General features: G+C 38.9%; 5 protein-coding genes, 1 non-coding gene and 4 pseudogenes across 8 annotated transcripts; 5 read left to right on the top strand and 5 right to left on the bottom strand.

Annotated features, from left to right (window-relative positions):
• Positions 1 to 58,115: 58,115 nt before the first annotated feature.
• LOC144647900 (uncharacterized) lies at positions 58,116 to 61,409 on the bottom strand (annotated as a pseudogene).
• A 3,048-nt stretch (positions 61,410 to 64,457) lies between these two features.
• Positions 64,458 to 65,569, bottom strand: LOC144647899 (uncharacterized; annotated as a pseudogene). Its single transcript, XR_013569647.1, has 3 exons — positions 65,476 to 65,569; positions 64,723 to 65,322; positions 64,458 to 64,622 (listed from the first exon to the last, which is right to left on the bottom strand). The product of XR_013569647.1 is annotated as an uncharacterized LOC144647899 (transcript).
• A 4,741-nt stretch (positions 65,570 to 70,310) lies between these two features.
• Positions 70,311 to 71,982, bottom strand: LOC144648727 (uncharacterized; annotated as a pseudogene).
• Positions 71,983 to 77,671: 5,689 nt separating this feature from the next.
• LOC144647898 (uncharacterized) lies at positions 77,672 to 78,638 on the bottom strand. Its single transcript, XM_078507582.1, has 2 exons — positions 78,627 to 78,638; positions 77,672 to 78,508 (listed from the first exon to the last, which is right to left on the bottom strand). The coding sequence occupies exons 1-2, from the start codon at positions 78,636 to 78,638 to the stop codon at positions 77,951 to 77,953; spliced, it is 570 nt and encodes a 189-aa protein (XP_078363708.1). The 3' UTR covers positions 77,672 to 77,950.
• A 107-nt stretch (positions 78,639 to 78,745) lies between these two features.
• Positions 78,746 to 80,885, top strand: LOC144650202 (uncharacterized). The gene has a single exon (XM_078509856.1). The coding sequence runs from the start codon at positions 78,759 to 78,761 to the stop codon at positions 79,743 to 79,745; it is 987 nt and encodes a 328-aa protein (XP_078365982.1). The 5' UTR covers positions 78,746 to 78,758; the 3' UTR covers positions 79,746 to 80,885.
• Positions 80,877 to 82,058, bottom strand: LOC144650203 (uncharacterized). Its single transcript, XM_078509857.1, has 2 exons — positions 81,924 to 82,058; positions 80,877 to 81,688 (listed from the first exon to the last, which is right to left on the bottom strand). The coding sequence occupies exons 1-2, from the start codon at positions 81,971 to 81,973 to the stop codon at positions 80,881 to 80,883; spliced, it is 858 nt and encodes a 285-aa protein (XP_078365983.1). The 5' UTR covers positions 81,974 to 82,058; the 3' UTR covers positions 80,877 to 80,880.
• Positions 82,059 to 110,570: 28,512 nt separating this feature from the next.
• Positions 110,571 to 119,960, top strand: LOC144650216 (uncharacterized). Of its 2 annotated transcripts, XM_078509867.1 has the most exons (6): positions 110,571 to 111,103; positions 111,218 to 111,436; positions 112,754 to 112,932; positions 113,591 to 114,610; positions 115,109 to 116,114; positions 116,764 to 119,960. In XM_078509867.1, exons 1-6 carry the CDS (start codon positions 110,911 to 110,913, stop codon positions 117,648 to 117,650), a joined length of 3,504 nt encoding a protein of 1,167 aa, XP_078365993.1. In that variant the 5' UTR covers positions 110,571 to 110,910; the 3' UTR covers positions 117,651 to 119,960. The 2 variants fall into 2 exon arrangements, with proteins under 2 accessions (XP_078365993.1, XP_078365992.1); XM_078509866.1 differs by having other exon boundaries at positions 110,571 to 111,436.
• On the top strand, positions 113,295 to 113,368 carry Trnar-ucu (transfer RNA arginine (anticodon UCU)). The gene has a single exon. It is a non-coding gene; the product is annotated as a tRNA-Arg (tRNA).
• LOC144647897 (uncharacterized) lies at positions 119,652 to 131,706 on the top strand (annotated as a pseudogene).
• Positions 131,707 to 131,788: 82 nt separating this feature from the next.
• On the top strand, positions 131,789 to 133,389 carry LOC144647896 (uncharacterized). The gene is made up of 2 exons (XM_078507581.1): positions 131,789 to 131,990; positions 132,341 to 133,389. The coding sequence occupies exons 1-2, from the start codon at positions 131,954 to 131,956 to the stop codon at positions 133,387 to 133,389; spliced, it is 1,086 nt and encodes a 361-aa protein (XP_078363707.1). The 5' UTR covers positions 131,789 to 131,953.
• The last annotated feature ends 1,710 nt before the right edge of the window (positions 133,390 to 135,099 follow it).

The following is a 135,099-nucleotide window of genomic DNA, read 5'->3' as shown; positions in this document are numbered from 1 at the left end:
AGGACAAATTACACAGATTTATAACCAAAACCAAACCACGAATTTCGAGTACAGGTTTATAATTCTGTTATATATGTGGTGTTTGGTCATTCATGTTTTTCACTCTCATCATGTTACAGGAAACATAAAACAAACGTTTTCTAGTTTTATGATTAAACAAGAAGTTCCGCCATAAAAGGGATGGCACCTCCCACATTTCACACCTTTCGGGTGCGAAATGTGGTGTGGTGCCGTGCATCCTTCAAGCTGAACATGCTTTCTGAAATCTCATGAAACCAAGTTATATCAATAACAAAAATATGAAAAATAACTTCCTAACGTTTAACAGAATATTCCTAGCAAAAATGAAACACATTTTATCAGTAACAGTTGTGTGAAATACGCAGGTTGTTTGCCAGTAGTAGTATAGAGGGAGTCACACAAATACCACCTCGAATTAGACGCTTTTATTGCAGCTGGAGTGCGTTTTTTGGCAAGTGTTAATGAGTCACGGTAAATTCCCCGACTTTGTTTACCCACGCGGAAAAAAACAAAATTTGCATACCATGTTCAGGCAAGCCCTTGACATGTTCAAACAAGCCCGTGACTGTCACGCTCTCAACGTAATTCGACAAATACCACACTGAATTAGACGGCAATGAGTCATAATTGATATCACGTGCATTAAATCAAAAGAACAATAGTTGTGCACGTGTAAAACAATAGATTTTACATTCCAGAGTGCTTAGAACTCAGATTTTAAGCACACAGGAATGAAAACAACTTACAAAAGTCTAAAAATATCATTCGGGTAAACCCCGACACCCACGCACAAATTTGCATGCCGCTCGCGGCTTTATGTCAATTGAACATTTGCAGACATTGGAATATACATCAAGATGGGCCGAGGAAGAACTGGAGTTTTGATAACAAGTGGGAAAAAAAAAGTTAAAAGGTTTATTGGACCCCCTTTACAAACTTTTCAACATAATAAAATTGCTAAAGAAAACAATCAAACAGTGATTTTATTGTCAGAAGAGGCGATCGCACAGTTGAAAACTTTTGACAAAGAGCTTGTCGCAAACCTCTTGACAGGAAATTGACTCTTTTAAAACTGTTTTTTTTTGTACGTCTTAATATTTACCGGTAATTATTAAATTTAACAAACCTGTTTTTGTATTTATTGCTCCGTTTTTATTTGAAATTGCGACCAAAATTTTGTCTCCTTTTGATGCTTCTAATGAAACAAGGTCCTGTTTTTGGAAATTAGAAACGGTTGGACTGCGTGTGGCTGACCCCCTTGCACCATTTTTTGTTTGAACCTTGATCGCCACCTGTACTTCATCATTTACAACATTATCATCTTTTTTACTTAAAATAAGAAACTGCCATTCTTCAATTCTTCCATCAACGGGCATAATAAAGTAATTTAAATTAAAATTAAATTTAACCGAATAAAAAACAACAGAACTTGGGTGAAAATGGCCCCCAAGAGTAATTGTACCATCGGTTCCATCATAAAAACCGTTTATGACAAAATTTGTTATTTTTGGAAAATAGTTTTTTAACTCAAACCCATTCATATCAATATTCGTTTCAAGCACCATGTCTCCACTTGAAATAATGAAAGGCTTTTCAAAAACATCGCTTGGCACGTCCGCTTGATAACCCTTTACACCATAAGCAATTAAATAAGCTTGCTCACTTGCTTGTGACCCCGAGTAACCAGGATTGGTTATGTCAATAAAAAGTTTATCGTCACTGTTTGACGCATTTTTTTGTGAGTGAATGATTGTTCTCGTATATTTTGGCGTGTGATTGTTGAATCTTTTTGTATGATAATTGACAGTGTTACTTCCAAAAGGTGACGAAGCACTTAAACTCCAGTTAAGATCACTTTCTGGGAAGAAAAACTCAACACAAAGAGTGTAATCACCAGAGGGCAACCCGGTTAGGCCGATTTTAAGTCTTGAATTGAAACTGTTTCCAGATTTTACTAAATTAAAACGAAAAGCGCTTTCTTTGAGTAAGTGAACACCAGAGGTAAAATTCTCAACAACTGTTAATGAGTTAACATTTGTAACACCTTGAAAAGAAGATGCAGAAAAAAACAAATGTGAAAACAAATTTTCGTTTACTCCTGAAGAAATTGAGTGAGTTGAAACATACTTTTGCATTGAAACTAAGTTTACAGCGTCTTGGTCTCCGACAGGATTTGCAAGCTGTTTGATCGAATGGTCGTTCATTACCAAATTTTGATTAACAACACCCATTTGTCCAGGGTCACCTTTTAGGCCAGCGGGACCTTGTGGACCAGCAGGACCAGTTGGGCCGGCATCCCCTTTTGGCCCTTTTGTTCCAGCAGGCCCAGTATGCCCAGCAGGCCCTGTGGCACCAGCGGGACCAGTTGGACCTGTTTCACCTTTTGGACCCGCAGGGCCAGCAGGACCAGTTGCACCGACGGGGCCAGCAGAGCCAGTTGCACCTTGGGGCCCTTGTGGACCAGCAGGACCAGTAGAGCCAGTTGGGCCGCTGTCACCTTTATCGCCTTTTTGACCAACGAAACCTCTTGAGCCAGTTGGGCCTTGGGGGCCTTGAGGGCCAGTGTCGCCTTTCGGGCCAGCGGGGCCAGTAGGACCGCGAGAACCTTGTGGACCAGCAGGACCAGTAGGACCTTGGGGGCCTTGGGGGCCAGTGTCGCCTTTATGCCCAGTGGGGCCAATCGAACCTCTTGGGCCAGGGGGGCCGGGAGGGCCAGTTGTTGAAGAGCTGTCTGAAGGATGACCTGTGTCTCCGTTGAAAGCACCCATTATATATATTCGTCAAAATTTTTTTTCGTTGTTTTTTTTGGCCTGTCGTGATACAAAAAAGAGAATTTTTTTTCTGTTGCAAGATCAAGCAGACTTCTGTCTATGCCAAGCTCATCAGCAATACGATTATTTTCTCTTGGAAGAAAAGAAAAAATACAAAAATGGCTGCAGTTGTCACGGATATTTTTTGGAACTTTGAAAAAACATTGAGAAAGATAAATGACGCTGCAATGACGATGTCTTCCGTTTATAAAGTAATTGATGATTTCGTTTTGATTGCTTTCACAAACCATGTCGTCAAATATGACTATTTTTTGGTTGTCATCTGTGAGTTCTTCAAGAGGAATAACGGTGTTGGTTGCCTCAATAACTTCATAACCAGTTTCAGGATTGACTCTTTTTTCAAAATCGTCAAGAATCAACTGGTACTTTTCTTGATGAAGATTTTTTGCACAAAGATAAATTTTGTCGTAAACCAAAAGCTCATAAAGCATGTGTAAAAGAGTGTTTGTTTTTCCAGAGTTGCTTGGACCACAAATAAGCATGCGAAAAGTGTCAGATGGCATGCTTGTATGCCCCTGTTTGAAAGCACTTTGCGAATAAAACTCAGGATCGTAATTCGGAATCTTCATTTTTTAGTCGTTATATATATACGCAAAAAGATGTCGATGAAAAAATGGCGAACACTTGCTGAAAAAAAGGCCGCTGTTGAGCAGCAAAATGAAAAAATACTTACTGCAATGAAAAACAAAGCGATTGAAAAAAAATTTGGACAGCTTTCAGGTGAGGAGGTATTTAAACCGCTGACACGAAGGTTTGACCGCGCCTTTACAGCGCAAACGGATGAACAAAAAAAAACTGATGCTGAAGAAGGGCCAGACTATAACCTGGATGATTTTGACTTTAACTACCCTTTTGGTGAAAATTTTATGCTAGATGAAGAAACGCCCCCGACAACTCCGCCGCCGTCACCAGATGCAGAAACGCCTTCGGCAACTCTTCCGTGGTTACCCGTACCTGACTATTCAATAGCTGAATCTGACCAAGATTTCGAAGACGACACCCCCGAATCAACACCACCACCAATACCAACATCATCACCGGTTCCCACTCTTGCAGAAGGGGAGGATGATGATGATGATGATGCAACGAAAGGTGGTGTTGATGATGATGCAACAAAAGGTGATGATGATGCAAAAGAGGGCGATGCCGCAACGCCGCCACAAGACTTGTCTCAGTCAGTTGAACGCGCCAAATGGGGGACACCACAAAATCCAGGAATTCAGGGATCAGAATCAACTGATTTGCAGGTGCTGAACAGCATGTTAACGAAAAATAAAGACAACCCCGACTATGTCGTGAAAAGCCCGAAATCAAAATATCACGGTTACACTATTCCAGACATACAAAAAGCCCGAGACGCAATTTTAGAAAGAAGGGGAGAAAAGAAAGCAAAATCTTCTTTATTTTCTGAAAAAGAACCCCCGGATCAAGAGGGGAGTGGTGTTGTTGATGTAAACGCTCTTGTTGACAGGCTTTATATAAGCCTCGGTTCAATTGAAGCAGGGAACACTTCGAAAAAGTTGCGAAGTCAAATAGTTTCATTGCTACAAATGTTAACAAAACAAAAAGCGCTGACAACAAAAGAAGCAAAAAAAATTTTTGATAAGTATATAGGATGAAACATCTTAACCTTTTGCTTAACTCTTCGATTGCAAAAAAAAATGATGCAAAAAATGAACCTCATGACTTTAAAATTCACTTTACACCCCCAATTGTTTTGGACCCTTCAAAAAGGTACAAAGCGGCAATGAACGAGCTTGTAACAATGAGCTATTCTTGGTACAATGTTTCAGAAAAATATAACAATAACAAATTTAAATGGAAGAAAAAAAGTGACTCAGACTGGATTGATGTTACCATTCCTGATGGAATGTATGATTACAAAGACTTGAACGACGCTTTTCAAACTCTTACAGGAAAAACTGATGATTCAAAAGACATTTTTGAACTTTATTTTTATACCACGACATACAGAGTCACAATTTTGATTGCAAATGATTACGAGCTTGATTTAAGAGAAGGTGATTTTTCAGATCTTATTGGTTTTGAAAAAAAAATCTTGAACGATGCAAACAACGTTGGCGATCATGTTCCGAACTTGACGAGAGGGGTAGACTGGATTTATGTTCATTGCGACCTTGTTTCAAGAGCTGTTGACAACATTGAAGACGATGTTTTGTACACGTTGTCAACATCGACTCTTCAAATATCTTATCCATTTTCGAAAGAGCCCCGTCGACTCTTGTGGCATCCAGTTAACAAATACCGAATTAACTCGATAAGAATCAGAATCAGTGACGGGCTTGGAAATGATCTTTTTTGAACGATCAACCTGTCGCTTTGAGCATTTTTATTGAAGAGGAAAAATGATTTTTTGAGAAAAGTATAGGATGAACCACCCAAGCGAATGGACGAGGTTTTACGACAGAGGTCACTACAGATATCGGCACAAAGGAACCGGGGTCGTAAGAGATACTTTATTGTCTATCGGTAAACGATTTGCAAAAAGTGGGAAAAAAAAGGCTGAAGAGGCAGCCAAAAAAGCTGCTGAAAAAGTCGCTGAAAAAGCTGCTGAAAAAGCAGTTGAAACTACCAAAAAAGTTGCAGAGCGCGGCGCGGAAAAAATTCAGCAAGTTTTGAAAAGAAAAAAACTCTTCCACCTGATTCTCGAAAAAAATCAACTGTGAAGAAAGGACTTAACCAAACTTCGAGACAAAAGCTTGAAAATATTTTGAAAAAAAAAGAAGCAACTATGGAGAAAGGACTCAACCAAACGTCGAGACAAAAGCTTGAAAATATCTTGAAAAGAAAAGCAGAGATGAAGGTGAACCGAATCATTTCAGAAAATTAATTTTTTTGTGGATAATATATACACCTGTTTTGAAAGCGATGTTCAGAAGCGGAAAGTTTTTGGAAAAAACTGAGTTCATGAGATTTGGGTTAGACAAGCCCATAACAATTCCTGGAAACAATCAGCTACAGGCAAAAAGTGGCTACAAATTTTCTGTGACAGACAGAGACAACTGGTTCGACTGGTACAACGCTTACATCCGTGCAGATTTCACATTCGAAGCAACCGCAGATGGGGCCGCTGTTGCAGGAGACACCCGTTCATCGCCAATTAATGGATCTTTTTCTTTGATAAATAAACTTGTGGTAAAATCTGCTGGAAAACCTCTTTACAACGTTGACAACGCTCACAAGCTAATATTTATCAAAAACTTGTTGGATTTTTCTGATGACTATTCCAGAAGTGTGGCAAAAAGCCAGTTTTGGTATCTTGATACGGCAAACAATGATAGAACAGAAGCAGCCTCACCAAACAATGGAACTAAACAAAGGGGGGCGTTATCTCACGGGGGTTTAATGGTCAACACTATTATTCCTCTGAACAGGTACTCTTTTTTTGAAGAGCTTAGTGACAAGCTCTTGCCACCAATGCCGCTTGAGCTTGAAATACAACTTCAGTCTGATGCAGAACTGATTTGGCAAAACGACGGTACGAACAGGCGAATTGTTGTAAAAACTCTTGAGCTGTGGGTTCCATTGCTTCGGTTTACGAGTGAAGGGCAAATGCTTGCTAATGAAGACTTTTTAAAACCAAGAAAGTGGACTTACATGAGTGAAATGGTGGAGCCCAGCACCAGCCAACGCACTGCTTTCGGAACTTGGCAGATAAGTCCTGGAATTAAAAACGCAAAGCATGTCTTCATCTTTATTCAACAGACCCGAAGAGTGAACACTCTTACCCAGAACCCGTACTTTTTTGACACTTTTAACATTGACGGAGATGACACAGCAAAGCTCGCTACTTGCAGGCTGCAGTACGGTACTTCCAAGTTTTATCCTGAGCTGGAGTATGACGAAAATTTCAAGCTGCGAATCCTCAACGACGTGATGAATTACCGTTACCGAACGAATGATTACAATACAGGAGTCCAGCTTCAGCCAACCAACTATAACACACTTTACCCTTTGCTTTACTTCGACCTTCGAGAAAACAAAGATAACCTGACAAACGACCCGAAGCAGCTGATTTTTCACTACAGGCTAAATGAGGCAGCAAATGCCCAAGATTACACGATATTTGCTGCTATTATGTACGAAAGCGAAATGGTTCTGAAGCAGGTGGGTAACGAACTGGTTATTGTCTAAATTTTTTACAAAATATATATACGATGTCTTCCTACTACCCACACAAGGTTGCGCTTTCTGAGGGACAAAAAAACAGTCTTACCAAGGCATTTTCAAACAAAACATCAATCACTCTAAGACTTAAGTACGAAGACATTACAGGAAAAAATGGAGACTCTTTGCATCTTACCTCGCGGCAAATTAAAAAAATTCAAAAAGCAGTTAGCGAAAAAAGGGGGGTTGATCTAAAAATGAGCAAAACGCAGATTAAAAACACAGTTAAAATCATCAAAACCGCGGTCTTGGCAAAGGGTTGCAGGTAAAACCAAAAGGTGGAAATGGTATGAGGGTCCAGCCTGCAAATGTGATGCGGCGGCCGCCTCCATTCATTGGAACTTGGGGAGAAAAAAAATGAATTTTAAGGACGTTCCTTTAACTGATTTTGACCTGTTTGCGTGGTGTGATCAACTCAAAATCCCGATAAAAGGTGTTTTTTCAAGAAACGAATTTTTGCCAAAAAATCACTCTCCCTGCATAATCAACATGGACGACTTGGGCGGCCTTGGTACCCATTGGGTTTGTTGCTTTCAAAAAAGAGAAAAAGAAAGCTATGAGTACTTTGACTCTTTCGGTTTGCCTCCACCCGCAGAATGGGAAAATGAGCTTGTTCTAGCGGGAAAAAAGAGCTTTTTACGAAACGACAACCAGATTCAGTGGGAAAAAAGCGTGCGGTGCGGTTACTACTGTTTGCTTTTTTTAAACGAACGAAACAAAGGGCGGTCGTTTAAAAAAATTCTTGAAATGTTTTCTGACGATTTGTTGAAAAACGAAGCTGTGGTCAAAAAGTATTTTTTGCATCAAGTATAAAATGAAGGTGTATTGCGTTAAAGAAAGAAAGTTTACCCCCAATGTGCCTGGCAGTGAAAAAGTGGTAATTACCAAAAATGCCCGAAAAATGTTAAAAGCCAAATGTGTAAGTTGCGGCATCACAAAAACAAGGTTCCTTTCGAAAAGCCAGAGCCAAGGAGGCGCTTTAGCAAGGCCCAAGACACGCTTGGTTGACAAAATCGCTGAGGGAGCAAGCATGTTTTTGTCTGGCCCCTCTCCCTCGTTTGCAACGGCAGCTGCGAAACTTGCGGGGCAAGCATTCAAAGGAGTGAGCGACAATGTCAAATATTTTCGAAGAACATAAATTAAACAAAAAAAGACAAAAAAAAATAAATGGAAATTCAAAAAGTTTACTGCGTGAAAGAAAGGCGTTGCACTTACAACGAGCCTTATACCAAAAGAACTGCGATAAACATCGAAGGTCAAAAAATTCTTGAAGCAAAATGCATCAGTTGCGGCATAAAAAAGGTTGTTCGTTATGACCCGGTAAAAGGTTTTTGGACTCCTAAAGGCGCTTGGAAAGCCAAGCAAAAAACAGAAATTTTTTCTACAGGTATATAAATGAAAGTCTATTGCGTAAAAGAAAGACAGTTCACTCCCAATGTGGAGGGAAGCGAAAAAATCGAGATGACAAAAAATGGCCGAAAAATGTTAAAAGTGAAATGCGCCAGTTGCGGAATAACGAAAACAAGATTCGTTTCAAACAAAACGGGGGCAGGCGTTGACATTCACAAAGCCATCGGCAAGCTACCAAAACCAAAAAAAGGTTGGACTCTACCAGGTCACAACTACACTGGTCCCTACAATCCTCTTGAAAAGCAGCTTACATACGATCCGAAGACCGGAAAGATATTGAAAATCATGCAGAAGCCTACCGGGGCGACAGACGCAGTCGCGATGCAACACGACGTTGATTATTCCGTGTGCGAAGGAAAAAAAGACGTGAAAGGTTGCAAACATGCAGCAGACAGAAAAATGGTGAAGGCGCTTGATGCAATTCCCAAAAACAAGCGCCAGTGGGGGCACACTTTGGCAAGAAACACTATCGCGTCAAAGCAGAAGGTCGGCTTGGGTGTCGGTGAAACGATCAACAAAAAGGTCGGTGAGAAAATTCCTGGTTTTAAGCAGGCTCAAGATCTCGGCATGTTGTTAACAGGAGCTCTCGGTGGAGATAAAAAGCTTCTTGAAAAATATTGGTCAGGAGACATAGCAAAGGGCGCTTTCAACACCAAAACGGGGTTTTTCAGCAAAAAGTTTTGGACTCACCCTTCAGAAAACCAAGACCCTTCTTGCTCAGCCACAGTTTATAACAAAAAAACAGGAAAATGGGTTAATCATTATTGTGATTAAATCAAAAAAAAAATTTTTTTGTCTTCAAGTATAATGGCCCCCGCTACCCAATACAGACGAGCCGAAATCAAGGCAATGAAACTGACCTTGGAAAATCAGCAGGCCCACTACGAAAAGACTTCCGCCAAATTCAAGCGCTGGCATACTCGCTGTCAAACAGCTTGCGCTTTAACGGGCGGTGCCGCGACGATTCTTACCGGCTCAGGTCTCGCAGCTTCGCTTTCCGCTGTCGGCATTGTCGTTGGCGGGCCTTTGATTGGAATAGCAACAGTTTTTTCTCTCACTTCAACTTCTTTGGGCGTCACTGTCAAGTTTTTCTTGCAAAAAGCAAAAAAACACAAAAAAATACTTTCACTTGCGGAAGAAACTCTGTTTGCAATCAACTCTCTCACTTCTGCGGCCCTTGAAGACGGACAAATTTCTGACGAAGAATACCAAGAAATCGTCAAAAAGTACAGTGCCTTCTCTTCGAAAAAAACAAAACTGCGTTACTCAAATCACACTGACAGCGCTCGCTCCCACCAATCTTGAAAATGTTTTTCGGCAGTTTTTTTCGTTTTTTCATTTTTCGTCAAATTTTCCTCCAGCTTTTTGATCATTTCTTCTTTTTTTGGCCAAGAATCTGGTAGCTTTTTAAAATAAAAATACAAAAAACATGTGTAGTTAATATGTTTTTTTTTTTTGGCAGTCTTTCACCACGTTTGCCAAAAATCGCAGCCTTGATGGATCAAAATCTTGCCAAACAATACTGTTTTTTGTTAAAACTGTTTTCAAATATGACAAGTTCGCTGTCGGCGCAACCGACCTTTTTTCTGTCTCTTCCAGGTATTCAAAATCGTGAGGTTCTTGAAAAACGATTGGTTCAAAAGTTTTCTTTTTCGCAACAAGAACCAAACAGAAATTTTGGATATCTTTTTTTGTCAATGGTTCTGCCCCGTAAAGCACACCATAAGGGTCATCGCCAAATGGTTTTTTGTCTTTTAGCCACTTGAGGCTTAAAGATTTGACAAAGTTATAATAAATCGTAGTCATATTATCACTAAAGCCTGCAAGGGTACAAGTGCAATCAACGAAATTTTTTTTTTCTTCCATGTTATATTAAGTCTTTTAAGTTCAAATGGAAAATAATAAATTGGAGGCACGTTACTACAGCCCTCAAGGATACTGGAAAGGAATTTCTGCAATAAAAAAATTAGCCCAAGCCGCAAAGGTTTCCGAAGATACTGCAAAAAGGTGGCTCGGAAAACAAGCTTTTTGGCAAATCTACCTTCCCGCACCACGATACGTTCCTCGTCCAAAGTTTGATGTATCTTCTCCCAACGCGGTCCACCAGGCGGACCTTCTTTTTCTTCCTCATGACAGATTGCCGCAAGGGCGAAAAGTTTACAAATACGCGTTGACTGTTGTTGACGTTGCCAGCCGTTACAAAGAGGCCGAGCCTTTGACCTCAAAAGATTCAACTGAGGTTGCAAAAGGTTTTCGGGCAATTTACAGGCGTAGTGCACTGAAATGGCCACAAATGCTGCAAGTTGACCCCGGGCGCGAATTTATGGGCGCTGTTACCAAAGAAATGGAAAATCAAAAAACAGCTATTCGACGCGGGCGTGTTAACATTCACAGAGATCAGGCCATTGTTGAACGTTTCAACCGCACACTGGCAGAGCGCCTGTTTGGTTATCAGTACAGTGTCGAGTTGACCCTGCCATCTGGCCAGCGGTCGACAGCGTGGGTTAAGAGGCTACCCGAAGTTATTGCCGCTCTGAACAACGAAGTTACACGGCTGACGGGCAAAAAACCCTCAGAAGCTATTAAATTAAAAGCCGTTGCGGCCAAGCCGTCGACTCCTTATTTGAGGCCTGTTGGTAAAAGCGAAAAAAAGCTCCCCTCCTCCGTGAATGTTAGATATTTGTACCAGCCGGGTGAGTTAGAAGGTGGCGGAAAACGTGCCACCGATCCAATCTGGTCTTTAAAAGTCTTTTCGCTTGAAAGAGCTGTAATGAAACCGAACGAACCTGTTTTGTATTACTTGCAAGACGGCCCTAAGCGTGGCTTTGTGCGCGAGGAGCTGCTCGTAGTACCTCCTGATACCGCCCTTCCACCAGTCAATGCCAGCTAAACGTGATATTCAATCGGTTCGGTATGTATTCCATCTTCAAGCACCCAACGTTTGTCGTAATAGGCGCTCAAACCCAGTTTTTCCTGCTCGTAAGTTACCATTTTTCCTTCCTTCATACGGAAGCCTCTGTTTGTTGCCATGTCCTTATGACCATTCAGAGCGGCCTTAAATCCTTGCCATCTTATTTCGTTTTGCGTCTTGGACATCCCCTTAGTGCTGAACTTCTTTTTTTCACCTTCTGGTTCCTCAATAAAATAACACTTTGAGCAGAGCGCAATCATCCGGCTGCCCGTACACTCAAGCTTAAAGAGACCAGGGGTGCGGCCGCTCCACTTGTCCCAAGCCAGCCATTGTTTTTTTTGGGTCTCGAATTCTTGTTTTAGCTCAGGTTTTACGATGTCCTCAAGCTTCGAAGCAGAAATGGCCATGTAACAGCTGTCCGTGTCCATCTGAATGAGCTCAAAGTCTTTTCGATCAAAATACTTGTCTAAAAAGTCATAGTAAAACTTGAGCATGCGCAGCTTTGCTAACTGGTAAACCGCGATCCCAACTTGAAAAGGCCTGCTGATCGTTATCCGCGGCTTACGACTTTCCAACTCGTACGCTTGCCCGATTTCATCTAAGTCACTAAAATACGCACTTCGCAGGGCTCTGTCAACCACTTTCTCATCTTTGGTGTATATCACATTCGTTTGCCGTTCTAGTGCCTCGATCAGCTTCCCGTATGGAGTGTTTCCAAACAGCTTAAACACGTCAGCCAGCAAGGCCTTACTCTTATCAACATCACCTGTTCTCCGCGCCTCTGTCACTTGTTCTACAAACCAGGGGAAGATCTTTTTCGGTTGATAGTCAATCGTTCGGTAAACCGCCGTTATCTCTGCCCCGTGTTCCACATACCAGCGCAGCAGTGGAGCATACAAAAGAATTTTTTTGGCTGATAGGGCCCCAACGAGCTTTTTACCATCTCCACGATTTCTTTTTGTTTTTTTCAAGTATTCATACATGTGTTGTGGAACGGCTTCGGCTGGCACCTCTTTGTTGTAAAAGAATGGCGGCATCTCTTCAAACTTTTTCCACAAATTTTTTGGAATTTCTATGTCAACTTCCGCAAATCCAAACCATTTGGGTATATGAGAAGGGTTTTCTCCTTTCAAGTTTTGCATAAGGTCATAGGCAGCAAAGGTTTCCATTCCTGTATAGTACCGAAGTTGTTCTTTTCCGCATGGCATGTCTTCTAACATTGTTGACAAATAGAGGGCATTTGCGTCGTAGCCAACGATGTTTTTGCACAATTTTGCTTTTTCGAACTGGTGGTCTCTTATCTTTGTGACGTCAACTTCGTGGTACCTTGTGAATACTATGCTCGGTCCTCCAACAACAGCCCCTTTCAGCATATAATACGCTTGTTTGCTCGGGCTGTACATTTCTGCTCCCCTCTCAACCGACCCACGAAGCAAGTAATGCAAACTCACGCCTGGAATGCTGACGGCGTCTTTTAGGATGTCAACACCCTTTTCAGTGTAAAAAGCTTTCATTTTTTCTAGAGCTTCTAGGCCGGGAGCCACATCAAGGTTATTGTAATAGCGAAGCCAATCTGCAAAAGTTCGCATTCCCTTTTCTCGAAACAGTTTTTTACAAGCTTTCCATTCTGAAAGTTTTAGCACAAAAGAGTTTTTCAACTTTGAATACCAAGCAAGATAATCCGGCAACCCTGGGTAGTCAAGCTTCTCGGGGGAGTCAAACCACTCATAAGGAAACCACGATTTCGTAGCCTCACATCCGTATGCCTTAACCCACTTTTCATAGCTTGTTCCTGGCCTAAGGTAGTTGATAATGTCAAGGAAACGGAAGCCCTGAGTGAGCAAGAACATGATTTTGTTACAGTTTTTTGCCACTCTGACTTTGCCCGTTGTGTCAGCAAGGCGGTCTGCGAAGTTATTTTTGATCAGATTCAGATCGTAACTGCCAGAGTTGAACCCAACAACAGGTACCTGGTTGCACCATTCCTCAATTTTTTGTCGCTGCGCTTTTGGAAGCAGGCCAACGTCTTTTGGCATGAATTTCGCTCTTACTTGAGCCCGGATGTTTTTTCCGCGTCTCTCCAGCTCTTCCATAAACTTGCGGACCAGCTCCGCGGGGTCTCTTTCACAGATGTGGGTGGGCTCTCTTTCAAGGGTGTCACCGATGCTTACCGAGATTGGCACGTGTGCGTTTTCGATCGTGAGTGTTGGCGTTGGTTCCTTTCTCTGATTATTGTCGCCGTACGCCTCGAAATCGTACAAAATCGCGTGCGGGTAGCTTTTTGTTTGCGCCCGCGGTGTATCAACAACGATTTTCCTTACTTCGCACGCCCAAGCCTCGATCACGCGGTAGCCGGCCCTTCGTAGCAATCTTGTACGTTTCATTGTGGCTTTGAACCTGTCTTCGCGTGTTTGGTCGTTGCGGTCAATGATTTTGTTACGATCTTGCGGGTAACATTTTCGACACCCGTGCCAGTGGCAGCCGTGGTATTGAAATACAGTTTTGGAAATAGGGTCGTACCCGTCGACAGGTGCGCGCTCAACCCAACGCTCGCCACCATGTCCGCACATTGCGTGGTGAATGTGAATTTTCCGCCGCTTGGCTTCTTGGTCAAGCCACCGAAGCGATTCTTTGGAAGCTTGATTGCTTGGATAGAAAGCCTTCTCAAAGCTTGTCTGTGGTTCTTCAACCTTTTTGCCCGGGCAATCAATTATTGTTTTTCCTTGGCTGCAAGTTTGATAATGCCGTTTAAGGTTACAAACTTTTGTAAATCTCGCGTTGCAATGGGCGCATGCATACGTATTGGCTAACTTTTCAATATTTTTAATGACAAACGCGTGCCCTTCGTAAATGCCGATTGTCAAAATGTTCTTTAGCATAGCTGGAGGGTTTCTTTTTAGATGCCATACGACTTCCTCATCTTTTACCCTCACAGGCTCATAAACTCGGATGCCGAGCCAATCAGAGAAAGCGGCACCCTGATTCAGATGCCTTTCAACTTTATCTAATTCATCAAGAGATGTTTTTGGACAGTCGGTCGGCACAGTTTCGAGTTTGAAGAAACTCTTTGCGAGACCACGGGCTGCTGCTGTGCTTCGATCAATACGCGCTCCTTGGTGCACAGCAATACAACGCCATAGACACAAATTATCAAGATAGGTATCTAGCGCAACCATCGACCGGCCATGCGCAAGGTTGCGAAGCCAGTCTGGTAAAGGGCCTGTGCCTAACAGCGGTTGTCGGTCAAGCACAACCTTTACATCAACATTAAAAAAGCTTTCAAACTTCCACTTTGTAGAAGGTCTTTTAATATTGTCAGGGGCCAGGCGTTTTGTCTCCTGTTCGGTCAACCATTTTTCCGCTGCAGAAAGCTTATTAATCCAAGGTGAGCCTTTGTTAATGTAGTAAACAATGACCGTATCATCTTCAATGTTGCGCAACTGATACGAGTAAACATGCCTGATATAAAACGCTGTGATCACATTTTCTCGAATTTTTTCCATAAAGTTTGGTGTAAGGTCTTTTTCCAGACCTCTAATGAAGCGCCATCGAATAAAACGCCGGCCACTCTTTTCCTCCCCCTCGTCTTCCGCGTCATCAAGAAGGTTTAAAATCTCATTCTGATAATTTGTTGCCACCCAATTTTCGTGTGGTACAAAAGGATCAAATTCATTTTGAATGTCCTTCCTTTTTTGCTCCTTCTTTTCTTTGTGAAGAAGTCGCTGAGGGGGTTTTGGGTGATACTTTTGTGCAAGCAACGGTTTTAGCAAACGCTTTTGCACTTCAAGAGGGATCGGTTCATCCAGTATATTACGGACAACTTCACGAAGTGGGCCCGACATTTGAGGCATTCGCTCAATTTGTTGCTCAACAAACTTGTCAAATTGACTTGCTTTGTTCGCGGTTAACAAGGTCTTGCTGAAAGCCATGTAACTAAAAAGCACAAATGTTCAATTGACATGAAGCCGCGAGTGGCATGCAAATTTGTGCGTGGGTGTCGGGGTTTACCCGAATGATATTTTTAGACGTTGTAATATCATGACTCATCGCACCCTGTTAAAAAAGCGTCGCGTGACGTGACAGTCACGGGCTTGTTTGAACATGTCAAGGGCTTGCCTGAACATGGTATGCAAATTTTGTTTTTTTCCGCGTGGGTAAACAAAGTCGGGGAATTTACCGTGACTCATTAACACTTGCCAAAAAACGCACTCCAGCTGCAATAAAAGCGTCTAATTCGAGGTGGTATTTGTGTGACTCCCTCTATACTACTCCAGTTGTTTACGCTTTGATGATTGACTGACAACTGGGCGTGACAATGGCCAGGCCAGGCCCCTTTTATACCAGAACTTCTTGTTTAATAACTGCAAATAAGTAAATGTTCATTTAAATCTTTCATTTCCACTGCCACAACTGTTCCCATGTAATCTTCATGTATTGTGTCATTCAGAGAAAGTTTCTTTTCATTCAGAAGCACCTCTGGCAGTTTGATTTTTTCTGTCAACAGCTCTTAGACCTAAAAATAATTCATTGAACTTCAAATATAAACCTGTCTTTATTGCTGTCGTTTTTTCTTACAGATATTTCAACTAAGACACATTGACATTTCGTATTCCCCCTCAAGGGGCAACTAAAAGTTTTTATTTTTGTAATTTTTGTAATTTTTTTATTTTTATTGTTGCAATACTGACATTACTTACAATTTTACTTACAACCGCTACAATACTAATGTTAATTACTAGCGTTACTTACAGTATTGACGTTATTTACAACACTTATCACTTAACTATCAACACTAACTTGCTCACAATACGAAAAAATCTCACAATACAACATAACTTACAATTGCTTACAATCAAAATAGCTTACAGTTTCAATTATATCAAAGATAAATATATCATAATATGTATATTGAAATATTTTGCAATTCACCTTAAAGTATAACTCAGAAATTTTGTTAGGCAGTGCAAAAAAAAGAACGATAACCTCAACGTCTTGGGGTGTTGGGAAGAATTTTGATCGCAACCAATTAAAGATTTCTCTTCTTTTGGTATTATTCCCAAGGCCCCGCACATTGAGAGAGGCTATCGTAATTACATTGTTATCCGTTGAGAAAATGATGTGATATGAGATAAATTAGACAATGCACTGCTCTATTGTTAAGAGATGAAAGGAGTATAACTTTAATATTATAATTTGCATAGAACTTTGATTTGTTTATTTTAAATTTCAAGAGAAAGTTGCATGTAAAGACAGTTTTGGAAAATCCTTGTTGATGAAAACTGTGGTACTTATTTACGAAAATAAAAAGAAACAGAAAAGACGTACTACATAGAACAAACATGAAAATATCCAAAACAGGAGTAAATAAATTAATAAAACAAGTAACTAATACGAAAAAATACACAAAGAGGACTATAAGAATCCCGAATTGATTACTGGCTCAAGTGATTTTCTGGTAAAGTCTGGATCTAAATTGTTTGAAGGGGCAAAGCTATTAAAACCGCCCGCCTAAGAGGAATTGTGTGAAAAATTGAACTCAACATTAATATTTACTCATCTGTTTGATCCTCCATTTCGAAGGCATCGAACGGTTTTCCGTAAGGCCAGATTTTGCCGTTGATGTAGAGTTTATCCGGTTGACTTCTGCTGAAGGAGACTTTTATGCCATCATGGCACGCCCTCTTGAAAGCGGGCATCTGTGCCCTTCTGCGCCTGATAATTTCTTGTGGAAAGTCACGGAACATTTGATAGCCTGATCCCTTGAGCCGTTTTCCCAAGGTGAATAATTCTTCGACATTTTTGTAGCGGAGGAATCTGGCGATTATCGGTCGTGGACCGGGCATCGCGTCCTTGGTTGAGGCGATGCACTCGTTGGATTTCAACAGATCTGGTGTTTTGATAGCCTAGCTCTTGCTCCATAAAATCTTGCAAGGTTTCTTCAGTATCTTCATCTTGCTCTTCTGGGATGGAAAAGAATTTGATGTTCTCTCGTCTTGAATACGATTCGAGATAGAGGTTTTTTGACTTCAGGTCGTCCACTTGTTTCTGCAGATTTCTATCTTTCTCCACTAGTAAAGATGTTTGATCGTTCAAGCTATCAAGAACATTCTTTAACACCGTGAGTTTGTCTTCACCTTCTTTGCATCGCTGTTTCAAATCCTTTATATCCGTCTTGGCCGTTTCCTCGAATTGTTCCAGTTTTGCTGTTCTAGCTTTAACGTTCGCAAGATTAGTTTCAATATTTCTAACGGAGTTCTTGATAGTATCAAGTTTTTCTAGCCTGGCGAGGATGGAGTCTAGCTGGTTCGAGATGGCTCTGATTTCTTCCAAAACTTCCATGTCCACGTCCACGTTGTTCGTCTCTTCAATGTCGTTGTTTTTGTTGTCAAAAATTGTTTCTGTGTCTTTTAGCCTTTTAAGTTCTGGGGAGGTCACAATTTCTTATCCAGAGCTTGCCGATGATCTATTTCTCCTTTTTTGAAGATATTTGGCTATACCTTCGGCCATATGTTGGTTCAGATTAACTTGGGGACGGCGGACAGTTTCTGCTTGCTTCTTCACGCTGCCATCACTCGGCCCAGTCCTCCGGCAACTGAAAGTTGGGCAGTGAGACACGCCACGTGGCCTGTACCTTTTAATCTGCAGCAGATCTTTGGAAATTTTCGCATCCAGTCGTGAACAAATTCTTTTAAGCTTTTAAACAATCCTTACAAATCATATATCACCTCCGGTACCTCCTCAACAGTTAAAAAAAGGCAGGGACAGACCTCAAGTGTCCATTTAAATGATGTTGATGGTACTGTATGTGCTAATCAACGTAAGGCACGCATGGAATGTACAGTTTAAAACATCCCAGCTGAATACATTAAAGTACCAGTAAATTTGATCCATGCAGGTACATACTATCTACTGCATGGTTCAATATACCCTGTATATACCTTAAGTACATAAGAGTGCTTATTTATTCTGTGAACTTCTCCAAACTTCAGCTTCCAGCTGTATGTGTAAACAACACTTGGCTGGCCTCTTTGTTGAATGCTGCCTGGAGACATGAGACAGTCACGATAATGCTCCTTGGCTTCTATCAAGAATTGTGTTAATTCAGTGGCTGTGGTGTGGGGCCTGAACCTCCCTACAGTTTCAACTCCCTCTCCCCAATACCTCACCGTTTTATAGTCTTGCTTTGCAAGGATCTGAGGGAAAATAGGCCGACTTAAAAAAAGTCCCTGTAGAAAGTAAGCAATGAGAAAGCTCATTCAATGATTGTTGTAGATATGTTGGATTACAGGTTGTAAAGAACGGATTTGTTTCTTTTTATGATTGCTGACAGATGGTGAATTTTGAAGAGCATTTTTTTTTTGTTTTGGGGTGAAAGATGTTGATTTCAGTGTTCTCAATTTCTAGCGTCGGGTATTGGACGCAGAAGAGGGGTCTGGCTCAGGAGCCTGTCTTGCTTCTCCCTTCCCTTTTTGCTTCTTCATTTTGCTAGGAGGAATATAAAAACATTACGTGGTTGATTAGGGATGGAAAATCACAGATGTTAGAATTCAGAGAATGCTGGAACTATTATTATTTATGCCTGTGAATTTCTTTTTTTTTAAAAAAAAGACAGTACTGCCACTTTTGTTTAACATTAAATTATTCAAAACAATTTCGGTATTCCGGGTGGGACCAATTTAAATCTAGTAGAAATATGTATGTTTAGAGATGTTAAAATGTGGTTCCCCGTTTTATTGAACTAATTGTGCCTTGATTTACTTTTCATTCAGATAAAGGCCCATATGAGAAGCAAGGGAAGAGAGTCGACGATAAATTAGTCATACCAGTTCCTCTGAGGTTTTGACAGCCTTCTTCTTATTACCAGATGATTGTTTTTTTACCTGTTGGAAGATAGACGTTTTAGGTTAAGTGATTTACTTGAATAATTTCAATAGATGGCTATGTAGTACTATTGGAAACTGGTATTTCAATGCACTAGTTCACTTACCATTAATGCTTGTTATGGTACATTTGTACAACTTGTCATCTGTCCATCGATAAAAAAAAAATTTTTGTGGGTGCATTTTCCAATGCTTCAAATGACTCAACCTTACTGGTCTTGTCCTCAAAATATAGGGAATCAAGGTCTTCGTCATAAATCGTGATAGACTTTTGGTCCATGGTAAATTTAATTGTGGCCTGCATAGTGCCATCCTTTACAATAAAAAAGAAATAAAAGGGGATTAAAGTTAAGCATAAATTTTAATCTGTCGAAGCTCAATTTCACAAACAATCGAAGTGTAGCTGCTTTCTACCTAGTTCCCTAGAATACCCCACCACATCAAATAGGTTGCTATGTGGGTCTCGGTACCGTGAGAACTGAATGCCAGGCTCCAGTTATCTTTTTGTTGTTGGCTACACTGTATGTTGTATGCAGTTTGTAGTGACTAATGAATGCAAGAGCAGATGCCAGGTTTTTCGTGGTTTTCGTTGGAGTTAAGATTAGGTGTAGGCTTTTCTTAGAAAATGAAATATTTGGGTGTCGGATTTAAAGAACGAAAAATGATTTTCAGGTTGTCACCGCTTAAGTATTCCGCTTCAAGATATTTATAGCCAAATCCAAAAACAAGCTAATTGCAGACCTGTAGACCGATCTAAAGCAAAACACACGTCGCACATTCCAGGCAGACGTCTTTACTTAAATAATGGCATCTGTGAATTAAATGTTCGTTAAACTCGTACTTTTATAGGCAAGAGGAGCCTTCTGCTTGGAATCCAATGTTTTTTTTATAAAAGGTAGCTTCTTCTTGCAATCCAACCAGGAATGTGAGAATGTATCCCTGGCTTCAAACATCCCAAATTAGGCGCAGAAGTGTCACATGTGCATCTAATCATTAATTTCACAGACCAAGTGATTTGTTCTGGGCTTACTCGGACACTGAATTTAAATTTTTTCAAGGTTTCAGCTGTTTATGAGCTGAGAGTTCTATCATGCTTTGTTTAAATTCGAATTAAAATAGTTTCTCAATCGGCGAATCACCCTAAAAAAAATGCACTTTCCAGCCATATGGATTGCTGACTTAGTTAATGGTAAGGTTGAATTGATTTTAACCACTTGAAAGGATTTAACAGTTGTGCATCAAGGGGCTACGGTTGTTCATATTTTCTTAAATCTGGGGAAATAAAAACTGGTTTGTCATTCTCTTTTCCTTCTCCGAGGAATACTACAATACTAGAAAAACTTGCTACGTGTCTTCATCAAAATGTAGAATATGGTCAAAGTTATCCCTAAGACAAGTGTTCACAAGTTTTACTTGTCCTTGATGTGGCACCATGGCTGTACCAACCCAAGGAGGAACGTGGAGGACAGCTTGTGCACCACTGATTTTTCCAAAGAAAGGTACAGAGAAGTGAATTTTCTGATGTGGTGCATGCTACCTGCTTTGATCCTAAGATAAATAGAAATGTTTTTGCTTTCTTCAATTTTGGTCATCTATGTAAAACCTTGCCGTTCAATCTAGATGTCTATCAAAACTATTAGCGTTTAGCAGTACTTCTTAAAAGTGACTCAGTTATTCAAATTTTGTCACCAGAAGGGACTTTGTGATGACAAAGTTGGGTCACAAAGCATTTTGTGGCCCAATGAATAAAACCACAAAACGCTTAATGGAGGAACAGATATACTGGAAAGCATTTTATAACAATATCACTTTTCTGATGATAGAAGGATTACCGAATGTTTAAAACGGTCAAAATCACTTTCACTGTTGTACATTGTAATTAAACAGATTACTTTTCGTTCTCTTATGTGATATTTAATACTTCATTTCCACCTTCCTGTAGACTTCCTTCTAAGTAATCCTCTCGCAATGACCTGGTTGCATAATAACTACACTGTATTATTTTAAACGATGATAACTATGCACAGCCACAGCTTGAAATGTTTAATTTACAACTACATAAAGATGCCATAAAGTAAGCGTTGAGATCCTCTTTACCAATCTTTACAAACTTTACACTTTTGCAAAGAACATTATCGAATACAGTAACACATTTTGTTTCCTTTATGTGCATCACTACAATGTTAATCCTTAGTATATTAGAAATAGAGCAACCCTAACAAAAACATTTATTTTGTTGTCATGCTTAAACAAAAAAAATGTATACTGTATAAAGGACTAGCACAGAAATATGAATATTTTTTATCAAGATAGTATTAGAAAATACTTTTTAAAATAAAGTTATACAATGTGTCATTCTTGTCATACACACATACCTTTTTACTCTTCTTTTCTTCAAATTATGATACAGAAGATGTGATATACAATGTAAGTTTGCCAGCCCTTCATAGTGACTGTCTCTGATTAGTTTCCTTCCCTAACAGAACTGCTGGTAGCCACTGGATTGGAACTGCTCTTTAAGGCCTAATTTGGGGCACACAAGGTAGGGGGTCCTTATAGATGATCTCTTACTAAAAAACTCGCTCAGTTTGAGAACCCTGCACATGAGGCTTTAACAAACTTTTGTAAGTAAGGTTTAGAAGGTCCTTGAATTCCCTTTGGTCTTTTTTGGACCAACCTCTGTCAAAAATCGCTTTATGTTTGCCCCATTTTCATATTCTTAAAGTACGCTTTCATTGCAGCTTGTGTATTCAGCTGTTATTATAACTTCTTAAAAACAATCTTGCACTCCACCATTCCTAGAACCCCTCTCCTCTTTTGGCCTTCTTTTAAACTTCGCAAGTAGGTGGAAATGGCACCTGCACAAAATAAACATGCAAGTTAAAGCTGAAGAGGATAGAAAATACTAAAACACATCACAACAAGATCCCAAGGCAGGGCCCTTGACAAGGCATTTGACATGGCGATGGGAAGGTGAGGTACCTCAGCCATCTGTGGTCAATGTGTAACCCCCAACCTTTTGGCGTGGCATAGTTCAATCATTTGCCAAAGTAGCATCGCCAGCTTAGCTGACAACTATTACCTGAGCACCACTCCTGGATGGCGTTGTGTTGGATGATCATAAAATCTGTTTAAACATGAGCACAGGTAGTTATGGACAGCCCTTATTTTTTTTCCACAGAAGGGATATCACATGTGCTATTTATTATTAAAAAAGGTCTGCCTCTTTTCTACTTATGCCTCTTTATATGATACTTAATATCAGTTGCATGGGCATCTTTTAAAAACCCTGCAGTAGACAGTTAAACTAATCATTGCTCGAAATTCCAATCGCATCATGAAGTGACTTGCCAGCAGATATGGTGCTGTTACGCTGCAAAATAAAACAACTAATGCAAAATGTAACAGTTTTTTCCTAAACGTCTTGTGAGCTCTCTCTCTCCTTGGGACTGTGGATGGTAGGGGCGTCCTTTGATAACTTGTATTTTGAGTTCTTTACAAAGGCAAGACACTGCGCCATCAAATTCTATACCTTGGTCTTGTTGTATCACACGAGGAGCGCCATTTTCTTTGTAAATACTTATCAGCTCACGTGCCACGTGAGAACTGCACTTTCGCTCTATTGGGACCAACTTGTGATAGCGGCTAAAAGCATCCATGACAGATAGCACATATTGAAACACCTTGCCTTTATACCTGGTATGTAGCCTGTTCATGTCCACTAAGTCGATTTCATGTCGCACCTGAACAGCTCGTGCTCTAATCAGACAAGTCTTGGCCTATTTTGAAAGTGAGCATTAAGATTCTGGTAAATGTTTGATTTCGACAGCACATTGTGTATTTTCCGCTTTGAGATGCCACTGTAACAGTCTTTGAGTTTATTTTTTTTTTATAATTTAATACTTTATTAAATTAAATATACAGTTACAAGCACAGATATAGATACAGATACAGAAGTTTGAAGTACAATTACACTTTGAAAAAATACATAGTTACGGGTGCACTACAGTTACAATTTTTAATTTTGAAATACTTCTACAATTACTCTGGAAACAGTTATGCTAAAAAAAAAATAAATAAATAAATAAATAACAAAAAAATAACAAAAATAACAAAAACAAAACAAACAAAAAAAAACAAAAAAAATAGATTAAAAAAAAAAGAACGAAAAATGGCAGACGTTGCATACATTTACTTTAAATAAGTTTATCTAAAAAATTTTCCCATTTAACTAAATGGAGGTGAATTTATTTTTCTGCTTAGCAATAAATTCTTCTATTTTAATAGTTTTCCTTAGTAGAGCATGGAAGACATTCAAACTGGGATTAGTAGATCTCTTCCTACAAAGTACAATTGTTTGTTTTGCCACAAGAACTATGTGGTTTACAGCCATAAAATGTTCCTTGAGATCAGGCAAACCAAGTATAACATTGACTACTTCTGACAAATCAACACTAATTCCAGTGACACACTGTTGCAGCCAGTTGGAAATTTCATTCCAAAAGGCACTAGAATAAGAACATAATGCAAACAAATGTTCAGGAGTTTCTTCCTCCTCTCCACAAAAGGTGCACAAAGGCGACTCCACCAAGCCAAACTTACACAATTTAGAATTTGTAAATAAGATTCTATTAACCACTTTGTATTGAAATTCTCTTGTGTGCGCATCTAACGCAACCTGGAAAGGCAAGCTGTATATTTTACTCCAATCACGCTTAGGGTCAGGGAACATTTCATCGAATTTCCTTTGTGCTGTTGGTTTTTCACAAACCCTTGAGACCAGACTCGCATACAGTTTTTTGGAATTTACTTTTGATGTGGGTACTTAAACTGAATTAATAGTTAAAGTGGATTCATTTGAATCCGAGTTCAAGATATAAGGACCTGTCATGGACTTAATAGCTTGTTTCCATTTAACTGGTATTGCATCGATTAGACCTTGCCACAAAAGAAAGTTTTTCATTTTAAGACCTTTGTTATGCAAATCATTCCATGTCAAAAATTTACATGTCCCATCCAGTTTAATCATGTCACCAATTTTGTTTATACCTATATCCATCAGTTCGCTAATAAAACATGATTTATTATTTATACAGATGTGTTTATTATTCCAAATTATTTCGTTTAAAATTTCATCACTTGTTTCAGGCATTGAACCATTTAATTTTGACCATAAGGTCAAACATTCGTTATAAAATGGGGGGATAGCAATTTTCAAAGAACTTGGATCAAAATTGCATGTTAAGAGGTATGGGCCTCCCACAGGCTGTAGAAAAAAGTTGAGAACATGTTTCCATTCGGCACCATCTTCCGGATCAGAGTACCATTTCAAAAAGGATATCTTCTGTGCTTGAATAAGGGATTCTAAATGTATCATTCTTAATCCACCGTTCTCAATATTATTAATCAAAGCACGTCTTTTCACTTTGTCTTTACCCTTCCAAATAAATTCGTAGATGATCATATTCGCTCTCTTGATAACGTCTTTTGGAAAAGGTAACTGCGACGCTCTATACAGGAATTTAGGGATAGCAAACGATTTTATAATTTGAATTCTTCCAAGAATGCTTAAATGTCTCCACTTCCACAGATTAAGAGTCTTTTTCAGCGAATCCAGGATTGAATCAAAATTTAATTTAACGGCTTGCTTCTTATCATATGAGAAAAAGATGCCAAGTATCTTTAACGGTTTATCCATATTTTTAATACCGATATCAAGCTTTATGGACGAGTCGCCAAGATGGAGAGCCTCTAATTTACCGTTATTTACTTTAAGGCCCGAGCAGCATCCAAAATCTCGCAACATTATTAAAAGATTTTCGAAAGATTGTTTATCTTTCAAGAAAGTCGTCAGATCATCAGCGAAAATAGTTAACTTAATTTCTTCGTTATCTGAAAGTTTAAAGCCTTTAATATTTTTACTGCTTCTAATATTTATAGCAAGTATCTCGAGAGCAATAATGAAGAGGTACGGAGACAAAGGGTCACCTTGCCTAACTCCTCGCTTGACGTCAAAATGAAAGGAGGAGAAGCCGTTGTTTGTAACACAGCTTTTAATGTTACAATAAAATGTGCTTACCCACTTGATAAAAGATTCACCGAAATTGAAAGCCAGTAGGGCCTTATTTAAAAAAGCCCAGTCAAGAGAGTCAAACGCCTTCTCGAAATCGATCGCGACAAGCAGTCCACTTAAGTCATTAACTTTGGTATAAGACATGATGTCATCAATAATTCTCGTGCTATCGGAGATCAGTCGGCCCTTGACATAGGCATTTTGATTCCTGTGTATTATGAAAGGCAAAATGCATTCCAATCTCTTCGCTAAAGCCTTAGACGCAATCTTGACATCGACATTTATTAAGGAGATAGGCCTCCAATTTGCTATATACATCTTGTCCTTATCTTTCTTTTCAATTAATTTAATAATAGCCATTTTTTGTGACGTTGATAATTCTCCATGCTCATGCGCTGCATTCAAGCAGCCCACTACCAGATTCCCTATAACTGGCCAAAAAGCTTTGTAGAATTCGACTGTCAAGCCATCGTTCCCGGGTGCTTTACCATTTTGAAAACTCAGTAGCGAAGGATAACATTCATTGAAAGTTAATTTTCCCTCACACTTCATCTGCATTTCCTTGTCTAGTTTTGGTATGTCAGGGTTTCCTAAGAAGATTTTAGCACAGCCCTGATCAATATCCGCCCCGTTGTTTTGGTATAAGGTGGAATAAAAGGACTTTAGCTGGTTTAAAATAACAGCTGGTTCCGTAATGACATTTCCGTCGTCTTGTTTTATTTTCCTTATGCAGGATTTGTTATGATTAAAGTTTTCAAGTCGCAGAAAATAGCTGTTACTTTTCTCCCCTTTTTCATACCATCTAGCGCGAGATCGAATCATAGCACCTTGTGTTATATAATCATACATAGCTTCATATTCTATTTTTTGCTCCTCAAGTTTCGCAAGATTCTCAGCCGTTGGTAACTCATTACACTTTTCTTCCCATTCTTTCACACTTTTTTCAAGTTCAGATAACTTATCACGACGGTCTCTAGCTTTACGCTTGCTATAACTAATCGTTTCCTTTCGTATTCGATATTTGATTATGTCCCATAACAGTCTTTTATCTGTAATATCCCTATACTCATCTAGCCAACTAGGGTACGAATCTTTTAAAAATTCGGCGTATACAGGGTCGTCCGCCAGACTCGAATTAAACCTCCAGTAGGATGGTCCCCTATCATAATTTGTTATGCTTTTGAAATGAAGAGAAATTGCTGAATGATCTGATTTTATTGCGGGTATCACGTCTGTAGCAAGAACTTCTTCTTGGCACGAATCGCTTACAAGCCAGAAATGGGCGTGTTTAAAACACGAAATGGCGAAATGGCGAAATGGCGAAACGGCGAAATGGCGAAATGTTAAGATAAATACACGTAAATAATATAGTTTGGTTTCCTTTTGAACTTCAAGGTAGTTCTGTTTACATGTCTAGACTGAATTATTTCAAGGGAACATTTCAATGTTCTGGCCCAGAAATATAATGAATACTTGTCACTTATCACAACGCCAAATTGAACGTATTGCTGAAAGGTCGCAGCACACCAGGATATTTTTTTCATTTAGCACTTGCCAAGTTGCCTATCAGTATCTGCACTGCACTACAGAGCTTACATTGTATCGAAGGACTGATATAGACATCGAACGTTACTCCGTTTCTGTACAAAGAACGTTTGCCACTGATATCGTGTATGAACTTTACCCGGAACTTTATCGCAAAGTAGGTTTGGTTTTGTTAATCCATTTCTTTTGAATGTTGGAGCTCAAAGCATTACTTCATAGCCGAGACTCGGTGGTAAATACGAGATAAACAAATCATTTTCTTCCAATGTCTAAACGAAATGCCGACATCTCGATCAAGAATGTCCTAGGCGTATCAAACAGCGCCCTGTTAACAGGGAGAGACTGGAATCCAAACTACCCATAGGTTCGTGTTAGGTTCGTGACGGGTCTACGTGACGGAGAATTTGTGATTGCAGTTTCTTTTATTTTTCGGGACTTATCTACAAGGATGAATTCGGCAACATATGAAAATTCCAGTACAACGGTAATATCGTATAACTTTGGCTTTTATCTTCAGTATCATTTCGCCATTTCGCCATTTCGCCGTTTCGCCATTTCGCCATTTCGCCATTTCGTGTTTTAAACACGCCCGCCAGAAATCTAATCTACGTTGAATAAGCGGCGTTTTTTGTCTCCATGTGAAGCGTTTATCATCTGGATGACGGATTCTCCATATATCTATTAAATCATTTTCTGACATCATATCTTTAATTTCATTAACGCTCCTATCTTTGATTTTTCGATTGCCACCGAAGCAATCCAAATTCTCATCGAAAAAGATATTGAAGTCCCCTCCCATTATAACTTTTCTATTAGGATCGAAATTATAGCTTTCAATTTTGCTTCTGATCTTTTTGAAAAACACTTCTTGTTCATGAACTTTGTTGGGAGCATAAATATTTACAAATAAAAAAAGGTTCCCCTGCACAACGGCTTCTAGAAATATGAAGCGACCGCTAGGGTCACAAAAAACTGTTTTTTGTTCGAATTCTAAGTTTTGTTTCACTAGAATTATGGTGCCTTTGCTGTGATTTGAGCCGTGCGAGAACAACATCTTGCCTTTCCATTGTGTTCTCCAAAATTGTTCATCCTCAATTGTGCTATATGTTTCCTGCAGGAAAGCAACATCAGCTTTTTGTTTTGTTATCCATAAAAGTATCGCTTTTCGCTTATCGGAGGAACGCAAACCCCGAACATTTAAAGAAACCATTTTAAAATTTGTTGTCATTTTCTATGTTTTCTATGTCAACACCCTAATCACCGCATAACACCTTATAAAGAAAAGGTTATGTAACATCGCACCATAAAAAAATATAATTAACATAATATGCGCAACATAAGTTAGCCTGAAATAAAGGTAACAAAAACAAAACGTAAACCATATTTTAAAATAAAATAAACATACACACAAATACGGAATGATTAAACTAATAATCTATTCGTCCATGAAGCTCTTCAGCCCATTCCAATCGCATCACTGAATTCAATATTGGTGTAACTAAAAGCAGTATTAAACGACAGTTGAATACCTGAAGAGAAGGTCCAAGCTTCATCAAATGTTCTTGTATTTGATTAGAGAGAAAAACCTTAAAGTACGGGAGTTACTCAGGAACGAACTTTCCATCGATGTAAAGCATATCCGGTTTACTTATGGTAAAGCTTTCCTGTTCCAGAACCTTAAGAGTTTTTGAAGGATTTCTTCACAACTTCTTTAAGTGCGGATTTCTACACCGAAGAATAACAAACCGCCATTCAAAGAAACCTTATCTTTGTTACGCCAGAACCTCACCTGTGCAGCGTTTTGTGTGGCCGTTCTCTCAGTTTCGGGAATTCTAAATTCCCCTTTAATCATCTGCACAAATATTTTTTAGGTCTCATTATCTAGGGCCGTTATTCCAAATCCAAGATAGATAGAAATAAAGAAGATAACCAGTGGTAGACTTCCTAAAATAACAGACTCATCCCATATGATCACTAGACACAAGTTCAGGGCTGAGCAACTGTAGTTGTTGCTATTTGATGGACTACTAATAGTGTCTGGAAGCCAGCGCCAGCAATGTCTAGTCTCTAGACATACATTTCCTTTTGAAATAATAATAAATGGGGGTGACTGAATTGAGTTTCACAGCTACTCTCGGCAATCGCGGGTAGAGTGATCTACGGGTGAGAGGCCCACGGTTTTTATGTGGGTTGACTTTGCAAGTTCTTGCCTTTCTGACTTGAAATCTTTTGGGAAAGCCTGAAAGCTGTTGAGGTGTGTTTTGTCAATTTCATCAACAGTCTCAAACCGACCAGGCTCTTTATGGTAGTCTCTTTCAATCTTCCAGTCCAGTTCCGCTAAAGTAGCCTCATCCTCCAGTCGCCTTTACTCCATTAGTACATTCTGCTTGGCTAGCTTAGCATCCTCTTCAGCTCTTCTTTTTGCCAGTTCCACTTTCTTCTTGGCCAGAGTCGCGGCTCTTAGCTTCTCTTTCTTACGGGATGATGCCTTTGAGGACACACAGCTGCTTTGTGACGTCTCACTTTTGACAAACATTTCATCATCTTGTTTGTAAGCTTTGTGTTCCTTAATTTCCTTTGGGAGGTCCGCCGATATTCCAAAGCCTTTGCCTTTCAATTTTCTAGCATTTGACATAATCTTCTCTCGATCAGGGTATCATAGGAATCATGCAATAATCTACCTAGGTTTTTCATCCATGGAGTCAGCGCTTTCCGATCCGATGTACCCTATGAAATTCTATTTCATCGGCATTTTCCATACCAAGCTCCGCTTTCATAAAGTCCACCAGGACTTCCCTCGTGTCTTCCTCCGCCGTGCCTGCTTCTTTAATTCCGAAAAAGAGTAGGTTCTCATGCTGCCGATACACCTCCATATAGAGTTTTTTGTCTTTGAGCTGGTCAAGCTGTTTTTGCATTCTTTTCAGTTTCCTCTTGAAGGACTCTCTTTCTGCATTACCAAAATTCACCCCGCTCTCTATGTCTTCGTTTTCTTCTGAAATGACTCAAAGCATTCAACTTTTGCCTGAGGCTTGCTTACTTTGGCTTCCACGGATTTAACATAGTTCTCAAGATCTTCAAGTTTGGATTCTACTTTTCCAAGTTTCTCTATTACGAGTTCTAATTTGGGCATTATCGTCTCCGCCATGTTGAATAATTCTTTGTCTTGCTTGCAACTTGTTTCAGTTCTTTTAAAAGTTGCGGTTGCGTTGTACTTTATCTTTTTATCGTCCGGCGAAAGGGCTTCTTCAGTTGATGACGTTGATGGACTTTTCCAAGTTTTTCGTTTATTTGAATTGGCCATATAACATCTCCAAAGCCGGAGCTGACATAAACACGTCTACACAGCCATCTTGCCCAACCCAATCTTGCTAAGATGATAGCAAACATGGGGCTATAGTGATAAGTTTTCCAGATGAGCTGGAGAACGTCATACACCGTGCTGACCAAAACACAACTCTTTTGTATTTCTAGTAGCGCCAACTCTAACCGATGGGGAAGACAGTGAAAATCGATAACGTGAAATCAGTTTTTCCAGCCTTTTCAGGCACAGCACAGCAGATTTCACACTTCATCACATTCTTCTCCTCGATGTTTACCAACCATGAAAATTCGTCTTTCCGTTCGGGTAGAAACTTTTGTTTAGCTGACGACTTTTTGATTGGATGATTTCCTTCCCAGTCCATCTGAGCACATTTTGCTGTTCTCTTTTCACGTATTTGTGGAGGACAATGGTCATCTTTTCTTTTACTTTCCTTTTGAAACATTGGAACAACACGAGAGGAAGTTACAAAAGATAAAAAACTTCCTTGTTTTGAACTTCATGTAGTCAACAGGGCTTTTACTGACATGCAATTGCCGATCAGTTGGAGAAACGTTACCAGTATCAGTGGCCACTTCAAGTGGTCCTCCCTTCAAGAGGGACTAAATGGTTTAGCACATACCATGAGTTTGGTCGGTTGTCAAGGCTACCACATGTGGACCACAGGAGACACACTGGATCATCATTCACGGGAGGTAAACGAGGCTCAAGAACATTGTGCATTAGTGCCCAATCTCGAAAAGCCACGTTTGGGTACACCAAGTAAATTGGTTGTCTTATCACAGAAGCGAGAGCCATCATGTGTACTGTTACAATTTGTGTTCTAAATGGGACACTCACACTAGCAAGGGATGGAAAAAGTGTTTTTATTTGAGCAAAGGCCTCATAATATGATGTTTCACACGTCATTCGCTTATCTCGAGATTACCGTAAAGTTCCATGTATAAGCCGCACCCGTAGATAAGCCGCACCCCCGATTTGGAAGCTCAAATTTTGGAAAAAAAATATACAGACCATAAAGTTTGAAGTTCAAGTGAAGTTCTATTGGTAAACAATCAAGGGTACACAAGCACAGTTTCAAGACACTGGCACGGTGGTTGTTGCAATGTTTAATATAAATTAAGTCTTACGAAAGCTAAATTTCACTTGTCATACCTCCTTTTTAGTTTGAGTTCACAATATCTTAAACTTGGATGCTCTCTTGATATCATTTTTTCGAGATTATCACTTCTAAACACTCCTGAAACACTTGTAATTCGTTCGAATCGTTCGCGAATGATGAGTGCTTAGTAGCCAAGCTCTGAATTGTAGAGAGGAGTCTGGGCATTAAAAACAAACATGGCGGCATTTCCTTCGGAAAAAACCACGTTTTTATTTCAAGATTCTTGGAAACTGTTACCCGCAACAGGATAAAAACTTCATGCAGAATAAGATTTGGAAAACTGCAGAATACCCCGCCACATCGAGCCCTTTACTGAAAAGCGGTGGCTACGCGGTACGCGGTACGCAGTGAGAAATAAATACAAGACTGGAAGTTTTCTTTTTCGCTGGCTACGCGGTACGCGGTACGCGGTACGCGGTACGCGGTACACAGTGAGAAATAAATACAAGACTGGAAGTTATCTTTTTCGCTGGCTACGCGGTACGCGGTACGCAGTGAGAAATAAATACAAGACTGGAAGTTAGCTTTTTCGCTGGCTACGCGGTACGCGGTACGCAGTGTTTAATGAATGCAAGAGTTTAAGTTGTCTTTGTTGCTGGCTTAGCGTTCTTTTTTCGACTCATGGATTAAAGAACGAGGTATATTCACGGGAAGTGTGCTTGTTCCGGCACATGGATTAAAGAACGACATATATTCATGTGTCAATTCATGTCTTTCTCGCTGCGCACCGCGTACCGCGTAGCCAGCACATAACATGCAACGCCATTTTGAATTTATTTTATTTTTATACTTTAACTTTTATTAATTAGTTTCTGCGTACCGCGTAGCCGGCTACGTGGAATTTAGTTCAAGTGGCAGGGTATTCTGCAGTTAAGCCTAAGATGTTGTTAATCCAGCAGATGTATTTGCTGTGAAGATCAATAAAAAACCGAAGCGGTCGGCCATTTAGAGGAAAAAGGTGCGGCTTATACACGGAACTTTACGGTACATCTTGTAACATCCCTCCTTTTTTTGAAAGAAAAAAAAAATAAATAATGATTGTCTAATTCAAGCTTGGTTTACAGATCAGTAAGATCAGATCAGATCCTGGTACATTGGGATCTCACTGGTTGCGTGTTCACTGGTCCTGGTTGGGTAAGACTCATCGCAACCACTTTAGGTGGTTCATCAGCTTGCTCTTGTTGCATAGCTTCCTTAGGGATTGGTAAGCTAACAGCTGGCTCTAATGGTGTGATCTGTTCACGTGGGGATCTCACTCCCTTTTCCGCACTCTTGCCATCATCACTGGGTGCTCTCTATGCTTTTTCTGGTGTTTTTCTAAGATGACATCTGGTTCTGTGGTAAACACCTCCGTCTGGTTCTCTATGCTGTATGATCTATTGTCCAGGCTAGCTGTGAAAGTTGCTTTCTTTCATACCTTGTTGCTTAATCAGAACGTCTTCATTCTAACGACGTCAACTTCTGCTAGCACAACACTCACTTAAACTCAACGAACTCATAAATTAGACAATAAATCTTAGTTGCTGGACATGATCACAGTCAACTTACGAGGCGGCCTATCCTCGGAGCGTCCCATAAAAGTCAGGGATCGTCACTCCGTAAAGAGAATCCCCAAAAGTTCACGATATTATAACACAGCTTTTACTTCCGTTTTCCTCCAAATTTGTAGAACAGGAAGCTGATATGATTAGCCAATTACAGAGCGATTTGGGCCAGGACACTTGAATGTGCCTTACTTAACCAAATGTTTTACAAGCGTGATCCAAACGTGACCGATGTTTGTTCGTCTGGTTCTCTACGCTGTATGATCTATATCGTTCAGGCAAGCTGTGACAGTTGCTTTCTTCCATACCTTGTCGCCTAATCAAAACGTCTTCATCCTAACGACGTTGTCTTCTGCTAGTTCTCTGAGATCTCTGGCGCCTTGGTTGAAGTATCTAACCTGTTGCTCCTGCCGCTTCGCTAGGTTCTGCTGGTCCTTCTCCGGATACATCACTTTTGGGTGTAGCAACGTTCTGGATGTTGACAACAGAGTCTTCGTGCACCGGTTCATTAGCCCTTGTACCGGGCTTGAGTCCATTCCTTGGGTCGGTGTGTTCCGATAGTCAAGGATTGCCATGTAGGGATCTTTGCCGCTATCGAGTGCTTTACGTAGAAGACTCTTTGCAGTCTTAACTGCTGACTCCGCCTTTCCGTTGGCTTTACTGTTGTAAGGGCTACTTGGGGTATGCTCGAAGTCCCGATGCACTTGTTTAGCATAAGCTTTCTTTCTTGTAGAAGTCGTTTTCTTGTTTGCTGGAGTTGGATTCCTAACACGATACTGTCCTGGATAAGCAATTCTCGGATGCACTCACAGAAGTTGCATTTCTGCAAGAGAGTACGCAGTGCAGCCACGTATGCATCAAAGGTTTCGTCGGGTGATTGATTCCGTCTGTTGAACACATACCGTCCGTATGTTTTGTTTGTTTTGCCGTTCGTGAACTCATCGAATTTCTTCATGATGTTTTCCAATTTCTCCCTGTCATGGGCGTTGTCAAAGGACATTCCATTATAAATTTTCAGAGCTTCAGGCCCGATACAGTGAAGAAAAAGCGTGACTTGATAGGTTTCAGGCTGTTGGCGAAAGTAAAAGTTCTTGCATTAACTTGATCGAGCGCTATGTCTCCTTAGATCAATGATGTTTAGGTTTTACCTCTGGTGTTCGTGTTCATTGTGTTCATTCCTGCACTGCATTATTCAAATTTCGATTTCATATCTCGCACGCGCAAGCCTGTTGCCTGTTTTACTTGTTGTATATGCCACTATATGGTTCATTTCCGTTGTAAAACCAATCTGTTTCAGCTGCTCAACTTGGTCCAAAGGAGAGACCACTACAAAGGAACACATTTCCGATTTCATCGCAGTTGTCGTGGAAAGAGCTGAAAGGTTAAAGTTTTATCCGAATCCGGTTGGCAAAATAGAGAAAACGTCTTTTCCACAAGCTTGGTTTACAAGGCAGATTTCTTGCTCTTTTCTAAGCGTTTGAATATCAGGAAAACCTTGAAGACTACCTGATAAATGGAACACATTTCGGCTTCCCCGAAATCGCGCCAATTGTTTTTCAATTCTGTAAATAATCTCTATATTTTCGGTCTTAATATCTTCTTGAAGTGCTTCTTTGCAAAATTGACCAGAGTTTCTTCAAGGTTTTCTCCTGCGTGCTCCTCTAGGTCCAAAAAAATCCTAGTCTAGAAATCCTGGCTGGGGCATTGCAATGTGTTCTTGGTCAAAACACTTTGCATTACTCTACTGTACTTAACTTATTGCTGAGGGGAGGGGAGTAACATAGAAATACTCCTAGTCACTTGATTAACATTAAGCAAAACAGGAACAAAACAAAATTATCACCCTGCCATTATATTTGAGAAAAAGAGGTTGATAAGAAACATATGAATATATAATATTTGCCACAAAATAACTAAACCACCCTTCTGTGGCATGTAACTATACCTCATTTTAACTTGTGTTTCTTATACCTTAGTTATATATTAGCCGATTGCTGCATAATGGATCTAAAAATACTGTCCACCACCTTTTTGAAGTCAGGAAGATAAAAAATAATATATCTTAATGTACTTTTGAATATAATGTTAAATAACGCACATGTTGATGTATACTATTGATTGCTCGCCTGTATCTTTTTGTCTTTAGTTTTGAAATGATGCCAACTTTCCCTTACTCTCATCAAGCATATGTTATCAAGGCTTCTAAATGAAAGGGACGGTGCTGTGTCCGGTACATTTGCTTCTTGGATATAACCAATTAGAAAATAGCACAAAGTAAATACGTGCGCTGATTGGTTAAAAATTGTGTTTCTATAACTCGATGGAGATACATACAGTTGTCGTAGACACGGCAATCAATATTCACAGCGCTGAAATAAGCAAAGAAAATATACATAACAACTAAGAATTGTGCCAAATATTAATGTTCCAGCTGACAAAAACCAGATAAGACTAAACAAATATTTGCACACTTGAAAATAAGCGAGTAAGATGTTTACAGAGCCCGCTACACATTCAAAAATAGTCTGTGAAAGAAATTATCGAAGCGGCTGACCTTTCAAAGAAGTATATGAATTCGCGCAACTTCACTCCATTCTAGGCTGTGCAGCACTTCAGAGCTATTCACAGCTCCTCAACAGGACAAGATATTCCTCCAGAATGCCGAGTCAAACTTCTTTTAACAGAAAAATAATGCACTTTCACCTTCAAGGTTGGAGTCGCTCGATCGGCAGCGTCGGTCATCAAACCATTCGGTTAGGTCGATGAAGCGAAATAAAACCACAATTCTTGACTCCTTCCAGTACTTGACTTCAGTTAAACCATCGGCTTAGTTATCTCTCATAATTACGTTAACTCGGGGGCCTGTTTTCTTTGTTTGTTTTGCCAAAAAACGGTGAATTTTAGCCTTGAAGCAAATGTTGAACAGTTCATTTATTTCTGTTCATCGACTCCCTTACTATGATTGGTTGATTATGTTCATGACGTAAAACCGCGAGGTGAAGAGAATCTATGTTTTGATGTTAAATATAGCACTAAATATTACTTTGATGTGCGTTATTTTCTTTGTGCTGTTTTCTAAAAGAAATAGAAAACATGTTTTCCGTGTTTCTATCGAGTTAAAGAAACACTCATGAAAGTTTGGCAGAACTCGATATACTTCGATAGAAACACGGAACATGTTTTCTATTTCTTAATTAAGAGCATATTTATGCCATTCAGTGAGTACATAATGATGACCAGTTGAAAGAGGATCGGTTCTACTCAGGCAATGAACACTTCCTTCTACTAACATCTTGTGCAGCTCTTCAAAATGACCTGTAATTTGCTTTCTTTGATCTTCTTCTCTGTTTGCTAGAACACCGTCCCACATCTTTACCTAAATGCTGTTCCACTGTATATGAAAAACTTTGTAAAATTTGGAAAGGTTTCAGGTGAAATCAAAGAATCAATAACAATTGATATAATTACAGTCAAAGCTGTTCCATAATACTTAAGGGGACACAAGCTGAGTTTTTAACTGTTATATGTTCCTTCACGATACATACTGCTTCTTCCGCCTACAGTTAGCATGTGGAATGTTTCTTTTAAAGTTTTTTTGAAGAATAATTCAAGCAACACTGTTTTGTAGGTGCTGAAGCTCTTTGCAGCATCCTTCTGAGATTTCACCCCAGGCCACTTCAGCATAGTCAAATAACAGCTGCAAGAGTGAAGTATATTCCTGTTCAGAGGATTCCAAAGTAAGCATAACCCCAAGCTTCCTACTAACTTTGCTACACACGTTCTCAATGTGATCTATCCAAGAAAGCATTCTGTCCAATACAACACCCCAAAAAACTAAAGTTAGGTACATTTTGCTGTATACAAAAATTGGAGACTTAGCAAGGTTTTGCTGACTTTTAAAGAGCATTGTTTTTCTTTTACTCTGATTAAGGTAAAGCTTGTTACTTTCCATCCATTGTTCAACTTGACTGTCGTGAATGATGGAAAATTTTAAATGAGCTTCAGCTTCTTTGGAGTATTGGTAAAAATTAATAAAATAATCTGTGGTTGAAAATTGGGGATAAGATAACATTCTTTGAAGTAGGTTAAGAGATGTTTTGCCTGGGATGTTTCCGAAGTTTGCATTTTGATGCTCTCCTTCTCAAGGGATTCTCTTGGTTTTTGAGGATGGCATGTCCATTGTCATCGACTCTAATTTTGTGCATAAAGCAGTTTTAGGTCCTTCTTCCAATGGTCGGTTTATCCTTTCATTTTGAACATCATTATTTGAACGATACAGAAAAATGTGGTTATTTGGGTTCATTTGGTTCATCTGGTGTCATGATTGAATAAAATGATTAAGCTGTTCTTTTGTGCAATCTATCAGAGTCAAACAATGATAGCTTTTGCTCTGGATGTATCGCTGCATTACACCTGCCCTAACACTTTCTCTGTCATTTTCTTGATTATCCATGGAAGAAGGATACTACCAGTATTCTTTCAAGTGCTCTCTTGTTGCTTTCATTATTATCATCTGAGATGACAGTCACTTCAATTGGATTAATGAACATGTTAATGCTTTCATTGGCTCTAGTCGGTGCAGCCACCAAAGTAATAAATATAAATGAAATAATTTAAGAGGAGACCCTCGTCACATGGCATGGTTTTCAGAGAGGTCCTCAAATAAAACTAATTATAATTACAAGGTTAAAAATCAAGTTAAAAAGGTAAAAATATAAAATTACAATTATAATGTTCTAAAAATTATTTAAATATCTCTTGTTTCCGTGTGCGTCAAATAAGTTTGCCATGTCACTTGCCATGATATTTAGCAAATAAGATGAGGTCCATGTTAACTCTAAAACTTTCTGTGCACAAAATAAACTTAAAAGTATAAAAAATGCCGTGTGTACATATTCCAGGTACCCGTCTGCCTGAGCGAACCCTTATCTTGTTAAATGCCTTGTCCTTATCCTTCAAAAATTTGTCCTCATCCTTCAAAATTGCCTGCCGTCTGCATGATTACATCCAGTTTTGAGCCTCTCAGTTTGGGGTCAAGCAACTGTGTGAATATTTGAACCTCTTTGTTAAATGCCTTGACATCATCCTTCATAATTGCCTGCCATTAGCATGATTACATCCAGTTTTGAGCCTATCAGTTGGGGGTCAAGCAACTGTGCGAATATTTGAACCTCTTTGTAGGTGGAGTTATGAAGAAGTCTCGTAAGCCTTGAGGTATCAGGGAAAAAAATTGGTGTTTTATTTCCAAGTAAAATTATGTGAAAGCTTTAATGATAACCCAAATAAAGTATATATTTTCTGAAAGCTTTTTGAATGAAGATTGTACTTGTGGATGTGGTTTTGATCATAGCAGAGCTCCAGCATGCAAAGTGGGCCAGTGGCCCACCATAGCTAAGGAAATTTTGTAACCCATGGAGCCAAACTAATTTGGTTATTGAGTTAGCTTATGCACGCCCGAGCCTACAGACTATCAGGGAGGGGGTGGAGAGTCGGAAGGCAGCCCGAGTGAGGGAGAAGAACGCCATCTCAGGTTGAATCTTTGATATTTGACATCCATGATATGGTCACTTGACAGCTCTCAGAACAAGGTATCTGCTGACCAGTATTACATGACCATATCATGGGCTAAGGTGCACAGCTCATTGGGAACATGTGTTTTTTTGAAGTTGTCCTGCTGGGTAGTATATGTTTTATAACTTTAATAACAGTATTTATTTCAAAGACAGTATTTTCACAAGGGTGACAAAGGCAGCGAAGAAGTACCGGATGCTTTAGTAAAGCAAGTGGACAGTGCCTCGCTAAGACTGTGCTCGCCATCGGTTCCAAAAGCTACCAGATCCTCCAACACCGGTACAATGCTTGTAAGTAGGTTTGCTTAAATTTGGTGTGACAAATAAAGACGAGTCCTATGCAAACAGGGCATTTCCCAGTCTTGACAGATTTTAAAAGTACCTTTCTGTATGAGGTTGGCATTACACTAAAATTTCCAAAATTAGACGTTGGGTGGACTGACAGGTGACTGAAATCCAGATCTTGCGTGCAGAATCGCAATAAGTCGGCATGTCGATAGTTGGTTGCTAACAAAATTAACGGCTCCCCTGACAAGTCTTGCATTTGTACAAAGTCCTTTCCTTCTGTATGAGCTAACCAGTTGAGACTCTCTAGATCTTCATTCTGAACATGATGAACCCGTACGGGTCCGCTTCATGTCGTATGCCTGAGTCCTCCCACAGGACATTTCAGCCTCTGAACTTATGGAAAGAGAACCTCCTAGCTCTCAGAGAAGAGCGAAACATTTACGTCGCTAAACAGTAAAAGGCAAAAGCAAAACAAAATACAGTCACGATAAGCACAACAAAAAGCCAAATAATTATGTGACAACAGAGCGAAATATTTTACGTCGCGCAAACAGTAAAAGCAGATGCAAACGAAATATCGTCACAATAAACACAATAATAATCCAATTAATCACATGACAACAGAGCGAGACATTTTACGTCGCTCAAACAGTAAAAGCATATGCAAAGCAAAATAACATCACGATAAACACAATAAAAGGCCAATAAAAACGTGGCAACAGAGCGAAACATTTTACATAGCTCAAACGGTAAAAAACATATGCAAAACAAAATAAGGTCACGATAAACACAATAAAATGCCAATTAATCACGTGACAACAGCGAAACATTTACATCGCTCAAACAGTAAAAAGCTTATGCAAAACAAAATATAGTCACGATAAACACAATAAAATGCCAAATAATCAGGTGACAACAAAGCGGAAGCATTTTACGTCGCTTAAACAGTAAGAAGCATATGCAAAACAGAATAAAGTCACGATAAAAACAATAAAATGCCAATTAATCATGTGACAACAGAGCAAAACATTTTACATCGCTCAAGTGGTGTAAAATATGTGGGCACTTTGATTCTTTCTGAGTGGTTAAGCTAAAAATGAGCAAAAAGTGTTTTTTTTTCTAATGGGGGTAAGAAAAAATGGAAATTTTCTGGGGGGGGGGCATTATGTCGGCACCTTGATCCTTTCTTATTAGGGGGTAAGTTTTGACTTACCTTGTCAACAGGGGGGTGGATATAAAATAGAATGGCCCTTACCGTGTAATGAGCGAGTATTTGCCTCAATTTTAAAAATGGGTTGTAACAATGACAGAAGCGATCGATTCCAAAGTGCTTTTATTAATTATTCGTTTTGTTATTCCTTTCTTACATCGACCTTTACAAAACTAATTGCCTATTATTAACTATAACAGTATGCTTCTTATGTTGCTGTATCTCCATAAACGCCGTTTACATTTTCTTCTCGTTACATCTGGAAAAAAAAGATATAATACTTTTAACAATCATTAACTATACGAGGCCCCCTAAGGGGATTTAGGGATACGGGATATTTGCTAAAAAAATTATAGGGATATGGAATATTTCAGGGAAAAATCATAGGGATACAGGATATTAAGAAAAGAGATTATGTGATATCAAACTAATACTGGATATTTAGGCAAAAAATGAATGGGATACGGATACTCTGACCTCCTTCACCCCCTAATGGGGCGTTCCATATAGTTACTGTAACTTTCGTAGTGTATCTAAAAATATCAAGTGGAATATATAATTTTCCATTTTTAAACCTACCACAGAGAGTCTCTTTGTTTCATTCTTCAGTGCTGTCTATGTTTTGTATGAAATCTTTAGTAATTTTCAGAATCATATCCCTAGCAAGAAGAATAGAGATATGCATTATTTCCTTAACAAAATAAAAACGCCAAATAATCACGTGACAACAGAGCAAAACATTTTACATCGAGTGAAGAGCGAGCCTGAAGGGCGCTAAACGTAAGTTAAGGCGGCGACATGACGGGCCGCCGAAGGGAAAGCCGAGAGAAAGTACAGGGACAAGTAACCACGTGCAACAACCCAAAATGGCAATAAAAGGAGCGGGACTAATGCAACCGATAGAGCGGCATGGTGAAGACAATGCAAACTAGATAGACTGAATAAAAACGAGAACAAAGCGGACACAGGCAAAACGGAGGCTGAGCACGTGTTGAAAAACCCGAAAAACAAACAAAACATTTACCTCTAGGTTTCTGGCATCCGCTGCTGGGACGTCTGCAGGAAGAGCAGCTTGAGGGGCAGCGGGAACAACAACTTCAACCACAGGGATGAGTGGAGCCTGAGGAACTTGGGGATTGTCAGCCATGACGAGCGAAGAGAATGGAGCAACTGTACCTCCGAAATCTTAGTTGAAAGTGATAAAATGCTAATTTACTAACTCTTCTTATTATACGTGCTTGGGTAAGACCGCTGAGAATAGTAAAGAGTTCAGTAACTAATCATAAATGTTTTGCAAGTTCATCCAACCTTTGAGCTCCAGGATCCTTGAATCATTTTTCAACTTGAACTTGATCTTGCCACTACTGAAGCAGGACAATTCCACGGATCTCTTTTCCTTCAGTTTCTTTAACCTTTTCGCAATGTCATGCACCAGCTTTTTTCCTTTCAGTTCCCTTCGCTTGTGAAGAAGGCATATTTTTGTCTTGTTTGAGAGGAACTTCACGATAACTCTTCTCTATATCTTCAGCCTTAATATCTTCTTGAAGTGCTCCCTTTGCAAAATTGACCAAAGTTTCTTCAAGGTTTTCTCCTGCGTGCTCCTCTAGGCCTAAAATTCTAAGGTTTTTTTTTTCTGGAGTGTTGTTCATTACACACCACGTATTCTTAGGTATCATCAATTTCTTGTTAGAGAACGTTCTGTACATGGCCAATGTTCTCCTTGAATTCATCTTTACTTTTTTAAATTCCCCCTTCTAAAATTTGTTTCTAATTCAGTGAACTTTGACCTCATAGCAGCTTCAAGTCGTGCTGTCATAGTCTAGTTTGGAATCCAGTGTGGCGTTGATGATCATGATTTCTGATTTTAGATCATCTGGGATAGTTATTGGAACTATTTTTTTTCTTCAGGTGTCTTTCTACCTTGTTTTTAAGTAGACTTTGGATGGATTTCGTAGGAGTTGCAATAACGTTGTCAAATCCGCCTTTAGTCACAGAGCCTTTTTGCCCCTACCGTTTGCCTTGTTGATTGGCAGGCATTTGAATTTTTTCTCCTTTCCTTTTGAAGGACATGTGCAGAGATATGAAATTTATCTTCTAATGTTCAAATTGATATGTGTGTGTGATACTATTTTTATTGATTTGCTACCAGTCGCTATACATGTACCACTGCAGTTTATATAATGAAATAAGGTAATAAGGAAACATGTATCTAATTGGTATAAGATTATATTTGACTTTTAAGAACTGGCAGACCAATAATCAAACTTACACCAGTGCACATTTAAATTGGTGTCGAAACAAGAAATGAATGAAAGAAAAAAACTAAACTTCAAAAAATTGCAAGGTAATCTGGTGGCAGGCACCACCTTGTTCCCCACCCTGTCCACCAGCTTGCTGTACATCCCAACATTTATTTGATGCAGATCTGTGCCTATGGAATAGGGCGGGCAGTCTTTGAACATGTGGCCAATGCCCTTGCAGTTAAAGCATTTCTCTGCAAACCAAATAAGAAAATAACTTACAGTGTCAACAACTTTATGTCAGGCAGAGTCGACGGACTCTGCGTTAAAATAGGTACTGCTCCTAGTCTAAAATGCCAGGCTACGTCTTAAAATACAAAACAGCTCTTTTCAGTACTGTTTTCAAATTGTGTGTGAACATGTTTTTGTAGTTATGTATAAACAAAACATACCCTGTATAATTTACCACAAAAGAAGCAGTATTCACCTCGATTCACTGTAATCTCCAACTCATCTAACTTCTGATGTGCAAGATGTACGATAGCCAGGTTGAAGTTAAAAGCTGTCATTTCTCTTATCCGCCATCTTGAACTGAGTAACCGCGCTACCACACTTGATTGGAAGTGACGCAATCTGTATGGATTGTTTTTTGTTGGTGTTTAATTTTACAGGAAAACTATTTTTGCCCTTAAATGCACTGTTTTTGCTGGTAGAGTTGTACTTCGGGCCCTACACAAAGGTTTTTTTCTTATCTCATCTTGAACTTAGTAACCGCGCTACCACGCTTGACCGGAAGTGGCGGCTCTCTGTATCGATTGTTTTTTGTTGTTGTTCTATTTTACATAAAAATTATCTTTTGTGCTTATGCGCTGTTTTTGGTGGTAGAAGTGTACTTCGGCCCCTAAACAGTGTCAGCATTAAAACAAATAACATTTATACTGTTCAGTTTACTTACCAATCTTTGGCTAGTCTGGCAGATCAGGGATAAAACCAAATCACAGTGATCAGTGAACTGTTGGTGTTCATGATGTATCGTTCATGCAATTCAACACTGTATTGACAACTTTGGGTTTTGTTTCTGCATACCTCCTCCCCCTTAATGTTCCAAAACTGTCTCCTTAGTGACAGACCATTGGAAAAATAATGGTGGGGATTTTGCCTTTGTTGAGGAGCAAGGAAGCCTGTTTTCGAAGACGGTCTTGCATTCCCCCCTCCCGCCGACCTGACATTTTTGTAAAATTTACCATCTTTCCCAAGAGTCTCGCTGTTTTGCTTCATGAATGTCAGTGTAACCGCTAAAATCTCTAAGCACACCGCATTGGCCACAGGTTAAACCAAACACACGAAAACAGTCACAAGGTAAAATAAACACAAATCCAGGTTCAAAAGGCGTGCAACTCTGACTTTAATTACAATCTTTACTCGCTGCAGGCCCCACAGTTTGCCCGTAGCCGAAGACTCAAAATACACAATTGCACCTTTGCACGTTTGCAACGTTTCTATAAAGAAACACAAAGAATACACGCTAAGAAATACTTGCTAAAAAACACTGGCGTACAAGACGGGCAAGAAATACTTACCAAACACGCCGAACCTATATAAACTTCGATACATGAGAAAAACCTTCCGCTCACATGGTCGCCACCCGAACATGGCGTCCATTTCGCTACAAGTGTTTTCACCGCACTGCACAGGCCTGAAGACTAAAGTAGAGCGTGAAACCGCTGTACTATACAACCAAAACTTTGTCACTACTGATCTCCAGTCTTGCCTTTTCATGCCCACCACTTTGAGGATCATTAAATCTTTCAGCTTGCTCTAAGTGTGCTCAGTTTGTTTTGGGCGTTTTAATATAGTTGCCGTCTTTCATTTCTTTGCCTAAGAGCTAGAACAAGTCAAAGGACTTTCTTTCAGAAAAATGTTTTTGTCAAATTCTTCCTTGGCCTAAGATGTCCAAAATGGCTAACAAAATGTGCAAAGAAATTGAAATGATTTATATAGTATTTTGTCAAAGGCAAAGTTAAGCACCATCTTGTTAGAAATAATATCACGCCAATCATCAAAATGTGTCTTATGTGAGAAAAAAATGAACAAGTGTTTTCATCCCTACAAATTTTCTATACATGGGTTTTAAAGATTTAAAACAAATGAAGATAGAGTCCCAAATGACATGAACGAAATTTCAGTTCACAATCACAAACAAATTATGCAGTAACTTGTTTACCATCCTAAAATTGAATTTGAAAGGACTGTCAACTTCAAAGTAACGACAAGTTGTGATATTCAAGTAAACGTAAGTGCATGCATCACTGAGTGAAATAGCCAAATTGGAAAGACCTTTTTGTAATGGTTGCTTTATTCGGCCGCCAATTCTAACTAGATTGCTGTGATCTAGAAACAGATCCAGGCGGGAGAGGGGACTGGATCCTTTAGGTTTCTGAATCATGGTTTTGAATCATCTTCTCTGTGGGTTTTATTATCTTTAGTTATCTTCTTCAGTTTTCTTGTTTCTCCTTTAAAGGCTTCCCTTTGCACATGTCTTATAATTTCCTTTTCTGCTTCTGTTAATTCAGCAACGTCAGCCGGATGATACTCGCGTGTCCTCACTCCATCCATGATAACATGCTTTCCATGTGTTCGTTCCAGCAAGATCTTTTGGTATCTTAGGCACACGGCAACAAGGCATTTTGCTCTGAACCAACTTGAAAAGTATTCCAGCCATTGAGGAAGGTTTCCGTTTTGCTCTTTCTTTGCCATGCAGGTTGTGAAGGAGGATGCTTTTCTTACTTCTTTATCATTACGCTGTAGAAATTCAGGTTCGCTCTTGTCTAAATTCTTCCAGCTATCGTGGTGATCCCAAAGGAAAGATTGTCCTTGTGCCACCTCAAAGACTGCAGGAGATCTTTGGGGCTGAGACCATGTGAAGCATCATCAGCTGGGTTGTTCTTTGCGTCAACATATTTCCATTGTTCGGGGATGGTGCGTTCTCTAATCTGCTGAACTTCGTTGCATTAAAGGTTTGAAACCGGCATGCATCATTGTGGACGTATGCCCTGTACATTTCTTTTACTTCATCGTATCTCAGCTCTCGGACCAGCATCTCACTAACTCTGACAGATATTACAGCGTGGTATGGTAATCAGCTTCAGAGGGGTAACACATGCCTTACCCATAACTAGTAAGCAGTTCCCTTGGTTTCTGGTGTCCACCAGAGGGAGATGCAAGCACTGGCCGTATCCTTCTGTGCTAGTGTCGGAGAAGTGATGTAGCTCAACTTTCTTGAGGTTTTCCATTTCCTTTAATTTGAAGGATCTTGTACTTCCAAAGGGGAAGTTCATTTCCCTACATTTCCCACTGCATTCGCAGCTTGTCAGGTATGGCGTTATCCCAGCCTGTGTTTTCCTTACATAGCAGCTGCAATATTCTTTTTCCTCGTAGCAGGAATGGGGTGGCAAAACCAAGCAGGTCATATACTGAGCTTACTGTTGAAACGATGCCATGCCCCGTCAGTGGCAATTCCTTAAGGGTAATATGGAACTTGAAAAGGTCGTTCTCAATGTTCCATTCTATGCCAAGCACACTTTCGGAAGGAAGTAAATCACCGTTCAAATAAGGTTCCTTGATTTCCTTTTCACGACTCTACTAGTGGGGACTCTACAACTTCTTTGCCGTTAGAGGCGAACTTGTGGAGTTTGAAGCCGCCTTTCATGCACATCTCAATGCTGTTCTTGATCAATTCAATTCGCTTTTTCCGATCCCATAATACATCTTGTTTTATTTAAAACCCCTTGCCATTGTTTTCTTTCTCTGGGGACGATTGCACGTCACTGTAAATCCCAAGAGAATTGAACAATGCTTCTGGGCAGATGTATAGGGAACGGTGAAAACAGCGAATGGCTTTAATGGCTTTCCGCTTGTGGGTTACCAAGTGTGTTAGAGTCGGAAATTCTTTCTTTTTTGGTCTGTCTTATCAATTTTTTCATGGCTTCTCGCAGAACTATCGTGTCCTTTAATTCAGATTCTTGTAAAATTTTCTGAATTGTTTCGGCTGCGGAAAGTTCCTCATGCAATTCTTCTTGCTCGTCTTGCTCAAGCTCCTTTTCTTGAAATTTCAATTCGTCATGCTGCCTTTCAATTTTCTGTCGCCTTTTGAGTGTGTCCAATTTTGCGATTTCGATTGCTGCTCGCTTTGAGGTTGTTGAGGGCGTTCGAATGCAAGACGCTGATTTTCTGGAGCATAGTGATTTTTGCAAAATGACCTCAACTCTTTCCATTTCTTTTTTTTTTCAATACTGACTTTGATGTCTGCTAAACATTCTAATTCCGCATTTTCCACAATGAGGAACTCATCATGTGTCTCTTGTTCCCTGTCAGGAAGTTCTAATCTGATCAAAAGATCAGTCATGTTTTCATGTGCAGCTTGAAAGGTTTTTTGCAAGGAATTAAATAAATTGTGCCACGAGTCTGGTCTTTTGGAACTGGATCTTTTGGTTTGCGAAACAAATTGCCGATGGTTTGAAATCTATGAAATGAAGTAGGCCCGGAATGATCTGTTCTGTGGCATATGCACTCAATAAGTAGAATATTTATGCCTATAAATCTCCATTTTAAAATCCTGCAACCAGAGTCAAAAGCGTAATCAAGGGCCAAGATTTAAAACCAGGCGATATCTTTCTAAAAAACTTGTAACATTCAGCAGGTCATCCTTGCCTGGTGTTTTGTCAGAATTCATGTTCTTCAGCGCTTCAGCCCTTTAAGAAAACCGAGGACACACTCTTGGACAGGATGGATTTATGTTGTATAGAACAGTAACATATCCTTCAGGTTGATCTTCACACGTTTTAGCTGTTCTAGAAATACAGGCGTGTTGCGGTCTTTTTGCAAATATAGTTAACATGCACATTCCACTTTAGGTAGTCTGAAACTAATGCTCCTAATAGCTTTGCGGACGAGACAACTTCTATTTGCTTATCATTAATCGGGTTATGGTTAAGAAATTGGAAAGTTTTTCTTGCTACACTGAGAAAAAAGCGAGAAAATAGTTGTAGCTCTATCTGATGTTGGAGCTACCAAAACCCCTGTATAAATTAATCCCGAGCGATGTCAAACTACAGTTATTTAAATTGTAAATTTTTGACCGATAGGCCACAATTTCCCTCTAATATACAGTAAATCAGGTTGAGATTGGCTAAATGAGAAAGCAGCTCAATGTTTCCTGGATTCTTTAAAGGCTTCCATCTGTGTTTTGCGACGAGAAATGATTTCTTGAGGGAGGTCTCTGAACATCTAAAGATCTGTTTCTTTTAGCCGGTGTCGCAGAGAAAAGATCTGTTGACAATCCTTGTATCATATCAATGTGCCAGCTCTTGGTACGGCACAAGGCTTCGAACTGTTTGGTGCTGGCAAACATGAGATGATGATGCCCAAATACCTGTAAGTAACTAAAAATATTAGGGGTTTTGTCAAACACTGAGGTAATAATAATAATAATAAAATAATAATAATAATAATAATAATAATAATAATAATAATAATATAATAAGTTTAACTCTTTACTCAAACAGTCTACATTACTCAAAACTATAATTTTCCACATAGCTATTTTATTTTTTTTCTTTTCAAACAGTCTGTGTTACATTATGCCCTAACCTTTATGTTCTCGTGGAGAAAGTCATCTGGGATGTGTTCTGTCTGAAGTTCAAACTCCAGATCCACAGGATCTGTGTAAGACACTACTGTAGGTGGTTGGATGCCTTAATTTAGTTAACTGGCTATGGTAAGCCCGGGCATGGTGCATCAGTCAGCTCGTGTAGTAACACTTCATTCACAATCACGGACACTGGCTTAAAGATGTTTGCGACAGCCTCCTTTTTTGTCTTTGCTGTAATTCGAGCTGCCATGTCAGCTCCTACTTGCCCAGGATGATTGTGCGATTTTGGCCCAAAAATAAATTCTCAGTTCACCCTCTCACAACAGTAGCTCTGCACAGGTTAACCTTATAGAATAAATAATATTAAAAAATAAGTCCAATAGGCTGGGCTTCTACTGTGCTACCAGTAGAAGGGACTAATCATTCCACTAGTTTGTTCTCGCTTTGTTAACTTGCTTCTTTTTTCCAGAGAAGCGATATTATAAAGCGATATTGGATGAGGTTTTTGTGATATCTAGAATACATGTAATCAAGGTCAAGGTAAGTGTTATCAGCCGAAGCTGAAGGCCGAGGCTGATAACACTTACCTAGATCTTGATTACATGTATTCCGGATATCACAAAAACCGAATCTAATAATTGTTTTATTATACATTGTTATTCTGCTAAAGAAAATAATGACAAACGATTTCAACCTGTCTCAAAACTTGTGCTAATTCCTGCTTGTCGCCCTGAATGCTTTTTACTCAAAGTATTTCGTGGAATAGTTTCTTCCCAATTTTTGTTAGTCGTTTTGTGTTTTTTGAGACTTTATTGTCCAGCAATTTTTCCAACTTAGGTCAAATTATTTCTCGGTTGAAGAAGCAATTTCCTTTGCCGCCAGATGCCTGACACATTGCTCTTGGAAATCATCCATTGCACACGCAACCTACAGATTAGTGAATAATCTGCTAGCAGATATTCACTAATCTGTAGGTTGCGCGGATTACCAGAATTATCTGTAGGCTCTTAGCCAATGAGAAAACAGGTAGTGACTAAAATGTATCATAATATGGGTTACACATTACACAAAAAGGTTCAGCCTCTTTTCTTCTTACGCCTCTCTTTATGATACTTAATATCAATTGCACGGCCATCTTTCAAATCCACTGCAGTAGAAGTTAAACGCAAAGCTTATAATTGCTCTAAAATTTGATTGACTTGTAAGTATATGTGTTGCTTATATTGCTAAGAGTTTCCCTATACCATGCAGTCTTCTCACAGAAAAAAAAAACACTAAAAGACCTATTGTAAGGGGAAAAAAAGACCTATTGTAAAGGAAAAGGAAGAAGCTGGAGAAACTGTCACTACCCTAGCAAACCTTAGTACGAGACGCAAACGAACAGTTGATACATTCAGTGGCATTGTGAATCTTGCTTGTCAAAACAAAAATAAACAAGGAGGGAACAACCAGGCAAAAGCACAAGCTCGCATTTTTGTGAGGCTGTGGCTGCAAGAGTCACTCTGTTGTAATTACAGGCAAAAACTGCAGAACTCTGCACTCATACAATACAGTGAACACTAAGGTGAAGCTGATGGTTAATGATGCTGAAAATTTGAGGTACAAATATTATAAAATCGACATTTCAACCAGTTCTACTGGTCTTCAGGTTGTATTAATTTAATAATAATTTAATAATTATATAGCGCTTTTTACATGTGCTGATCAAGCGCTACAATATTTCATACAATAAAAGTTACATATAACTACTAAACTAAGGTAAAATACAGTAAATAGATACATTGCTGTCTATAAGTCTAGTACTACACAGTCGTATTGCAGGTCGCCGGCAAACTGTTCCATAGCCGGTGCAGATGAGTGAGGACCTGCCGCCAAGTGTTGGGTGCATTGTCTCCCGTGGACTTCTTTGGCTACTTTTGGCGTCGGTTGGCTGTTTGCCTTTCCCTCACTGATGATGGCGCAGACCATAATTGATTTGGTAAATTATCTTAACTTAATTCGATGAGCAACGGGAAGCCAATGAAGCTCGTGAGGGCTGGAGTTATATGTTAATTAATTTATGATATTAATATGGTGGATCATTTAGTCGTTTAGCTTGGTAACTGCACATCATTTATCAATATTTCATTGCTTATTCTACACCCATGATACTTGTGCTGCCATCTCTTTGTGGACTGCTGTAGCAATGGTCGATGGTGCTTCCCTCTCTGTCAAGGTCTGGTTGTAACACCATTAACTTTAAAATGCTGCTTACTTGGTGCATTAGTAATTTTTTTTCTCCCTGTGATTAGATGCCAAAAGTCGAGTGGAAATGGATGTTTCATCATAGAATATGTTAACAGTTGTGCTTTTACAATTGCCTCACTGTTCTTCTTTGTGAAGTTGTGAGGAACTGTAAATACATTACACAAGCAATTGTAAGTTATTTGGGTGTGATCATCTTTTCACAAAGAAAGCTTTTTCATGACCTCATCCACTGAAAAAAGTGAGTCAACATCCTTTATAAGTTCAATAGAAAAGCATGTGGCTTTGTCAACATTGCCATAAAACAAGTATGGATTACACTCCCTCACTTCTTTCTGACATTCTTTAAGATGATTCTTCACATTAGCTTTCTGACCTTATCAAACATTCCTAACTTTTTTCATGTGTTGTTTTTGAATCAAGCTTCTGATAATTCATCAGTGAGGTCATACTGTCTAATGGGACTGGTCAGGCTTCAGATCCACAGTCACACCGCATGGCACATCTGTCACTGCTGAGATGTTTTGCTTCAAAGAAATAACAACACTACATTCCTCAAAAAGGAAAGGAAGTTTGTTTCTTCTACAACCAGTTCATGCCAACGAGACAGGCGAGCGAAAACGCGAGCCTGTCTTGGCGGCAGTATATAGAGCTGTGCGTAGTGTGAGGCAAAGTGTGAGGGCTATGCAGAAAAAATCTCAGAATCTTTCAGCTCGATTTTCGTGTAATCCGTTTCCGTCAGTGATATTTTTTTGACCATATTAGGATGTAGGCGGAAGTTGTCCGTTCAGCAGAATCTGTTCAGCACGTGCACACTTTGTTGTAGTCTGGCCAATCAGCGCGCTACTAATTTGTTTAGCACGTGCATGATGCATTGGCAACTAAAATCCCCAGACAAGATGCGTGTCAGATAACAAAGAGGTTTCAAATCTGTTCGCTTCAAAAAGCCAAAATTCCCGAACTAGAGATTGAAATACGAAAGAAACTTGAATTAAACTTTGTTTAGAATTTAATTTCATTTAAGATAAAGGCAAGAAATGCATTACAAAGCTTTAAAATTTCCAAAGCTTCGAAAATTTTGAAGTCATACAAATTTGCATGCGTAATTAAGTTAGGTATGGCTATGAAAACAACACGGTAACGAATTTGGTGTTGTGGATTTTATCGATCAGAAGAGAGCTATTTAGAGTTTTTTTTTCGTTTCTCGAATTTATAAAATAAATGCCCTATACTTCTTTTTTCTGGGTGTCTCTTTTTTCTCGGCGCCGGGCCTTGTTTTCCTGCTGTCTCACAACAACAGTCTCGTCATTCATCACGCACCGTTTCTCGCGTGGTGTTCTTTCCATCTTCTCCCTGGCGGTGGCCGGGTGGTGGCTCCGTCGTTCTGGTCCACTGACCGACTGGTCACAGCGGCGCACACATCTAACTCTCACATGAGTGGATTCTCACTATCTCACTCTTCACGGCATTTCTTCCCTCATCCTTCACATCGCATTTCACATTCAATTTCCACCAATGTTTTTGTCGGGCCAATCATTCGTTCTCCAAACATCAATTTCTTCCCTTCTTCTCTCTCTCCCTTGTACTCGTTGCATTTCTCCGATGTACCACTTAATTCACATCTCTTGTGTGCAGAGGCATAGTGACGACCTAAAACATGATCGGTGAGCTTCAGTCCACCGTGAACTTTGCGGACAATCTTTCACCAAACATTAATTATCCTCCAATATACCATCAAGCTAATCTTGTTCTCGAATCTCTAGAGGTGGGTGAAGCTGAAGGCAAGATCTGGTCAAGTAAAAAAATTCATTTTTTTGATTCGCTGTTTCAAAGCATGGTTGTCACAGCGCAAAAATTTGAATGTGCATTGCGAAGCTTGTCAGGGCCTCTAGGGAATTCAATTTTTTATGCAAATGGGATAATCACATGACTTTTGGAGGGCATATAGTTTATTTGTTCATTTACCGGTAGTAAGAAAAAAACTGTTTAACAAAAATGTAGCATAAAACTATGGCACAGAAAGTTGTTGCTACAAAACAATCAGCTAAACAAGCGCCAAATACAATTCCTTTTCGTTTACAATAAAAGTAAAAGATAATCTAGTTTAAAAAAGATTGGCAACAGTGATGAGCAAAAAGACAATTTGTATTTAAAAATAATAGTCTTGCCGTTCACAGGCAATGGACTTAGACTGTCTGCTAATTTTATTTATAAATAAAGGTTACAGCTTTTAGTTCCTATTGTCGCTCTTGATTATTCGGCGGCATTTGCAGGTTGATGGCGATGGTTCCTTCATACTTTTTGTGATAAATGTTCATTATTTCAATCTGTATGTGTTGGGTGCAATTTTGGTACAGCTGTGTTAAGGACATATATTGTTTTTGGAGAAGAGACTGGATTTACAGAGCTTGGACCGCCTGACAGGCCAACAACATTTTGCCTTGTTATTCCGGAAGCTTCTTGCTGAACAGCGAGTTGGCTTAAAAGTGTTAAAATCTTTGAAAACTCTTTTTTGGGCACTTGTAGTGGGAAAGGCTCCGTTCATTTTTGTGTTCTGTGAGTGCACAGATTTTCCTTGCATCCACACTGTACGGCAGCCCAGAAGGGTCAACAACCGTTTTTGTTTTTGTTTCTTTGTTTTTCATTATTGTTATGTTTTTTCCTTTTAGCCTTGGTTGGAGTAGTCACACTCTGAGAGATTACTTTTAAACTTATCGAGTACAATTTGTCTCTAAACTGAAACAGCAATGACTATGTACGCTCATTCTTGACCTTGGTGTTAAAGGTTTTGTAGGGGATGCTGTTTTGTTGTGAAATGGTGACATTAATCGCTCATGCATTTCTGGTTTCCCACTCACTAGTGTTTCAAGATAACCAATGTATGTTTGCTCTGCTTCTGTTACAATTGGTGAAGAAAATTTGAACCAGTATTCTTTGATCGGGCGTTTGTACATATCAATAAGTTGACTAAAGCCTTCTTGAACAAGTTCTTTACAAAGTTCAGCACTTCCTTGAATTAAAAACAGTCTGAAAAAAAAGTGTACAGCGCACAGACTTAAATGACCCAATCGCTTAACAAAGACGTGATCTAAATCATTGGTCTTGAAAAAGTGTACTGCTGATAATTCAGGAGCATAAATTCCATGAAAACGTACATAGATGGCAGTTATTAATTCACGCATGCCCAACAAAGCGGTAGATGTCCCACGGGGGATTAAGTGACTTAACAACCAAATGCAGTTTTTTTGTTCACAAAAAAACGGTTTGTGACTACGCGAAGATCAAACAAGTAAACGAACTAGTGAACAAAGTGAAAAGCTTTGAACATGAAAACTTCGATAAATTCAGTTCAGACAAGCAAACACTCGCTTGAAATATGTGACCTCTTTTTTTGAAATGATGCGCCGTAAACATTAATTTTCTTTCAAGAAAGTTTCGAACACGCGTACGCGCCAGCGAGACTAATTGATTGTCTATTGTAGCGTAAAGACAAGTAGGAAAAAATGATATCTCTGGTTCTATTTGGCGTAAATCAGTGATTTAAACGGTGAAATGATCTTAATAAAAAGAAACAATGCTCTACAAAACTTTTTATGATGCGTCGTGAAAATATATTAACTTTTTTGCGAGATAAATTTTCTGTCATTCGGCACACGCTGGCGAGACTTGTTTGTGGAATGAATAATTGCCGACTCATTGTCTGTTGAAACAAATTCACACAAATGAACACACGCTTAAATATGAGAACCACCGTAAGTTTATCAGGTAAACAGACGCTGAGCATGAAAACTTAGCTAAGTAAACAGTAACACACGCTCCAAAAGTTTTATTCAGACAGGCGAGATCACGCTTCAAACTTCAGCAAGTTCCCTAAAACAGCGAACGTACCACACACGCTTTGAACACTAGAATTTGATCAGTTTTCCTTAGATAAGCGAGCACTTGCTTTGAACATGAACCAATAAACATTTAATAACAGAATAATATGTTTTGCTTTCAAAACCGGTTTTAACATCAACAGAAACTTGGACTTGAACCGCATTTTCACAGCCCGCTTTGAGACTCCCAAGATGACTCGTAATTGGACGTGGGGGCTCATGAATATTAAATACCCGACCTGACTCGGGTCGGCTGAATTACACATTTTCAACGCCGCGATGTCCTCATGTGATACAGCTGTTTGTACTTCACCAGTGACCAGATGAGACATGGGCTCATTAATGAAGCAGTGCAAAGGGAAATATCATGCTGTCTGATACAACTTTATATGGTCTTGCAGCCAGGAGGCAGAGGTCCCAAAATCCTCAATTCCATCTAGGATGTATAAAAGAGATGCCACTCTTGGCCTTCCACACTGGCACTGTCCCTCTTGGTGGCTTGTTAACTTGCGATGGTCATCTATACAGACAGATAGGAAGTAGCCAATTTCATATCATTGCTGAATGACTAGCTGAAATCTTTGCTGCAGGGCATGATGTAATTTTGACTGTGCCTGTTGGATAATACAACTACAAGGAACAGAACATTTTCAAGGAATAATTACATTGGGCCATGGGACAGGAGGGAACTGGGACGGAGTTATAATAAATGTGATGCTTGGTTGGGACACACCAGGAGGAAAGAATTTGAAATACAGCCCAAAAACATGTTCAGCCATAGATACTACCCTACATCGCTTTCTACATCGTAACTGCTCTTGCTCATTTACCTTGAAAATACTAGGTATTCTCAGCAAACTATACTAGAAGAGAAACAACACTAGAGGTAAATAGAAACCCTACAATAATATAAATGAATGTTGTGAAAAAGGGACATTTTCTTATGTAAACCTAGTGTGGCGGAAGGGTAAACAAATTTTCACTGTCATTATATTTCCAATATTGTGTGCTGATCAATGTAATCCTTTTTTTTAACCTTACCAATGGGAAATGACATGAGCTTCGTCAACTGCAATCAACGCAGTCGCTTTTTGTGGCATCGGTGCTCAGCATGGCCCGCCAACGTTTTGTTTGCAGAAATGCCTCAGGTGAGCCATACACGATTTGGCATTTTCCTCGTTCAACATGTTGCCTGGCCTCTTCACGCGTTTGTTCTTCTCCAATAAACTCCACTGCAATTCCCACAGATTTCAGAAAATGGACTCGATCTTCCATAAGTGAGACCAGAGGAGAAATCACAATAACAATTGATTTTGCATTCGCTAAAGGCATCACTGTGTCAAAGACAATCGGGGCGGACTGAAAAATCAGCAACTTTCCTGACCCCGTTGGCTGAATAACGAACACATCCTGGCCGCTAACAATTTTCTCTATAGCTTTCCGCTGCAAATCTTTCAAACTTTCGATCTAAAACGTCTCTAATGTTCGTTCGCATGCCACATTCAACAACTCCACGTCATCCGCCATTGTGAAAATTATTCTCTGACAACATAATTTATGCAGCCTGTTTCGCCTGACAAAAATCTGCAGGCGGAATTCTGATTGGCTAAGACAAACAAAGGAAACCTCACGCGTCCAGCCGTGCTTTCGGGGGGATGACCGCGGGCTCATTTTCCCGAAAAAGCGGCTGGAAATCGAGCCTACCTTAAGTGGCATTCAAGCAGCATTTTTTTTTTTTTTTTTTTCCACATATTTATTGCCATTGTTTTGCAAACAGAAATTTTACAATTTTACAGACTTATATACAAGTTTTCGGTGCATATATACCAATGACACCGTTACAATACACCTATGTACTATCTTATCTATTTACCATTATCTTACTCGTAAGAACTTATGATTTAGCAGCATTTTTCTTTACTTGTTTGAGAGGAATGTTAATCAGCTTGAATGTTTTTCAAACATGAACTAACTGCAATACGCACAGCCTTTGAAATAATTCCTCTGTAAGAGCTATCCCTATATGTTGCACGGTATTTTCTCTTATCCATTACTCCTCTTCTACATGTATAATACACTGCAACACTCCCAGATTTCCATCAAATATCTCATACTCAGTTAAATTCTTTTTATAAACTAGTCAAAACCTTATCTTTTTATCTTATCTTTTAGAAAATACTTCAACTAATAATTTGTAAGAACGTTTTTTAATGACCAACAATACTGGAACCAGTGTAGAGACAGAAGCTGAAGGAGCTCGAATTGTCACAGGTGGCTCTAAAGTCGCAATAATTGAGGCTGAATCCTGTGCATCCACGCTGGTCGGGAGTGGCATTGTTAATTTCCTTCACCCTTTTTGTCAAAGGCTTGCAAAAACAGACACTGTTAAATAATTTGTTCTGCTTTATATAATGCTAGGTGACGTCACTAACGATGCTTATGAATTAGTACACATCAAATCCAAAAATACTGTTTTGTTTCTGAGAACCAACCATAAACAGCAACACAGAAGAGGAGAAGAGAAGTAAAACTCTTCCACAGAAGAGTTTTAATATGCCTAAAATATTTGTTGTTTTTTTTTGGTTCTCCGTTGACAACGTGTGGGTTTATTCTTTGAATAAAAACAAAGTGCCGTGCAAATAAATCTATATAAATATTTCTTTCTCTCCATGCGTTTTTCAGCAGCTCACTTTGATCCAGCCTAACATTTTGTCTTCCACTTGAAGTACACTGTTATTCACTGTTTTTTAATCTGTTTTTAAATAGAATAGGTTGAATTTATTAACATTTGCTTCCAATGACCAGTTTCCCTTTTCAGTTCCCTTCTCACATTCACAGGACAAATTTTTATTTTACAATTGAATAGTTTTTTTTAGAAAAAAATTATATTGCACCGTTGATTTAATCCAATGAAGGATGTGAAGTAGGATATTGATCGTCAAGTTGGAATCGTGTTGCCACTCACACATGTCTATGTACACTGCCACCTGGCTGTGATGTCGGTTGGGTTTTCTTTGGTAATAGGAAGATTAATGATTTTATTTATTTATTTATTAACATTTCTTTATACACGGTTAAAAATCATCAGGTAAATACTAGAAATTACAGTTATAATACAATACTGTAAACTATTAATCAACAGTCCATGCTAAATACTAATTACTGGGTAATAAAAATTGAAGTACAATGGTAAATCCATTAAACTATTCCTGTTTTCCATGAATGCCGTGTCTAACTTTGCTTTTAAATTGATTAAAGGATTTTATCATTCTGAGATTGCAGGGTAGACAGTTCCAGAGAGTTGCAGCACTGTAAATCATCTAGCAAACCAGTGGGATGTGCATACAGTTTATCTTTGTATAGGTTTGCAAATTGGACATGTGAATGTTTTTCTGGTTTTGTTATTCTTTCTTGTAATGGTAGTGTAAAAAAGGAGAATTTCATGCATTTTACATTTGCCACCTCAAGTGGCATTCAAGCAGCATTTTCCTTTACTTGTTTGAGAGGAATGTTAATCAGCTTGAATGTTTTTCAAACATGAACTAACTGCAATACGCACAGCCTTAAAATAATTCCTTTGTAAGAGCTATCCCCATATGTTGCACGGTATTTTCTCTTATCCATTACTCCTCTTCTATAGTACACTGCAACACTCCTTAGCATATTTCCATCAAATATCTCATACTCAGTTAAATTCTGTTTTGAATGGCTGACAATACTGAAACTGGTGCAGAGACAAAGGCTGGAGTAGCTTGAATTGTCACAGATGGCTCTAAATCCATTACTCCTCCATTATAGTACACTACAACGCTCCTTAGCATATTTCCATCAAATATCTCATACTCAGTTAAATTCTTTTTTATAGACTTAAGTCAAAACCTTATCTTTTTATCTTATCTTTTAGAAAATGCTTCAACTAAAAATTTGTAAGAACGTTTTCTAATGCCCAACAATACTGGAACAAGTGTAGAGCCAGAAGCTGAAGGAGCTTGAATTGTCAGATGGCTCTAAATTCGCAATAATTGAGGCTGAATCCTGTGCATTCACGCTGGTCGGGCGTGGCATTGTTAATTTGCTTCACCCTTTTTGTCAAAGGCTTGCAAAAACAGACTACAGTGTCCTGTAGTGACAAAGAAGTTGGTTTCAATAGTTTAGAAATTTTTGTTTGTGAAAGTGGTTAGCCAAAGTTCATCGTCTTTCTGGAGAATGCATAATTTGATGGATGCCTCCCGAGAGCAGTCTGCCGTCCTTTGACGTGTTCCACACTGTGGACACTTTGTAGATGTTGACGAGAGATCGTACAAACGCTTTTTACACACTTGACAGGAGGAAAATATTGTCAACTTTCTTACAAATTTGAAGTTTGGAACAGTTGTTTCTTTTTCAGGAGATTGAAGCATTTGTGGCGTAAACAATGTGTGGTATTGGTTATTCTAGTTAACGGCGATGTACTGAGAAATGTTGACCCTAGGAAATTTTTGAATGTTAAGTTTGTAAACTTGTATCACTTGTTAGTTTGTACTTGATCAATGAGAGGGCTCCAAATGTGGAACAGGATTGCACCAGTTTCATCTTCTAGTATGCAATCTTCTTTAACAGAAGAATTTTTCTGTGTTGATTTGAACATGACTGGCTTAGGTTTCTTTTCTTCCAAAGACAATGTTGCAGAGACGTTCACCCTTTGATTAGGTTTAATTGTTGACACCTGTCCAACAGTAGCATCTGAACTTGGTATTGGTTGTTTCAGGTTTTGGTTGTTCTTTATACTGAAATGAAATGTCAGAATTTACACAGAGATATGCTGTTGACTGTTGGTTAAGGAGCCAGTCACTTTCATCCTGTTTGACAATAACATCTTTTAGAAGAACTGGTGTTTTAGAATCCTGGTAGAGTTGTATACGAGGATGTACAAAGGTATTGAATCCTACGACTCTTCTAACTTTGCTTGGAGCAGTTTGCAATTGGAAATCGTTCCGTAAAAAAAACAAGGTCTGAAGGAATCACTGGGTCCGTTTGTGTTCAAACTTCAATGGCTAATAACTCTGCAAGGATTTAACCGTGTGTGTTCAAACTTCAATGGCTATTAACTCTGCAAGGATTTAACCGTTTTTCTTCAAATTTGCACTGCTTGTTCCTCATGTTCAGACCTACGTAAAGCTACAATTTGCGCGAGATAAAATTTAAACCTTGCAAAGACGTTAGCCATGGGAATCTACACAAATGACGTCATAACTCGTAAACGAAGGAACCATTTTCAACAAACCATCACTAAACGGTTCCTTACATCATTATCAAGCATATTATAACATAACAGCATGACAAGAGGTTTCTCAAGTTCTAATAACGAGGTCCCACATCATAATGCATGGTCAAATTGGACCCTTAAACTTTGGGCACTGAAAGATGTTTAATCTGTTACACTCACATCGGTAGAGTTGTCAAAGATGTTGAAGTTGTCATCATTGTTGTCATCATATTAGGTATTGTCATCTTGATTGACACCTGTCAAACACGTCTAAATTTTGAAAATGCTCTGGCAGGAAACAACGTAAAATCGCCAAACTTTGTAGGAGTACTTAGAATGGGTTGAAATTGAAGATGTTAATGCTGACTCAGCATTATTTCCGAAAAACTCGTTTAAGGGACTGGTCAATAAGTACCAGGCGGGGTGGGCCGGAGCAATTGGAAAAGTGGTGGCTTGAAAATTTGTGACCCACCCCTTTCTTCTGGCTCAAAACTGACTGACCCACCCCTGATACGGGGTTGAAAATTACATGGCCCACCCCCTTTGCTCATAAAATTCATTATTCTGTAAGCAGTTGGAGGTTTTTGATTTGATATCAGCTTTTAAAGTGTGATTCCCTACATACACCACCCTAATTTTCCCTGATGGACACTTTCCATGGGAAAATTTAGACACAAAAATGTGCAAAATCTGAAACAGTACGTAATATTAATTCATAATATATTTAGAATAATTTATGAATAATTAATTCAGAAACTGTCTACAACCACTGTCTATAACTCATATTTGCAAAGTGTCCGAGAAAAGATATTAATGGTGAAAGCCTAAAGCACTGAGTGAATCAACGCAGCCTGAAGACAGACAGGCAAAACTGATGTTATGATCATAAGCCATCTAGGGGGGTCAGGGGGCATGCTCCCCCGGGAAATTTTTATATTTTAGCTTCCTGAAATCGCTAGAAAATCGGTCACTTCGAGAAATTTATCTATTTATACTGATATAAATAAGATGACCCACCCCCTACATGTAGATCAAAACGACATAACCCACCCCTTTTCGAGGGTTGAAAAACTGATGACCCACCCCCTTTCTGCTCCGGCCCATCCCCCCTCTACTTATTGACCAGTCCCTAAAGCACGGTTCTTTGCAATTTATTCTTAAAAATTGGATAAGATAGGAAATAATGGTAATGGACTAGTAGAGCTTTCAAAGAGTAATCATCCTGTAGAGTTTGCCCTCAAAGCCCTTAAAGATAAAAAAAGGTTATTACGCTTAGAGTTGGGTCGCACTAGTGGACAAAATTGTTTTTGTTGTGACAAAATTTCACGCAAATATCTGTTAATGGTTAAATTAAGTTTCTTATGTTTAGGGTCGCACACAATTTGCATTCATGTCATACACATATCAATGTGTCAGCAAAATTAAATGAAGCTTTCCCACTCCCATTAAAAGTGTGTCACGACATCACGGTATATTAAAAATTCAGTGCATGATCATGGAACCACGAGACGCAGCTTTTGCTTTTGTTGGAATTTTGTTGTTATCTACATGTATGCAGAGTAGAATGGCAAATATTTATAATATGTACTGTATTTACAGACTTAAAATCCAGCTAGCTTTGTTGGAATATGAGCATCAGATCAGGCAGAGGAGACGGCAAAGACAATACAGTCCATACCGCTGGCATTTGCCAAGACCAAATGGTTCATAGTTTGAGATTCACTACAGGAATCACTTACACTTATCCACCTTTTTTTGGTTACAAACTTGTTGTTGATCGCCTTAGCAATCACATGGCAAATATTTCTTGCATCGTTGCTGTTAAGCATATCCTGCGTCTCAGCCCATAATTGCACCAAGTACTTCTGCTGTTCGTTTGTCCACTTTTCATACGTTTTCTTGGATTGGTTTTAGTAAAGAAGACCCTAAAAGAAGGAAGGATTGAAGTCGTTTCAGGTAGTGTACCAACCATATTTGATCCAAAAGAGCCCTTTTCAGTTCGTAGTTTACTAGCAATCTTGTCCGAGATGTCCTCTTCATCTTTATCAATCCTCTGTAATTTCATTTCGTGTGCCTTTACATCAAGCTCCACCAGTTCAGTTTTACATTTACTGCGGCCTTGATCACTCACCTGTATTCCCCTCTTTGTTAAATATTTTTTTAACCATGGAACGCTCTTTCTATCAAATTGTTCTTCCATTTTGCCTCACTACCTGTTTTAATTTCTTGCGCCAAGCCTTGCTTTCGCGTCCTTATTTGGTACCAGTTTTACGCGCCTGAATATATCGGAAATGGGCTATGTTGACACAACATGCTCAAGACATTGTGCAAGATGTAGCTAGAATATCGTGAAGTTGCCCTCAAACAAACACGTTTTATATGAACAAGAGTAAAAAAAATGACTTCAAGGTGATCTCAAAGATCATGATAGACTTTAGTGGCATTACATCTTAGGCGATCTTTTTGCCCAAGACGTAACTTTTTTCCTAAAAGCGAGAGCAAGATTGTGAGTTTAGGATGACCCCCCATGGCATCTAAAAAGCCCAGAAACCTTAACAAGCCTCAGATAGTGATTCTTGTGCTAACCTTACATTTTCAAAATTCAAAAGTGTGATAACTCATACAATTTAAAGTAGCATAAGTTGATTTTTTAGTATGATATAGCTTATCTAATGTAGTATGCTGTATTCAAAGGAGAATCAAACAGTTATATCCCCTATGAGTTATAGGCACTAGGGTAACTATTGGAGGGATCTGTAAGAAGGCCCAACACCTTGACCATGGTTAGGGTTAGGGTTATACTCTAAATATTCCTTACCATGATTTTGTTGGGCAACTCAATCCCGTTGTCATCAGTGTTCAGCGTGAAACCCACATTCATTGTCTTATGTCGACTAAAATCCTGTGACAGGAGCCACCACATTGTGTTATGGAGTAACCTTGAGATAAACTTCCATGGTGTCCATTCTCCCGCAAACGGTCTTCTTCCTCTCTCAAAGGCTTGTTGATTTATTTGGCAATATACCTCTACCCTTATTTTTTTAGCTTATGCACCTTTCCTTCAAGAACATTCCAAGAATTAAAACGCTTCTTTCCTTTAAAGATCCAGGTTTTTAGTCACTTCTTTCCTGTTTACGCTTGATCCAACTGGTTAGGAGCAAGCTTTTCAGGGTTCTTTTCAGGTCCATTTTCTTCACACCACTTTTCAAACACCCTTATGCAGTTGACTGTGCTTTTTTGAGTGTTCTTGTTTTCTGTGGCATATTTCAATGCCACTATATCTTCATCTGTAACTCCCTTACTAAAACCTTGCAATACACGTGCAGAATACACGTTCTTTCCTGTTTACGCTTGAACCAACTGGTTAGGAGCAAGCTTTTCAGGGTTCTTTTCAGGTCCATTTTCTTCACACCACTTTTTAAACACCCTTATGCAGTTGACTGTGCTTTTTTGAGTGTTCTTGTTTTCTGTGGCATCTTGCCACAGAAATGCCACTATATCTTCATCTGTAACTCCCTTACTAAAACCTCGCAATACATGTGCGGAAAAGTTCAAATAAACGAAGAGTCAGTCACAAAACAACGACTGTTAACTGCTTCAGTTAGGAAGCTTGCAAAAATTACTGTCTAGATAGTAAAAGTAGTTTTAATGAAATTAACATTCATTTAAGAAATACAAAATCACGAAAGCAAAAATATAAATATCTGACTATACACGTGTGAGTCGTCTAGATGATGAATACCTTACCATGACTGGCTGCTTTGGTGTTATTCAACAGTCCTTTTTGTTCCCTGGAACTTTCTTTCAAATCTTCTTTTACTTTCACCTCTTCCTTGGCAGCTGATCTGCATCAAGGTCTTCCTTGTTGCACATTAGGTATTGCTCTCTGTCAGTCAAGTATTCTCAGAAGTATTCTGTCTAATAGTATTGTTCTCTTTTGTTGACTAAAATGCCCATTTTACATGCACTGGTAGCTAACCATCAAATGCATCATTGATGAAACAAACATTTAATCCAGTTTTTTTAATATCATCTGCCATTTTATGTCTTGGCAGAATTTTATGAAGAAAGTGATCATGCAGCAGTTACTACAGTACAGTGTTGTTATTGGTTACAGAGAACACAGGAGTACATCGATCAAATGTTCTTGCTATCGAGGGATATCCCGATAGTGTTGGTATTTTCTTGAAAACTTTTATCAACATACAGCACCCATCACAAAAAAGAAGAAAGAAGGACTAAAATAAGTCCAAGACTTGTTATTCACTGGGTAAAACCATCTTCAGTGGGAATTTCAATAGCTGAGCAACATTGGAAGGCTAAAATATTGCCTGTATATATCAAAATAGACTGCCATTACAACCACACTGTAACTATTATATGTACCTTATAAATATAAATAACAATTAGTTTATCGAGATTTCTACCACCCATAGAAATTGAGCGAATAATCTGGTTGTTTTAGTATAAATTTACTAGACGTTTAAAACTTAATACAGCAAGAGATAGCATGTTTTCATTGAATAATGACAGAAACAGGCCACACCGTGCGCAAAAATTGACATATGCGCCACATTTCATTGGGTTCTGCGTACACCTTTGCATTTCATTCAAGAAAACGTCATACACTCGAAACTGCAACAAAGAGCCAAGTTTTTTTTATTGTTAAACGACAATCAAAGATAACGGATGTAAAAGTTTTAAATCTGAGAAATGTGAAAAACGAGAAACTTATGAAAAGTTAAAAACTGTTTTAACGAAAAAAGTTGTTGCTGACAATGGAGACAGTGCAGCCATGGAAGCTGAACGGCTGTGAAAGGTGAATGGTTGACTGCTCATAAACTTGGGATGCCACGGCAGGAGATGAGCTAGATTGATTATTCTCCTTTTAAATCTGTAGCTGAACGTTGGAGCGATTCTGAAGAGCCAGTTGGCGGTGTGTCTGTCAAAATGTGTGTCAAAATGTTGGACATGTTTTCCTTCTGGTGGAACGATGCCCTCACATTGTATGATTCAATTGAGCTGTCTGACTTGTGGCCTGTCACTGCCTTGATGTGTCTTGCCTCCACGTTGTGATCTGATAAAACAGTTATGGCTGTGGCCCTTACACAGTAGTTGGTGAGTTGTTGAGTAATTCCAGCTGCCATACTCATGGTTTTGATCATATTGGCGAGTGTGGATTCTCCGACTGGTGAATAACAATACCACAGGGTTTCATTCCCAGGGTTGAATTCTGCTGAAAGCTCTCTCAGCCGTTGGAAGAGGCAGTCCAATTTGGGATTGTGATGCTTGAGTTAAGAATCTTAGAAGAGTCATTGCTTAGTTCATGATCCACTTCAACGTTTGCTTCCTCAAGTTCTGCACGCATCTCATTCAGCTCTCTTTCCAGCTATGCACAGTGTAACGGCTGCCCCTGCAAAGTCAGCTTAATTCTTTCTGGGTTTGTCTTGGACACAGGCTTTGACTGTCGCCTCTCCTTTGCATTATTGGAATTTTTTACAGAGACCACAAGCTGCACACACAGAGTCTTGTTCACACAGGAGCAAACAGCCCTTTGCTCTCCAATATCCCTCGTGTAGGAACTGCTGGCTGTCCTCATCCACCACCAAGTCTGGATCCAAAGGAATCACATGATGATACAGTTTGCTTGTCATTTCACAAGCATTTACCACACCACAAAGTTTAAATTCCTCTAACTCTTTGATAACAACAGATACAGTAACATTGCACATCGATCGTTGGTGTCTGAGGTACAGGTCATGATCTTCTACAAGGAACGATCCAAATACTTTCACGGTAAAACACAGACTTTTGTCTATGATTAGCTCCAGGTCTGCCAGCAGAAAACATTCGATGTGTTTTCTGAGAACAAGTCTGTCAGCAAATAATGTGACTCCAGTTATTAATAGTTTTTAATTTTAATCCTTTCACTCTTTGACACAGCTCGCTGAACGTCTTGTAGTAAACACTAGACAAAGGTTGCTTGTGGTCCTTCACCACTGCTCTGCCAGGTCTTGTCGCTGGTTTGTTCGTTTTGTGGCTCTTTTGTGGCATATCCAGCGTTTAAAGAGCACCAAAATCTCGGTTTTTCTTGGTTAATTTGACAGAATGAACTGTAAAAAAAACGAAAAGGGGTAAAATTAAGACTTAGATTTACCATTAAAATCAAGAGAACAGCAAGCATATAGAAAGGCCAAACTATAAACAGTGCTAAGTTGAACTGTAAAAAAAGCACAAATCGCACAATTAATAAGAACTATACTTACAAATTTCAATATCTTCAGCTGCAAAATGCTTTTCGCATGGGTGCACATGGTCTTTCTCGATCAACTCCTTGAAACTTTGATCCAAATCCCTCATCTTCTTAATCTCTCCGAGCCATTCCTTCCTCCATAACGCATGTGCTTTGTCCTTCTTCAGTTCTTGATTCGTATTTCTACTTCCTCTCTTGATGTCTTTAGCTGATCAATGAACTCTCCGCAGTCCTTCTTTGAGCCCGTTTTTAGGTTTGTGGCCTCAAAATATGCATCTTTTACATCACCATTTTCGTTGACAACACTCCATTGGACAAGTGTCTGCTTATCTGCAAGTTTCACTTTGGTCTTGGTCACAATGTACAATGTACATCTTTCGAGGGAAACTCAACAGAGTATTTGGGATGAAAACAAAATCTAAACAGCTTCAGTGTTACTACAGGAAAAGTATAAATTGTCACCAAATTCCTCTTTAAATTCATTGCTTTCAATGTACTGCAAAAGTCCCTTTAAGGCATTCATGGTTACCGGAAAAAGAAACAAGAGATGTAATTCCACTGCAGTGTAACTATTTAATTTGAGAGCGGCACCCTTGCGTGCTGATATCATAGCTAACTATAAACATTACATGGGTAATATCAAGAGGCATGAGTCGTTGTCTCCCGCCCCCCCTCCCCCCTCTGCAACATTACATCACATGCCATAATATTATACACTTGAGATTCACTCTGGGCATAAGGATTAGTGGTGTATGCATGAAAGCTTATTTCAATCAATAGTATAGTAAATGGTTTTTCAAAGTAGGGTATTAAAGTATTAAATACCAGTGATAGCTAATTATAATAATATAATGAGTATTATGTTTCTTCTCTATTTGTTAATATAGAATCCATTATCATTAAGTAGTAACCTACTGACTACTTTTAATTAATAAAGGTGTCATTAAAGGTTGCAGTTTTGTATGTGTGAGTATATGTTACACAAACACCAAAAGTTTAATATGTATGCAATTGTTTTAAAAACAGAGCCTGTGTGGCAGGCATCCAGAGGGAAGGGAGACAGGGTGAAACATGCAAGCACAGAGAAGAAACAATCGTGCATGCTTGTTTTTCACTTGTGGGCTTTGCATGCTTGTTCCTTTTCCACGCTCACTCGTTCCCCCCCCCCCTCGCTGGAAATTTTTGAAAATAACAACCCTAAAAGGTACCAGAATCTCATTTTTTGTGTGTGTGATTCTGAAACAACAAATTTTCATGTAAAGAAATTCAGAAATAAAAGTTTTTTGTGGTTTAATATGGTTAAGACTTTCTTCATATTTACAGATCGATGAACCTTAAGGCCCCCAAAAGTTACTGCGAGAACACTAGCAGCAGTGGTTCCCAACCCCCTTTACTTTTAATTCCCCCACTCAATTGAGTTTTGTCCAAATCCCCTGGCCATCCCTGCACGGTTACATACGTACTTGGCCATCTTTTCCTTTGGCTGCATTTCTTTGTATTTCCCAAAGTACTTTGTAAGTTTCAGTGGGGCGTTGTTGTCGATGACCTCTCCATTTCATGCCACTCTTGTTAAAATTTGCACTTCTGGTCGAATTTACCTCACTTCTGCAGTCATTCAAGCATCTATCTTCTCCCATTGCTTGCCTGCCAAAAATATCGGCCATGATGAGTTTTCTTCGCTAAGCTGAGAAATAAATCCTGTCAGTTTCTTTTTAACATTGGCCTGAACGTGCTCTAAGCCTAGAAGATAGATCGACCGATTGTTTCTTGGGGTATTCCGCCAAAAAGTGTCACATCTTTAACAGAAGCAAGGACATGCAATCCTTCCAGTTTACAGTCTTCTCTCTATTTATGTTATCTATATTAAATTTATATTAAATTTATATTTATTAAATTAAATAATTTTTATTTGATATAATAAAACAAAAAGTGAAAAAACTTTAAAAAAGAAGGCGGCAAGGCCGCCACTGTGCAGTTTTCCAATTACCACAGAGCGGTCAGTCTAAAACGCAGACCATGCAGACTGCAGACCGTGCAGACTGAGTAATTTTTCTCTTTTTTTACAATGTGTTTAACAAAACTTTTTACGAACGTTTTCGAAAGTTCGTTAGAAGTTCGCTACGAACTTTAGGGGGAATTTCATTACGTAGTTGTCAATCAAATTATGAACTTCGAAACGAAATTGTCAATTTCACTTGCAGCGAATTTGGCAGGTTGAGAAGTTCGCAAGCAGAGAAGAAGTTCGCACCAGTTCGTTTAATTTGGTGAAATGGATCCGTTCACAGTACAAGGAAAAGTCCAAGTAAGTCAGGGAATCATCGAAAGTTGGCTTCAAGGTCAAGGATTATTTTATTTAGGCCCTAGCTTGTTGAGTTTCTTCTACTGTCTGTGTCAGAGAGCGTGTTACACTGCAAACATTGGAACATTGTAAGTTATAGGTAAAACGAACTGAGCAGAGATAGCAGTTTATTTGTTTAGTTACATGTTTCTAGTTCAATTTTATAACGTAATCAAATGCTTCAGTTGGTATTTATGCTTTGGGAATAGAGTGTTTTTCGTGAGAAATCCCCATAAATTTTGTATTTCATAACACTGTCCTTAATAATAAAATATTAGCAATTCGTAAATAAATACACATTTCAATTGTTCAAAAGCAAGCGTTGTTTATTGGTTAATTAATTTAAGAACGTCAAAATTTTTTCAACCAAACCTTATTTTTTTACAAATATAAATTATTTCAGAGGAACAGAGTTAATCACGAACAGACAGATGGCGCGACTTGCGTGTTGTGTAAACACAGAAGTATAACAACACTGAATTGAAATGTTCTGGTTTTCTGCGGTTTTCCAAACTGATGTGTATGCATGAAGCGGAAAACGTTTTTTTTTTTAGGAAGATTTTTACGGCACACGCAAACAGTATTTTTACATGTAAACTGGTTCATCTGTTGAAATTGTTTCCTTCGAAACTGCACACGGGAGAACTTGTAATCTATTTTTAGTCGGGAGTCGGGTGACATTGGGAAAACTCAGTTGTATAAACATTCACAAACCATTTTCAGGGCAGCCTTGCTTTTTAGTCCGTTGATTTTCTGCCTTCCTGGACTTGAAATTGCTTTTTACAGTACTGGGAACGGTTTTATTTCACCAAATAAAACGAACTGGCGCGAACATCTTCTCAACTTGCGAACTTCTCAACCTGCCAACTTCGCTGCAAATTGACAATTTCGAAGTTCGTTTCGATGTTCGTAATTTGATTGACAACTACGTAATGAAATTCCCCCTAAAGTCCGTAGCGAGACTTTGCGAATTTGAAACGAACTTTGGATACCGTTCGTAAAAAGTTTTGTTAAACACAATGTAAAAAAAAATTACTCAGTCTGCACGGTCTGCAGTCTGCAGCAATTGGCTGTATAATCTGAGAAAAAAGGGAAAACAAAAATGAGAAATCTACATTGTAACAAAAAGTAATACAAGTATGCCTTTTTTAATTGTGTCAAGAAAAAAGCAGAAAAAAAGTGTTGTAAACTAGGTGATTTTTGTTGTTATGTTTTTCCTCCTTTCTTGTTTCTGTTTTTCCTTTAAGTCAGTACGTTTTCATCGCTAGTTAGTAGCTTTGTTGTTGTAAAATTATATTTTGAATATTTATTGTAAATAGTGTGTGGTGTGTAAATGAAATTTAAATATAAAAAACTATTGTTCTGAAACACAAAATTGAGGTGAGTGAATAATTTCCAGCTGTGGTACTTTGAACAGCAGTACTACCACTCTTGGAATCAGATGATATTACAAGAACGGTATGAAATAAATTGCCACTCATCTTTCAATAATTTATGATGCAACACAACAAATATTGAAAATTAAAAACAATGTATCTGGACAGTAAAAATGCTGATTACACAGAAACTTGAAAGTTTTCAATTTGTGCACGGATTAGGCTATTCAGAATTGCTGGAGACGATGCACAACAATGACCAGCATTGTATTTCACAAATTACTTTGTAAATTTTAGTGGGGTGTTTGTTGTTGATGACTTCTCCATTTCGTGCCACTTCTTTTAAAACTTTGAACTTCTGGTTGAATTCTTCTTCGCTTCTGCAGTCATACAAGCATCTATCTTTTCCCATTGCTCGCCTGCCAAAAATATCTTTGGAGAAAAAATTCTCCTTACTAACAAAACAGCAAAATGGGTAGGGGACCAGGCCATATCATGGATCCTGTCGACTGAGAACCCTTGGATGGAATCTGGGCCCCCCCATCACTTAATATGCACCAGCCCTTTCTTGATTTGAGATTGCTGCCTTCTTATTGTTTTGACTTTCAAAATTAACCCTCCCCATTGTAGTAACCATCCCACCCGTCTGAAACCCACTGTCCTCAACAGTCAGATTGTAAGAGTAGTTGAAATGATTGTCATCTTTGTCTGGCATCTCATTCGTTCCGCTTCTTGTTGACATCCCCACTCCGAAATGACAAGGCCTCTCTCCCATCCTCTTTGCCATATCCCTTCCCATGGCACCCCCACTTGAAAAATTCAAAGGCCGTCCTCCCATCCCAGCAAAATCCCTCTCCGTGACCCCCCTTATGTCAAGTTTATTTTTTAAATTTTGTTATGAAATTTAGCGATATAAAATCACGACGTTTCGACCTCTCCGAGGTCATTTTCAAGTGCGAATAAAAATATAAAATTAGCATAAATATATTAAAATAGTAAAATAGGCAAAATTGTCACGAACGCTGAAAAGCGATAAAATATGTAAAAATAAGTGACAAAATATTAATGAAGTTAAAAGGGTTAAAAAACTTAAAAATACAGAAACAATAAGAGTAATTAAAAAGAAAAACCGACCTAAACAAATAGTTTTGCGCGAATGGAATCGCATTGTTTGTTCAGAGTTGGTTTCAGTTCTTTGATAAAAAACATTTCATAAATAAGGCAGTCAAACTTGCTCTGACACTTCTTCAAAATTCTAAAAAACTGCGCAATGTCATCTGGGGCTATATCGTGTTGTTCCTTTAGGTGAGTACCAATGGCCGATCCCTTATGTTCTTCAATCCGTTGGTGAAGATGTCGGCACGTGTATCCGACATACCCTGCATCACACAGGTTACACTGAAAATTATACACAACGCATTGTTGATTCACAAGGGGTGGCTTGTCTTCCCTCACTTTGATTTCATCCTTGATTTTCCGACTCGTGTACACGGGGCTGATGTCTACCTTGATCTTCCGGCTGAGGTCTCCAAGTTGTCTGCGGACCGAATTTGCAGATTTCTGGTCTTTGAAAGGCAGCACGATTCTGATTGGGTCTTGCTTCTCAAGATCGTTTTGTTGGGTAGGTGCATCCTCGGACACTTAAGACTCAATAAATTGACGGATGGTTGACTGTACAAGTTCGTCTGGGTAGCACAGACGGGAAAAGGTCACTTTGAGGCGTTCACACTCTTGATGAAACAATTTCCACGAAGAAGAGAGCTTGAATGCATGGTTGAGCATGGTGTTCAATAGTGATCGTTTATATCTTACATCCACATGGCTATGATAGTGTAACAATAGCCCGGTGTCCGTAGGCTTTCGGTACACCTTCGTGTCTAAATGGCATCCATTCCTGATGATATCCATTCCCAAGAAGGGGAGTCTGCCATTTTCTTCAAGCTCCATTGTGAAGTTGATAGAAGGATGACTGTTGTTTAACGTAATTAAGAACTCAGAGGCTGTTTCTACATCAGGCATTGCGCTAAGCGTATCATCGACATAGCGTTTGTAGAAGGCAGGCATCTCGTTTCTGGTTTCTAATTGTTTCTCGATGTTGCACATGAATGTGTTAGCCATGAGAGGTCCCAGTGGCGAACCCATAGCAACACCGTCCACCTGTTCGAAAAGGCTTCCTTCGAACTGGAAAAGCTGATTTTTCGTCGCAACTCGTAACAACTCAATCAGATCCGACTTCGTGATGTTAAGATTGTGTTCTTTGTTAAACCAGTCGTTTTCAAAGGCTCTTTCTGCGATGTTTTCAATGGTTTCATCTACAGGTACGTTGGTGAAAAGTGAAGATACGTCATATGACACTAAGATGTCATGGTCGTTGATTTCCATCCCATGGAGTTCATTGGCGAATTGGAAAATGTCACTGACGGTGTGGTCGTTGACGGACAAGGGTTTCAACTTTTCATCCAGCCACTTTGCAAGCTTGTAATTGTATGTTCCAGTAGCCGACAGTATCGGACGCATGGCTAGCTTCTTCTTGTGGGTTTTTGGCAAACCATAAAGATGGGCAAGTCTCGAGCCTTTCTGGATTACTGAATCAGCAATAGCTTTGGGCAAGATTCTTTGTACCACCGAGGATAACTCTTTCTCTTTCTGAAGCAACGGATGGAAATGCTTCGGAGGTCTTCCTCGTGTTCTTGGTCTCTCAAGGCCTACAGGCGTGAACTTTGTCTCGTCATTAATGGATGACTCCTTCAACAGACGCACATAGTCAGTTTTGTCCATCACGACTACTCCTGAGCCCTTATCAGGCTTGGTAACAATGATGTCATCTCTCTTCTTAAGCTGGCCTATTGCTCGCAGCATTGCTTTAGGTGGTGCTGGACCTTTGCGTTCGCTGTAATTAAGGGCAATCGATCGTAATGTTGCCGCTGCTAATTCTTTATCGTCGCTGCTAAGCTTCGGTTCTAGTTTCCAATATGCCTTTTCAAAGGTTGCTAGGATTTCTCTCGGTGATATTCGTTGTGGGAGAGAAAAGTTAAGCCCTCGACACAATACCAGCTTTTGGAAAAACGAGAGCCTGTACGAGGATATGTTCTTGATGTGCTCATCGATGTTCGTATCGGCGGCCAGAAGTCTTGAGATCTTTTTGGTATGACCACTCATTAGGTGTTGGTATTGCTCGTTGCGAAGGGTTACGATCGTTTTCAGAATGCAGATGAAGCGAAGCGGCGAGCATTCTTCCTTGATTTCCTGGTAAACATCACTGATTTCCTTCTTCAACTCCGCAGTTTGTTTGGTTTTCTGGCGAAGCTCTTCAGCAATAACATTCCGCTCAAAATCAGTGGAAGATCTATTCCATTTTTCAGATTTGGTCTTGTCGACTCTTGCGAATGTCGGTGTACCGAAAGCCTACGGACACCGGGCTATTGTTACACTATCATAGCCATGTGGATGTAAGATATAAACGATCACTATTGAACACCATGCTCAACCGTGCATTCAAGCTCTCTTCTTTGTGGAAATTTTTTCATCAAGAGTGTGAACGCCTCAAAGTGACCTTTTCCCGTCTGTGCTACCCAGACGAACTTGTACAGTCAACCATCCGTCAATTTATTGAGTCTAAAGTGTCCGAGGATGCACCTACCCAACAAAACGATCTTGAGAAGCAAGACCCAATCAGAATCATGCTGCCTTTCAAAGACCAGAAATCTGCAAATTCGGTCCGCAGACAACTTGGAGACCTCAGCCGGAAGATCAAGGTAGACATCAGCCCCGTGTACACGAGTCGGAAAATCAAGGATGAAATCAAAGTGAGGGAAGACAAGCCACCCCTTGTGAATCAACAATGCGTTGTGTATAATTTTCAGTGTAACCTGTGTGATGCAGGGTATGTCGGATACACGTGCCGACATCTTCACCAACGGATTGAAGAACATAAGGGATCGGCCATTGGTACTCACCTAAAGGAACAACACGATATGGCCCCAGATGACATTGCGCAGTTTTTTAGAATTTTTTTTTTAGAATTTTGAAGAAGTGTCAGAGCAAGTTTGACTGCCTTATTTATGAAATGTTTTTTATCAAAGAACTGAAACCAACTCTGAACAAACAATGCGATTCCATCCGCGCAAAACTATTTGTTTAGGTCGGTTTTTCTTTTTAATTACTCTTATTGTTTCTGTATTTTTAAGTTTTTTAACCCTTTTAACTTCATTAATATTTTGTCACTTATTTTTACATATTTTATCGCTATTCAGCGTTCATGACAATTTTGCCTATTTTACTATTTTAATATATTTATGCTAATTTTATATTTTTATTCGCACTTGAAAATGACCTCGGAGAGGTCGAAACGTCGTGATTTTATATCGCTAAATTTCATAACAAAATCTATATCCAAGAAGTTATTTTTTAAAATAGTAATTAAAACATTTTCAAAAATAATACAACTCTTTTAACTTTCACAAACATGTTTTGACGGTACATCAGTCATTGTCAGTGTGACGGTTATGAAAGTTTGCAGTGATTTGAAACGTGCCTGTTACAAATCATACGTTACATTGCATTGAAAAACAATACACTAGAAAAACTTCGGAGTTAATGGAATTCAAAGATGCACGTGCAGCTATAGGGAAAGTGTCAAATTGATGTGTTTGACCTGTTGATTAATGTCAGGCTTTTCCTACTTGATGTACATAGACTCCTTAAGCTTAATTTGGTACTTGGTAGGTTGTGCGACACCTGTTCAAAGTTGTGTGCTGTTCTCTACTACTGCCCTTGTGACATAACAATGGAGTTACATTCCTAATACATGCTCGGGATAAAGATTCTTAAAGAAAATAGTAAAAAAATTCTGAATATCGTTGTAAAAACCTAACCTGGTGTTGTTGATCTTGAAGGTCCTGTCAATGAGTGTTTTAACCAGCCCCATTTTGTAGCAAAATTCTCCTCAAACTCCCACAACCTTTTTTTGCTCTCCTCTGCTTTCTTGCAAAAAATTGGTAAGCAAGCCTTTGATGGATAAAACATATGGTTAAAACAATTTTGTAGTGTTGCTGGTGAAATGGTGGGTAAAGACATTTCTTGTATTTCAATCACTTCTCATAATGCGCATGAGTATGAGGCAGAACTGTTATTTAATTAGAGTATTAAATGCTATTCAGTTATCTTTACCAGATCATAATAACATTGTTAACAAATACTTATAATGGCTTCCACTTTTCTTGGGTCGATTTTTTTTTGCCATGTTTGCCTATTATGTTTGAACTTGCCAGTTCGTCATCACTAAGAAAAACAGCTGTCAGGCGCAAGCACATTGCACCTGGGTCTCTTGCTTATTTTTCAATTTTGACAATTACAGCCCTGTTAACAGTCACTTTTTACCCAAGGTGAAAAATGCTTGATTCGTTGTCATCCGTGCTACCTGTGGCTGCTTGCTCCTCTAATTAAATAACATTAATAAAGGCATTTAAAATAACAATGATAAATAATAATAATCATTTATATAGCGCTATTTAGCTAATCTTTCATAGCGCTTTACAATCACTATACTAAAATATAAAAATAAGATATAAAAATACCTTACTAAATTAAATCTACTGAGCTAAAATATCAATGCATGCACAAAAAGAAGTTATAAAAGTTAAAAATTTGAAAACTAAAAATATCATGATTATTAAACAGGACTTAAAGTATAAAAAAGTCATTAGAAATAAAAATTAAATGCCATAGGTTTCTTTAAAATATGTTATCTCCCTTTGAAAAATCTTATTTAGTAACAAATCTTATGTTTTAAGAAATAAATTTAAGTGGTTTCACTCTGGGCTTACCAAATTGATTTAAATTCAGTCACTGAATGATTGAATCCTGTTTTTCTGACCAGGTCACTGAGTACTTTGAGTCAGTTTCATCAGCTTACAATTCATTTTTGGGGCACAATTCCTGCACATTGCCACGAATGATCCTAATACAAAGTTCATTAAATTAAGATAACAAATGTAAGTTAGGAGTTTCTTGTTGGCCATATTTAAAGGTGCAGGCAGAATCACTGAACAGTTCAGGTAATGTACACCACAAGACACAAAACGAGGTTCTGCTAAAAAGATAATTTGTGAAAGGAAATATTGACAGCAGTGAGTGCTGACTGGATGCAAAGAAATTAAATGCACAAAGTCCATATTACCATATTAGTGCCCATATTACCCTTACTCTTCTTATTAGCTTGTTGGGAATGGATTATCTTTGGTTATGCAAACACTGAAATTATAGGTATTTGGAGCAAAACGGTTGCCATGGCAACGTCACAACTTGTTTTTTTTTTGTGTCTTGTGGTGTACATCAATTGTACCAAGTTTGAAGAAATTTTCACTGTGTAACCATACACAGTGAAAATTATTTTGTCATACTGCCTGGATGTCTAAGGCCACAATTGGTGTAACCAGTTACTCAAAAACTTTCTAGTTTGACAAGCTTCAATTTCTGAGTCAGGGACAACCATATAGAAAATACATGATTTCAACCTTGCTTCTTTCCTATCGAATTGATTGTCTCGTAGACGCCATCAGCAAATAAGTTGGAATCTCTACTTTTTTCCACTCTTAAGTTTTATCGCTGTAAGTTTTCCAACAAGCTCAGATTTCCTGTCCTTTGACTTGAATGAAATTTCAAAATGACTTCAGCATGCTAACATTAAAGGAGCTGATCTTTTGATTGTGATGTAGCCTGTGAGCAGGCTATTGATTCTATTGGCGAGCAAAGCAAGCCGAGAAGAGGAGTTGTAGTAAATTAGATGCTGTACTGACATCTTGATGTCATAGCGATTGAGTGTTCCAAGAGGGAAACACATAAGTCCTTAATGTGTAGCTGAAGTGATGGTGAAGAAGCCTCGAGAGGGAGCAAACTATGATAAGTTCATTAAAAGCAACCTGTACTCACCTGCCTCGTAGTATCACTTACTGGGCCCTTAACAAAAAGCCTAACTAAAAAATCTTAACCCTGAGCTTTTTCCATGGAGTTGATTATCAGATCTAGAGGACTTTGCATTCTCACAAGTGCCTTGTGAACAAACTACATTTGGAGCAGCACCAAAGGGTTCTGTATTATCTTATCAGCAGAGGCTCACAGAGAAGTATGTCATAAATGATTATTGCCCGCACTTCATTTCTTAAGCTGCCCTTGCCTGATGCAGGCAGAAGGTTTGAAAACAATGTGTCAGATTGTTTCAAATCTGCAAAGCTGGTGTCTGTCTGTCACTTAAGATATGGCACAGAACTTAGAAGAAAAAACTAGAGAACAGAATGAAAGTGAGCTTTGGCATTCACTGCGAAAAAAAAAAGAATAAGTTTGGAATAGTGGCAAAGCGAATTTGTAATTTTGATAGTCTGGTTAAACAACGTCAGCCATCTAGGCTTGTTCAGACAGCTGCTATAAGGTATGGTGAACTTGCAAGCGGTCTTGTTATAAAACCAAAATGACCCTGGCTAGGAAGTTCCCCTGACAGAAAGGTTTATGACATTGAGGCAGCTCAAACTGGTTCATCAAGTCCTTATGGCTTGTTTGAGACAAAGGTTGTCCAGGAGGAAACAACTTGTTTAGATGATGTGGCTTATTTAAAGTGTGATCCCATTTCCAATAAATTAACCCTGAACAAGAAAACTTCATATTACTTACAAGTACAATGTCAACTAGGTACCACTGGCCTGGATTGGTGTGACTTTTCCTGTTATATTAATGATGATTTGTTTTTGCCAAAGAATGCTACGTATTTCATCCTTTATTTTTTCAAGAGGTTGATTTGTTTTATTTTAACTACCGGTATTTTTTGTAATACCATGTATTTGTTAAAAATATATCGACCTAATTAAATATGTCTTTCAAAGTATTTTGAAGCGGCCTATTAGGTCATTGCATGGGTACAAAAACATGTTTTTAGACCTCTTACAATGTACAATTCATTAAGGAAGAATAAAATGCATGACCCATCTGTAGCACACAGCCCGAACAAATCTGCAAGGAGGGAAAAAATATTTGAGACTAGTAAGCAGAAAATGTGGACAGGGAAGGAGCCCAGGAGGAAAGGGGCAAGAAGTGGGATTTCCAGAAGAAGGAATACCGTCATTAACTGAGGAGCCACAAGGCCAGCTCAAATCCACGATCACTCTTCGTTCCTGAGAGTCACGCTTGGCCACCGTGTTGAGAGGAGAAACCACAAAACCGTCAGGAAAAGGCGGTGCATCAAAGGGTCCTACAACGCGACCAAGTAAAATCTCGTTACTAATATAGTCCTGAACTGCGGAAGGAAAATCCAACGCGCCACGGTGGGTACGAAGGTCGAACACTGGAAGGGTGTGGTTAGTGTAGCCAAGTGGCCAACCAAATTCCAAAAAGTCACAAATGACACTGTCCTCATAGTCTTGAAGCAAGGCACGCCACACTGGAATATTCAGACGAGAAGGAACGGGAATACAAAGTCCAGTATAATTGAACTGTCCAGAAGAAAAAACAGCACAGTGAGCGTCGACAAAGGAACTCGTGACAGGACGTGTTGCGTAATCAAAAACTAAATGTCTTGATTGTGAAAACTTAATAAACGTATTGTCTTGTGGGGAAAAACTAGAACTGGAATACGAAAATTCTGACTGTCCAGAATCGAAATGTCTCGCAGGAGAAAAGTCTTGCAATAAAAAGTCTCGAGTAAACTGGCTAGAACCACAACAAAAATCCAAAACGGGCACGCCCCCCAGCTTTGGCTCCATGAAGACCAGGAGGCGAAAAATAGTCTAGTTTTTTGACGTCGCCGGCGAATCTTTCGCAGAATCTTTTAGAGGACAATCAGAAGAATGCTCACGATGTGACTCCTGCTTTCGAAGACGAGTCCAGCACGCTGCGCAGATATGTTTCAACCATTTGCGTTCGCCATGGATAAATCCGAAGTGGTCTTTAACGCTAATGCATTGTTCTCGCTGATAATCGCGACAAAATAAAACTGGCACTGAAGAATTCGGCAATTTCTCCTTCAATGGGTGTCCGTAAAGTGTTCTACTTTCCAAATGAAGATAAGAGTCTCCCCATTTAACAAGTCCACGCTCAATTTCGAGCAACACGGAACCATGAAAATTTAGAACGGCCGACCATTCGTACTGTTGTGCGAAGTGCATTAAGGATACCAGATGTTTTTCACGCTCCGTGCGCTCTAAAGGAGTGATATCCTTACATAACAAAATTTGAGCGTATAAAGCCACGAACTCCGCCAACGTTAACTCCTCATATTTGACCTCACGCTGCGCTCGTGTGATACAAAGAAAACTGTGATACAAAACCTCACTGGTAGCTTTTGCCTCCCGGCCAGATACTAGAGACCTTACGCAATGATGACGTCGCCAAGGTCGAGGTCGTCGGGAGTCTAATGGAGCCGTCGACGTTCTGATCGCCGGCGTCGCATTTCGCGATACTTACGCAAGCAGTCATGCGTACGCCGCAGAGGCGGGAGTTTCAAGTTGGCGGGAGTTTGTAGTCACCATATTCGCAGCTCTTGTAACTGTAACTGTAAACATCATAGACGATGAAGAATTCATTCTCCTTTATGAAATGAATTCTTCGAAAAACCCGGATTTCCCGTACTGGAAGTATGAGCCGTTTGACTTGGATTGTTTATCCGACGAAGAATGCAAAGCTGAATTTCGTTTTTGGAAAAACGATATTTATCTGCTGAAAGAAGTCATGCAATTACCTGATGAGATAATCTGCTATAACAGATTGGTTGTTAGTGGGGTCGAGGCACTTTGTATTTTGTTAAAACGATTTGCCTACCCTATTAGATACAGTGATATGTGCCCAAGATTTGCTAGACCTGTTCCACAGCTTAGTATGATTACATCAGAAGTGATGAATTTGGTGTACAACCATCACAGCTACCGCCTGACAAGCATGCAGCAGGACTGGCTTTCTCCTGCGAGTCTTCAGAACTATGCTGATGCGATTCATAATGCTGGGGCTCCCTACACCAACTGCTGGGGTTTTGTTGATGGAACAGTCAGGCCAGTTTGTAGACCTGGGACTTTACAAAGGATTTTATATAATGGGCACAAAAGAGTGCATGCAATAAAGTTTCAGTCAGTGGTTGCTCCAAATGGCCTGATAGCAAACTTGTTTGGTCCTGTTGAAGGGCGTCGCCATGATAGTGGTATGCTTCGTGATTCAAATCTCCTAACACAGTTACAGCTTTATTCTCATTCACCTCATGGAGACCCATTGTGTATTTATGGAGATCTGGGATATCCCTTGCGGCCACAACTACAAGCACCCTTTAGGGGATTGCACCTAACTCCACTTCAGCAGAATTTTAATACATCAATGAGTCAAGTTAGAACCAGCGTGGAATGGGTCTTCGGGGACATTATCAATTACTTTAGTTTTCTTGATTTTAAGAAAAACTTAAAAATTGGATTAAGTGCAGTGGGTAAAATGTACATTGTTTGTGCCCTTTTAACTAATGCTCGCACATGTTTATATTCTTCGACCACTGGCAGTTATTTCAACTTAGACCCTCCCTCATTACAAGATTATTTTTCATAATGAAATGTAAGTCACATAGCCAGGCTAGCCTAATTGATCCTTTCAAGCTGCAATACAGGTTTCAATACTTTAGGGCAAATTGAGACAATTACAAATCATTTAAGTTTGTACTTATATTTACTTGTCCAGTTAAACCTGTAGCAATTACCTATAATTGACTGTTACCTATATATAACACACAAAAAATCTTGTAAACAACCGTAAGTAACAACTGTAAGTCAGATGGCCTGACATTAGTTTTGTGAGCTTAGTACTTAAGCCAGTCAGTGCTAAATGAAAGGCAACGAGTCAAACCCTGTATAGAGTTTCAGCTTGTATATTTCGAACTAGCTCTGGATTTTGGTTATATTTTGAATTATTCAAGAAATCATAAGTTAATGTTACATTTTAAACATCCTTCACTCTTGATATCATTTTATTTAGCAGATAAAAAAATATTTTGCAGTATTTTACTAGATTGCAGTTCCAAAACAGACAAACTACAAGTCACAGTGGCTGTGTGGTTTTTGGTGAAAGTATGTCATTATACAGAAAAAGTTAAAATAATGGTACAAATTTTGACATTTTGTTCTGAGACAAAAACAAACTATTGTATAACCTTTGCAAACTTCATGTATTACAGAAATAAAAGTTGCAGAAGTCCTCTCATGTATGGTAGCTGTGCACATGTTTTGTCAAGGGTTGCACTATCTTGACTAAATTGCAGTCATGGGATTACAAAATTGCCTGTTGGGGGGTGAGTGATTTCTACAGATCACAAAAACCATAGCCTTGAAAATTGTAAAATAAATTAAAAATTTCTGAAATCTTCAACCCCCCTCAAACACAAACTTGAATTGACATGGCTTATTGTCACTGCTAAAAATATAATTTTATTGATGAATCCTTCCTTACAAAGTTCTTGTAAACAATTACTTAAAGTAGCAACACACATCAAAGAATCAAATTCTGATAAATGCTTATAACAACAACACTGCTTACAAAAGAGTGATAAGCATTGACTCTGGTTAACAACAACTACATTAGTTTAAGTTATAAAGTACATCAAAGTTCCATAACTCAAGCCTTGCCCTAAAAGGTAGGCTTCAAAATGAACAGGTTACATGAAACATTTCAAAATACCTCAGCCAGGAACTTAGTTCTTAGACATCTTCTCCAGCAGAGTAAATAAAAGTTGTGACTGTTGCTGCTGCATTTGTTGTTGCTGTTGTGCTTGTTTCATCTGCATCTGCTGGTATTGCTGTTGTTGTTGCATCAGCTGCTGCTGTAAGCTAAGCTGCTGTGCTTGAAAATGCTCAAACATTTTCTCCATATTCTGAGAGGTTGAATTTTGCTTCCGAATGGCTTCAAGCTGCATTTCTTTTTGATATTCCATGTCTTGCCGTTTAAGCTGCATCTCTTCCTTCCTCAATTCGAATTCTTTTTCTGCTTTGGTTTGCAGGTACATCATGGTTTCAGTTCCACTTTTTCGTGGCTTTTTCTTTGAGGTCAAGCAATCATCTTTTTCTTCCCCATGCCGTTTTTGCGTTTGTCCCAGGGATTCCAATGCTTTCTGGCGAACTTCCTCTGCCTTTTTTCGATCAAGTAATTCCTTGCCCTGCTTTTCTTTTGTTTCTTTATCATGGCTGCTTAAAGCCTCCTCTGTTTCCTCGAGTATGTTTTCAAGGAGTTTATCTAGTTCGGTCTCATCTGTAGTCGAGCCGCTCTCACTCTCTTGTGCTCTCATCTTTTTCTTGTGCTTATCTAACAGCAATCTGTATCTATCTCTCACCGATTTCTGATTCACTGTGAAAGATATTTCTTCAACAGCACATAAATCATTGGCAATACTAGTCCAAGCATTTCCACTGTGAGTACTCCCCGATTTAAACTGGTAAGGTTTGATGAATAAAATTTCGCGACAAAGATACACGTCGTGCATCTCGGACCACTTCATCGCACCACTACAAAAAGAACACAAAAAGATGTTGATAGCATGTACTCTTGTTTTACTGGTGCCCAAGAGAACCGATACAAAAGACAAAATAATATAGTCAGCTTCCTTTACAAGGCGGTCTTCCAACTCAACATTCACTGTGAATACATACATGTTTATGGTCAAATGACGGGAATTTTTGCGAAGTTCCACTTGAGAAATCCTTAATTACTCAAAAAGCATTATGCCATCAGAAAGCTCACCTTTTCTTAGCAGTTTGAGCGTCTTTTCCTTGCTTGCCTTCCGCTGCCATGTTTTCCTCTGCGACGACTTCAAACCCGCCAGTTTCGCGACGGCGTGTGTTGGCGACGTCTTAGAATAATTAGGTAAAATATGCACGCATGCGCGTTACGCCTAAATTAAGTCATGCACGACGTCGACATTGGCGACGTCGTCATTGCGTAAGGTCCCTTTTAACTTACCAGGACGCTAGGAAGGTGCAGAAGTAGCTCCTGATTGCTGAATAGGGTCGGTCTCATTCTCAGACTCGCTATCATCCGAACCACCAACGCCAAGGTGCTCTACCCATCGATCCACGATCTTAGCTAAATCGGTCATAGCACGAAGCTCTGGCAATGTAACAAGGGGCGGGACTGCTGGCGCTTGCTGCTGATGTTGTGAAGAGGCAGGACGCACTAACGCGCGCAACTCGTTAGTCTCCTGTTTCAATTCGGTGGATAAGAGCTGCACCGATGCTGTCAAATATTGCAATACGTCAGGGTTTGAAGAAGCGTTAGCACCAACCTCGTCGGTATGCTCTAGCTCATCAGCGGCATCGCGATCCTGTTCGGTATCGTTGTGAACTGGACCTGTACAATCCTTTCCAGGACGACCAAAATCATGTGCAACCTGGGCACTTGATTTGACGACCCATTAGGATAAAACGAATGAAGAAGAAACAAAACTGTACTACACAAATTTCAGTCTGGTACGCTCGAAGTGAAAACTGACTTGAACTGGAAAACGAAACTCCTATCACCTGATACTAAGGGTGTGCGTTGCGCAATTAATCTCTTTGAACACGTGCTTGTCCAAAGGGGGTAAATTATTTAATGGAATCTTCAGTTGTCTTTATGTTAACTTCCAGTGAGTAAAGGCTCTCATCAGCTTTTCTTTTTCAAACTTGTTGGTTCGTCATCTTAACATAATTGGAAGCTCTGTTTTGGCAATTGTTTTTGGCCTCCATGTCAACCGTGACACCAGCCAAACGATAGTAGCTGATGACTTTAACTTTTGAAAGTCTGTGGTTGGAATTGCAGGTTTGTGCAGGGCGTTTTCCTTGTTCTCCCGCTTGTTTTACTTTATCTGGCTCTGAAGGCCTTTGGTAATAGAAATGCTTGTTACCCCAGAAAAGCCCAGAAAGTGCGGTTTATTGCTTTTATGAAATAACTACAAGGAAAAACACACGCAGGAAGTCGACACATTAATTTTGAAACTTGATCAAATTCTTTATTCTCTTCAAAGTCACTGGATGGTGCGAGACAACCAATCAAAAAACCTGATCTATTTTAATCAAATGTCTACCCTAGAACCGTAAAATGTGGCTGAAAAAGATCAGTGCCTTGTAGAAAGACTAAGCAGTAAAAGGCTTTAAATTAAAGGAGAACAGTTACTTTTGAAAGGTGATATTGACATTTCCACTTGTACATGAATTTGAACAAATTTGCTGCAAATGGTCTTGGTTACCATTGCCGTAGCCACTCTTGGATTTAGCTTTGTAAGGAAGACTTCTGGAGCAGAATAACCATCTGTTGGTGAGGTTTTGCACATTCGGCCATTGTTTGTCCTGGTCAACCGTGAATCAGTGCTCAAATACTGACGATCCGGCTGTGAAACTTTGTTAACTATACATGTACTGGAAAGGTCTTGTCAGAAAACACTTGTCATAGGAAGGGTGCTAGTCGAAAGCGAGATGAATAAATAAAGATAGATAGCTGCAGTTCAGTCCAAACAATCACAATTTTTGTTTTGATATGAAATATGATCAATGTTTGAAGTTTAAATTTCTTTTTGTACTTGTAAAGCAGTTATTTTACTTAACTTCGTGAAATTGACAGCAGGCTGCTTCTCGGTCAGCCTCCCATAATAATAACTTGTACTTGTAATAGCTGTAGTATCTGAAGTACTTGCAGTATCAGTAGTATCTTTAGTGACTGTAGAAGCTGTAGTTCTTGTAGTAAGTTTGCTGGATATTGCTGGATATTGCTCGTTGCAGCTCATTAACATTCCCAGAGCCCTTGAAGCTATTCTATAGCAGCCTCTGAATGTAAGAATAGTCATGTAATCAGTACTATTCATTTCTGTTCAACCTGAACATGAGTAAATTTATTTTACTAACATTCCGACCATACATCAATTATGTTGATACTTCTCAAAATAATGTATCACTTTAATATTTAACTACATGAACTGAATAGAAAATTATGCTCAGCAATAAACATTTTGTAGAGTATACCTGAGCAGTTCTGTGAAACATAAAGAACTTTTGTTACCATTTTTGTTTAAACTATGTCAGAAAATTAACACTGAGGCTGTTTTTATTTGATTAATGTGCAAAAGTACATTGCTGATAGAGATAACACCGACAACTGAAAAAAGAACCTTTAAAAACAATCATACGAACTCAGTAACATCAACAAGGATTACAAAAAAACTCAACGTACTTGAAAATAACTAGCAATAATCAATATCAGTCTTAGGTGACAAGTGACACCCCTTACAAAACTCTTAATAACACAAGGATTGAATTACAATCTTTCACAGAAAACACATAATTCACAGCTACAAATTTTGGTGAAAATTTTTAAGTTATGTTTTGGATACAATCATATGTTCTTTTTACTAGCCCAGAAGTAGTTGTCACTCTTTCTCGTGACAAAATTCGGTACAGAGTAGAAAACCAAATCTACTGAGGTTTATTAGGATATTCAAACATCATTCTTGAAACTAGCTTGTTCTACGTTGTCATGTCCCCGAGTAAAGAAATATACTAATTGGAGAACTTAATCGATCGCATGATCTGAATACCAAACTGAGCCCTTGTACAAAGTATGGGCTACATGGAAAAATCTCATATCAAAACGTTGCTTACTGACAGAGTTCACCCCTCCTCCCCTTGCCTCGCCTGTTTGAACTGAAATGAACTGACGCAGTCCTTAATTACTGTGACCATTTGTGTATATTGTTTTTTTTTTTCAAGAGGTTGATTTGTTTTATTTTAACTACCCGTATCTTTGTAATACCATGTATTTGTTAAAAAAATATCGACCTAATTAAATTTGTCTTTAAAAGTATTTCGAAGCGGCCTATAAGGTCATTGCATGGGTACAAAAACATGTTTTTAGACCTCTTACAATTTACAATTCATTGAGGAAGATTAGATTATTCTATTACAGCAAGGCGCCCAAATGTGTGACCACTTTAATTTATTCACATTCTTTCATGCAGATTTAATCCAATCAAAAGCCGTGGATAGCTTGCAGTTGACTTCTGATTGGATTAAATCTGCACAAAAAATGTGAATAAATTAAAAGTGGTCACACATTTGGGTGCCTTGCTGTAAATAATGAATATATGAAATTATATATTTGAACTGCGGATGAAGAATAAATAAAGAGATGATCCTCGCAGTTATGAACACAACTTAAGCAGTTGTGAAAATAAGCCTGAAAAAATCAGGCTTGCAGGGACTTGAACCCTGACCTCTGCGATAGCGGTGCAGCGCTCTAACCAATTGAGCTAACAAGCCAACTGAGAGCTGGTCATTAAATTAATGACATAATTTTGACAGAATAGGGACACTGAAGCAAAACTAGACAAAAGTGATTTTATCCTAATGATTCTTCCTTGAGTAAGGCTAACTGTCATTAAAACAAAATCTATGAGAAAATCAGAAAAACGATTCGCTGCTGTGGAACTATGACAGATTTTTCAGGATGTATAACAAGTCCAAGGTTTTCAAACAATTAAATAGCATCAAGTACATTGACTATGCATTTCTGTTTGGTTTGGCCTTGCAGGTATAGATCGTCAATATACCCGGATATGATATGTCCAAGTAGCGGTAAATGTGGTAAGGGGAGGTTTCATCATCTTAGTAAAACTTTTGGGGCAGATGCACAAACCATTAGGGAAAACAGTGTACTTGTAAAGAGTGCCTTGGTAAAAGAATTTTAGAAATTTAGTGGATCTTCGCACTATAATATGCATCTTTTAAGTCCAAGCTAGCCATCCAACAGTTTGGTGTGACAAAAGTCTCGCTGCAGATCTGACATTCTACTTGTGAAGAACTGGCTTGATTTGTTGACTGCGGCCCAAAGTAGTTTTGGATATTCAAAGTACAGTTGGTGAACTGCTGAGATGTTTGATTTACACGTATAAACTGGTGCTCGGACAAGTTCTTGTAGTTAGCATTTGTCAAAGCCACTCCATTGTGGTCACCAAGCAGGCCACTGGACCAGAATGATTCTTCTTCGGCCGAGTTGTACGGCTGGGCTCTGCTCTTTCGCTTGCCATAACCGTTCATCCGTAGCTGTTTGGCTTTGGCGTCCAATACAGCCCTGGAAGTTGAAAACCCACGGCTATTTATCAGACTGTAAGGACATTTTCGACCGAATAGATATCGTTCCAAGGCCGCTTGCATCACCTTGAGGGAGTCTGGTTCGTACTCGGAGCCGTCTTGTTTACGAACTTCGAGATAAAATTTTTGGAGGATCTTGTCCAAAGTTGTGGGCGCCATTGTTTCCATGCTGCAATTTATGTTTCTTGACACTGCCCAGGAGGACCAAACTTTCATCCATGTTGTAGTACTTCTGTTTTTTTTTTTTTATTTTCTTTTTCTTGGAGTGTTTCTTTAATCTGCTCGTTTGAAGTCACTGGAAACCTGGACTCGTCTGGTAAATGAAAGTTGTTTGTTTCCATTGTTTTGTTGTTTTCTGCGAGGACAGCTCGCTCGCTCGACTTGTCTTTACACTGTTAACCTCGGCAACACTTTCATTTTCTTTGGTTTCAAGGCTTTCTAAATTTATATAGTGTTTAACAGGTTGTCAAAATAAAAAAATAAAAACAGATCTGCATAAAAGTCATTTGTCCAGTTAATGTGGTCCATTTTGTTTTCAAGCTTCTCACTCAGGATTTTTGCCTTGATTTTGATTGGCTAGCATGGGTTGGGTAGTTTAATTTCATTGGCTAGTAACAGCTGCTGCTAAATTTTCATTGGCTGTTCAACTGTCCGATTTGACAGGTCAAATCGGACAGTTATGGTGCTGCAATAGTCAAATTAAGCAACAAATAAAGGCTACTGAGAACCAATTAGATTCAAGCATTTTGTTATTGACACAATTAAGATTTATAAAGGAGGATTAGGGCTTGCGTGTATCTGCGATGCTTCAGGGACTTAATGTTTACCATCTTTAGTAGTTCGCCATATGGAGTTGTCTTGGGCAGATTCATTAGTGTTCTGATAGCAAACTGATTAGTAAATTCTAGCTTGTTAGAAAGTCCAGATGAAAGTCCCACTAAAACAGGTGCGCAGTATTCCAAATGTGGTAAGACGAAGGCCTTGTAAATATTGATCATCACATCAGCAGGTATAAACTTTCGTACCCTCCTAAGAGCAGCAACTTTAGCATCCGGTCCCTATCTTGGTAGTGGATTTTCAACTCTTGGAGTGTTTTAGCTAGATCATCTCCAAAAAGTAGCTTCCCTGTTTTTTTACTTCTAGCGCAGGCTAGACGGAAATCCTGATGCAAAAGGATTTCAAGGCATCCCATCTTTTGTAAGATTGCTCTGTACAGACATGGCCCAGCAGGGCCAGAGTCCAACAGAGCGACCCGTACCAATATGAAAGTCGATAAAAGCACACACTCCTCGCCTTCTTGATGCAAAGCACAACACAACTGATCGATGCATTGCGCTACTCTCTCGTACCGGGTCCCTAACGACCTAGGCTGATGATGAAATAGAATTGATGTTTGAGTTGACAATTTTCACACCTCAGGTGACAAACCCCAAGCTCGTCTTTGTCTCATTTGCTCTTCCATCTTTATAAGCTGTACTTCTAGGTCCCTTAGATGTTGTTGTAAATTTTCATTCTGTTGGTCTTTCTGTCTCATTTCTTGTTCCATTCTTGCAAGGGTTCTTCTTGTAAATTCTCCTTTTGTTCGTGTTGAATTGCGAAATTCAAAATTAAGAAATTTTCGTTTTATGGCTTTATTTTTAAAATGGTCAAAATGAAATATAGGAGTCTATTCCCATACAGAAAAGGAGAAATCCTGCGGGATCCCAGGGTGGAAAGCAGCATCTTTCCTCAGATATTTAGTTTTAAAGTATAAAACATGTGCTAATGATTTACGTGGTGCTTAGGGTTAGCGACAGCCCTAACCTTAACCCTAACAAACCGGTACGTACTATTAAAGAAGATAATCCTGCTCAATTGAATACACTATCACTTAAATAAGAAGAAATTCCAACGTCATTAAGTGGGCGTCCGTGTAAGAACCGACCACTCGATTTTCGGCCCAGAACAGAATACCTTCAAATTTTCTGTGCAAGACAATTGATCCATATGATAAACAAAAATAGCAATATTTTGGCTTGTAGTGTTATTTGTCAATATTTTTATGATTGCTGAGAACGGTCAAAAACCAAAAAAATCATCCTGTTTCTAGTCAAATTTAGGCGTCGCACTCAACACGCTGAAAAATTACTCTAACTCAAATAAAATGAAACTTGTATATCATTTTATTTTATGTCTTGTCTATTAGTTCATGTTAAAATATTTGAAATCGGACTTAACAAAAATTAATTATGATTTTTTTTAAACACCCCATAAAGAGCCATCGCAAAAATCACGCAAACATACTGTTGGTTAGAGAGGTTTTTCTCAAAAGTTTAACGCGATCTAGAGCCCTGGACACTATCCACGATTAGTACTAGGGTTGGTGTACTAGAAACAAGAAAAAAATTTTTGGGCACTAAGCTTTTCGAATTTTAGGAGTTCTATCAACAAGGCCTATTTTTAACAGTCGTAACGCGCGTCACGCAATTTCTTACTATTGTGTTTCCTATCTTTACCACATAAAACAGTTGTCCGAGGGAGCAAATATTTTTTGAAACTAGCTTTCTGCTCGGAATAAGGCATGGACAATCCTACATTTATCAAATATCGCCCCAAAAATAAGAATTAAGAAGGTTTTAAAAATCATAGCGGCTCCGGTGTGAGTCTTTAGTTTCACCGGAAAGCTTCGAAAAAGACGTTTCCGTGATTTGGATATCATAAGGAATGAACTATGAAAAAACCCTTCGCGCATTTTGACAACGGGATTTTTAACAACAAGAAGTATTATTCATAGTATAAAGTGCCTTACGACGAATTTACATCGACTCATACTACGGCGAAAATCTTTGCAGGGAATGTAGATTTCAATCGGCTAACACGCTGGAATGTAAATGTTATTTTTAGGATGTCACGTACATTAATATTTTGCCTTCCCTTTATACTTCATTTCTTAAATTGTTACGTTGGCAAAGCAAAACGACTTCTATAATTGGTTTCGACTTTTGAAAATAGCCCATATGCCATCATCAAATAATTCTCAGTCTTCCCTGAATTCAATTTATGCAAATTTGTAGAAGGTCTACACTTCGCGGCATATCAAAACAAAGCTGATTTCAATTCTGGTAAAATTGACCCCCAAAAAAGAAAAAAAGAATTGGGTGTCTAGTTTCTTTCTCTCTGCTTCCACTTTTATTAAAAGATACTGTAAGGCTTACATCGATGGCGAATCGAAAAAGAAGAGAAGTAAGGGACCTGTCAATGCAATCGAAACATTACTCAAGCGTTGTTGTAACAACTGGCGAAGCTGAAATCTATAACAGTCAACTGTGCAGCGATTTCTACCCAGCCGATTTCGTTGAAACTTGCTCAAATGAATTTTTGGATAATTTTAACTTATTGACAGTAATAAAAAAGCTATCTTTGCGTTTAGAAAAATAGTATTACAGTCGAAGCTCTCATAAGCGGACACCCTCGGGACGCGAAAAAAGTGTCTGCAACTGGTGCTGGCCGCTTACGAGAATGGTTCTTGTAAGCGGCCACTAGAGGTGTAAGGGGATAGATGGTTGCTTACGGGAGCTTGTGTTTCAAAATGTAACCGGACGTGAAGGACGACAAAACAAACACTGAAATATGGTTCTGTAATTACAGTAAAATCATTGTGACGAACGGCGATGTGAAGTTGATTGATTAATACAAGATACAGAGGAGTTTTTATATGATACTCTTTGCGGTGTCCACTTACGGGAGCTTAAAAACAAAGAAAAAGTCTAAGTCGTTGTATCGGTGTGTACCAATATTCAACAAAATAGGCTATCGGTTTCAAACTTTATTCCATTTAGTAGTAGGTAATCTGTAGTCTGTAGTGTAGTGTAGTTCGAAATCTGTAAAGTAAGACATGACTGTCTATTTATAGTCTTCACATCACAAAAGGAAATACAAAGAATATTTACCCGATGGCCTTCAGTTGCTGTCTTATCACAGTTGTGTCTGTGTCAATTGGACAGGAATACAATAATTAGGAAATTATCGTTTGTCACGCGTTATGTGCGTGTAATTAAATGAAATTATAATCAATGACGATACACTCCCCCCCGCCAAACGCGAGTTAAAACAGTATTTATATTTACAGTAACAGAGTGTTTCTCAAACAGTTATTCAGGAAGTCTTTCTTCATCATTGGGTAACAGAACGACCAATTTGTTAACTGGTCTCTCGATTGTGACGTAACCTCTTCCGTTATATTTCAGTACCGGTTCTCCAGGTTTTGGGTTTTTATACTGTACTTGAACTTTGCACACTTTGCCGTCTTGTCCTTCGAATGTCTTTGATACCTTTCCAAGTTTCCATTGGCTTCTGATTAAATTAGAATCCTGGATGAGAACGACGTCTCCTAGTTTTAAGTTTCTATGTGCAGTATGCCATTTCTGTTGTATTAACAGGCTTGGAAAGTAATCTCTTGTCCATTTCTTCCAAAAGTTGTCTGTAACCATTGTCGATGACGTTGATGAGTTCGACGAATTTTTCTTTCGCCTTCTCTGATAGGTCTCATGTTCTGAATTGCACACATTATGACGTCAGCGACTTTTGCAGGATCGCCGTATTTTTCGTCCAGTCTCCTCCACATTGCATCAATATCGTCGTCGACGCTTTTTACCGTGTCGGCGGGCTCTTTTCCCAGACATGATCGAAGAACATATGGGGCGTTATCGGAGTTAATTGACGGCATGACTTGTTTTTCAAAGTTTCTTACATTTCCGTGAAATGACGGCATTTTGATTTTTTCGAGTTGTAGTGGATTGCCTTTGTCTTTTGCGTTGTTATCGTCTCTTTTAGCTGAAATAAATGCTTTCGATACGGCCACTGATCTCTTGATGGCGTGCGTGCATGTTTCGAATCCATTCGATTTCCTTTTCGACGTTTTCGTAGTCAAGTAGCTCGAGCATTGTGTTATGTACTGCTTTACAGTCTGCGAGCGCGATATCTAAATCTCTTTCGGTTTTGCGCAAAGCTTCTGGAGTATTTACGTCCTTATTTTCTGATTCCATTGCGTCGTGTGCGTGTTTAACTAAAGTGTCAAATATAGTCCTCATGGACTTCTTTTTTATACTAAATTGTTCCAATAGTCGCCTTAGTTTTTCTTGTTCATGTCTCATTGATTCTTGTTTGTGGAATTCTTCCACTCGTTTCTGCTCGTGTAAGGTTTGGTCGTTGACGTACTGCGCGTGAGCAGTCGCTGCTTCTTCGTACAGTTCTTGTAATTCATTTATCCATGCTTCATTCTGCTCTATTTCGTCTTCGGTTAAGTGTATTATATAAATGTCATGCTTACCTTCGACAATATTCCAAGCTTCGTGTAAGTCCGCAAAGGTTCTTTTGACCGCATTCATACCTTTGTTATCCTGGATGGACTTCAAGAATACATTGCGTTTCCTTGTGAATCGTGACTTGGCTGAGGTCCTTATTCTCTTTGCGTCTTTTTTTCGCTTCTGCTGCCATTTCGCCTAGCCACGAACCGAACAGAGACGCCAATGGGTAAATATTACTTCTCTCTTACTTCAATGTTAATTTTCGATGGATTTATCACTAACTGATACGTATTTCCATACAGACTTCGAATTTTTTTTTTAACCTGTACTAGAATTGATCATCGTGACAATAAACGAAACTGAACTTCAGTCTATTTGAAGCCTTGGTGAAGCACGCGACTGGGCGAAACAGTCGTAATCTCGGAAAGTGTCCGCGGCCGCTTACGGAAATGTCCGCTTACGAGAAAGTAAAAATACAGAGTTTGTATGGGAGTAAAAACGGGGTTTCTAACAAGGTGGCCGTAATAATAAAAATAGGTCACCAAGGGTGACATGAGTCTAATGCCGTATGGCATAGTGATACAGATTGCGCGGTTTTCGTAAGCCGGTTAAAAGTGGTTAGAGGTTTGTGTTCGGGAGTTTAATTTAAAATGCTTATAGCAAGCTAGGGGCATCGTGGATGATTATGGATGAAAACGAAACAGTCATAAATGTTATATGCTTCACAAAATTTAAAGTATGAACAGGAGTTGATGTTACTTCTTCCGTATTGTCCGTAAAAGCAGAAACGATTAAACATTTGGACAAGATTGCGTGACGATTTACAAAAAGAATGTTCATTACAACAAGGGTTGAAGAACTTCACATCGTTTTCTTTCAGATTTTTCACCATTTTGATGATGACTCTTGAAACAGATTTTGCAATAAAAGCACTTGAAATAGTGACTGTTACTCCATTGTACTGTAAGCACTTAGTGACAGATTTTCCTAAAAACTGGTGTAAATGCTCACGTCAATATAATGATGACCTTTTGAACGCTGGAAACTAGGCAATTATTATCGAGCCACCATATACAGGAGCGAAGACTGTTTATCATGATGTACAAATTTCGCGAATCATCACTTCCATATCAATGTAACCATTTTATGATTTTTCTAGCTGTAAGAAGAATTTAAGATCTCTGAGAGTCGTAAAAGCATGAAATTCGATTTCAGTGTATGGCAAAGGCAAAGCGGCCAAACAAACGCATTTTGATTTAGTCGCGTAACTTGATTTACATTTATCCATGTACATCTTTTATTTTTGAAGGTTTTTGTTTGCACTGTAAAGAAAAAATTGGTCAAAATTCGAATGACTTAAATACAAAATACGAGGTAAAGTTTTCTATTTTTTAAAACAAAATAAATATTTGGTCGCATTGTGTAAATAAACGCGAGTCGCCGTCGAAATATTTTTTTCTCAAAGACGTCTTGCTTTTTAAGCAAGACGAAAACACAAGTGCTTAACTGAACTGAAAACGAAGATTTATTTTCACAAAAAGCTTACAAATGTCTTAACTGGAAAATTATTACGTCCTGTTCAAGTGTTGAATAATCGTGACTTGAGAAAGAACTTTTAATTATGCGTGGGAACACGTGTCGCTGATTGGCTGTTTTTAATTGAAACTAATCGTGCGTGTCCGTACGGAGTCCGTTCTTGCAGCTGATCATTGTTTTCTACATTACAGCGAACGATTATCGATCCCGAACCATTCCCTTGGGATTGCTAACAGCTTTTTTCATATAACAAAGAGTCTAATGCGCATGCGCAAAGCGCACGCAAGCATTAGACTCAAAAATAGAGTAATTTAAATATGCTGATATTTCCTGTTCATTTATTTTGTTTATTTTATAGTTCTAGTTTGTCATTACGACTACCGAAAAATAAGAAAAATCGGTTTAACTTTCCATGCCCAAAATTCGATTTTTAAAATAGCACCTCCGCTCCTGGAAATACCCGCGGGCACCCTTAATAGACTCCAATTTGGGGAGGGTCACAATTTTTGGTTCCAGTGTGGGGGAGGGTCATAATTTGTTAGCCCACTTTTTCCACAATTTCGTGGGCCCTCCATCCCTGATAAATAATGACCGGTCTCTAAAGTGGATAGTATAACTAATTTAACTCAGCAACAAAAAAGAACGACTTTAATCCTTTCCTACATTAACAGTAATACAGGGCTTTAAACTATTTTTATTTTCTTGGTTCACAGAAAACTATTATTAAACGTTTGAACAACAGCCAAACGCATCCGCAAATTGAATAGATAGCATTTGAACGTTTTTTCCTATTGGCGACAGTCACATTCTTCCAAGAATGAGAACAAGTTCACTACTAGATTTTTTTCCGATCTCGTGAACCAAAGGGAATCTCAAAATATCTTAATATCTCCTTAAGCATAACTACACTGAAACTGTCAAGACTCTCGTCTCGTGCCAGGTCACACAGGCAGTAAGAATCATACCAGATTGGATGCCTGGGACTGAGTTCAGCGGCGACGCTCTCTAGCACTTCACGCCTTTCTTCCTCTTCCTCCTTTGCGTACACATCCTCCATCGGTAACTCTTGGTTCCCCTGCTTTCTTCGTGTGGCCGCTAGTCTCGAAAAAAAAACCTGTACTTGGACTTTTCGTGAGCCAGTCTTACCTGTCAAATATCCGCAAACCATCTGGTCTTCTTGCTGTTCTCATGTCTGCAGCCACTTTTCCGGGATCTGCCTTGTTGCCGGTTCCCTCTCCAAGGTCGAATTTCCTCGTTAGGTATTGTTTAACATCATCAGGAAATCGCACACCTTGATTTCGCGCCTTGTGTAGAGCCCAGCCAAGCTGTAAGTCACTGCAAAAACTAGGAGCTTGATATTCAAATTCGTCTCCTTGCTCATCGCAATGTGCTACCGGTGCACTGCTACTTCCCTTGTTGTTGTCAACATTAAGGAATTTCTCGGCCCAGTCTCTTCTGAGTTTGTCATACACCGTTTCGGACCCTCCGCGCATTTGGCGGTGCTCGCCAGCATCAAGATGATTCTCAAGCTCACAGGGAAAATAATAATATTATCAATTATAACTGGGTGAAGAACAAATTCCAACTTCATTAAATATTTTGATAATATCATGATAAGATATCTTTATATGAGAAAACCCATTGCGGAATATCAAACAATCAACCCCTTATATCACCAAAGATATATCATGACAACAACAACAACAACAACAACAAAAAGTTTATTTGAACTGTAAAATTACAAAAAGAAATGTTTAAACAATAAATAAATTAAAAATACATACAGTTGCTGGTCACCCAAAATAACTAAAAAGCTAAACTAGTTGGGTGACCACCATTTATTAATTTAAAATAAATATATCGTCAGAAAAGAGGCATTTTACATTTTACAATTTTACACAATTAATTAAGGTGGTAGATTACAGAACAAATAATTCTTAAACACGTATGTACAACAACAACAGCAAAAAGATAATAGTAAAAAGAAAAAGGAAAGGAAAAAAAAATGAAAAATGGCAGAAATACCAAAATTAAATTATTAGTAGAAAAACTTAATAGAAGTTAATGAAATGCAATGATAATTCTCTTTTAAATGAATAAGGAGATAGAATCTTAAATCTTAAATCTCTCATTTCAGTTAACGTTGTCCGGATCAAAGCTAAAATACGAGACTGAAAGGCAGTATGGGTAGAAGAAGAGAGCAACTGCGCATGCTGAATACTAAAATATATAGTGACATGACAAACGCGAATTTGCACGTTTTCTTTCTCTTCAGACATGTGACACAAGGTGCTTTTAGCCACGCTGAATTTTAGAAGAAGTTTTAAAAGTCAGAGCTAAGCGACAGTGAAAGTAAAGCTACAGAAATGCCTCCTGAAAAGAAAAACAAACTCGTGAATTCTCCACGTGCGAAATACAAATTTGTGCATTTAATGAAGCTTATATACAAATTTGTAGTGAATACCCACAACGCCATACGGTATTGCCTTTTAGCTTTAAGCTTTGACCCGACAACGTTTATTGAAATAGCTGTATAAGAAAAAACGTGATATATCATAAGTGATAATTAGTCGTGATATAATGATAATATGCGATACTACACCTCTCTCCATTTAGAAGTCTTTCAACATTGTAGTTGTCATGGTGTAGTTCAGAGATAAACCAAGACACTTTGGTGTGTGTATCCTTCACACATTTCATGTTTTTTTTTTTTTTCATTTATTTTTGCGATTCCAAAATTACAAAGACAAATATAAAGAACAACAAGTAGAATAAGAGAAATGGAAAAGGGCAGAATATAGCTAACTAATTTGATGCCCTTGAATAGCAATGAAAGTTTTTGGATAAAAATGTTAACTTAGAAAGAAAGAGGTATCCTTCGTGCACACTTATATGGAACCTAGTTTTTTGGTTTTCAAAGCGGCAGTTGTTGAATCTAGTCAAAGCTAAACCGGTGCAAACAGGTTTTCATAGTTTTTGTGCTTGCCTCAGCCTTTGTGCTCATCAGCTTTTCTGCTTACGACAGATTAAAAACTTTTTGCTGGAGTTTGCTGTGTGAAGTTTGAGCGCGGAACCTTTTTTACTGTGTTTTTTATCAATTATTAAATGGAATCTTCAGTTGTCTTTATTTTTACTTCCAGTGAGTAAAGGCTCTCATCAGCTTTTATTTTTCAAACTACACCGATCCTATAACGCCACATTAAACTTATCGGACTGGCAAAGGGTTAGGGGCTGGGTGGTGGGAAATGCTGTTGCACTGAAGGCAAGAACAAAACAACTAAATAACATGACTGAGCATGAAAACTGATATCCTGACTAAGACCCAAGGTCCCCCGTTCTTGCCTCTTGCTCAGCTGGCAAGAAAACGATTTCCATGTACACAGGCTACCAATGAATGGGTCAAATTTAAACAGCCATTTGTATATAGCTGTTTACTTTTTGTCAGCCGATGTCATGTGAATATTTACCCTCCAAATCCTGTTGTAAATAAATGTAAAAAAAAATGTAAATGTAAATAAATGTAAATACAATTTTTAAAGTTCATACGCGGGACGAGGTTACCCTCAGTGTCCGAGCCAGAGGCTCATGTATAAGACGTAGGACTGTACAGATCGAATTGGAATTTAGTAGTGTTGATTTTTGCGGAGGGAGGAAAACCGGAGAACCCGGAGAAAAACCCTACTACCCTACTACTAAAAACCCTACCCTACCACTAGTGACGTGTTTTCACTAGTGAGTTTTCATCGTTCGCCTTTCCTAATGCATTTTACGTATCATTTGTACGCAATCGTTTTTTCGTGAGAAAATCTCAGTATCTATGATATAAAATAAATTACGTAATAGTAGGGCAGGTAAAAAACGAAACGACGGAGGAACACAAACTAACCTTATCAGTGACACTTTGTACAAAATGGAAACATAACGCGAAAAGGTTGCAAAGAGAAGCGAACGACCAACAGCAAGCAAAAAAACAAAACATAACATAACATAACATAACAGTAAGCTTACACTAAAGGAAACGAAATTTACAAAGACTAACAACGTACTAATAACCAAAGGAAACCACAACATGCAACAAAGTTAGGAAAACACAAGGGAATAAAATAAACAAAGGAAAATTTGCATAGTGTGGTAACAAATAGGTGGTCGTTGTCGATTATTATATAAAAAACAATGTTAGAAGCTTGTTATACCATTAATTTGATGAGTTGTTAAAAGAGTACGATCTATTGGGGGTTTCATGGTCTTCTTTGCCACCAACACAGACCACTTGGCAGGCTCAAAAGTACTGCATCTTTGAACAGAATTCACTTTCCAGTTGATATTGTAATAAATTTACTTGATCAGAAGTGATTTGAACATACTTTGGCATAATAAGTAACTGAAACCTGAAAGCCTTATGCGTGCTCATTATGTTGTGTGTTTTTGGACTCATCATTTTAACATCAAAATACTTGTTTATTTTTTTTACTCAATTAATATAATTTTTACATACAAAAATCAATGTAAGTGTTATTTAATCAACAAATTTCATTTTCAATCAATAAATATCATTTCTACATCAAAATATTTGTGTTTATTTTTCAGTTATATGCCATTTTAATGTAAAAGTTAGGCCTCTTTCTCTGAACTTTGCCATCTTCAATACCCCCTGGATGATTTTTTGTTGGTTCGTCATCTTAACATAATTGGAAGCTCTGTTTTGTCAATTGTTTTTGGCATCCATGTCGACCGTAACACCAGAAGAGTGTAATGTGCAGTCAAACGTTTCTAAGGAGTGTCTCCATAGAAAGTAGCTGATGACTTTAACTTTTGAAAGTCTGCGGTTGGAATTGCAGGTTTGTACAGGGCGTTCTCCTTGTTCTCCCGCTTGTTTAACTTTATCTGGCTCTGAAGGCCTTTGGTAATAGAAATGCTTGTTACCCCAGAAAAGCCCAAAAAGTGCAGTTTATTGCTTTTATGAAATAACTACAAGGAAAAACACACGCAGGAAGTCGACACATTAATTTTGAAACTTGATCAAATTCTTTATTCTCTTCAAAGTCACTGGATGGTGCGAGACAACCAATCAAAAAACCTGATCTATTTTAATCAAATGTCTACCCTAGAACCGTAAAATGTGGCTGAAAAAGATCAGTGCCTTGTAGAAAGACTAAGCAGTAAAAGGCGTTAAATTAAAGGAGAACAGTTACTTTTGAAAGGTGATATTGACATTTCCACTTGTACATGAATTTGAACAAATTTGCTGCAAATGGTCTTGGTTACCATTGCCGTAGCCACTCTTGGATTTAGCTTTGTAAGGAAGACTTCTGGAGCAGAATAACCATCTGTTGGTGAGGTTTTGCACATTCGGCCATTGTTTGTCCTGGTCAACAGTGAATCAGGGCTCAAACACTGACAAACTGGCTGTGAAAGTAAAGACCTGGTTCACAAACTTTGTTGACTATACATGTACTGGAAAGGTCTTGTCAGAAAACACTTGTCATAGGAAGGGTGCTAGTCAAAAGCGAGATGGATAAAGAGGAAAGATAGCTGCAGCTTAGTCCAAACAATCACAATTTTTGTTTTGATATGAAATATGATCAATGTTTGAAGTTTAAATTTCTGGTCACATTACATTCATTCAAGTGGTCACACACCAGAAAAATATTGTTATATCGCATATTGAACTTATATAATTACTTTAAATCATTTGTATCTTAACACATCATCTATATTTATGAGAGTGAGATGTAGCAGATAAAAAAGCTTTCAAAATACAAATAAATATACTGGTGAAAACTTCAGGTGGTTGGTTGCTCACAACAGCGTCATATTTTTCCTTCAAGTCTATGAATTTGTTGCACCATTTCCAGTGTCTACCTTCAAACTAGCACATCAATCTGCTGGTAAGTGTAAAGATTGGCTTTCACTTTGTGGTTAGTTTAGATATGGGAAAAGATTATGGCCGAGGCAATGAGCGACTGGGTGAGAAAGCACTATAGCTGTGTATTACGTCGCCGAAGGGGAGGTGGGAGGGTCGAAAATTTGTTCGGACTTCCCGGCTTGCGTATCTCTTTCGAAATGTCCCGAAACTAAGCAAAGAGATCTTTAAATACCGCGATCGTGCACATGCTGATTAGGCATTACATAATACAACTATCTATAAACAAACAGGGTTATGTAATCCACGCACTTGTGAATTCCGCGTCATAATTATGAATGAGAATAGTTTACCATTCTCACTCATTAATTATGCCGCTCATTGTCCGGCGTGGATAAGATATGGGAAAAGATTGTGGCCTACGGCTGCTCACGCACCTTGCTGCTTCAGTATAAACGCCAAAAGATCTCCGCATTTACAGGAAATAAGCCACAAAATACACCTTCTCCCCAAAACTCAGAAAACCCCTCAAACCCCAACCGGTATATCCAACCACGAGAGAGGCCCAACCCAGCTAGTGGGGTTACTTCCCTATACCATATCATAGCATGTATTTAGATCGTGGCTTATAATGAGAGTGAAGTTAAGAGTAAAGAAAACGTCAAGACCTAAGGCGGACAGAATAACACCAGTGATGTCTGCAGAGAAAGGAAAACGTAAGACAAAAACAAAAAAAGAACAAAAGGGAAAAACCCCACTAGCCAAGCCGGACCAGGAATCCGTCGTAAACGGATTATAGGGTGTAAATTAGAATACCCTTCTGATCGCGACAAGGCCAGTGGAGGGGGTGGACTGACTATTTTTTTTTTTATTATTTTAAAATGACATAATATTTTGAATTGTTAAAATTCTAGCTAGGGGAGAAGTAAAGGATAAACATAACTCCCGTATAACCCAGGTTGTAGCGTCTAAACGTGGGTAAAATGCTTAACTCCGTGGATAAAAACGGCCGACCGGCGAGCTTTTAATAATTACAAACTAAACCTACAGAAATATACAATTGTCTATTTAAAGTTCCGCACTGGGATGTGTTAGGTAACAAACCTTACGTTAGCCCAACGTGTTAACACTTTAACCTAACCTCATTAACACTCAAACAGCAGTAAGCTCTTAAACAAAAGTCCACACTACTGTATTTTTCTTGAGATAAAAGCTTATCAATTCCAGACCGATAAACCATAACAAAGCACCTAACACACCAACACTTTAAAGGACCGACACATGACTGTTGCCAAATACCCTCGATACCCAGTTCAAACTTTAAACAAAGACGACGCATGGCTCTTGCCAACTTAGCTCGACACACGAGCACACTTGAGACCAAAACCGTAACACGTCGTGAAACAAATTGTGCTCAACAAAGGAGCAAACATAGCTATAGCCGACACACGGCATGTTCCAATTTCTACTCGACACACGAGCGAACGTTTTAGCTACAACCAACAGACAGCGTCTGCCAATTTCTGCTCGACATACGAGCGAACGTTTTAGCTATAACAGCCGACACACGGCGTCTGCCAATCCCTGCTCGACACACGAGCGACGGAATGTTTTAGCTATTACAGCCGACACACGGCGTCTGCCAATCTCTGCTTGACACACGAGCGACGGAACGTTTTAGCTATTACAGCCGACAAACGGCATCTGCCAATTTCTGCTCGACACACGAGCGAACGTAAGCTACTAAAGCCGTAATAAATGGGATCCGCTAATAAATTGCCATAAACAGAACTAGATATAAAGCACACTACGCGATAAACAAACGAGATAGCAAGCGAAAAAGAAAGCATAAAAATGTTTTAAAATACTGAGTAATTGTTGTATACGTTGTCCCGCTTCTCCGGAATGCTGTGAAACTGGAAAAGCGGCAGAGACTGGATATAAGCTGAAATACAGTGTAAGTCCTGTAGTTTTTATAGCAGCAGCAGGGTAGGTACAGCCATTTACTTGCTTGGGCTTCGGCGACGTACGGCGAGAGTATAAGAAAATTCGTCCGGACTTCCCGGCTTGCGTATCTCTTTCGAAATGTCCCGAAGCTAAGCAAAGAGATCTTTAAATACCGCGATCGTGCACATGCTGATTAGGCATTACATAATACAACTATCTATAAACAAACAGGGTTATGTAATCCACGCACTTGTGAATTCCGCGTCATAATTATGAATGAGAATAGCACAGTGTGTTCCGACAAGTAGGACGGTTGTTTTTAAAACAACAAAGCCGGTAATATTCAAAACTTTGCCCTGATCACATATAATGTAGTCGATAACACTTGTCCCGTTTCTTCCATGAAAGGTGGTAACTCTTTCATTAGCTATTTTTACGTCAAAGTTTTAACATAATTCAAGTAATTTTTTCCCATGATTGTTTAATACATTGTCGAAACTGTTTCTTTGTGGTGTCTGAAAAGCAAATTCTGACTGATCATTGGTGATAATATTGTTTCCTTCTTGGAAAATACTGTCAGAGTATTTTCTGGTTCTTGAATTAAAGCCTCCCATAATAATAACTTGTTCTTGTAATAGCTGTAGTATCTGAAGTACTTGCAGTATCAATAGTATCTTTAGTGACTGTAGAAGCTTTAGTTCTTGTAGTAAGTTTGCTGGATATTTTCAATGAGGTACGACCAAACCATCTTGCTAAACTTGAGTGCGTAGTACTCAACTAACTTTCCCGTCTTATCAGCATTACAGATTCTTTTAGCAGTTTGAGAAAGGACTATGAATTGAAGATTTAAATGATAGGGTGTCTTCGTTGATTTATGAAAATGTCATCAACGAAATGAATAAACCCAAACCTTAGACTACCTTGAAGAAGTCCCTCTTTTTCTGAGGGTCAGTCGAGTGGCTAAGCAAAGTGATTTTCTCGTTAGCTCGTCCACTTAAGTGACCCCAAGCAACGTCAGAAACTACTTGTGGAATAAATATGTGAAGGTGTATTAGAAAAGAGTGGATTTACACTGAGTAGTGTCATTCAAGCTGCCACATAGTTTATTATATTTACAACAAACTTATAAATAAACAGAACTATTCCTTCTTGAACTAGGAACGCGAGAAAAAACGTATGTATGTAACAAATGTCTGTACAATTTTGTAACACGCAAAAATTCACCTTGTTACACACTTATAATGTAAAAATATTTAAATAGCAATAAAATTTTTACCACTTAGCTGAATACGGACTTAATTTTCATTCACAAGAAATGTTAGTGTTTTGCAGCTTTTTTCGCGAGAGTTGTTTGTGCCATTTCAGTTTGACTTTTCATTTCTGCTAATTCATTCTTAAGATTTCTTGCTTCTCTAGCGTGTACCACAGGCAGACCACCCTATGTGTTCGTGGTTAATAATTGTTCACTTAAGACGAACAATAGAAATATGTTGAAATCTATGAGAGTTACGAATAAAGCTCTTAAAATTACATTTATAAATGAACCTCTTTCGAAATATTTCAATAAAGGTGACTTAAATGTTAATCTATTCATTCAGTCTAGTTCAAATAATCTGGTACAAGATCTTTCTCCTATTACTACGAAACCTCAAGGAGAACATGCAAGATGTTTCTTTTTCAGTAAAGGACATGAAAGACATATATCAGCAGTCTCTTGACATTTCAAGAACGGCGGAATTCAAAGGCTGGTTGAAGATGTGCTTTCAAAAAGGAGAAAATGTCGATCTTTCCCCTGCCATAAGAAGTATTGGTATGGACATTGTAACGGGCACTTTGCGTAATGTTCTGCATGTTGTTTCCGAGGCAGTCAGGGAAAGATCGCGTGATGAAATGGTGTCAGGCTTTGATGTGAGTGAAATGGACGATGAAGGGCGGGGGAAAGTGCGGTTTGTTGGTGCGTGGGCAGTGGACAGGGTGCTTAACAAGGCAAAGAAGTATGTAAGGGATAACCTGTACACATCAAACAGAAGCACCCGAAATCAAGTAAATAATCTCCAAAATTGAAGCTCTCGAAAGCACAGTGGTAGTACCTTACGATATCTTGGGTGCTGAAACAAGACATCCAGGAACGCTTAACGTTACCGAGTCTCGGCAGTTCAGGACACACGGGCTTATTCACGTTTCAGACGACTATTATTACTTTGCACTTCAACTTGAACAGAAACGCGTGGAAGGTCTTAACAACAAGATGCTTAGAACGCACGGGGATAGGCTAATAGACGTCCTTGAAGAGAGTCTCCTTAAAGATGAGCAATTAATTTCGCTTTAGAAGGCCCTTTTCGCCCAAGTGGATGTTTTGGTAAGATGTTTAACACTAATCATACAACACGTTAAACTAGTCGTTTAAGTTTATTGGTTTGAATTATGGCACCAATTACATTTTAAAATTAATTGAAATAAACTTTAAGCAAGATTAATTTATTCCAACCCTGTGTTCACAACAACAAAAAAGTAAAAAAATACATTTATCTTAGAAAAATTCATTTATTCAAGGTAGCCTTTGCCACATTGCTTTATACAACCTCAATCCACGACACTAAAAATTAATAAACTTTACTTTTTGCCTAACTGAGAGTATGTTTGTATCCAGAATGAACAAGTAACTAGCAGCTACAAGTGTACACATGGGCTATTGATATAGATAAATATATTTATTATATATCACACAAGTGCATAGTGCTTTTCGCGAACAAAAACAATAACAATTTTTTACCAACACTGTGGTGAATAACTATTATTCACTGCAGTGTCAGTGAATGTGGTGGATATCCACCACTATTCACCTCCACTTTGTTGAATAATTGTTAGAATATTATTTATATGCAATATGTTAAATATTTATACGCATATAACATTAAGTACCACCCAAAATGCTAATATAGTTTATCTCTTTTTAGCCGACAACAGTAGATGAAATGTTTTCTGAAGTAATAAAGCGCTGTGTCAACATGGGAGCCAACCAGTTTGTAAAAGATTTCCGCCAAAAGTGGCAAGTTAAAAAAGCAATGGCTCACAGGCAAATGGTCATGGCAAGGAAGGAAAAGAAGGTTCAGAAAGAGGCCAAAGTTACCCTGAAAGAAATTCAGGATGACCATTCATCTCAGAAGGAAAGGTCCCACAATCAGCTGGTACTTGTCAGCAAATTTGGCGATGCTATTTTAGCAACCCTGTATACGCGTGCCGAATTGTTATCACTTTCCAAAGCATATGGTCTGAAGCCAACATCTGGGATGAACAAGGCACTGATTGGAAAAAACCTTGCAACTGCCATTAATTTCCATGCCAATGTTCCTTATCCATGGAGTCTAGTCCCTTAATCCCAGTTGCGTGCCCAACCACTTCAACCTGGTCGATTGGGTATCTGAATTCAGCGGACAGGAGCATCAGAGAATTAAAACTTAAGGTAATTCTACAAATATTTTGCTTATTTTGTTTTTCTATTTTTAATCAATTTCATATTTTTCAAGACTTTCTGTATACTCTACCACCAACAAATTTATCTGAGGGCCTTTAATTCTGCTTAATATTCCATATACCCCACCAAGATAGTTGCTATTCAATAAACTCTGAATTCGTGGTTCCAGAAAATATCCATCCCCCCTCCCATCCCACAGAAGGGATTTGTCCTATTACCCCCCCCCCCCCAATCCCTCTGGAAATTCTAATTTTCCCTGGAGTTTCCAATCCCTACTGTGGGGGGAGTATGGATTTTTTCTGGAACCACACAATAAAAAAAATGTTACAGCAAGACTACAGTGATCTTTAACGTAAATGTGCAATGTGATGGATGTGGAACTTTGAAAATGTTCTAGATGCGAGTTAACATTCATATCATTTTACAAAAAGTTATAAGATTACCATTTATAACAATAATTAATTCAATCTTATTATTATGATGCTTTACGTTTCCTTAAAAATGGGTGTTCAAGGGGAAGACCAGCAGCATCTGTTGTACCATTGGTAGTGCAAGCATTGCCTTTCTTGCTAATGACAGTCTGCCCAATGTTTACAGCTGTCAATGTTGACGAATACTGGTAGTACTTGGGGTGGTTATTTTGCCCATTTGAACCCCGTACCTGGCAAAAAATGTTTTGAAGAATATCTTGATTGATAATTACAGGCTTGATCCCTCCTTCTTTAAAATGACTCATCTTGATCTTAACAACTTGCTCTAGCCCCATAATCATCGACCTCAAATCAAACCATAACTGGTCCGACAGGAATTCTTTAGGAGAAGAGACATTCTCCTCCCATCTCTGCAAGTAATCTAAGAATTCACGGGCCTTCAATGATCTGGGATCATGTGTGCTTGTGATTATATCTTTTCGAGAGAAAAGATTGATAAGTTGGCTGGTGTATTGCAGAAACTTGATAGGTTCTTCAAGTGCTGTTGCCTCTGCTGCTTTGCCTATGCTTGCAAGGTGCTCCTTGTATTTCTGACAAATGAAACAAAATGAAACGACTATTAATAATTTAGATTTCACCTGCTTTGATTTTTTTTAATAATCGGATTATCCACAATCAAGTCAATTAAAAACTTTAATAGCAATCAGGGTGGTCAAAACTCAGTTTTTTTCTCCAATACGTTTTCTTATGTCTTTCAGGTTGAATCATAGCTAATTTGCAGTCCCACACATGCACTGTAAATGATAAGACACAGCTTTGTATATATTCCACAAGTTGCAGTTTGTACAGACTCAGTAGTTGATTTTCAGTGGCCGCTATGGACCATTTCAAAGGTGTGTTTGCTGAATGCATTTTTTTCCTCTTTATATATTCAACTGGAGGGATTTTATTGAGTGTCACTATAAAAAAATTGACTTTTTTCTCTTCCTTTCTACAGGTTTGCAGTATATACATGCAGACAAAAAGTTTTCGTTTGTATAAAGTTGAGGTTTCTGCATTGAATGAAAAAAGTTGTGTTGGACAGGATCACATTTATGAATTAAAGGTAACTGGTTATATATTACATTATCATGTATTAACCACCTAGACTTCAATTATAAAAATATTACTTTTTAGATTTTTAAAGTGCAAGAGACCTTCTCTCAAATGAAGGACTAATCCTGGGGGCCTAATTGAAAGCAAGTTAAAATTCCAACTGATTTAAATTGTCATCAGTTTAGTGATATTATTTGCATTTCTACAATTATATCAATAAGTCTTACCTCCATAAGAAATAGCATTCTTTCATCAAGTACATCCTCGGCCAGAAAGTTTCGCATTCTGGACCTTGGGTTCAGGTCAAAGTGCGCATCGGTCAGTTTCTTGTGCAGGGGTAGGGAATGATTTTCTTGGTCCCACTGAAATGCATCTTTCCAGGACTTGAACACAATCTTCATGTTGTTAACAGTAAGTTGCCTGGGACCTTTGTCTGATAGAGAGCTCTTTTCATGATGGTTCCTGACTTTTTTGAAGTTATGCTAAAAAAGGTAACAAAAGGATAATAATTATAATCATAATCACTACTGAGTTGATGGGCAAATTAATCCAGACAGATTATACAGACAAATCCTTGAAGACTATATACATACATAACAACATGCATTAATATTGAGGATTAATAAGAATTCCAGTCCAATTACATGACATCTTGTTCATGCAATGAGTCTCTTTGGTGATATAAATACAGAATTTTTGGTATCTTTTTCAGCAATAAAGAGTGAAACTGTGTGAATGGAAGCATATTCGATACCTTGGAATCTGCCATTGCAACAATCTTCCCTCCTGTGTGCAAGTTCTCGGCCACAAAATGATGGTCAGCCGGGTGTGAACCATATGGAAAGAGAAGCTTGAGGAAGGACCTGTTCGGTTCCCCTCCATCACAAACTACCCAATAAATTCTGTGTTGGAAAGAGTTTGAAAGTCAGTACATGTACATTAACTACTAAGCATGTTAATGTCACAAATATTTACAAGTCAAGTGCACCCAACAGATTGTTTTGGTGAATATCTGTTCTGAAGACCAATAGATCAATCGCCTATGATTTTTGGACTATATGGTAACTGGAGTTTTCTTAGCTTAAGCTTTTGTGGCATGAGCAAAGTTATTACGCCTGTCATTTTCGGAGAGGGAAAAATGTCATCCAAAAAAGGTGAGCTGCGATTTTCAAAAAAGCAACAGTGGCTCATAAATCCAGGTAATAATATTTTGTTGTATAAGTTGTCTGAAGTTGGAAAGTTCAGCTAGTGCATCCAGAAAGATATTCTCTTCTTAACGTTCAAAAATGCTTCCAATCGCACAAAATGGACACCTATAATGTTGAAACGGTGTACAGTCACTTCGTAGTAAAATATTCTAGTTGGGTGCCCCTGACAAGTATTCTCCCATAAATTTTTTCTAATATTCTTGGTGTGATTTAATATCATATAAGAGCCATGTAGATCACGACTGGAATTCTAGTTATGTTTGCATTAATTCTTCAATAAATTTCAACTTCACAATGTGTATATTCCCATAAATTATCCATACCTCCCGGCCCCCTACAGAAGTGAATTTTTTCTAACACTCTTAACCCTAAAAAAATTCAAAAAAAAAATTTCAATTTCCCTCAGAATTATGGCCTCTAATTAAGACCCCTCATGGACACCACCACAAGTTTTAAAACTTTCTAGTTGGGTAGTATTGACATTTTCTGGAACCTGCACACATGTTCAAAAACTTAAAGATAGTGAGGGCTATCGAAGGTGCAAGTTTTTTAATGCTAAGTACACCAAAACTTATTGCGTTCGACGAAGGAGAACGCTGTCCTAATCCGTTTGTAGTCGAGTTTTTTGGGCTATCTTTGTATGGTCATCAATTTGGCCGCCCCAGAAAATTTTTCAGGGGCGAATGACGTCAACTCCGTGCCATGTGCTTTTGCTGTTTCGCTGTTTGGAGGTTTGTGCAGGTTGTTTCGCTGTTTGGAGGTTTGCTGTTTCGCTGTTTGGAGATTTGTCGACCTGATTGTTTAAATTGAGGACTGTTAGCAGGTAAGTCGTGTCTTTGTAGTCTGAAGTTAGAATAAATGGCTTTAAAAAACCATGCAGCTAAGATTTATCGATGTCTTCACGAAGTGTGTACGACTTTTGGTGCGAGCACAGAGGTGCACTTCGGCGGCGTGTTGTTTACCCGTTTCTTTTTGACGACAAACCAATGCTACTTCATGCCGAATAAATTAAAAGACGAACTGTGTAGTTTCACTTCGGTGGCCTTGATTTCTCAGCGAAAAATGTACAACCTTAACCCACCGAGTTGTGTAGCTCGGCAAAATATGGCCATGATTTGTGGTCAGAAAACTACCTTACCGAGTTGTGAAGCTCGGCAAAATGTGGCCATGATTTGTGGTCAGAAAACTACCTCACCGAGTTGTGTAGCTCGGCAAAATGTGGCCATGATTTGTGGTCAGAAAACTGACTTATCGAGTTGTGAAGCTCGGCAAAATATGACCATGATTTGTGGTCAGAAAACTACCTTACCGACTTGTGTAGCTTGGCAAATGGCCATGATTTGTGGTCAGAAAACTAACTTTCCGAGTTGTGTAGCTCGGCAAATGGCCATGATTTGTGGTCAGAAAACTAACTTTCCGAGTTGTGTAGCTCGGCAAATGGCCATGATTTGTGGTTGTAAAACAAAGTTATCAAGTTGCCATTTTGGTCACTTAATCCTGTCATCTGGTGATAACAGACTCCAACCAATCTGTGATGGTCAGTTGTCATCTACAAAAGCCGATAAGTTTATACCTAACAAAATCGGAGCAGTCTTCAAGTCAGGCAATCAAATGAATGTAAAATTCAGTACTGAAAGTCGTACACAACCTTCCTGTAAGGCCTCGATAAATTATCCCCTTGATTGTGGTAATACAAATTGCATTTTGCATGGCCAGGGTGCATTGAGAACAGTGATATGGCGGTAAAACATTTTGAAAAAGTTCAATCTGCAATAAAAACAAATCCGAAACGAAAAAGAGATCGAGAACCATCTCGAATTCCTGTTCGTAAAGTTCTTAAACTTTTACAAAGAAAGATATCTAGACGTAGAGTTCAAAATTTACTTAGGAAAAGTGTTCCAAACACCTCGTGTATTAGTTTTTTGTGCAACAATTACAAATATTGGAACCTGTGGTATAACAATGAACACTATTTTGGTAAATATGTGTTTTTTGAAGAAACCAAAAAACAAAACAGGGTGCAAGTGTCACAGTTGCAATCAAACATATCCCCTTATGTCAGCAACAATGTCAGAGTTCTTTCAGTCTTCAGCAACTAGCTCAACTTTAAAAGGAGGTGTACTTCCTGATGACTCAAACAATGTTAGTGGCAACTTGCCATGGACTATTCTAACTGATAGGCTTTCACACATCAGCTTAATGCCACATGATGTTGGTGGGAGTGGTGACTGTTTTTTTAAATCAGTTTCACATCAACTCTATGGAACTGCACATTTGCACTTTGAAATCCGGATGTCCGGAATAACCCATTTAAATAAACATCCAGAATTTTATGTTAAAAGCATTTCTAACAATAGTTGGGCAAACTATGTGCAGCAAATGTCAAACCCAGGCACATGGTGTGATAATATAATTATCCAGGCAGTGGCTAATGCTAATAACTGTGTGATTCATATCACTAAGTCAGATATTAATAAACCTGAAGGAACAATTATTACTCCCGTATCTCACGACCAACGGCCTAGGGTAATATTCATCGGATATATCAATGAGTTACACTATGTTTCAACTGTGCCGTACAAAAATGGTCTAAACAAGAATAGGTTAGCATACTTAAGAAGACTTGCCAGTAATTTTGGAGAATTGATCGACAGAAAGGGAATTTCAAATTCGAATTTATTTTACCTAAAAGACCCCTTTGGTGAACTATTTTGAAAAATGATATTTAAAAGTTCTATCGCTTTTTCGTTTTTGTTAAAAATCGAAAAGTTCAAAATAAGACTGGACGGCCGCTTGACCCCCCGGAAAAACAATGAAAAATCGAGCAACTTGTGGAAGTTCGTACGCAACAAGGAAAAGCGTCCAGGATTTGGTGTATTGCTGGGTAAAACAATATCCTTTACTCTACACAGGGGTATAGAAATCACGTTATATTGTCAACTTTGAGTCTATTTATTGACGTGTTGAAAATAGCCACCTTACAGACTTTGACGTCAAGATGAAATTTGGGTCAACTTCAGAGGTCTACATAATTCCTAGTATATGTACCTGGAAAGAGATTTATACGTACAATCCGAGCTTTATCATTCAAGTTCGCTATACTAAAGTTTCATTTTTGGCCCGCGAAAAGGGACGTGTCCAGAGCAAAAAATATTGAGGCTATTTTTGACTAATTTTGTTTACATCTCAAACCGGCTGTCACGCAATACACAACGATTCGACATCAAATGAAAGTTTGATAATTTAGTACACCTTACAACATTTTATGTCCATAATTTACGTAGATTTGCTTCTGATAACATTTGGATACACTGCATTTATAAATAAGCACATACAATACCCACAGCGACGAACCTAAAAATATAAATAGAGCGATAGCGATGACCATTGATCTAAATATTTATTCACATCGTGTAGCCGCCGATCCAAGGCGCCGATCACGTACTATTAAAAGACTCAAGTCTCACCTGACAATATTATTCTTTTGTTCTTCGCGCAGTTTTTTTTCTTGCAGTTTTTGAGATACCGGTGTCAGTTCCTTGCTTCTTATATTCTTAACAACATGATGTTTTCAAAGCTGCGACAATGTCAATAGAATAAATTAAAGCGAACAGATGAAATTTGATACACAAAACGTGACCGAAACAAATGTTATTTTTAACTAGCTTTGCCGTCATTTTTCCGAGAATCCAGTCTCTTCTGGTGAGATTTTCGATTTTGGAAGCGACATCAGCTTTTCGTCTTGCTTCTATTCGTTTAATGTTGCTGTAGATGGCAACGTGTAGCTATTCCTCTCTACTGAGAGAGAATACCACGTCATGCGGATCAAACTGGATAAACCCTGAGGATTTTCAGTGTGTCGCCCTCAGAGATTGCAGCAAGGATGTTTCATCTCATCTTAAATCATGTAGCGTAGCAGACGACAGGATTGAAAGTGAAATTCAATTATTGCTCGCAAGGGCAGGTATGGTTCTTGTTTTTATAATCATGCCTTATTTATCAATCAGTTTTGGAAATGCGACTAGCATTTTTTCTTCTTTAAGATTTTTGCAATTTTGTGTTATTGTCCCTTGCCTAGGGGTGTTTATTGTCGAAGATTTCCATTCATTATTGACGGTGTGCCCACGACATCGAGAAACATTTGGGGTTGGCTGGAGGAGCGGAAAGGTTCGATGTCCTATACCAAGCGAGATTGCAGGACACAAGGCCGCGTCAACCAAAGGAGATCGTGGAATTACCAGCAAGGAGTCAGCTTTCGTGTTATTAACAGGAAAAGTGTTTCTTCCAATCGGAACACGTAAGAACGTGAAAGCTTTGCAAAAACTTCTCCCGGGATCGAGTTGGGGGTGGGGGTGGAAGGTGGGAAGGAGAGTTGAGCTGGTGCGAGGGAACGAACGTTATTTGCAAGAACCAGTTCCGTGGCAAAATAGAAGTATCAGCTCCTCTCTCTGCCGATAGAAACCTCGAGCTCGCCGTCTAATTGTGTTAGCATAACCCACTAACCGATTTATTAAAGTCAGAATATCGCTAGAATTGATTTATTAAAGGTATTGATTGATACAATTAAGCGAAAACTAAGCGCGCGCTCCGAGAGCCGTCTACCGATCATTATCATGACCACACTGACCGTCTATTGGTATAATCGCGCAATCTGAATGGCTACACAAGTGCCGTCTATTTAACAATTATTCCACTCGCGCTTGTTGGATATGAGATGGTAGATAGCCAACGAGGCGCTACGCACCTCGTTGGCTATAACTATCTCATATCCAACAAGCGTGAGTGGAATAATTGTTTTATTAAAAACGTCCAAAGAATTGCAATATTTGAGCTCCCCTGCTGTTTTCGTTGACGCGTATCGGCTACCATATTTGTGGTGAGTGGTATATGAGCTCATATACCATTGCCTGTTAACCAATCAAAACTCAGGAATTTCAATATACCATTGCTAGTTTTTTTAAAATAATGATCAGTAGACGGCTCTCGGAGCGCGCGCTTAGTTTTCGCATAATTTTATCTATCAAAACCTTCAATAAATCAATTCTAGCGATATTCTGAGTTTAATAGATCGGACAGTGGGTTACGCTTACACAAAAAGACGGCTTGCTCTCGATTTCCATCGACTTTGATAGTTGGCGAGGAAAGAAGCCGATAGAAACCTCGAGCTCAGCCGATAGAAACCTCGAGCTCGCCATCTAATTGTTAAATAGACGGCACCTGTGTAGCCAATCAGATTGTGCGATTACCAATAGACGGTCAGTGTGGTTATGCTAACGCTATTTAGATGCATAATTTACCCTACCTTGTACGTAATCACCCACTCATATTTGGTTGGTGATTTTCCTGCTGTACTGATTTTAATACGCTTTGACATAGAGAAGTCTGATGAGACGTTGTCTGGCTTTTTATCGAACACACTAAAACAACGAAATGGTGTTGACTATACGGAGCCCTTTTTACAGTTCTTTAGTGGATGCGTGTTTAACTTGCATTGTTTTGCTTTTTCATTTATCAAATATCAAGATAGAATGAAGTTCTTTTTTTTCTCTCTCTCACATAATTATATACACATTATCTCAATTCACACATTGTTTCTTTTTCCTTTTTTCCACAGAAATTTGTAAACGATGCAAAGGACACTTAGCTGAGCTCATGACTGATTTTTCGGTGGAATCGAGTCTTAAAACAATCCGCTCCTCAGAGGAAGCTCCGTCTGCTTCAGATGTTCCCGAGATAGTTTCGCCTTGCGAGACACAGAGTTCTGAAGGAAGTGATGTAGAAAAGGAAAAACCGGTAAGGCCTCGATATTTTCGCAGTTAAATAAACACTGTTATTTTATGTTGCATTTGTTGTTCTTATTAGTTTCATGATGCGCGGAAAAGCAATGATCTTCCAGGTACTTCGTAAACAGGCAATTTTTTCTGCTTACTAGCAGGCAACTGAAAACAAGTGTTCCTTTTGCATGCATGAATTTCATTTACATAATAGGAATTTAGCTACCCGATGTAGCCTGATCAGCCCTCATCCGTCGATATAGGCAATATGAAGATAATAAATCCATTATCAGTATCAAAAATTCGCGCTCGACCGGTTAAGGCGGTCGTTGGTCGCTTTGAAAGCATTTTTCTAGCAAGGTAGTCATTCTCAAAGCTTCTGGCCTCGTAGCTCAGTCGGTAGAGCGTCCGTAGATCTAATCCGGAGGTCGTGGGTTCAAATCCCGCCGGGGTCAGAGATTTTTCTTTGCCCCGCGGGAACCCTCCCAAATTTCCTTTAACAGGGTGTATATCCAAGGGGATTTGGTGTATCGGCAGTATTGCCTACTACCGGCACTCCAACACATTAAAAATAATTATTTAATATCCTATTTAAACGGGTGCCACGCGGTCCTATCTACATAGGTCATTTTAATTCTGCCTGAACACCCACACCATATTAACTTTTAATATTGCAGGAAAGTGAAGAAAGTACCAGCTCAGTGGAGCTAGAAGCAGATATGAAGAAACTTGAAATAACAGACGAAAGTTATCAACTATCGTCAGAGACTGCAAGCACAGCATCATCCAGTGGAGGGGATGGAAAGTATCAGCTCCAAAGAGCCAGACTGAATGCTTTCTTGGAGGAGTGCAACATTGAGCCGCTTGGAAGACGCTGGATGGAATGGGACCAAGCAAGTGAACGCACTCAAGAACGATATGTTAAGCGCTCGTCTGAAATAGTCAAGTCGGTTTTGTCAGTGGTTTATCCCGATAACTCTGCCTATTTGTGGAAAGAGTTAAAACTATCCTCTGCAGTGGATAAGATTATGGGCTTAGATTCCGTTTTGTTCTTGTCCGACAACAGCTATCTACAAGCATTGGCCGAAGCATATAAGAATGCAGCAAGCTGGGACACCCGCCGTCAAGTTTTATCAATTATGGCTGGAGTAGCAAGTTATAAAGAAATCTCTTGGCATATACCTGGACTCACTCAATACAGGTACACTATTGCTAATCTTCATCGTCTGCAGTATGGCCGAGCGGCCCCTGTCCCGGAACGTGCATCCCCAGTTCCACGACTAAAGATTGACAGGAAGCAGCTAGATCACTTTCTTGCATACATAACAAGTCCACATCTAGTACAGGACTTACCATTTGGAGATAAATCACTGAAGTTATCCTCCGGTAAAGTTATCAGTGTCCCAAATGTTATCAGAACGATGATACCGCAACGAATTGCAAAGCAGTACATTGAGTATTGCTTAGAAACTGAATTCAAGCCATTTAGTGAGCGAACAATGTTGCGCATCTTATCCGAATGCAGCGCGTCAGTGCGCAAGTCCCTGCAAGGTTTGGATTATATTGCCGCTGAAGGTGCAAAAGCCTTTGATGATCTTTCTGAGCTAATAAACAAGGTAGCTACAACGGGGGACTTAGGTGCAAGTTTACAAGAGAACCTGAAAGCCGCGAAGCTGTACCTCAAAGGTGACTACAAGGTAATAGAAATAATGCAGGTGAAATTGTAAGTGAAGTTAAAAAACAACCTTAATTATAAAACCCTTTACGTGAATTGTGACTTCAACCCTTTTAGTACAACATAATCAGGGTTTTATTTTTGCTCCCCAAGTCCTCAATAGTTAAAGGGATCCTTCTAACCCTGAACAACATATAAAACCACCAAATTCTACTTAGCTCTACTTTAGGCGTCAAGCAGAGTCACAAACGTTGTCACGTGACGACATTTCCAAATATTCACGATTACATGATGTTGTTTTGTACCTATGTAGCCTGTGAGGGTTAAAAAAATAAGACGAAATCTAATTATACAAAAAAACAGCGACAGAGCGCATCGCTAGATTGGACAAATCACATAAATAACCATGCACACTTTGGAAAACGACGAAAGACCGTTCATAACTACTACCTGTTTAATACTAAAATTAATTTTCCAAGAATAGTTAAATAAATTGGTTTTCTATTTTCTCACTCTTTAGGTTCATGTGAACGAAAATTCCCATGTGAAGGAACACTGTAGTGTGTTCGCGTTAAGTGACAAAACGGCAAGTGAATTTAGGCAGCAGTGTGACCATGACCATGACGAGAGGTGTGCAGAATGTGAGGCGATAGTATCCACATTGAAAGATACAGAGGAACTATTGTCAAGGGCATCTTACTCTAGTGATGACGACCATGACGAGGCGCTCTATCTATTTCGCACAGCACAGCATGCCATACATAAATGGAAGTGCCACCAGTTAAGGAGTGTTCAGCAGGACAAGGCAAGGCTAGATGCTATCGATAACCTGGATGACAACACTGTGTTTATCGTCATCGACTGGGCCATGAAATTCCTTCCCCAAAGATACCGTGAATCGCAATCAGATTGGTTCGGAAAGAGAGGAATTTCTTGGCACATTTCTGTTGTTTACCGCCGAGTCCTTGGTGAGCTACAATCCCAGGGATTTATCCACATCGTTCAGTCGTGCAGCCAAGACAGCGCTGCAGTTGTCACCATCATGCAGCATGTCCTTTGTACCTTGGCGACTGAGCACCCCAACATCACAAAGGCCTTCTTCCGCCAAGATAACGCCGGCTGTTATCATGCCGCACCAACACTTCTTGCCTGTCCTTCAATTCAAGCGTCTACTGGTATAAACGTGACAGGCGTGGATTTCAGTGATCCACAAGGAGGTAAAGGAGCCGCTGACAGAATGGCCGCAGCAGCGAAGTCCCATATTCGCAAGTATATCAACGAGGGGCATGATGTCACTAACGCTGAACAAATGAAAGATGCTCTTCTGTCGTATGGTGGGCTCGAAGGTGTTAGGGTTGCTGTAGTTGAATGCCTCGAAGAACACAGCATCAGTGGTACCCAACAGAAAATTCCCGGAATCAGCAAATTAAACAATTTCAGATTTAGCGAAGGAAACCTTTTAGCCAGAAGAGCGTATGACATTGGTAGTGGAAAGGAAATTCCTGTAAATGCCAGCACAATGACAGGTATGGGATGCACAGTATCCTTCTTTGTGTGTGTCTCGTGTTTCTTTTCGATCGTTTCCTGCGTATGCTTTACCTGCGTTTCTCATCACTTTCTGACATGGGCCAGGCTAATGGTTTCGTACTATAAGTTATTTACTACCGTACTGGAAAACATAATCGACAAGGCATTTTTCATAAAGGGGAACTAAAACACTGGTAGGGCGCCTTATGCTCGCTTCCACTAAAGTATAACCCGCCTGAGATTTTTGTCAAACTTTGCCTATTGATTTTGTTATCTTATAGGAACTTAAATTTTGAAAAAAAAAAAAAAAATTCGGGTAACCGTGCTAATTAAGAAGCAACAACAACGTACCTTGCTATCACCAAATAAATCCCTGTTATGTCACCATGATTATAGTCACGATTGCTTGCTAAATTCATGTTTCCGACGCTTGTTTCTTTACTGAGAATTAGTCGGTATTTATTTTACAGAAAGAAAATTATTACTCGATTCAAAACAACAGAAAAATATCGTAGATCACCCTACTCGTTTTGGAGAAATGACGATAACTGAACCTAACTGCGCAATGCATTTCTGGGAAATGACCTTAAAGTGCCGATAATGGAACAGCATCTCAAAAAAAGTTTTCATTTATCTTTTTTGCAACAGATTCTGGATACACGTGGCTCAAAGTTCCCTTCTCCACTGGTTCGTTCAAGCCTTTGACTGTCAAGCCGCTTGGTCGCGAAAAACCCGTTTCACAGGAACCTGTAGACACTAGCCAAGCTACGTCTATGGAAGCCTTCAGCTGCCCCAAGGAAGGTTGTGTTCGCGTCTTTCAGCGATTTTCGTCTCTTGAACGTCATCTTTCATTTGAAAGGTGTACTAAATCAGTCGAACGGCAATCGCTGTTAGACCTTGCTAAAACACAATATGCGTCACTTTTAGAGGGGGGTGTGGGGAAAATGCCGACCCTAAAATCCCGAGAGCCACTGGAAGCCGAAGAAATTGTTTCTAATGTTGAGGAGGGATGGGCTCTTAAGGAAACAAAGAAGCCCTACCGTTTTAATGAAGCCCAAAAAACTTATCTTGAGGCTAAATTTAACATTGGGCAAACAACAGGCCGAAAACTGGATGGCGAGACAGTAGCACGGGAAATGAGAAGAGCCATTGGACCAGATGGAAATCGTCTCTTTAGAGTCTCGGAATTCCTGACGGCACAACAAGTTTCTTCATTCTTTTCGCGCCTCTCAGCAAAATCTCGTAACAATGTCGTGCTTGAGGAGGACATCCGTGCTTCTGAAGAGGAGATGAATTTCAATACCGCTCGCCAAGATATCCTCTCAGCCCTTCAACTGGAGCATCCTATTGTGTACGATCAGTACAACATCTGTGACCTGGTAAGGAAAGGCACGCTGAAGAACATGAAACTTGGCTTACTTCAATTATTTTGTGAAGGATTCGAATTAGAATCTCCAGCTAAGAAAGTTAGAAACAAGGCGCCCTACCTCAGTCTACTAGAGCAAATGGTCTCAAATTGCTCTTGCAGCGGTTAATCTGAGCAAATTGCCGTTATCAGATCTGGTGACGTTCTCCTGAAAATTCTTCATCCATTTCCGCATGGATTGTTTTGAATTGGACAAACGACAAACAACAATCAAACGGAGCTAAAAAGGTCTATTCTGCGGTAGCCTGCGTAGAAAGCTTCGGAACCACAGGGAACTCAAACTCGAAATATGTGCAATTGTGTTATTACTAAACACTTGAAAAAAAGATTACTTGTTGCATGGGGAAAAGTTGTATTCAACGAGCTTGAAATATTAAATAATAACCACTCTAGTTCGTTTGCCTGAATCTTCGCCGGAGACATAAAGAAAAGCAACTGAAGCAATGTAAGATTTTTCTAATTCAGACTTGTTGATATTTTCGTTATTGAATACAACGGTATCCTTCTCCCCATACAAATCCTTTAATTTCGAGTACTGCATAATAGCTTTCCACAGTGATACATTATAAGAGCATGGACTTCCTGAGTCTGAACAGCCAGCGAGGGGGAGGCTTGAAGTACGCCCAAGAATGCGCAGATTGCGACATGAGAAATTTCAACATGAAAAACTTGGGGATGAAAAATTTTCCTCTGTAAATTTCTTTAATTTCTGCACTTTTGCAAACATTTTTTACGAAATGCAAACTATTTCTTTATATATACATATCGTGTTTGCATTCTGTCTATTAGGTCCTGCAAACAGTTTTTTCCCCGATATTTTTCACAGCCCCGCCCACACCCTCCTCCAGGAAAACAATGGTACGTCCCTAACGATGCATCTGTACAGGAATAATCTTGATTCTAAGTATAGTTTGTTTTAGCTATTTTATTTTGGTATTTGGCAATATTTTAGTTCAAATTAGACTACCACTGTAATCAGTCTCTGAAATTGCGCGCAACTTTACAGTTTCACTTCCGTCACGCTATCCTTTTATGATTGGGCTGCTCATATTTCATGTGACGGTGTTTTGTTTCATGTAACATTTTTACAGTCGTGTTTTACCGTAACTTTGGCTGGACTATCGTTCAAACGAAGCAAGTTTTTGCTAAAATAATTCTCTGATGCTGTGGTGCTCATGTTTTGAGCCGAGGTAAGATAGGAGTGATACTTGATACTTGTTTGTGGTTTTTATACAACGACGAACAGCATTGTTTTGATCTTTATGGATAAAGTTTTATATAATAATCATGCATATTGGCAGTGTTAAAAGGTCAAATGGCTACCTAAATTAAGGGAACAAACGCTGGAGAGAATGCTTCTTTATAAGTGCGTTATATCTGTAGACTATTACATGTAAATTATGTTCAAGCTTGAACTGCGAAGGTTCGCTATACAATGTACATCGTCGCTTTAAATCAAGGTTAATTGCTCACTGTTTTTAAATACAAATGGACAACGGTGATGAGCATCTGTTAAGAAATATTCGTTTTTGTTGTTAACATAACAATGAAAAGCACGAAAAGCGACAGCAGGACTTGGTATTGTAGTTACATTTCGTAAGTTTGTTTGCGTGTTTGCTTGTTTGGATTGAATAATTTTATTGCCGTCCCGCCGGCTATTAAAATTGTCGATTTATAATTTAAACTTTCGTAAGGTCAGATTTGTCAAATAGTCGTATCTAGCTGGGTTTTATAGTGAGAAAATATTATTCAAAAGCGACTGCTGTATTTAAGTCTTTTGGTGCAGAAACGACGCAATAAGAAAAAAAGTCTTGCATTCTTATGAATTCTTGCGTGACAGCCGTTCAGCGAGCTGCAATGAAATTTGCTGAAAATAGCCCGTACTTTTTTTTATTCTAGACGCGTCGCTTTTGTCGGGCCAAAAACGAGAATTTGAGGCAATGAAGTTGAAGGATAAAGCTCAAACTTCACATACAGAATTATATATAAATACATATACTAAGATTTTTGTGGGCCTTTTAAGTTTACCGTTATTTTGAACTGACTTGTTACACGATAAGTTCGTTATTTTCGACAGGTTAATTTATAGAGTCAATCTTTGTAACATGACATGAATTTTGTATTTCGGGAAAGATATAAAGACCTTTTATCAATTCCCAAAATAGCAAACCCGGAATTCTTCTGATTTTTGTGTACGAACTTCCAAAAGTTGCTCGATTTTTCATTGTTTTTTTCCGGGGGGTCATGAGGCCGGTCATCGTATTTTGAACATTCCAATTTTTCACAAAAACGAAAAAGCGATAGAACTTTTAAATATCATTTTTCAAAATAGTTCACCAAAGGGGTCTTTTAGGTAAAATAAATTGGAATTTGAAATTCCCTTTCTGTCGGTCAATTCTCCAAAATTACTGGCAAGTCTTCTTAAAGAGCAAGTTATCACAGTCTGAAGACCAAAAGACAGAACAACTTAAGGAAAGAAGAAATCGTAGATCTACACAGACAAATGATGCAAGGCAAAAAAGATTGACCAATTTACGTCAAAATAATGCTAAGCGAAGGGCTGAAGAAACAGATCAAGATAGACACAAAAGACTAGCAAAAGTAAGACACAATGATGCCAAGCGAAGGGCTGAAGAAACAGATTAGGATAGACACAAAAGGCTAGCAAAACTAAGAAATAATGATGCCAAGCGAAAGGCTGAAGAAAGCATTGATGAAAAAACGGAGAGGCTTGAAAAAAGGAGAAATGCTTACTGCAAAAAGCATAAATCTACACAACATCACAATACCATCCAGAAAAATTTTGATTTACCAATTATCGAACAAAAACAGGTACTAAAAAATATTGATTTATTTCATGAGTCTAATAAGTATTCAATTAAACAGTGCATAGTTTGCCTGGAAGGATGGCCTTTAAGATCTAGCTCAGATACAGACAGAACTTCTGAGTTTCGTTGTTTGAGATGTATCCGTGATAAGAAACGACCACAAAAGTTTTCCAATGAAAACAACATGATTCCTTCTCAAGTTCCTTGTGAACTACAAGGACTTACCCAAGTAGAAGAAATGCTCATTGCACGTGCACTTCCTATAATGACAGTGTATATAAAACCTGGTGGACAAAGAGGCTACTCAGGCCACTGCATTAATTTGCCCCAACATGTAGAAGAACTAGCTCTTTCTTTGCCAAGATATGCAAAAGATTTATCAGTTATAGTTGTTAAGATGAAAGGAAAAGACAACAACTTTAAAGATGTATCAGTTAGACGACAAAAGGTAGCCGATGCATTGCTGTGGCTAATTAATAACAATCCGCATTATAAAGATGTTGAACTTAAGAGCAAAGATCCACTAATACCGCGCGAAAACAAAAATAAGTGGCACAAAAGTTGCACATCAGAATTCTTGATATGCCGCCCAAAGAAAGCCTATGGTATGCCTAGAAATGTGGTGGGATTTTTTTCTTCAAATATTTCTTCAACCGGTCAAAAACTTACAAAACCGTTATGAACCCCAGTGTCTTCTAAAACACACAAAATAAACATGACTAACACCGTGTCGTAAACTTCGCACTGGCTCATTCGCATTAGATGAAACCCCGTTTTTGAGCCTAGAAATGGACTATTGAAGTGTTTATAAGTCATTTGAGTCCAATCTTTCTTCTGTAAGTTAATTGCGAAGGTCACGGCGAGCCGCTGAAAACCACTAAAATTCGGTTGCTCGAAATTCTTAATTTGGCGCTCTCTTTCGAGAGAGAATTTCTCTACCCGGTAAAACTCTAAATAACTTGAATTTCAGATATTTTGAAAGGGGAAATGCCATTCTAAAACCTAGTGTAAAAATTTATTTCGGGCTCTCTATACGCGCTGAGTGCGAACGCTCTCAAAATACTTATAATTACAAAATTATCTGTCACTGAAACGTAAACAATACCCACATTCTCCCGGCCTGAGAGTCCAAAACGTCTTCTTCTGAGTCTTTCCTCTGTTTTCTACTAGTATTTAGATGTAATCTACAGCAGAAGCTCCCTGTTAAGATCATCCTGAACACCATATCTTCTAAATATCGAGGGTAAAGCGAATTTCGAATCCTATCGCCATCTTTAATATCGATCAGTCTTCAAGCGTGCTGTCGACAACTTCAGTACATCTCCGTGTTGACATTCAACATTCGACCACTTTCAGGTCTGCCATGATATATTCCCATCTCTTGTTAAACAACCGTCGAATAAATATACCCTTCTTGTATCAATCCTTTGATTTCTCGACCGAAATGCCGGTCCGTTCAGTTCTTCATGGTCGGAAACAAACCAGACAAACTGTTGTTCTCCGATGACATGTTGACTAATTTGAAACTTGCGTGTCACGCAATCGCTTTCGTACTAGTCACTCGGTAGGTTTTTGCTCACGATTTCCATAAATGAAATAAAAAACACGATGATTTGAAAGATCAGGACGTCTAAATTAATTGTTTTGTGTTTAAGGGGAAGTGGATGGAAAGGGTCGAAATGAATTTCAACTTGAAAAACTCCGCCAGAATTTTTCAAGTTCTCATTAAAGTTCTCGCATTTTTGTTTCCAAAACCGATCATGATTGTTCTTTTAAAAATAACCCAGCCGAGTTGTTGAAAAAAGAACAATTATGATCCTTTTCGGAAAAAAATGTGAGAACTTTAGTGAGAACGTGAAAAATTTCGGCAGAGTTTCTCAAGTTGAAATTCTTTTCGACCCTTTCCATCTACCTAAAACAAGTAGGGGGATTATGGCACAGTTTCGACGAAAAACAATCAAAATAGAAGCCTCTACAGCAGTTGTTTAAATTAACGGCAAATCATTTCTGAGCGGCAACGTCTTGTCCAAAATAATATTGTTATCGCAAGTGCTGAACCCACTCCATCACCCCTCCCCCTCTCCGCTACACCTCACCGAAGGCACTCAACCCCCCAGTTGAGGGGGGGGGGGGTATTCGGGATTTAAAGTTACGGGGATGATCGAAGGATTTTTTTGGGTTTGAAATTTTCGATTCCCGGATTTTTTTGGGTAGCAAAATTTGGCAAGTATTTTATTGGGTGGTTTGATTTAACTAGGGATTTTTGGGGGTATTACAAACAATCTCAAAATTCGTGGCAATGCTTTGACCACATTGTTCTGTGAATAAAGTACAAACACTCAACGTGTTTCTAATGTGTTTTTTTTTTGTGTGTTATATCTTATATTCCCCCTTTCTGATTTATTTCGTGGCTTAGAAATTTGAAATGGGATTTTTTGGGGGTTGGTTTTTGGTCCAGGGTTTTTTGGGGTTTTGTTGGAAGCCTCAGGGATTTTTTTGGGTCATGATTTTCGCTCCCATTCGATCATACCCGTCATTTGAAATCCCGAGTACCCCCCATGAGCTCAACCCAAGGTCCAGATCTTACTATCCTTGCTCTTTTATATTTTGAAGACAAAATAAAACTTCCTTTTCGCTACCTGACGAAATAAAAACGTGTATAAACCATCAATTAAATTGAGGATGTTGCCTTTTTTACGTAGCTCCAGAAGTGACACGTATTTCTACTTTAATTAAATTTTCACTTTCGACAGGGGTCCATTCGGCTTTAAATAAAAGAAAACAATTTAGAATATTCAGATAGATCGACTGCCCGGTGTTTGGTGGATTATAAGAAAAGTAATATAAGGGATAATTCCTTACCCCTTTCGACATTTCATAAAGAGCAATTGGTAGAGTAAAACAGACTATTTCGTTTTTGCCCATTGTTACTTTTTCTTTCTCAAACTCATTAATAATTCATCAAGTTAAAACAAAGAATATTATAACCGTGACGGTGGTTTGGAAACCCGATCTTAATTAGCATAGATTTTTTACGATTTTATTTCTCCGTTTACTCCGTAGTTTTTGTTTCGATCGAGAAGATATATCAAACACTCGAGACAGTGTTTCATAGGCTATCCAAACACCTCGAATTTCGTCAAAAATACTCCGCTGCGCGTCGTATTTTCAACTCTCTTCTCGGAGTTTGGATATTCCGATGAAACACTGCCTCTCGTGATTGATATATTACGTCAAAATGTTATATAAGAGTAGAGATATGGACGGCGTCTCGGGCTCGAGGCCTCGGGTATAATTACTTTTCCCCGTACGCATGGTACGCGCTGGTCGTAAAAGATCTAAAAGTTACTTTCCTTCTTCATGGCTTTTCAAAAAACTGTTGGAACCTAGTCCCTGGGGAGGGGGGGGTTCTTGACCTAAGTTTAGGTATAGGGGTGCTGCTGGAAGTTTGAAACCCTGACCTTGTTTAGGACAATAAAAACTTAAAATACCTACCCTGTGTAGGACAACACCCCCTATTCTAAGACCCTATTTAGGACAAAGGACAACATCAACAATCATTTACGCTTTATTGTGATTGCGTCCCATACGCGACGTTTGAAGCATTGAAATGCAGAAACACCTATCCCACCGAATAAAATAATGCTTTTTTATTGCAGTGAAAGCGAAAACAATGTAAAAACATGGACGACAGTCTTGCAGCCATACCCTGTCTAGGACAGATTCAGGCCCTGTTTAGGACAGGAGCTTGAAATTATATACCCTGTTCAAGACCGGAGGAGTCAAAAACCATACCCTATCCAGCGGCACGTCCCCGTATAGGCCATATAGGGGAGGCCCCCCCCCCCCCGGGCTAGTGGCCCGTCAGGCCGGAGCTTCTTCCAGTTTCAATATATAGTAGGAGTATTTTACTCCTACAAAATAAGATGCTAGTCCATCGCAGGATTATCCTCTCCTTCCTCCTCAACATACACACCTTGGTGGAGACAGCACTGTGGGAAAAAAAATTGTCTTGCCCAAAAACATAATGCAATGATCCCGGCCAGGGCTCGAATACGGACCGGTCGACCAAGAGTCTAGCGCATTAACGATTTGTGTACTTGGAGATGTTGGTTGGTCAACTGGACTGTGGATGACGTTTCCATGTGATGAGTGATAAGTCTAGTTTCAGGGAATGTTTACCCTATTCAGGTCTCAAATGCGGCGCTAATTCGCGGGGGGTTGGGGGGGGGGGGTAATTTGAGGACACCACTTTTGAAACAAGGCAAACACTGAAAACAGACTACCGTACTTGCACAGGTACCCGGAAAAAGAAAGAGAGAAATTGGGCTTGGTACGTACTGTAATAATTCTGGACAGAGCACTTGATGATCGAATAATGGTGTAATATATTCACTTTAAGTGTTTTAGAGTTCCATTGTCGGTCAAAGGGAATTCTTCGAATAAGCACCGCATCGGGACTCTTCTATTCGGAGGAGGCGCTTATTTACATTTTGTCCCAAATGCGGCGTTATTCAAATGCCTTGCTTATTCGGGGACGGCGCTTATTGGATGGAATACGGCAGTTATTTTAACTGGATCGGAAGATATGTAGGACTATATGCCGTGAGACAGTTGTGCCAGGTAGGGGCCCATGGTTGTGCCTGAAGAAAAAAGGCAGTGCCTTTCAAATCGTATTGACCGAAATAATCGATCTATTTTTTTTCGCAATGTCTTTGACCAATCACCACTTACCCAACCACGGGAGGCTCCGCCCCAAAGTGAAGATGTCGTTCTGGATACCTCAATACAATAGTTAACAGGGCAAGGTCTCTGTTTGCTGTATTGCTGTATACCTGTTTTCACAAAAGGACATATGATCTGGACCTCAGGCGGAGTACCGCTCGTCGTCGTGTAGGCAGGGGTTAGTGGGTCAGCGGCGATGGTGTGGGACAAGCCATCTGTTGAAAATATCATTTTGGCCAAGATTCTGTTTCTTGCAAATAATGGTTTACCATATATTGTTTCAACCTTTAGTTGATTGAGTATAGTGAAACAATGAGCGCTATATTAAACCTTTACATACCTTTTTATAGGAAATTAACGATACATGTTATTAACGCGAATTTCAAAAATTCGCGTTAATTTTATTGATGTTAATTAATATAAACACGTTTACTATAAGCATTTAAGAAGGCTCGATGTAGTTTTTTTAGACTAAGGGTGGTTGTTTTGAAAATTAAAATTACCTAGGAAGCCAATGTTCGACTTCTGCCAAAATACGCCATAATGATCAAATGTAACCAAATTTTAATTTTTTACCCGGCACTTAGTCACAACGGTTACCATAGCAACGATTGACGTTTTCTTTTGTTCTCAAACACGCTTGATTTTCTCGAAATCTAGACTGACACTTGGTGTTTTTTTTGATATGTTAAAGTTTAGTAGATTGACTAACTGTTGACGAAATTTTAGAAAAATCTGTAAGAGCGTTTTCAAGTAAATCAAGAATGAAATTTTCAGAAAAACACCGTTTTAATATAAAATAGGCGCCTTAAAATTGTTTCGTATTATTTGAGCACAGTTTCTCTCACTGAAATATAAATACTTACACCATCAAAGACCATTAACTAAAAGCGAAATCTTTCTGCTTTAATTTGTTAAAATATATCGACTGCCGATTGTAAGAAATTATAAGAAAATACCAAAAACTTCATTCTTGATTTACTCTAAAACGCTCTTACAGATTTTCCTAAAATTTTGAGCACAGGTAGTAAATCTACTGTACTTGAACATATCAAAAAATGAATACCAAGTGTCAGTCTAGATTTCGAGAAAACCAAGCTTGTTTGAGAACAAAAGAAAACGTCAATGGTTGCTATGGTAACCTTTGTGACAAAGTGACGAGTAAAAAATTAAAATTTGGTCACATTTGATGATTATGGTGTATTTTGGCAAAAATCGAACATTTGCTTCCTAGATTATTTTAATTTTTAAAAACAACCACCCTTCGGCTAAAATAACTACATCGAGCCTCCTTAACCAGAACATTTCTTAAATTCGCGTTAATTTTATTACGCGTATATTTTGTTCGCGTTGTTAAAATGCTTCGTTATATTCCTATAATAAGGTAAGTCTGTTTACGATCAGGACTAGTTTACGATTTTTTCGTGAAGGGTCACAAAGGGATGTTGGCACAGCGTTAACCAGAATATTTAATTTAGACGTCCTGATCTTTCGAATTATCGGGTGTTTTTAATTCATTTATGGGAATCGTGTAACAAAAAAACAACCGAGTGACTAAGGAAAGGGATTGCGTGACACGCAAGTTTAGTCAACATGTAATCGGAGAACAACAGTTTGCCTGGTTCCAGTGCGTTGTTCTTGACCATGAAGAAATGAACGGACGGACCGGTATTTCGGTCGAGAAATCAAAATGTTGATACAAGAAGGGTATATTTATTCGACAGCTGTTTAACAAGAGATGGGAATATATCATGGCAGACCTGAGAGTGGTCGAATGTTGAATGTCAACACGGAGATGTACTGAAGTTGTCGACAGCACGCTTGAATGTTGAAGACTGATCGCTATTAAAGATGGCGATAGGATTCGAAATTCGCTTTATTCTCGATATTTGGAAGATATGGTGTTCAGGATGATCTTAACAGGGAACTTCTGCTGTAGATTACATCTAAATACTAGTAGAAAACGGAGGAAAGACTCAGAAGAAGACGCTTTGGACTCTCAGGCAGGAAGAATGTGGGTATTGTTTACGTTTCAGTGACAGATAATTTTGTAATTATAAGTATTTTGAGAGCGTTCGCACTCAGCGCGTATAAAGAGCCCGAAATAAATTTTAACACTATGTTTTAGAATGGCATTTCCCATTTCAAAATATCTGAAATTCAAGTTATTTAGAGTTTTACCGGGTAGAGAAATTCTTTCTCGAAAAAGAGCGCCAAATTAAGAATTACGAGCAACCGAATTTTAGTGGTTTTCAGCGGCTCGCCGTGACCTTCGCAATTAACTTACAGAAGAAAGATTGGACTCAAATGACTTATAAACACTTCAATAGTCCATTTCTAGGCTCAAAAACGGGGTTTCATCTAATGCGAATGAGCCAGTGCGAAGTTTACGACACGGTGTTAGTCATGTTTATTTTGTGTGTTTTAGAAGACACTGGGGTTCATAACGGTTTTGTAAGTTTTTGACTGGTTGAAGAAATATTTGAAGAAAAAAAATCCCACCACGTTTCTAGGCCTACCATAGGCTTTCTTTGGGCGGCATATCAAAAATTCTGAAGTGCAACTTTTGTGCCACTGCCCGCTCGGTCTGAGTCGAAATTTCCTCTTAATCAGTATTCCTTGAACTGTTTGCCTGTGCATGGCATTCCACATGATCTTATATCAGTTGAAAGAGAAGATGCTGATAGTCATAATTTAGAAGCTGATTTGGGCCCTCAAAATGCAGAGGACATTGTTTATAATGAACAAACTGAAATGAATAGCTTTCTTCCCATTCCCCAATGTGAACAGCAAGAAATTCAGGCTATTCAGCAGCAATTGTCTTCTAAACGTTATAGTGAAGCTATGCCTTGGCCAACAGTAGATAGTGAGCCAATAAATGAGTACACCACTCCTTTTCTAGCAACATTGGCTTTCCCAACATTATTTCCGGATGGTAAAGGTGACCCTACAAACCCATCTCTTTACCAAGATGTGCAACTTATTGAAAGAATTAAACATCTTTTAAAATACGCAGAAAAGAAAGATGGTCGCTGGATCTATCGCTTTGCCTCACACCCTAGATTTGCTTATTGGGCTTTTAATATGATTGAGAGAAAACGCATTTTACAGCAAACAGGAATATTCCTTAAACAGAATCCAGGAGAAGCACATCTCACAACAGAAGAGCTTCAGCAGATGGTGGCCAATAATAGTGCACATGTATTTCTTTCTAAAATATCACGATATCTTGCCAACATATCTGGATCAAATGCTTACTGGTTCAAAGCTAGGGAAGATTTAAAGGCAATTATTAATCATGTAGGGCCTCCAACATTTTTTTTCACCTTTTCATCAGCTGATATGCATTGGCCTGAGTTACATGCACTTTTTTCTAGTGATAGCAATAACACAGCTGAGAACAGACGTCAGAATGTCATAAACAATCCTCACATTACTGATTGGTTTTTCACCCAGCGCTTAGAGAATTTTATTAAGCACTGGTTGTATAACTCATTAGAAGCTGAGTGGCACTGGTACAGATTTGAATACTAGAGGAAGTATTCACTGTCATGGTGTTGCTAAATTAAAAAATGACCCAGGGCTATGCAAACTATCAGAAAAAGCACTCGAAGGCTATTTAGCTGAGATCGCACTTAATAATGCAGACCCCGCAGATTTGCCAGAACTCAATCAACAAATACTTGATGGTAAAAAAGCTTCACAGTTAGTTTGCCAATATGTAGACTGGTTGTTGTCTACATACAACCCAGACCCACCAGATAATGGTACTTGGATAAAACCATCAGTTCATCCTTGTCAGAGACATCACAAGGACATTCAAGACTCTGATAGTGATTATGTTGACTTACTGAATACCGTCCAAAGACACACTCACTGTAGTTCAAATTACTGTCTTAGAAAAAGGCAAAGTGAATCGGACCTAAAATGTAGATTTAACTTTCCATTTGAACCTTCCATGACTACAAAGCTTGAATTTGAACCCATTCATTCAATAGATAAAAACTGCCAATACAAAGTCAAGGTTATAACCAAGAGAAATGACCCCAGACTTAATAATCACCAGCGTGTACAACTGCAAGGTTGGAGGGCTAACTGTGACATTCAGGTAGTCATTGACTATCATGCATGTCTTGAATACCTTACAAAATATGCATCAAAAGGAGAGCCACGATCCACCGTTTTGAAGACTGCATTCAACTCCATTGTTCGTAACTGTAATAGTGATAGCAGTCCCACAAAACTTATTAAAAAAGTTATAATGAAGTCACTTGGTCAGAGGGACTTTTCTGCTCAAGAGACTATGCATCATTTGTTATCACTAAAACTGGTCAGCTCCTCATTTAATGTCATACCAATTAGCTTAGATGGTTCTCGCAAAATCAAAGCAAATTCTGCTAATGAGGATGTCGCAACAAACAGTTCCCTACTGGATGTTTATGCTAACCGTACTATATATGCTGACAGTATTCCAGATATAATGACTTTGAATTTTATTACTTTTGCTACAAAGTACAAACTTGTTAACAGTAAACTAACAGCTCAGGCACAAAATGCTGTTCCTAGAGTTTTTCCAGTTTATTCTTCAAATAACAAAGGGCCAAATTTTCCCCTTTACTGCAAATACCAGTTACTTAGATATAAACCCTGGCAGACAACACAAGACAATGCTTGGGACAATCAACCAAGTTCTGATGAAATCTATATCACTAAATGGAAAGAATTTCTAGAAACACCATATGCTAAAGAACATGTCCCTGACTGGCATGAGAGATTAGACACTGTTCAGAATTACAATGAAAATGACACAGATACCGAACAAACAGCACAAGAACTTCCTCAACGTGAAGAGTGGATGCTTTTAGCAGATCTTGTTCCTGGATCATTTGTTACAGCTGAACAATCACAACAAATTGTTAACTCGGGTTATAACTGGCAAAATGACAGACTTAAATATCAAGAGAGTCAAATAAGAGAAATGTCTTCATGGTTAAAAACCAATAAGGAAGCATTAACTCCAAGAACTATGCGACAACAAAATATTGATCTCACTACTTTTAGTGAGATGCAGAAACGTGCCTACGATATAATTAAGGTACATTCCGAACAGCCCTATCCAAAGGATCCATTATTGCTTATAATTATAGGTGGTGGTGGTACAGGAAAAAGCTATCTTATTAATGCTGTTAAAAACCTACTTCAACACTCCTGTGCTGTGACTGCCACAACTGGCAAGGCTGCATATAGCATACGTGGATGCACTATCCACTCACTGTTGAAACTTCCTGTTGGTCCAAAAGGCAACAAAGACTTGACTGGACAAAGCCTTGTAAGACTACAAAACGCCCTTAAAGAAATCAGTTATATTATAATTGATGAATACTCTATGCTTGGCCAAAAAATGTTTGCCTGGGTTGACAAACGATGCCGGCAAGTTACTGGATTAACTGATCAACTGTTTGGTAGTAAATCAATTATACTAGTCGGTGATCCTGCCCAATTACCACCTGTGGCAGATAAGCCTCTTTACCACTCAAACCCTTCTAATGCTTTACAAGAACAAGGCCATTTGGCTTATTTCATGTTTAAAACTGTTGTCAAACTGACTTTAAACCAGAGAGTACAAGGCTCAGCCCCAACACAAACTATATTTAGAGATTTACTAAACCGATTACGCACAGGAGACTGCAATGAAAATGACTGGAGACTTCTCTTAACTCGACAACCATCAATGGCGAACAACATTGCTGAATTTAGCAATGTAATAAGACTTTATTATAGCAATGAAGAAGTTGCAAAATACAACTCTGAAAAATTATCTGCACTCCACCAACCAATAGCAATGGTTAATGCTCGACACTCAAGTCAAGCAGCTAAAAACAGCAGTCCTGATGAAATGTCAGGATTAGAACCTGTTGTTTTCCTTGCAAAAGGTGCACATGTAATGCTTACAATGAATTTGTGGACAGACGTTGGTCTTTGCAATGGTGCAACTGGTGTTGTTGTGGATTTCATATATTCTACTAATCAGCAACCCCCTGACTTGCCTATTGCTCTTATTGTCAAGTTTGATGAGTATACGGGCCCATCTATTAATAATGAGATACCACGTTGTGTACCCATATGCCCAATAACAGTAATCTCTGACACATAAGGTAGTGTCCATGAAAGACAACAGCTTCCTTTAAAACTTGCCTGGGCAATAACAATACACAAAAGTCAAGGACTGACCCTATCAAACACATGGATTGACATAGGTAAAACTGAAAGAACTCCAGGAATTTCATATGTTGCAATTAGTAGAGTGAAGACACTTTCATCTTGCATTATTGAACCAATGACATTTGAAAGATTGACCAGCCTTAAAAAGTCAGTAGGACTCCAATTTCGCATTGAAGAGGAAACCAGACTTGATAAACTCGCACAAGCCCAAATTATTTGACCTATCAGTGACAGATCCAGAATTCAAAAGACCCAAAATAACACTAGCAAAACTTTGGATAGCCATTGGTAACACTGACAGAACTAGTGGCATGTCTTGTGTAACTATAACCAGACTGAGAACACTTGCATCATGTTATTGAACCAATGACCTTTAATTGATTGACAAACCTGACCTAGTACTAATATGAACTAGTACAAATAGTAATAATTCATATAGTTGGTCTCCTCTTAGGTAAGTACCATGTTTATATTTTAAGCAACTATTCCCCAACACCTCTTAAGTATTTTTTTTTCAAAACAAATAAACGTTCCTCCAAATTCAGCAGTTTTCTCCTGTTGCAACCGTCAAATTAACTTAACATAATTCTTCTGTTTATCTTTCAAATTATAGAACCTCCTTTCTATCAGCTTTTCCATGGATAGTAGCTGTGCTATGCAACAGGACCCTCAAGGTATGTAGCTCACAAATTCTACCTGTCAAATATCAAAAATAGCAATTGCTTAACATACATGTTGCCAAACAATCCGTTTAACATATTACTCAAATAATTTTGGAAAATTCCTTGTCAATATCTGAAGCAATTTCAGCTAGCTGACAGCTCAGTCATATTTATTGCAAATTAACTATTTTCCAACTAAATTATTTATCTTTTCTGTGTAATTCGTAAACTATTATACTCTTAGCACAGAACAGTGCTTGGTCTGGGCAGAACACTGCTGACTATTGATGCCCAGGACATTTGCCTAATAGGCCTGTTCGTCACTGAAATTAATTTGGTATATTTTATTCTTTCTATTGCAGACGCCGCAAACACCAGCTGCTATTTGCACAACATATCACCACTAAAAACAGCTGGCACGTCCAAGCGAAAGTACTTCAACTTAATAGTTCAATGCAAAGACCGACCAGTTAGAGCAGTCTGTTACTCACCCGAAAAACGAGCAGAGCTACATGCACTTGCATCAACAAAAAGTCCTGTTAAACTCAACAACTACAAGCAGCCTAGTAATGGAGATGATGATTTTGTCATAACAAAATTCACTAAAATCACGCCATTAGACAAGAACGAGATCGACTTTCCCTTCTCAGAAGAACTGACAGCCACCGCAACTGGGAAACCACTAAACATATCATTGATCCATAAACTAGCAGCTGAGCAATTGATATGTGTCAAAGCGAAAGTTGTCAGCCTGTCAGGAGTTAAAGTTCTGTCAACCAGATATGGCCCGCTTAAAAAACAGGATGTCATTATAGCTGACCCAACAGCTTACATCAAAATTGTGCTTTGGGGAGACTACGTGGGAACTCTAAACCTCAACCAAACTTATGCTCTCAACAATGTCAAAGTGAAGGTTACAAAATATGAACACTACCTCAATACACCAAGAAATGAAGAAATGAAAGCAACAGAAGTGGCGCCATATGATGTACCTATCGTTGACTATGAAGATGAAGTTGGCACAACATCTACAATAAATGGCACAATTCAAGGTGTTCATGAAGTTTCCAACCATCTATGCTGTACCTCCTGTCAGAAGCGCACTGTTGACGTCACCGCACCTGACAGAGCTTGCTGCCAGTCTTGCCACTTAATCCAGTTACCTACGACGTGCAATGCCAGTTGGGCTCTACGCGTTCTGGTGAAACCAGAAAGTTCCCCCAAAAACCTCCACCTGAGAATGGATAATAATGCAGCTCAACTCTTGGTTCCCCTTCTCAGCCCTGCCATTCAACTGGCATCAGCAACAGAAAATGACATCATCTCCTTGCTTCTACGAAGTCGCGACAAAGTCCTTACATTAACCTATGACACTCTAACTTACCAAGTTAGTGAAGTTCTTCTGAAGTAGACAGTGTAGCCAAAGACATTCTACCTTGCCATGTACCTACATGTATGACAGTCTAACTTTTTATGTATGACACTCTAACTTGTCAAGGTAGTTAAGTTTTTCTCCAAAGTACACACTGTACCCAAGGACATTATCCATTACATTAAGGTGCTTGAAGTTTATTTATTGCATCATTGCGTTAACTTGCGTTACCTTCATTCAACGGTGTTATGTCGCATGTTGAATTACGTTAAGTTATTAAAGCTTATTGTTGTGTTACAACTTTGCAACTGGTTTATTACACCGCATGAAAACACCGCACAACTGCACTTTCTCTGAGTGTTGACCACCAATGAATACAGTCCAAATATTTCTTAAATACAGGTCGAACGCACTCCACTAATCTCTGATTACGACTAGTTTGAATATAATCCTACCTAAACCCAGCTCTCTCGCAGTGTTCAATGCCTTCCCAAAATTTCTCAAGAAGAGTTACTGCAGGCATAGTTTTAACAGGAAAGTGAGCTAATGCAAACCGAAACCCACTATCTGTAACGATTGCGAACTGCATCACTTTCTCAGCCAGCTCAGGATCATTATTGCCTAAAATATAATTAAAGTGTATTAATCTTGGGAGGTTTTATCATTACTACAATGTTTGTGTAAATGATCGACGCTAAATTAATGAAAATGTTGTTGGATGGCTATACCTTTCAATTCTTTTTTAGATTCTAGGTAAAGGCATAAATAGAAAGCATTTGTGTGACATTATCACATGATCTGACTAGACAATATTTGGAATACAAAAAGATCAGAGCTATGTGACATTCAATTTCTGCACTTACCTTCTATTAAAAAATCTGGCATCCTCATAACTTCTCCCAAGAGAAACAACTCCAGTTAGCTTTTTCTGACCACCAACCTTGACAACCTGTAGTTTACTTCTTGTCTGCATTCTGCTTTTTTCCCCAACAGGCAAAACATACAATATTCGTTTGACTTTAATTGCCAGTATTCAACATGTGGTCAGCAGAGGACACTTTTTGTCCTTATTTATAACAATTAGCTTATGTAGGTGATTGCTGCCTAGTTTTTCTAGCCTCTGTAGACAACTTGAGGAATACTATGAGCTTCGATGTACAAATTGTGCCCAAGGACAATTAAGAGAGAATATTTCTGTCATATGGAGGCTACGTGTATTTATTGGCCTTCAAATATGTTAAATATTTAATTCCACAATTGAAAACCTTTTGAAATGGTATACGGTTTGAAGTACAGTACAGTGTATGGTCATGCCCTTGTTTACATCATTTTTTTGGCCAGTTTTTTTTTTCTACTGTGTTGTATCAGAATGCACCATCACTTTCATTGATCAGAATGCACATCTGATATCCAATAAATTGGAGCAAGCTACAAAACATCTTTTGACCAAAGAAACCAGTGAGATTCATTCGCCTGAAGTGCTTCTATAGTCGTAAATAAACCAGAATATTGTGCTTTGCATAACGCACCTGAAAAAATGTTATTTACATGTATTCAGTGTGTGCAAGTTATTTTACTTGAGAAGGGTTAAAAGACAGACAGATGTACATATACATGTAGTACATACACACTGTATTGGTACATGGTACTTGATTATTTGTTGTTACTCGTGATCTTGACAGAGATGATATGCAATTCTGAAGTCAAAATAATTTCTGTGATTCCCAACTTCCTATCGAAAAAGTCTCA

Source organism: Oculina patagonica, chromosome 4 (genome assembly GCF_052425735.1).
Source record: "Oculina patagonica isolate OP01 chromosome 4, crgOcupat, whole genome shotgun sequence".
NCBI classification, from domain to species: domain Eukaryota; kingdom Metazoa; phylum Cnidaria; class Anthozoa; order Scleractinia; family Oculinidae; genus Oculina; species Oculina patagonica.
The sequence above is the reverse complement of the archived record's forward strand: the minus strand, read 5'-3'. Positions and strand labels throughout refer to the sequence as shown.

Bases quoted from the DNA above. Each gene is read 5' to 3' on its own strand.
- LOC144650202 (XM_078509856.1), top strand. From the start codon at position 78,759: ATGAATTCTTCGAAAAACCCGGATTTCCCGTACTGGAAGTATGAGCCG.
- LOC144650203 (XM_078509857.1), bottom strand. From the start codon at position 81,973: ATGGCAGCGGAAGGCAAGCAAGGAAAAGACGCTCAAACTGCTAAGAAA. The intron at 81,689-81,923 runs GTGAGCTTTCTG...TTCTTTTTGTAG, and splicing joins GCTCAAACTGCTAAGAAAAG to TGGTGCGATGAAGTGGTCCG.
- LOC144650216 (XM_078509866.1), top strand. From the start codon at position 110,911: ATGGCAACGTGTAGCTATTCCTCTCTACTGAGAGAGAATACCACGTCA. The intron at 112,933-113,590 runs GTAAGGCCTCGA...TTAATATTGCAG, and splicing joins ATGTAGAAAAGGAAAAACCG to GAAAGTGAAGAAAGTACCAG. The intron at 114,611-115,108 runs GTAATAGAAATA...CTCACTCTTTAG, and splicing joins ACCTCAAAGGTGACTACAAG to GTTCATGTGAACGAAAATTC.
- LOC144647896 (XM_078507581.1), top strand. From the start codon at position 131,954: ATGGATAGTAGCTGTGCTATGCAACAGGACCCTCAAG. The intron at 131,991-132,340 runs GTATGTAGCTCA...TTTCTATTGCAG, and splicing joins TATGCAACAGGACCCTCAAG to ACGCCGCAAACACCAGCTGC.